This window comes from Canis lupus, chromosome 21 (genome assembly GCF_011100685.1).
Source record: "Canis lupus familiaris isolate Mischka breed German Shepherd chromosome 21, alternate assembly UU_Cfam_GSD_1.0, whole genome shotgun sequence".
Taxonomy (NCBI): domain Eukaryota; kingdom Metazoa; phylum Chordata; class Mammalia; order Carnivora; family Canidae; genus Canis; species Canis lupus.
The window spans coordinates 44,288,502-44,432,680 of record NC_049242.1 but is presented as its reverse complement, the minus strand read 5'-3'; the positions used below and the strand labels follow the sequence as shown (position 1 = coordinate 44,432,680).

Sequence of the window (144,179 nt, the reverse complement as noted above, 5' to 3'; positions counted from 1 at the left end):
ATTATAGAAGGCAGGCACCCTATTGCTATAATTTTCCACCCAATCACATCTCATTAGCATTCCATTTTGCTAAAACCACATGACATAAAAGTCACTAAGAGGCTGCTGCATTTTGTCGGGTATCGGCAAAAAATGAAATCAGATACAACAGCATTAATGTTGTGTGATGGGAGGTTGCTAATAGGATTAGGAACAGCCATAAAGGTTAGGAGGAAACCGTCTGAGAAAGTCATTCCTAATGTTCAGAGAATCAATTAGCCAAGCTCATCTGAGGATAGAAGATGTGCACTGACCAAGGTCTTGGGAAGAAAAGGGACAGAGTGGATGGATTTATTCTTGTGCAGGAGGCATCGTGGACTTCCAAGTACAGATTCCAGAAAAAAAAGCCTCGTCTGTTCATACAAAGTAAATAACTCCACCATCCTCAGAACTTTTCTTTGCTCCCCACTGGCTCTGATTTCTGGGTTATCTAAAAATAGATTAAGCCTCCTTTGTGTGTTTTCAGCTGGGTATTAATATAAAGTTGGCCTGTGGCAGCACCAAGTATAGAAGAAGTCTTGGACCCATCTCTAGAGATCTCCTAGGGTCTCAAAGTTGGAAGGGATTTGAAGAGGAAGTGGAGGCCCCTGGATGTGTTCTAGGTGACAGTTGGCATTTACCACTCCAGCTAAGGCTGTATTCCTCCCCGCTGAGATTTATTTGGCCCATTTCTAAGCTGGCATGTGCATGCCCTAAACTTTAATATCTTCTTTTAGCTGAGCCACAAAAAAAAAAAAGGAGAAATAATATATATTATTTTTTGCACAGGGGCCCTCCCTCTGGAAATCTCTGGCCTGTGAGGAAGTGTGAGGTGGGGAGCACGCCCTGTCATATATCAGAAGGCTCCACGGAGGGCAGTTACACTGATACTATACATTTTAATGCTGAGACTTGATTTCTGAGAAGAAAAGGATCAGGTTTGACTCTGAATCTCTGGTCATATGAGAGGGTTGTAACGGTAAATATAAATGGTTTTGAGCTCTCCAACTTTCAAGGGGAGTCAATTGGTCTAATTGGGGATAAGATGCCTATAAAAACCTGAACTATAATAATAAAATCCACTGCCAACCCTACATGATGATTGTTCCGCCTTGTTACAGTGGTCAGCACCTGGTGTGAAGGGGTATTTAGTTAGTATACTTTGTGCTCAGTAAACTCTGGTTTGGGATCCAGGCTCAGTCACTTACTGCATAAGCTTTGCTACATTTATTTAATCCCTGTAAACCTAAATTCTTTCATCTGCACTATCAGCATAACAAGAGTGTCTACTTCACAGATAATTGTGAAGATTAAATGAGACAAAGCATATAAACAAAGCACCTGGCGCGAGGCCAAGAGCCTTGACAGTTCTTTTCCATCTGTGAGATAAATAATGGCTCGTACTTCTAGGAAGAAAAAGCCATCTCCGAGAGGTTTCAGCTGGGAGCTGGCCTGACACCAACAATTAGTCTGTGGTCTTCTCCTGTTGAACACAGACAGCTAATGAGAAGAAACAAAGGAATGACAGAGGCCCTGGCCTGGAGAACTTACCTTCCAGCTGGTGAGACCAACACCTAAGCCGTTGTGTTACGCAATCATTTCTGGATGCCTTTAGCATCATTCCTAGGGCATGCCAGTTCATCCAGGCCTGATCACGGCACTGAGTGGATGGAGGACAAACAAAATGTAAAGGATCGAGATTCTGGGAAGTGAAATCAAACCTTCCTAGATGTCGCTCCGAGTCCAGGTAGTTCACCCAGAATAGGACAGTGTCTGAGTGCTCGGGAACCGATTTGGCTTTAATATTTCCATCTTGCAATGGATATAAGGGTTTTTTTGAAAACTGACATCCTGCAGGCACCTGGGTGGCTCTGACCGTTAAGTGTCTGCCTTCAGTTCAGGTCATGATCTTGGGGTCCTGGGATTGAGTCCAGCATCAGGCTTCCTGCTCAGTGGGGAGTCTGCATGTTCCTCTCCCTCTCCCCCTCTCCCCCCATCCCCTCCTCCTGCTCCTGCTCCTGCTTTATTTATTTATTTGAAAGAGAGAGAGGAATAAATAAATAAATAAAGTCTCTTTCAAATAAATAAATAAAGTCTTTTTTAAAAAAATTGACATCCTTTGTCGAGAATCTAATAAATGCCAAATACCAGGCTAAATGATACACACATACCTACATACACATTATATGTTAGTGTCGCAAATAATTCTATTCGGTCATTTTAGTATTTCTTGATTATTTACTTTTATTTTTACTTAGGAGACTGAGGCAGAGAAGCTTTAACTTCCTGAGTGACACATCATAGGTAGCAGGGCAGAAATCTGCCTGATTTTTAAATCTGTGATTGTTTGCACAGTCTCTGCCGCCTACCCTGACTGCAGTTGCCGCCGGAGAAGGTCTTGAGCATCAGAGTCTCAGACGCTACCATTTTAGCTGTTCATGAAGTTCAGGTACCACCAGATTTCTTACAGCTAGGAAATAATCATTTTAAGGCATGGCCACTCGGGGTATGGGATTTAATAAGGTTCCATTTTTGTTAGCACAACGCAGCTGCGTGTGCAGGCTTGATTGCAAATGGCACAGTTGAGATTTGGGTGCTGTTTTGTGGGGAGTAAATTTGTGCTGCCAATTGAATCTGGGAGATGGTGTGTTTTCTGAGAAATGTCAGAATGCATCTCATATTTATGGTTTAGATGAGGAGCCATGCAAAGTCCTATAAACACATTTCTTGTTTCGTAGTTGGGTATTTACGGCCCGGTAGGTTGGACTCGGTGGAAACTGCCAAACCCTCAGGAAGTGGCAGGGGTCTAATGAGAGGGGGAAGGAGCACGCATGGGCAAGCCCAGTGTGGGGAAAAGGGAGAGGAGAGAGATGAAGGTGACTGATTCCCTGCAAGGCTGCGTAGCAGGGTGACCTTCAGTGACAGGAGCCAGTAAGGCAGCTAGGGACAACGCAGTGGTGAGCATCCATGCTTCATCATTCAGGACTCCTGCTGATTGACTTCCAGGGTCAGGGGAGAGTCTGTGCTCACCAGGGCAGGGCGCATAAATTGGCCTGGTACATTGCAGGAATGGGTTCTTTCCCTCAGGGATTGTGTCAGAAGCTGGATATTTAATGACAAGGGCTTTCTTTGGAAAATTGATGCTTTTTTAATGGTGCACTGATTCTAGATGCAGCCTCCTCTCCAAAGCCATGGCGGGGAGGAGCGAGGGTTGAGCAGTGGGAAGATGACACGAGAGAGGTTTCCACGCTGCCCCTGTTTATGTTGAAGTGCGCATGCTGAACCCTTGTAACAGGGTCCAGGAGTCAGCTGGGACAGACTGAGACCAATGTGATGGATGTACCCGTACACTGAGAATCTGTGCCAGGTACTGGGTTGAGGGAAGGGGCGGGGCGGTAAGTGAGAGAAGTTTCCCGTCCTCAGATTTTACTCTCCCCAAGGAGATGAGATAAATACACAAATGACTGGAGTAGAGAGCTGAATAAAGTAATTGCCAGGGGAAGATTCAGACACATTCACTGAATCTCTACTAAGCACATTCGCAGGTTACCTTGTTTAATCTGCACAAGAGCTCTGTGTGGAAGAGGTGATTATCAGACCTACTTTCCTGGAGAGGAAACAAATGAAGGCCTAGCAAAGTTGACTGGCTGCTCACTGGGTGAACCAGACTTCAAAATCAAGACCCTCCCCAAATAGAATGCATCTCAGGTGCCTCTAGGCTATGATGTTATACAGGCAAGTGGAGCAGCAGAGCTGGAATTGGAAGCAGGGTGAGATCCTCTCTAGTTGAGGGAAGAAGGCCTTTTGATCGATGTGATATGTGAGACTTGGGCCTCGAATCAGGAATATAATTTTGGAAAGTGAAAACGAAGGACTATCTGCAGTAGGGGTAGGGGAATAAAGGCTGGTCTGAGAAAGGGAAGAGGCAAATAGCCCTCTCGAACCTCTCAAGGATAAATATTATTAAATATTATATGTGATAATAAGATTTCAGTATTTCCTAGTGATGTTTTTCAATTAGTTTTTGTTGTGAATCCCAGCTTTTCAAAGGCTGTCTAGTTTCTAAGCCCCTTGAGGGAGAGGATTGTGATTTATGTTACATTCTTTGCCCTCTGTCTTATGTAGCATGAGCTCATTATGATTTATCAGACAATTCTCAAAATTTAGAGCTGCTGACTTTTGAAAGTTGCTCAGAGATAGCTGAGCCGACAGGCTTGTGTTACATTTGGGGGACTCACAGTGATGAAGGCTAACTGACTTACCCAAGGACAGAGGGGGTTTGACAGCTTTCATGTGATGTTGGTGATGATGACGATGATGATGGAAAAAATGAAGGAGGAGGAGAAAGAGGAGGAAAAGAAAAATGTACTTGGAGTAACTCATCCTTTTCCCACTGGAGAAGGTCTTAGAGATGTTTTTCCTGAGAATGGTCACAAATTCACCTTGACCTACTCATCTGATCTTTTCACAGGTCCCTATTACAATAAGGTGGGTTACAGTGGGGTTAAAGGGAGAAGAATATACTTCTGATTGTGAAGGAACTAAAGCAAAATGGCTTAGTTAGGACTATGAACAGATGGCTTCTGCTGCCTTGAAATATGAATTCTATAACATAACACTCATAGCAATTGTTCATTAAAGGTTTCAAGTGGCCATAATAGGCCTCAAACATGTCTCTCATGATACTGGAATCTTCGAGTTGTCCTATATGTCTGCTATCTGCTTTTCCTGTGCCTTTTTTGGTAGACATACCGAGATTTGAATTCCTGTCTTACAATTCACTAGCTGTGTGATTCTGAGATAGATATCGAACTTATTGGAACCTGAATTTTCTCATCAGTAAATTGATAATAGCATTTTATTATGGAACTGTGAAAGGTGCCTCGTAGAGTGGCCTAGCATATTATAGATTGTCAGTAACTGTTTCTTCCCGAACATATGCTATACTGTTGTTCTATCTAAAGGCAAGTCCTTTTATTGCTGCGATCACTTCACCCCACTGATGTATAGCTCAAATCTGTGCTTTTTAATTTCTTTCACACCTTTGTATTTGATTTTCACATTAAGTCATCATAGCAAGAAGGGCATCTATATTTTCTAGGTGGTCAAATCATCCTAGAGAGGTCAAATAGTTTACATAAGACATCATCACAAATCAGTCCTAACGCAGAAATTGGAGTCCAAGTCTCCCTGATTGCTGGTCTTAGGCATTTCCTCTCACCCTAGATCAACTTCCTTTCTTGGATTATTCAGATGTTTCTAAGAAACAGCGATTCCCTCATTCAGTTACCAGAGCCTGTTAACTCTTACAGGATTATGATTCTTACTTGGCTATGCGGGAGACCCTGCCTGGAATGGTTCAAGCCTTCTAATTCCATTTCTTTTTTTTTTTTTTAAGATTTTATTTATTTATTCATGAAAGACACAGAAAGAAGGCAGAGACATAGGGAGAAGCAGGTGCCCCACGGGGAGCCCGACATGGGACTCGATCCCAGAACTCTGGGATTCATGCCTTGAGCCAAAGACAGATGCTCAACCACTGAGCCACCCAGGAGTCCCTCTAATTCCATTTCTGATAAACATTTGCAACTATATGACTTTGAGTGACCTAGCCTGGGTTAGTGTGCATTTAATATATTCAGTGCACACCACTCTGCCTTTTATTTATGCTGTTGAACGTTCTGATTCGCTATAGTGTCAACTCCTTGATTGCATAAGTATGACTCCTCATTTAGGGCATAAATAGTGTGATTAACCCATTTCGGGTCCACATTTGACATTGGCCATATTTGTTCTTCTGGATTCTTAATAGTCCTTTGTAGTTCTAAGTTGAATTTCTCTACATCAAAGTGCTAATACCCAGTCATCTCCTTAAGCAAACCATAGGCTCTTGGAAGTATTTTTATCTTCATTTACTTATCTAGTAAAAATATGCTGTGTAGTAGGGAAAGGAGTTCCTATTAGTAATAGGTCATTTGACATAGATGGGTCCTGGCTTTCCAGACCTTAAGTAAGTCAGTCCTTCTGAGACCCAGTTATTTCTCTGAAATGTAGGTCTGATTACTTGTCCCAATAACCTCATATGGTTTGTGTCAGTTCCAGAATAGGTAAAAAATGAGAATGCTTTGTAAACATGAAATTGCTTCACAAAGTGTAAGTGTCTCCAGCATCAGGAGACAGAAGACTGGAATAGTTATAACTTCACCTAGGGAGACAATGTGTATAGTGGTTTAGCTTGAAGTTGGTGGAATCAGACGATTTGGGTTGGAATTCTGATTCTATAGTTTTAGTTTTCCAAGTTGTAGTTTCAGGCCAGTTACCTAAAGTCTCTATACTCTAATCACTTTTTTCATTTATTGGATAGATAAGAAGAAGATAATGTAATAAAAGTAATTATAGAGTTATGTTAAATCAAATGAGTTAATATGTAAAGTACTTGGGAAGATGAAAGGCCCAATAGTAACTGCTCAGTAAACATTAGCATCCAAGCCCTGAGGTCACTTCTGTAACAAATTTAAACAAATTTGTGACTAGAGCAGAAAAATTGACTTTTATTTTTTTAAAGATTTTATTTTATTTATTCATGTGAGACACAGAGTGAGAGAGAGAGAGAGGCAGAGACACAGGCAGAGGAGAAGCAGGCTCCATGCAGGGAGCCCGATGTGGGACTCAATCCCGGGTCTCCAGGATCACGCCCTGGGCTGCAGGCTGCACTAAACTGCTGCACCACTGGGGCTGCCCAGAAAAATTGACTTTTAAAGGCCTTCAATAGGGAGTGGGAATTGCAGGCTTCCAGTTATAGAATGAATAAGTCACAGAAATAAAAGAGCATAAGGAATATAGTCTGTCCTATTATAATAGCATTGTATGGTAATAGATGGTACCTACATTTGTGGTGAACAGAACAAAAGTTATAGAGATATTAAATCACTGTGTTGGATAATCGAACACAATGTACACAATGTCACGTTATGGGCTAACTATACTTTAATAAAAAATATAAATAAATAAACAAAAATAAATAAATAAATGTAAACCCTTTCAACCCTTGTGCAGTGACTTCAGTTTCATGTAAAGTTCACCCAGATCAGATGGTAACTCCTAAGAATCTAGGAGACTTGCATGTAGGTTTTCTAGCACTCTTCATCTAGAGTCACAGCATCCACAGGAGAATGCTGAGGTGAAAACAAATGGAAAATCGATACAGAAATGCTCAGCTTTTAGGTAGTAGCACTGTATTTATCAATACACCTTCAGTGCCATGGAGTAATTTGAAATCTTAAAGTTATGGGGAAAGATCTCAGGCTGACCTATGTACCAAGTTGGCTTACTTTCAATTAAACAAAGCAAAATTGTTTAGCCATTTGAACTTTTCTAAAACTCATAGGCAATAAATAAGATTATTTGTATTTGAAAGTGTAATATTTGAAAATTTAAAAAGATTAGGAGTAAAAGAGACCTTAAACCTCATTTAAAGAATGGGTAGTCATTCATCAAAGTATCATCAATCAAGTTAGGACAAGAATCTAGCTCTTCCTGAGTGCATGTCAAGTGACCCAGTATGGCTATCATTTGCTGTCTCAACATGCTTGTCTTGTTTCAATAATTCTGAATTCTGGCATTCGGTAAAATGTATACCCTGTCTTTATAGCTGTCTCAAACTTGACATTTCCTACACTATCCTAAAGTGTTGAGGCTGTGCCAAGAATGGAGAGAGTAGGAATCAAAATGTCAACATTAGAGCATCCTGAATTTCCCTCCTTACGTGTACACAGTGGATGGACAGCTACACATGGAGCAATGTCCTCTGGGAGAAAGTCCGAGATCACCTGAGTTGCTCTTACATATTAGAAGATTGAAGCAGTCATCAACCCCCTACCCCCACCCCCTGCCCCAGTAAACAGAAACTTAGAACCAGGTAGCTTCATTGATGAATTCTACCAAACATTTCAAGAAAAATTTATATCAATCACTCCCAAACTCTTTAAAAAAATAGAAAAAGGGACACTTTCAAGTTCATTTTACAAGGCCAACACTGCTCTCATACAAAAACCTAGACAAGGACAAGGAAAAGAAAATTATGTGCCAATATTCCTAATGAATATAAAAGCAAAAATCCTCAGTAAAATACTAGCAAATCAAATTTGACACTATCTAAAAATGATCATATGCCATGATCAAGTGGAATTTATTTCTTTTTTTTAAGATTTTATTTATTTATTCATGAGAGACAGAGAGAGAGAGAGAGGCAGAGACACAGACAGAGAGAGAAGCAGGCTCCATGCAAGGAGTCCCATGTGGAACTTGATCTTGAGACTCCAGGATCACTCCCTGAACCAAAGGAGATGCTTAACTTCTGAGCCACCCAGGTGTCCCATAGTGGAATTTATTCCTTTTTTTTTTTTAATTTTTTATTTATTTATTTATGATAGTTACACAGAGAGAGAGAGAGAGGCAGAGACATAGGCAGAGGGAGAAGCAGGCTCCGTGCACTGGGAGCCCGACGTGGGACTCGATCCTTGGCCTCCAGGATCGCGCCCTGGGCCAAAGGCAGGTGCTAAACCGCTGCGCCACCCAGGGTTCCCTGGAATTTCTTCCTGATGCAAGGATGGTTCAGTTGTGCCAGTTGAGAAATGCGATATACCACATTATTAAAATTCAGGAAATTTCATATGACCATCTTAATAGATGTAAAACAAAATTTGACAAATTACAATATCCATTCATGATAAAGACTCTCAACAAACTGGGTATAGAAGAACCATACTTCAAAGGCCATTTATGTCAAGCCCAGAGCTAAAATCATACTCAATAGTGAAAGGCTCAAAGCTTTTCCTCAAGAATAAGACAAAGATGCCCACTCTTATCAATTTTATTCAAAAGGGCCTCCTAGCAGAGTAACTATAAGAAAAAGAGTTAAAAGGCATCCAAATTGGAAACGAAGAAATAAAATTATTTGTTTACAGATGACATGATGTTTTATATAGAAAACCCAAGACTCTACCAAAAAATTGTTAGAACTAATAAATTAATTCAGTGACATTGAAGTTTACAAAGTCGACATACAAAATCAGTTGCATTTCTATTGACTAACAACAAACTATTAGAAAGTGAAATTAAGAAAATAATTCAATTTACAATAGCACCAAAAACAATACTTAGGACTAATTTAACCAAGGAGATAAAAGATTTATACACTGAAAACTATAAAAATATTGATGAAAGAAATTGACACAAAATGCAAATATATCCTATGTTTGTGAATTGGAAGGATTATTATTGTTAAAGTGTCCTTACTACTCAAAGCAGTCTACAGATTCAATGTAAATCCTTATCAAAATTCCAGACATTTTTCACAGAAATAGAAAAACAATCTTAAAATTCATATGAAATCACAAAAAAGACACCAAATAGCCATAGCAATCTTGAGAAAGATCAAAGCTGAAGGTATCACTTCAAATTATATTACAATGCTATAAACAAAACAGTATGGTCTTGGCATAAAAACAAAAACATAGATTTATGGAACAAAACAAAGAGCCCAGAAGTAAATCTATGCATATACAGTTAATCATTTTTTGACAAAGGAACCAAGAATATGTAGTAGGGAAAGAATAATATCTTCAATAAATGGTGTTGGGAAAACTGGATATCCACATGCAAAAGAATGAAATTTGGCTTCTGTCTTACACCATACCCAAAAATCAACTCAAAATTAAAGAAGTGAATGTGATATTTGATACCATATAACTCTTAGAAGAAAACAGAAGAGGTAAGTAAGCTTCTTGAATTGGTGTTGGCAGTGATTACTTGATTTTATGCCAAAGCAAAAGCAACAGAAGTGATAACAAACACATGAGACTACATCAAGCTAAAAAGCTTCTTCGAGGCAAAGAAAACCATAAAAGGGAAAAGAAAAGAAAGAGAAGAAAAAAAGAAAAGAAAAGAAAAGAAAAGAAAAGAGAAAAATAAAAGCAAAAGAAAATAAAAGAAAAAAAAAAGAAAGGGCAACTGATGGAATGGGAGAAAATATTTGGAAATTGTATATATAACTGATAGGAAATAAATAACCAAAACATACAAAGAACACCTATAACTCAATACCAAAAAAATAACCCAATTTTAAAAATGAGCAAAGGACCTAAAAGAAGACATATAAATAGCCAACAGGTACATAGAAATGTGCTCCAAGTGCTAATCATTTAAGAAGTACAAATCAAAACCACAGTTGAGATGTAGATACTCAACTTTTGGGATACCTATTATCAAAAAGACATGAAATAACAAGTGTTGGCCAGGATATGGAGAAAAAAGAACCTTTGTGCACTGTTGGTGGGAATGTAAATTGTTATAGTCACTTTGGAAAACAGTGTGGAGTTTCTTCAAAAAACTAAACATAGAACTACCATATGATCCAGCAGTTCTACTTCTGAGTATTTATATGAAGGGAATGAAAACACTAACTTAGATAGATATATGTACTGCAAGTTCATTGTAACATTTTTTAAAACATTTTATTTATCTGTTTGAGAGAGATAGAGTGTGCAAGAGAAAGAACACAAATGGGAGGAGGGGCAGGGGGAGAGGGAGAAGCATTCTCCCCGTTGAACACTCCTGGGATCATGACCTGAGGCAGAGGCAGATGCTTAACTGACTGAGCCACCCAGGTGCCCCCACTGCAGCATTATTTACAGTAGCCAAGACAAGGAGGCAACCTAAGTGTCCATCACTGTATGAATGGATAAACAAGATGTGGGTATATACAATGGAATTCTGTTGAGTCATAAAAAAGAAGGAAATCTTGCCATTTGCAACAACATGGATGGATCTAGAGGGTATTATGCTAAGTGAAAAAAGTCAGACACAGAATGACAAATACCATATGACCCCACTTATATTTGAAATCTAAAAATAGCCACCACCACCACCACCACCACCACCACCAACAACAACAACAACAACAAAATCCAAACACACAGCTACAGAAAACAGAATAGTGGTTGCCAGAGGTGGGGGTAGGGGGTGGTGGTGAAATGGGTCAAGGTAGTCAAAAGGTACAAATTTCAACTTATAAGATACATAAGTCCTGGGATATAATGTACTCTATGCTTACTATAGTTAATCTTGTATATTTGAAAGTTTCTAAGAGAGTAGATCCTAAAGGTTCTTAGCACCAGAAAAAAAAATGTATCCATGTGTGGTGATGGATGTTAACTAGACTTTTTGTGATGATCATTTCTCAATATACACAAATATTGAATCATTATATTATACCCCCAAAACTAATATAATATTTTATGTCAGTTTTATCGCAATAAAAAAATGACAACAGTTAAATGCTGGAAAGGATGTGAGGGAAAGGGAACCTGTATACATTGTTAGTTGGACTGTAAACTGGCACAGCCACTGTGGGAAAAAATACGGAGGTCTCTTGAGAACTTAAAAATAGAACTACCATATGATCTAGGGATCCTTCTTCTGGGTATATATCTAAAGGAAGATAAAACACTATCTTGAAGAGCTATCTGCAACCCCATGTCCATTGCAGCTTTATTTATAATAGACAAGATATGGAAACTATGTGCCCATTGACAGATAAAGGGTTAATAAAATGTGATAAATACATACATACACATATATATACACACAATTGAATATTATTCAGCCTTTTCTAAAAAAGTAAAAGAATAAAAATTGCCATTTGTGATAACATAGATAAACCTAGAGGCCCTTAAGCCAGGTGAAATAAGCCATCCAGAAAAAGAAAAATACTTATAAATAAACGGAATTTTTTTTGAACTAGTAGAAATTGCAAAAACAGAGTAGAATGATGTTTTCCAGGGTCTAGGGTATGGGGGAAATAGGCAGACGGTACAAAGTTTCAATTATAGGATGAATAAATTCTGAAGATCTACTGTATAATATGGTGCCTGTAGTTGATAATATTGCATTGTATAGTTGAAATTTGCTAATAGAATAGAACTTGTATCTTCAGCAAAAAAGAAAAAAAAAGTTAAATATGTCAAGTGTCAGGCATGATAATTAACCATGGTAGGAGTCCTTTCACACATGAGGTGCAGATATATCAAATCATCACATTAGGGAAGTCTGGGTGGCTCAGTGGTTGAGTGTCTGCCTTCGGCTCAGGTTGTGATCCCGGGGTCCTCGGATCCAGTCTCACACCTGGTTCCCTGCAGGAAGCCTGCTTCTGCCTCTGCCCGTGTCTTTGCCTCTCTCTCTATGCCTCTCATGAATAAATAAATAAAATCTTTTAAAAAAATCATCACATTATATAATTTAAGTATGTTACAATTTGTCAATTATATCTCAGTGAAGCTGAAAAAAATTAAACCTAGTCTTTTTCTTCATCACTCTCTGGGTGTATATACTGAACCACTTGTAGGATTCCAACAAGCTTCTTCACCCTCATTTTAAGATAATGATTGCTTATCCTTTCAGACTCAACTTAGAAGAGTTTTCCAGAATGCCCTTCTTGGGCTCCTTCCTACTCCAGGACCCTATACCTGGCCTAACACAGCATAAATCATGATGAATTGCAATTGTACTCTTTACTTATCTTCTTGCCACACTGGACCATAAACTCCATTAAGTGAGGGTACTATCTTTGCCAACATTATATCACTAAAGCCTAACACAGAGTTTAATACGTAATAGGTTCTCAGTAAACATTTGTTAAATGGAAGAGTGAATGAATATAAACATATCATGCAAGGAGGAAATTTAGTTGTTTCCCATTAGAGTTTCTGGGAGTCTGGCCCAATTCTATAATTTTCTAGATAAAATGACTACTCTCCCTAATCTTGTTGTGTCCTTATTTATAAAACCATCCTTTATCCATCAAACAGAATATGAGCTAGGCAAGGACTTGGGATACAATGGTAGAAGCGATCTTAATGGCTCAAGTTTTACCCAGAAAAGGTAGATTAATCCAAGCAAGGAACATTTTATGTCTAAAGGTCTGAAGAGATTGAGCTCCTGAAGATTTATTCCTAGATATGTTTTTTTAAATAAATGATCATGACCTGCATGAGCACAATGGCTTGTTACCCTAGATTGGAAGGTTTGGGCAAGTGAAGTATGGTCCTTTGGAGGTATGCATACCATGTGGAAGTGACTGAATAAGATTTGTTCTAGTCTAATAGGTATGGGTCTGGGCCACTCAATTACTATACTGTTATTACTCCATGGTCTACAGGTAGAAATTACTAGAGAAGAAGATTACCTTTGATTACTACCCAGAAAATTTGTGAGATGGATGATTCTCTTGAGATGGTGTGATTTTTATGGAAGATTTGGAGTTGCTATTTGTCTTTTCCTGCTTTTATTTTTTTAAATATTTTTTAAGATTATTTATTTATTTATTCATGAGAAACACAGAGAGAGAGGCAGAGAGGCAGAGGGAGAAGCAGGCTCCATGCAGGGAGCCGGATGCAGGACCCGATCCCGGATCTCCAGGATCATGTCCTGGGCTGAAGGCGGTGCCAAACCGCTGACTCACCTAGGCTGCCCATTTTCCTGCTTTTAAAATAGATCTTATATGTTGGATAATTGAATTTAAATAAAAAAATAAAAATAAGAATAAAATTAAAATAATAAATAAAATAAAATAAAATAAAATAATAAAATAAAATAAAATAAATCTTACTCTGTCTTCTGGAATTTGTTTCCTATAGATTGTGAGTTTCTGAACCTAAGTATGGATAGAGCTTGCTTAAACAACAATAAAACCAAACTATACTTGGCCACATCACCTAAGAACATGAAATACACTTCATTTCCATTTTCCTGACGGGAAGGGAGATTTTAAGCCTCCAAAAGAAGTAATTGTAAAGATGTGTGAGTTCCTTAGATTGGAATACATTATACTACAGTAATTTTCTAAAGCTTTTATTTACTTATTTGAGATAGAAAGAGAGAGAGAGATAGGGAGAGAGAGAGACAAGTAGTGGGGAGCAGCAGAGGGGGAAAGAGAAGCAAACACCCCACTGAGCAGGCAGCCAGATGCAAGGCTGAATCCCAGAACTCTGGGGTCATGACCTGAGCCAAAGGCAGATGCTTAAATAACTGAGCTACCCAGGTACCCCTCCTACAGTAACTTTTAAAATGAAAGAATACTGTATACTTTCAGTACACTTTTTAAACATCTACCAATATATTCCCTATATGTCTCCTGCGAAGGTAGAAGTCAGCTAATTCTTTTAATAACCAAACTTTAAAAATGAGTCCTGAAGCCAGATCAACTTGTAGGAAAGAGCTCAGTGAGCTAATAACAAGTAGGATTGGAACAATGTCTTCTATTTCTCATCCTCTAGACCATGCTACAGTTAGCAGCACTGTAACTGATGATGATAGCTGGTAGGTCTAATAGTACAAAGCTTTAAAATGTCTTCTCCATATTTAAATCCTCATGATGTCATTTTTCTTTCTAATACACTCTAGCAGAAAGTTTCCATCGGTATTCATTTTAGAAGTTGCATGTAGTGGAGACGGGTGATTTGGAGAAAATCTAGAATTAAAATTGGGATCAATTGGGAGCATAGGGTTCCCTACTGCCAAATGTGAATTAAAACTCCATCCAAAGATCTGCATTTTGGAAGATTTTCTATGCTTGATCCATTCCATTACCATGACTACTGAGATCGTCTTCATTAACAGCAGTTGGGATTCATCTATTAAATCTTGTTTGGAAGTTACAAACCAATCTGGAAAACCAAGGAAGGCAGTATACAAGGTTCCTTTTGGAGAATATTCCACCAGATAAGGGTTTCTGCTTTTAGAGAGCCACCATAGGTATGTGGGTCTTTACGGGAGAAAAATCTTAACTTCTACATGATTCCACTTTGACCTGTTGACCAGTCTCCTGAGAAAAGAACTCTTGAATCCAGGTGAGGCTAGATAGACTTCATGATAAATTTCCTGGGACTTAAGATGTCTCTGATCTCAGGAATTATCCTTTGTTAACAGCAAATACTGGGATCTCCAAGCTGGGCACGCTGGGGAAGGGGGAAGAAGGAGGCTGTGAAGTGCATTTTTTTGTAAGTGCAAAAATGTTCTCTCTGTAGCACATGGTTTTGCACCTTTGGCTCATTGGTTCCAGGTCCTCAAATCACCATCTCTAGAACTTATATATTTTGAACATTTCCCTCTTCAATGTTATTTGTTCCAGAATGTTGCCCACTCTCCACTCGGTCCCATTGCTTAGTTTTAACAGCCACCACCATCCCTTCACTGCATTTCACTCTATTTCTCTTGCTATTTTCTCAAAGTGAGTAAATTGTCTCTGTCTCTTTTGATATCATATTTTGTGTCCCGTGTGTAGTTTAACTATTTCCCTTATGTTAGAAAGAATCTTTCAATGTACTTCTTTTTGCCTTTGAAAACTGTCCAGAAGATCTCATTTGTCATGTGAATAGGCCAATGGATGAAAAGAATCCTGGTGTGTCTGAACTGAAGAGCGCTTAGGATTCCCAAGTTCCCTTCCTTTTATGGATGAGGGAACAGTGTTCCAGAGGGACTGGGTGATTTGGCAAATGGCAACTAATGCATTAGTTGCAAAACAAATGCTTTTTTGTTTTGTATTGAAAAATACAGATTCTCCAATTCCTGTATTTTTTTGAGTTTGATTCTTAGTCTGCACAACAAACATATATTCTATTAAAGCTCATTTCTTTGAACTTTGTATTGTCATTACAGAGTAAGAACAATAAGGCATTGTCTCTGTCTTTTATCAAGAGTAAACAATATGCCTTTTCAATGATTTGTTTTTAAATCAGAGTTTATACATTGAAACAAGTCTCAGATTTCTAGATAGTTCCATTGGAAATATATACTTACCCAAGTAGTATGGAATTTGTTTAGAACATTGTTTGACATTTTAATGACTTCTTAATATCAGAGTTTATATACTGAGACAAGTCAGAATTTTCTAGGTAGTTCCCTTGGAAACATATACTTAATCCAAGTAGTGTGGAGTTTGCTTAGAACACTGTTTGAAGTGAAGATAATTCAAGTACTGGAAATAATTTGAACAGAAAAATGAACAGTTTCTCATGCCCCTGAGATTTTACCATGAATGGGTGGGTTGTATTAGGATAAGGAGAGATTTCTCACTCTTTTCATGTGAAAAAATGCACAGCTGGACCAGGAAAGGATTAGAGGGCAATCTCCTTTAAGTCCTCTCTTGTAATTTATCAGTGGTGACTTCCTGTAAAGCAAAAAAGGAGACTCAAAGCCCACAACATAATTGTATTATTGAAAGGGTCAGGGAGGTCCCTTCCTTGGGCCTCAAATAGGATTGTTATAAATAGAGCAACACAACCAAACACAAGGTGCTTGTACTATGTAGAATTATATATAAAGAAAGAGTTAAATAAAGGCAACAGTGACGGAGACATAATCTTTTTGAGTGCACACTTTACAGTGGACAATTACTTTGTGCTTTTTTTCAAAATCAAATCTGACAGCCTGAAGTGCCACACTCCCTGGGAGCTGCTCTTTTGTAACAGATCTGAATATAGAAGATTGAGTTCAAGCCTTGATTGCCTGGAATTGAAACTTCCATGTAAAGAATTGTTCTGAGTGTATACTTTGCTCAATCTTGAGATCCTATGACTTGAGAAACCTACAGAGAATAAACCTCTGAGGTGAAGGTATTTGCTTTATACAAAAATATATGTTTATTTCTAAATTGTTTTTACCACTTGTCGATTTGAATGACTATAACTTAAGAATCTTTGGGATCATTAAAAAAAACCCAGAGTCCCAAATTTCTGTATTCTCTGCACTTTTTTCTCTTACTGGACATAAAGATCATTTGTTTAGTAGTGGGGAAAAGTTAGCCGCCCTTGATTTGTCATTTGAAAATAATATGGGCTTGAGTAACAGAGAAGTGTTTTTCAGATTTGAGGAAAACTATCAACTATTTCAGAAATAAATTAGTTGAGTTCAAGCTCTTCATCTTGTGGATGAGGAATTTGATGCCTGGAAAGGTGATATAATTTGCCCAGGGTCACAGAGAAGTCTAGTCGCAGACCTGTAATGAGTCTGTATGTTTAGATATTTTGCAGCAACATAGGGTATATGAGTGTAATGATTTATTAATCTGGATCAAATTGTTTGGTAGAGAGGGACTTTCTCAGTTTTAGTATTATATATATATATATGTATGTGTGTGTATATATAATAGTATATAGTATATACTAGAAGTATATAGTATATATATAGTACAACCTGTGTGTGTGTCCATAATTAATTTTCTACTTATATCAGACCTTTAGGGAACTCTTCCTCAGTTTTTGTAATTTCTAGGCAGATTCCAGTGACCTTGAATTAAAAATTAAATATAATAAAGTGTATCTCATTATATCTCTGGGTTTCTCAGATAGGAATCACAACAGAGGGCCAAATGTTAGTTGTTCCTTGGGGAATTAGAGAAGCAGGGGCACGAAACGAAAGGACCAAAAGAAGGGGAAAAAATTCACTTAATTCTAGTATATTTTTTAAGATTTTATTTATTTTTTCATGAGAGACACACAGAGAGACAGAGAGACAGAGAGGCAGAGACACAGGCAGAGGGAGAAGCAGGCTCCATGCAGGGAGCCCGACGTGGGACTCGATTCCAGGTGTCCAGGATCACGCCTTGGGTCAAAGGCGGCGCTAAACTGCCGAGCCATCCAGGGCTGCCCTAATTCTAGTCTTATTGTGTACTGGGAGTACCTTGATAAAACCCAGATATTATTGGGAATTTTTGTACCCCAAGCTCACATAGAAAAGTAATTTATCTATCATTCCCTAAACTCCCTAGGTGTTCCAATCTCTGGAGTCTTCCCAGAAATGTCTTAGTGGTATAGGGTCTATATCCATAATTCATACCTGGAATTAGTGAGAAGGAAACAGGAGGGACAACTAAAATAGAGAGGCAAATGAATATTATATGGCAAGAAACAAGTTCCAAGCAGAAAGGAGAGAGATCTTCAGAGATTTCACATTTTTGTTGGTTCTTTTTTTTAATGATTTTATTTATTCATGAGAGACACACAGGCAGAGAGAGAGAGGCAGAGACACAAGCAGAGGGAGAAGCAGGCTCCATGCAGGGAGCCCGATGTGGGACTCAATCCCGGGTCTCCAGGATCACACCCTGGGCTGAAGGCAGTGCTAAACCGGTGAGCCACCCAGGCTGCCCTTTTTGTTGGTTCTTGTGCCCACTGATACTTCTTAATTTCCAGACTTTCTAACCCTTGCAGGTCCTCCTATACTTCAGACTGCAAATTGGTAAATTCATTTGAAGCTTTTGAGGCAAGGAAATTGACCCCTAGAAAGTCTAAGTAACTTGCCAAGGTCACTAAGCAGGGGCATTTGTAAATGTAGTTCAGGGGTCTTTCCCATTTAGGGGGTGTTAGCAAAAGCCCAGTGGCCTGATTGGACTTGGCCTTACCACACCTCCTTTAATGGAAGTGGTAGTAGCCTCCATGTAGTATCTTCCCTATCATTGTCACTCAGACTCTATCCCTTTGATTTCTCGGTCTAGTTGCTTATTCTGTTGATGGACTCTGTTTTCCATAGATATTCCCTCAGAGGCAAAGTCATCCTTCTGATGGGAACCCAGAAAAATGTGGGACTTGATTTCTGCTCTTGAGCACAAGACTTCAGTTTTCTGTTAGGTAGACCAGGAAGTGCCATAAAAGTCTGAGGAAAGTTTCATAGACTTGAGAGTCAGATGACCTGGGATTTAGATCCAGATCTGATTGAACTAGAACAACCAATTAACCTCTCTCAGTCTTCATATACAAATTAAAGGTATTAAATAAAAGGTGCAGTGAGGATGAAATCACAGAAAATATGTTACCTAGTATGCAGTAGGTGCAGTAAATACACTATCTTCTCCACCCCATCCCTGACTATCTCACGTGGTGTTTTGGGGCTGGAATGATGTAATAGAGGTGAAGACATGTCAAGAAGTTAAAACGCATTTTACAAGAATTGGAAATCATTTTTCTTTATCTGAAACATTGGGGAAGTTAAAAATTGCCTCCTCTGAAATGGCATTTAAGATAAATCTTCTGGTTGTGAAGCAACTTTAATCCAAAGAACATTTGCCTACCAGATAAATACAGCAAATCATCATGAGAGATGAGGTTGAGCTTTTCTGTATTTGGCCTAATGCTTCCAAACAAAATGGTAATGGTTCTGATAAGTTGTCCATATCTACAGTGTGCAGCCCCATCTATCTTGCCTGTCTTTGAACTTGGGGAACATTTTAATCAGGCCCAGGCTTTTTGTTGAATTTGACTGTAAAGGAACCACTTGGTTTCTGGCTATGCTGTGGGATTCTGTTTTATGTTCAAACGTGTTATGTGTCCTGGGCTCTCAGTGATATTTAGTGATTTACTTTTCATACGTGGGGGTTGGGCTTGGAGCAACCAAGCACTTGGTTGTGCTTGGTATAAGCACAATAACCAAGCTTATTGGAGCACATAAGCATTCTTGATGTTCAGCTAGAGGATTGAATTTGCACCCTTTCTTGAATATTTAGACTTCATTTAGGTGTTACTACTGTAGGTAAATGGCTTGCAAAAATCTCCATGACAATATTTTCTTGCATACTTGCTTTTTGCAAGTATATATATTTAGAGCAGGAAAAGGTTATTCTTAAATCATTTCCTGTACCTTTCTTTTTCATGTTTTGAAATAGTTATTGATGGTACTAAAAGAGACTTCTCTGAGCAGAATGCGTATTATTTATGCTAGAAAAGAGCAAAGTTTAATGAAGGGATTGTCATGTGCTGGAAGGGTTTCCCCTCTTGTCCATCTGAGCTTTCTCTTTTTATTTACTTTCTCAACAGCTCCTGTGTCTCAGCAAGGATGGTCCTCTCTGGCTGTAATACACTGTTACCGTTTAGTTCTTCCATCACTAGCATTTCAGTTTCAAACTGGAACTTTGCAAGGAAATACGCCCAATTTGTAACCATTGCAAATGGTTTTCTTTGAGCAGGCACTCAGTCCCTGTTGTATACATCTTGGTTCTTGGTTGTAAACAACAGAACCTTCCTGTCTTTGATTGAATGGAACATAGAGGGAGTTAATCCATAGATGGAGATCACAAAATCTAAGGGAAGGATAAAAGATGACCCTCAGTAAGATGGCCAGAGTCCAAGTAGAGGACAGAACACCAGCTAAGATATCATCATTGGAGTCACCTACTTAAGTACCACTGCAGCGTCCATTGGAGGTTGAGTGCTAGAGCTGGCACTAGTACCTCTGGAGCCTTAATACCACTAACAATGAAATAAATTCTCAACTGTCTTTTCTTCTGTGTGCCATTTACTCCATAATCAAATTCTCCATGTATCTAATTAAATAAGACTAAGTCACGTGCCCAGGCCCTAGTTTTCAGCTACTGTGAGTAGTGGGGATGTGGCTTCTCACCAAGACTCCAGAAATGGAAGGTTCCAAAATTCAAGGAATTGTGTTCAGATATTTGGAGTGGCCAATGGAATACCCACTACATTCTACTGAAAACAGTACTTGTGGGAACTTCTACTTCTGGGATGCTCGAGTGGAACACTGCCTCTAAAGCCCGACTGCCATTTAGAGAGGAGCAGGCCAGTGTCCCAACCCCCATCTCCTGAATCCTGGTTCAGAGATTCTGTCCAGGGCGTACAGCCAGGCCTTAAGAACTGAGAGCTCCAAGCCTCTTCTCAAAGGAAATTCAAGCCTCAAGGAGATTGGAAAATAATGTAACTTGGGTGGTGAACAATTAAGAGGAGGTCCACAGTTTCATGAGAACGGTAAGCTAAACCATAGGCCAACTAGTTGGCCAGAGAAAACCAGTGGAAGAGCAGCTGAAACAAGCCCTTGAAGGATCAAAGTAGATCTCAAACCGTGGCCTCAAAACAACCCTTCCAAAAGAGCCCAAATTTAGTTGAATTAGACTGTGCAGAAATTTATGACCCAGGGAGTTGTCAAAAACAATTAAGAATCAGCCGGTAATTGGAGCCTCACAGCTGCCTATGATCAGGGAAAGCGGCAGTCAAGGATCGCTCGAAGGAAACACAGGCAAGACTGTATCCTCAGAAGAACAAGGATGGTCTCACACTGTGAGGGAAATAGACTAAATAAACTATAAGAGTCTAGCCTGTCACTCAACAAATAAGCTAGCAACCAGGAATGGCAAGCTTCAGAGGTGGGGGGAGGATTGGTGGGGGGCAAGGTGGTGTGTTGGGTGGGAATCAATGTCCAGAGTTGTTAAAATATGTTTTCAAAAATGTCCAATTTTCAACAACAAATTACAGGGCCCACAAAGAAACAGGAGAGTGGCTCGTACCTAGGGAGAAAAAGCAGGCAACAGAAACCTTCGAGAAGGCCCAGATGTTGAATTTCAGAGACTTCAAAGCAGCCATTATAAATGTGTTCAAATAATAACCAAAAAAACCCAAAAATACTTAAGGAAGTAACTCAAGGTATGATGTATAGTACAAAGGAGGTGGATGGCAGCAAAGTCATATTGGATTAAGGTAATTACACCAGACAGAAAATTCAGATCTGCAGAAATAAATGAATAGAATCGGAAGGGATAGGTAAGAATAATAATAGAACAATGCTACAAATATATGCTTGTTCTCTCTTCTCTTAGCTTTTTCTGAAAGGCATCATACTTGAATAAAGTGATCATTATAGCAATGTATTGTTGAGTTTGCAATATATATAGGTACCATATCTATAAAAATAATAGCGTGAAAAGGGTAAGGAGATAAATCCATAAATGTATAATGTTTCTATGTCTCACTGGAATTAATTTAGAATAAATCTAGAGTCTGATAAGTTTAGATGTATGTGGTAAGCCCTAAAGCAACTGCTAAGAAAATATCTAAAACACATATGGTAAAAAAAAAAATCATTAAAAGGATATAAACATTGCACTAGAAAATGTTCATTTAATGCAAAAGAAAGCAGCAAAAGAGAAATAGAAAAAAAAAACAATATGAGACACAGGAAACAAGGACTAAAATGGCAGATATAAATCTAACTATATGAAATTTTAAAAAACATATAATTCTTACTAATAATACATCTCAATTAAAGCTGCACAATAAAAAACCTAACTTTATATAGATGGTGACTTTCCCAATCAAAAGAGGTGATTTTTTTCCCCCACACTTTCTACTAATGTAAGTGAAATGAAATAATGTTTAGTTTGGAAAAATATTACGATCGGAGTATGAAATAATAATGAAAATTGTCAGTGACAGATACTTTATTTTCTTTGCAATGAATCAAACTTTCCAAAGCAAGGAACAAATTACCAATGCCACATAATTATAAAAAGAAAATCAATATTTGAATACTTCATTTTCAACCAATTTCAGATCCATTAATAATAATAACAATACTTACATTGCACTTACTAGGTAGCAAGGACCCTTCTAAGAGCTTTCCATGCATTAACTCATTTAATTATCAAAACTCTATAAGGTAAGAACTGTGTCTGTGTCCTTTTTTTTTTTTTTTTTTTTTTCTTTTCAGATGAAGAAATGGAAGCACAGAAAGGTTGAGTGATTTTCCTAAAATCACATACCCAGGAAATGGTGGGGCTAGAATTTGAACTCAGGCAGTCTGGCCTTAGAATCTCTGCAAGTTAAACAATATATTCTTCATATTAAGGTGTTTTGTTTTGTTTTTTTTTAACCTAAAATCATTTCGTTATACAGATGACTCTGAGCTGAAACTTAGAATGGTCACATAATTTGATCAAAGTCGTGTAAGTAGAGAATCAGTTCCTCAGCACTTAGCAACATTAGGGGAGGAGTGAAGCAGAGACAGAAACCATGAAGTCTAACACCTTCATTTGATAGATGATGTAGCAGAGACCCAAGTCCAAGATCATGTTACTGCTTCGTGGTGAAGCTTAGCCTTGAATTCCAGGTTTCCTGGGTCTTGGGCCCACACATTTTATCATCCATAACAAATGGAAAAGTTGCAAGAAAGCCTTTCCAATGCAATTATCAATTCAGCACAATTCAGAAGAAATTTTAGACTATTAGTGACATTCAACACTAGAACGAGTCAGATTGTAAAGGGAAAAAGGTCTCTGTCACCAGATATTTCCAGGTAGAGGTAGATCGTCCTTCTGTTAGAGATGTTCTAGAAAGGAGGGAAACTAAGCTAGATTACCGAAGGTTTGCCCTGACTCACTCTCAAGTTCCACGTCTTTGTGATATTTATAGGCCTTTTGACTTTTTCTTTCAAATGTGTCTATCTGTGAGGAAAACATATTATGTTTTTAAGTATAAATACAGAAAAGTGGAAAAATAAAACTTAATCCTTAATTGTGCAATGCACCACCTGCACCACACTGAAGTTAGTGAAAACACATACCACGGCTAACTCTCTGTTGTATTTTTCTTCCTCTTTTTCTCTGATGCCCATATGTTGTTTGTTTCTTTCCTGTGTGGCACTCAGATAATATTAATTCTACTTTCACCCTATTCATACTATCTCAATGTATTAAGAGTAGTGGTAAATACTTTAATGGCTTCACATAATATTATACAAAAGTCACCTATAGGTCTGTAGAGCAAGGGCTTCTGCATTGCTTTAAAAGCCTACAAGTTATGGGATGCCTGGGTGGCTTTAGTTGAGCATCTGCCTTCAGCTCAGGGCATGATCCTGGGATCCTGGGATCGAGTCCCACGTCGGGCTCCCTGCATAGAACCTGCTTCTCCCTCTGCCCGTGTCTCTGCCTCTCTGTGTGTCTCACGAATAAATAAATAAAATCTTTAAAAATAAATTAATTAATTAAAGTCTACAAGTTATGTAAAGGAGAACTTAAGATTAAATTTGCTTAGATTTTATTGTTGCCGATCAACCTGCCTGCCTCAGTTCTTGGGCAGTATAGCATGGTAGTCATAAAAGGCAGTTAGCTGTGACATCCTGTAGTGGATTGAATGGTGGACCTCCCCGAAAAGATGACTCCATGTCATCACCTCCAGAGCCCACAAATGTGGCTCTCTTTGGAATAAAGGGTTTTGCATAGATGATTAAATGAAGAATCTTGACATGAGATCGTCCTCGTTTATCCAGGCAGGACCTAAATCTACTGACTCGTGTCCTCATGAGGGACAGATGAAGCTTTGTGAAAATAAAGCCAGGGACTGGAGTTTTGCAGTCCCAGCCAAGGAATGCCTGAGCCCCCAAAAGCTGTAGACAATGGGAGAGTCTCCCCAATGGCCTCTGAAGGGAGTACAGCCCGGCCAGCACCTTGCTTTTGGGCTTCTTGCCTCCAGAATCCTGAGACAGGAAATTTCTGTTTTAAGCCACTGGTTTGCCCCAGGCTGTTACAGCAGGCTCGGGAAACTAATATACATCCCTCCATGCATTTTATCATCATCAGAACTGTCACTTGGTCATTATCACCTTATTATCACAAAAGGGATCTTAAAAGGTTAGGTTGAAGCTGTATGACACTAGATTTTTGATAATTATGACACTTTGTGTTGAGAAATTACTTCTGAAATCTGCTCCCAACAAAGAAAGTTTGTCTTTGCTCTGGAGCCTGAAGCTGCTCATACACAGCGTTGTAAAGAAGTGAAAATCTGATCCCCACATGAGGGAAAATGGAAGGAGCCAAGGCATACAAAATACAACATGTAAATAATCCAAGGTCTGGATTATTTAATAAAATGTAGGGCTTCCTTCTTCCCTCCCCCTTTTCTAAATTGTTACACACAAATAACAACCCAACTTGATTATCAACAACACATCCTTATCATTTTTGCTCATGCAGAGCAGGGTTTCCCATAAATATTCATGGACAAATTTTTCTTTCACGCGTTCCAAATCCTTGCTTGATGGTCTGGGGTTGGATTTCTGGCACTGCTCAATGTCAAGGGCACTGCCGCTGCATCTGAACAGAACACCCAGGCTATCTGCAGAAATGCAGCTGTGGATGCAGACTTCACAGTATTAGATCATGAAGGCCAGCATTTGACAGATTCCTGTAAATTGACAGACAGACAGACACACACACACACACACACACACGCACACACACTCTTTCCCACCCTGGTCTTTGTAGCTCCGTTATTGGTGCAATATCTTTAAGTATGAAGAGAGACACATATGTGGGCACCCACAGCGTTTCTGGCTGCAGGGATACATGAACGTGTCTGCAAATAATATGCATTCCTTTCAAACACAGTCAAGTATTAAATAAGTGACACTTCTATTACACTGATTGACATTTCATTATCTAAATGCCTCGCATTCTTTTCGCTTTAGGATAATTAGTTGTCAGTTCTGTGAAGCAATTACATTTTCAGTGTTACTCTAGTTCTTCAAAGGGCAATGGGGTACATTAAGAAAAAAATCTTATATTTTGATCAAGCAAAAGTCCTGAGAAAAATGAACCTGATCTCAGAAGGTTAGGCCGCTGAAACAAAATAATAAACAAACAAGTAAACAAATAACCCATCACCTCTTACACTCCCTGCAGGAAAGACTAGACAAATTATCTGAATCAGTATCTCATCAGTGAGGTACAAAGGTTGGACAAGATCACTGAGATTTTTTTCCAGAAGTGAGAACTGGTGGTATATTAAATATGAGGTTTTTGTCAAAATGTGGTTATCTCATCTACCCTCATACCTTAGGAAGAAATTGCTACTTAATGTTGTATATATGTGTGTTCAGTCTCTCTCTCTCTCTCTCTCTCTCTCTCTCTCTATATATATATATATATATATATATATATATATATATTTCTATATATAATTTTTTTTAATTTTTTGCTGCTAATTTCTCTCTTCTCAGTAGCTTCAGAGCACATAAGGAAGCAGTATCATTTTTTCTTCGGTGCCAGGCTTGGTATTGACTTTTTTAAGTTGGTTCGAATTCACTCTGTAGCGATCTATATAAAGAGAAAGCATCAGGAGAATGGAAATGAACATACAGATGATACACAAATGTGAAAGATGCATGAGAGTGTACAGGACCAGGTTTGAACAGAGGTAAGTTGATATTGGAATGGACTTAAGCTAGTGATGGCCACAGGTATAGTAATGAGGAAGAAAGGGAGGAAGGGACTGACCAGAGAGGGTAGCTCTCGCCTCAGCTGTCAATATAGAACAGAAATGAAGTGGCCTAGAGCAAGGACCTAAGTGGAGGTGAGTGTGTTCCAGAAAGGATACAGCCATAGATTGCTAGAGCTAATTAGGCCCTAGAGAACATCAAATCTAGCTCCTTTCATTAAGTCAACAAATACAAACTTAGTTTTTATTATGGGTTAGACGTTGATCTATAGGTAAGATGCTGAGGATTTAATGGTGAAAAGGAATAACATGGCTCCTGCTCTCACTTGTGATATGTGGTCATCCAGCAGGGAAACAGAGGCTAAGAATGGGGGAGTGGGTTGCTGTAGGTCACACAGCTGGTTGGTGTCAGAGTGAATTCTAGAATTTGGGTCTCTGGAATTTTTGAAATGGATGCCAGTAGCTATAAGGCAATAGCAGTTACAGGTCAATGCCAACTACCCGAGATTGAAATGCTGTCTTTTTATCTGAATAAATGTGTGGCCTGGCCTACCCTCCTTTAAAGCTAACTCAGCTGCCTACAGAGTTTAGTGTTCGTGAAGAGCATTAAAACCTTGACTAGAGAGGGCAGATTCAGCAACTAATCATGTGAAGAACTTTCTATAAACTATCCTAGAGGTTAGCCTGACTGACTCGCCAAATGTCTACCATTAAAGAGTCCAACTGTTGACTTTTTAATATTTATTTCTTCCAAAAAACCCACACCCAGCAAGGTGCTCTCGTCTTGCTGAAATGCAGTTGCTTCTAGAGTAAAAGTGTAAAGGTCATCTATTATTCCACCTACAGAATTTGACAGATAAGATGTTGGTGGACATTTAGAAATGAGGGGTCAGGCAGCCAACACTCTCTTTCTTGAGTTGACTGTGTACTCTCTGTGTTTTTGTAGGAAAAATAGGGTGGGTAAGGAGTGGTAGAAATGTCCTTTTGTAGGACATGCTATTCATAGATGATTAGATTTAGGACACAGACTCAATTTTCTTGTGTTGTATATGAAGAACATCATATACAGAGTTTAAATGAGAGCCAGTTAGTTGCAGAACCAGGGGAGTAAGTAGATATTCTTATTCTGAACCCAATTACTTGTTCCATGTTCCTATTGTGTTGGTTATTAATGCAAAATTTCACATTGCCTCAGACAGATAATCTTATTTTTTTTTTTTTTTTTTTTTTTTTTTTTTTAAAGATTATTTATTTATTTATTTATTCATGATAGTCACAGAGAGAGAGAGAGGCAGAGACACAGGCAGAGGGAGAAGCAGGCTCCATGCACCGGGAGCCCGATGTGGGATTCGATCCCGGGTCTCCAGGATCGCGCCCTGGGCCAAAGGCAGGCGCCAAACCGCTGCGCCACCCAGGGATCCCCGATAATCTTATTTTTAATGCCAAAGTGAATAAAAGAGACACTACATATCATTGAGAGGATGTGTTAATGTTGAGTGCCCCTCAACAGTCATTGGTGAGTGCCAGCCATCTGTGCTTAAATACAGGTCTTGAGAGCCTGGGTGGCACAGTCAATTGAGTATCTGACTCTTGGTTTCAGTTCAGGTCATGATCTCAGGGTCGTGAAATTGGGCCCTACATCAGGCTGCATGCTCAACATAGAATCTTCTTAGGTCTCCTTCTCTCTCTTCTCCTCCCTCATTTGTACACACACGTGTTCTCTCTTTCTCTCCCAAATAAATAAATAATTTTTAAAAATACAGGTCCAGTTCTTCATTGGAAGAATCATTAGGTTAATATCTGAAATGGGTAATTGCCCTTTTATTTTTATTTAAGCAAAAGAGCTCTCAAAGAGAAGAATCCATACGTATAGTTAAATTCCAATATCCAGCCCTTAACAGCTATCCCATAAATATTAGTTGAATAAATAGGCCAGGTGTCTCAGTCAGTAGAGCATGAGACTCTTGATCTCAGGGTCGTGGGTTTGAGCCTCACATTAGGTATAGAGATTTCTTAAAAATAAAATCTTAAAAAAAATAGGCCAAGAGTAGACCTCAAAGAGACTTGTAGCAAGGAGGAGGCAGCATGATACAGTATAAAAAGCAGGGGACTTAGAGTCTTAGATTTGGGATATTGGACCATCTGCTTAACCTCTCTGAGGTTCAGCTCCTTCATTAAGAAAATTCATATAATAATACTCATTTATCAAAAGGACGATTTAGGGCAATTAAAGGAAATAATACCAGCAAGTCCTCACTCTCATATTAAATGCTATGAAATAGGTGTAATAGGTATGATTGTAATCTCTTGCTGTAATACATTTGATTCTCAAAAATATAATATTATTTTATGTGGTGGTTCTAGGTTATGGAAATGTGGATTAAGTGCATGAGAGTCACCAAAGGAAATTGGAAAAATACAGATTATTAAATTTCATCCCAAACCTATTGACATAGAATCTCTGAAGGAGGAGCCTAGGAATCTCAGGGTTTTGTTTCTTCTTTTTCTTTTCTCTCTTGGGAATCTCAGTTTCTGTTTGTAGCTCTGTATTCTAACACACAGCCCCCTTTAGGAACACTGATTTTTTTTTGGAATGGAGCTTTCTTAAATAATGATATCCAGATCTGGAGATTGTAATGGGGGTTACCACTTTTTTTTTTTTTTTCTGAATGCAGGTTGTTCTATCATTAATCTAAAGCCATTTTACACATTATAGGTGCTTAATAAATATTTGCAGCCAAGGACTAAACACATGATTGGGTAAATAACATCGTTCATCAAAACCAAATTGACATTTGTTTTTCCATTCCTAAAAAAATTAGGAGGAAACACATGCACACACACGTACAGACACATTTCTCTGGAAAAATATTATATGTTCATAACTTAAGGTGGCTGTGCCAGAGGCAGACACATAAGTAGATTTATGGTTCATGTTTGCAAGTGAGAGATTCAGCTATTTCCTACCTTACAAATGACTTCTATAATTGGTCTAAAAACAATGCCTACCATTTATTGGTCAATTACCACCTAAATTATATATGCCTAACTTGATTAGGAAACCCATTTTTTCTTTTTTTTCTCATAGGGCCAATTTCCTTGTGTTTGTTTCTATTTTGTTGCAATTTCCACAAGATGTATGCCAGATTGACACCTAATACAATTCCAATGCCACAACAAACACATATTTTTATCAGTTAACTTATGTCATTTTCCATTGGGGGATAACTAGATCTCTTAGTCAAATAGAATGAGATTATATGGTTACCTGAAGTTTAGTTTATGCAATGACACAAACTATTTCTGTGGCCTTAGTCTAGTCACTTAATATCTTCAGATATGAATTCTCTTATGAAATGAAATGAGAAATCAAAGTAGATGATTTTTAGAATAACTTTTTTTCTAGCTCTGCCCTTATAGGATTCTGTGAGTTCCCCTAACACTGGGACCAGGAAAAATCTGTATGAAAAAGAATTTATAAAATGAAACGATACATGTCTTTCTGAAGGAGTAGGGGGAAAATGGATTAAGCCTTACAGGTTTATTAAAATGAGAATGGGAAAAAAACCCTATAAATCTTGCTGAAAAGATGTATGTGAATTACTGCCATCCAGAGACTCAATTATAGGCTACTCTTTGAGAGTTATTAACTATGAAGCATCCCAACAATAATGGGTAATTGCCTTAGAAAACTCAGCCTGGCATGGAGTGAATGCGACTGGTTCCCATTCATAACCCATCATTTAGAAAAGATACATCATTTAAAGGATAAACATAAAATATGAACTCTATAGTCCAATGAAATGACTCTCTCATCAAAATTGTAATTGTGTCTTAAATCTACACAAAGTGGCACAGAGGGAGCCACAGGCATATCCAACACAAGAAGATTCTGCTTTGACTTGCGTTTTTCTATTTTCCACCTGACTCTTTCTTCCCTCTGGGGAAATATGGACTGTGATAAGGAGCATAATGACCAACATAATGTGGGTTGCCTAGTCATATCCCTTTAATCCAATTAGAAATCCATTCAGAGCCTCTGCATGAGCTGTCTGTTGCAACCACTTTTCCTCAGTCAATTTATGCTCGAACCCATCAACACTACTTAATGTGCACTGCTGTTCAGGGTCATTCAGCATTTTTTCCTCTCTCTTAGCCCCTCAAGTACTATGCACATCAACACGTCAACACGTCAACATACCCACCATCACCCAGGCAAGGCGACTTCTTGACAAGCTTTCTCTACAGATTTTCTCTCCCTTCCCGTTATTTGTCTTTTCTGTCTATTTTCTTCTTTTTAATTGCAGGAAAGGTTAGTTGCTCATTACTTTTTATTGAAAGGAAGGAAACAGATAAGCTCCACCTACTGACTCTAATATTGTTTTTAAAAATCTGACAGAGGGATACCTGGGTGGCTCAGCAGTTGAGTGTCTGCCTTTGGCTCAAGGTGTGATTCTAGTTCGGGGATCGAGTCCAACATCAGGCTCCCTGTGAGGAGCCTGCTACTCCCTCTGCCTATGTCTCTGCCTCTCTCTCTCTCTCTCTCTCTCTCTGTGTGTGTCTTTCATGAATAAATATTTTTTTTTAATCTGACAGAAAATGAGTGGGTGCATTTTTTAAATTTTCACAATGTCATCCTTTTGTTCCATTCCTTCCTCTTTCCATTTGATTTCAAACCAGAAGGTTTGTGAACTTCTGCAGCTGTTAACATGGCAAGAAGCGCAGATTGCTCAATATCGGGATGGATTAATATGGTGTGTACAGGAGATTAACTTTGATAAGGAATTGGAAGACAAGAAGGGTTCTGACTACTGACTGGCTCTGTGACTCTGGGAAAGTTACTTCTGTTTGATTCTCATTTTTTTCATTTGAATAATGAGGAAGTTAGTCTAGATCAGCAATTTTGGGGGTGGCATGTTAAGGCCTGAATTAAAGGGCAAGGAAAGGACAGATGGCTTGGGCTTTGCAAAACCCATCAGGTTTTCATTTGAACAAATGATCAAGACTGAGAAATTTTCTTTCTTTCTTTCTTTCTTTCTTTCTTTCTTTCTTTCTTTCTTTCTTTCTTTCTTTCTTTCTTTTTAGACTGAGAAATTTCTTTTTTTTTTTTAAGTTTTTTTTTTAATTTTTTTTATTTATTTATGATAGTCACAGAGAGAGAGAGAGAGAGAGAGAGAGAGAGGCAGAGACATAGGCAGAGGGAGAAGCAGGCTCCATGCACCGGGAGCCTGATGTGGGACTCGATCCCGGGTCTCCAGGATCGCACCCTGGGCCAAAGGCAGGCGCCAAACCGCTGCGCCACCCAGGGATCCCAAGACTGAGAAATTTCTAAAGTTCCTTTCTAGGTTTGTGTTTCTTAATTTGAGAAGAACCACGATGATAGCCATGATAACATTTGTTAATATTGTTTCTAAGTTTGTAAAGCATTTGAGTCCATGATGTGATGTAAATGAAGACCATCCAAATTAGAATAAGCAAGTTACTTAGAGCTTGCTCTAACAAGGAGTTCGGCACCATCACCTGTGTTTGGCAGAGACTCTAACATAGGTGGAAGACTGAGAAAGCTGGATAGCAGCAAAAAGAAAAGGTTTAGATGTGCCCTGAAGGAGGCTGTTTGTGGGGAGAAGCTGTAGGCAGGCTAAGAAGAAGCAGGGCATCCTATGTGATTGGTTAAGGGGTGCATATTTGGCTTTCTCCAGTTGGTCTTAAGTTGGACCTGGGGACAAAAAATTGGGAAGCTGTAAGTTAGTAACCAATTTCTGGTCATTTGGGGTTGATTTTTACAGGGAGTGTTGTCTCTGGCTCCTTGAACCAGTTGCTAGAGATGACAGCCTGACTTCCTGAACGGGTCACTGTAAATAGTGTGTTGGCTTCTTGGGCTGATTGCTGCAGGTTATGGGTGAGAGTTCTGTTTTCATATATAGTCTGGTCATTGTCCAATTGTATATTTAGCCTCTCAATGATTTCATTTGAGCAGTGAAAATGGAGACAATGAGGGGCACCTGGGTGGCTCAATCAGTTAAATGTTTGACTCTTGATTTTGGCTCAGGTCATGACCACAGCATCATGATATTGAGCCCCACATTGGGCTCCACATTCAGTGGAGAGTCTGCTTGAGAATTCTCTCCCTCTCTCTACCCCTCATTCTGCTTGTGCCCCCCCCCACCTTGAATAAATAAATAAATCTTAAAAAATAAAAGAAATGGAGACAATGACTGGCTTTTATTTATTTATTTTTCCCTTCTGTTAATACTCTCCCTTTGAGAACTCAGGGTCTCTCTTTTTATGTTGAGGTCCTCCCTAGTTTATTTGTAAATTTCCCACGTCCGCTGGGAGTTTTTTTTTTTTTTTTTCTTTTTCTTCCTAGTAAAGAAAAGACAGCATTGATTAAAAAAAAAATATCTACTTTCCAAACTTTCCAAATGAGATTGGAATGGAAATGTCTACCAACATTATCTGGTAGGCCACCTACTACCACTAATAATGGCTCCCACAGACTCTGCAGCTATGCCTTTGGCTGCTAGGTTCATCCAAAGGGTGCTGCCTCAGCACCAGACCCTGAGATCCAATGAAGCTACTGCCAGCTGGAGAGCACTGGAGACTTCTTACAGAATGTGTCCTATAAGAGTCTGTCAGACATGACATGTCCACATGACAGGACATGGGTTTACTGTCTCTTCTTTTAGTCTATGCACAGCAACCTGAAGGGCACTATGATGTCAAACAAGCAAGGAAGCAAATAAACCAAACAACCCTAATGGTCACCCTAGGTTATGTGATTCTTGTCACACATGCAGGTTTTGAAAGACCTAACAAAGTGATTTTATTTTATTTTATTTTAAAGATTTTATTTATGTATTCATGAGAGACACGCACACACACACACAGAGAGAGAGAGAGAGAGAGAGGCAGAGACACAGGCAGAGGGAGAACAGGCTCCATGCAGGGAGCCCGATGTGGGACTTGATCCTGGACCTCCAGGATCAAACCCTGGGCTGAAGGTGGCACTAAACTTCTGAGCCACCCGGGCTGCCCAGTAAAGTGATTTTAGAAGTTGGGGCTGCTGGCTTTCGCTTGAATGTGTCCATTCCACTAAACCACATTTTCTCTTAAAATATGATACCTTGATTGAAAAATCACAGTATCTGTCATACCTGTTAGATAGACAATGGGTCCAATTTATCTGCAGGCAGGAGAGAAAATCTCACAATTTGTGTGCATCCCCTGCTCTGGATTATCTAAGGCATTTTGTTTGTGTTAAGCTAACTCAGCCTGTACAACTTCTTCCATAAACTTACACTGGGGAGCATCATTAAAGATCTTTAAGACAATTGACTTTAATCCCTTCCTTATCTTTAACCTTGATTTATAGAACTTCCTCTCCTGGGGGAATATCCAGCCAGAATGTTTCATGCTGCAAAGGGCGAACACAGAAGATCAGGGACTGTCATGTTCCGGCACTGGTAAAGCAGCAGCCTGCTTCTCCCAGCGGTGAGCTCCCATCTCTGAGGGACTGACATTATTTGGGACAAAGCATGGTGGGTGGGGAGGGGGGGTCATGCCTAAAGACATTATTGAAAACAATGCAGATTCTGTTGCCAAGCAATTAAGAAGCAGCTGGTAGCTTCATGATCCTCCTACAGCATGTGAAAAATGGAAGACCAGCCAAAAGTTTAAGAGGCAAAGAGCCAAGAAGAGCCTCCTGGAGATCACACTCATCGCTGAGAGTCTGAGAGAGTACCTGCATGAATGAGGCTGCTTCCACTCAGGAACAGTCAGAATGGAAGGGGGGAAGACTGGAAAATTCCCTCAGCAACACACAGAACCATCAGCAAAGGGGGGAAGACTTTCTGGCTCAAGGAGCTAAACCCAATATCTGACCAAACACTGGCTGAACATTATGATACTCTGAACCAGGGCAATGCTTGGGAAGCCAGGCTTAAAAATAGCCACCCTCAACCCTAGTATCTGGAAGACCCAGGCTGAGTCCTCTTAGGAGTGACTGGAGAGAAAACTTTTGAGCTTTTCGTCCCTGGTTGAATATGGGGCAAAATTGTAATTTTTTTTTTTTAAATAGGTGCCATACTCAGTGTGGAGCACCCTGTGGAACTCACAACCCTGAGAGCAAGACCTGAGCTGATATGGAGAGGCAGATGCTTAACTGATTGAGCCACCCATACACCCCAAAATTGTAAATGTTCTAAATTGTGAAAGTGATCTCCAAGCTGCATCCATATCCAATGGTAATGAGCAAAAATTTAACTGGCCAATAGGGCTTCAGCATAACCTTGGCCAATATGCAGCTTATGCCGACCCAGGAGCAAACCCAGAAAGCCAGTCTAAGGAGTACAAACAAGGAAAACATTTCTGAACATGAACATCGGAGGCTTTACTGAATTAATTCAGTTGAGTCACTAAATAATAGACAAATGAACAAACCAACAAGAAGTCATAGAGGCAAAGAAGTCATAGAGGCACAGGCAAATGTCTGTATATAATGCAAAGTGCCTGGTCCATTGCCTGGCTTCTATCAACCCCTAGTTTGGTGTCAGACTGAGTCCTAACATTGCTCTGTCCTTGACATGCTGTGTGATCCATGCATGTTGTTTTGCTTCTCTGTGCCTCAGTTTCCCATAATTCAATGATAATAATGTCACCTACTTCACAGGATAGTTGTGAGGATTAAATGAACTGTGGGTGTAAAGTGCTGGCACGTAGTCTATACTCAATCACTATGAACTATTACCATCAGTGGGTGGGGTTGCCCATTTTCCGTTGTGCGACTTCTATTACGTGCTAGTTGCTGAGATTCCTGGAATAGCTTGCCATCCTTTTTGGATCACGTATTGGTGCTTTTCAAATGTCAAAAGTCCTGGAAAGGTTTGGTGATGAAGTTATGAGCACCTTGTAATGAATATGCTTATCACTTTATCATTGCCATAGACCAAAAGGTCCAAGAAAGCGCAAGTTTGGCTAAAAAAGGGCTACATCAAGGTGGAAAGACCATAGACCAAAAGGTCCAAGAAAGCATAAGTTTGGCCAAAAAAGGGCTACATCAACGTGGAAAGATGGGAACCAAGAATATTAGTGCATACTCAAGACAAATTGCCCTGACTGCAATTTCACTTAGGGCCATGCTCATCCTAGAGGGTTGTAACAGGACTGCAGAGATGACTGGCATTCAAGTGCACAGGTGGTCTTTCCAATTTCTTTGAAACTCACCACCCTATTGCTTGTTGTTAGGGAAGCTAATCCTGTGATTTATTTTTGATGGTGAATAGACAGACACACTACACAGCCAGACTTCTCTAGAATGCCATGGGATTTTTGGCTCAGCCTTTCGTGCAAGCCAAATGCAAGATCAGCTTCACCGTCCATGATTCCATTTGCTAACATTAAATGCCCAAATCTCCAAAGAGCTTTCTTGAACGCAGACCAGGCCTTGCTAACAAATAAACTTAAATGCTTTATTACAAAAGGAAAAATGCAAGGAAAAGAAAAGCTACCAATCTCTAGTATGTTAGGCTCAGGTAGAAAGGAAATGCAAATTTTTTTTCCCCCACTGGAGTTTGGGTTTCCTTGGTTTTAGCCACAAACATGATAATAAATATAAATTGCCTCAGGGCACATTTAAAGAAAAGTCCCATTTACAAAGGTTAGCAGTTGCAATACAATTTGAGTAAGGTTCATAAAAAACAGCTTGATGTGCTATGTACCTGTTTTATTTTTGAAAACAAATTAGCCACCGTTTTATGTTCCTAATTGGATCTTTATGTTTCCAGATAAGTCTTACCTCTCTTCTTATTCTCATATTTTATTAAACAAATGAGCACTTCTTCCTTTGGGTGAGTTCCTTTCATTTTGTAAGAATTATTCAAAAATTTTTTTCAGATATTCACAAAATAGAGCTAACAGTATGAGAAGCCCACCAATGTATTTCCCAAACCCACCAATTCATCAAGGTTTTGTCACATTTGATCCATCTGTCTCTTTCCATTCTCTTTTCTTCTTGGAGAGTTTTAAAATGGATCCCAGACATTAAGTAATTTCAACCTACAGACTTCAATATGTATCTCTAAAACCCATGGGTATTTTCTTTTTTTTTTTTTTATTGGTGTTCAATTTGCCAACATATAGAATAACACCCAGTGCTCATCCCATCAAGTGCCCCCCTCAGTGCCCATCACCCAGTCACCCCCACCCCCCGTCCACTTACCCTTCTACCATCCCTTGTTCGTTTCCCAGAGTTAGGAACATGAGAGACTCCTAACCATGGGTATTTTCTTACACAAGCATAGTGCTATTATCACACTAACAAAGTTAATGTTTCTCCTTGGTACCCTTTAGAACTTGCCAATAATCAAACTTTCTTTCTTGTTTCCTTACTGATGGGTTGTTTAAAATACAGTCCAACTCCAGTCCACCATGACATATGACTGATAGGAGTCTGAGCTTCTTTAATGCTGGAATAGTAGGTCTCCTTTTTATTTTATTTGTTTTTTTCATGCCATTGATTTGTTTAAAAACAAACAAGCAAGAAAACAAAATCCAGGTCAGTTGATCTGAAGAATGTCCCACACTTGGCTGTGTCTCATTGCTTCTTCTCTCATTACTCCTTGTAAGCGGAAAGTAAGCTCTAGAGAATAACCCTCAATTGGAATCAGGCTCAACCATTTCGGTAAGATTATTTCATACGTAGCGTCATATGTCTTATATTCATCACATCAAGAGACCCAAGATATTGGACCATCTCCCTTCCAGTGTTGCTGATTTACCCATGTGTTTGGGTTGTGATAGCCTCATCCTTCTGTTCTTTTCTCCAACACCATTTCATGTCATGGCTCCTGCGAGAACCAATGATTGCATTAGAGGTTGCATTTTTTTTTTAAACAAAGAAAAGCATTCTTTCATATATAATGAAGTGATTTGGGTAGCCTAAAGTGCAATTCTTAGGAAAAGCATAATTGTTAACTTTTTAGGGAAGGCATGTGAGGCCTGTTACTTCTATTATAACCAATTAACTGGGAGAAGTGTGAGCCTCTTTCTCTCTTTCTCTCATATTTCATCTGAACTTGTGGATTTTTATATGCACAGTGATTTTGAGTCCAATTATCTTTTCTGATGCTTAAATCGTGTCTCTTTGCATCTTTAGTCCCTTCTTGTTGGACACTGTATCCTTTGATAGAACCCTTAAGTTTTTGATCATTTCCTTGCTTGCTGGCACAACAAATATCCCAGACTTAACAAGTATCTATATGCTTCACCAAATCTGAAATCCACCATTATCCCTGGAGTACAAGGTTTCACAATGTGGACATGAGATGATTTCATTGTCCTGAACTTTAGTTTTAAACCTTTCCTGTTGTGAGAGCTAGAAATATGGATTTTGGTGAAAATAATAATTAAAATGTATTCTAATAGTCTAATTCAAATTTGCTGCTTAGCACATAAGTAATTATTTTACCTTTATTTTTGGTCATAACCTTTAGATTATAAAGCATCATTGTTGGGTTAAGTTCTGATACTATTATTATCTCAAATAAAAATTATAACTTTTTTTTTCTTTTCATTTGCATCTTCTTGGTGTCTCTTTGCATATCCCTTTAACTTTTGTGGATCACTTTGCATTGGGTGTGTCTCTTATATTCAGTAACGGTTGAATATGGATTTCTTAGCCAGTCTAAACATCTTTTTTCCCCTCATAATAAAGTACATATATTTAATGGTACACTGGAAGTTCTAAATTCTGTCATATGGCTTTATGATATATTTATTAATATACATGCACACACTAAACATTTCACTACATTGTCATTTTCAAAAAGGTTTTTGTTGGTATTATTTTGTTTTTCAGGACAGTTTATCCTTTTGTTCTAGTGATTTCTATTAGATCAATACCTTTCATTATATACTATCTTTAGTACCATCTCTTTTAGAAAATATCTGTCAGGTACCTACAACAAATAATAAGGAAGATTTTCTGCTCTCTTCCCCTTCCTCTCTTCCATTACTCAATTTTAAGAACAACATATTATGTTAAAGTCATCCTTGTACTCTTACATATGCTTAACTGTGTGCTATTTCGTTTGTCTTCAAGTTAATACCAATGAGACAGTCAGCAAACATACTACTTTGCACTTTCATCTTCTTACATTGTTATTAATGACGTCTTATTGTCAGAATACATGACATTTACAAACTATTTTACCACTCTTATCACCTCTGCTTACTCTTATTTGAAAGCTCACTCCTGGACCTTACACAGTTGATCCAATCGTTCTTGGTTGTCTGAAGCGCGTTCTCTAGTTTGTTTCTTTTAAGAGAGTTCATGGGACAAATATTTCCTAAGTTGTCAGGAGGAGTCACTGTGGAGATTGAGAAACTATATTATTCTAGGAAGTCCTAGAATCAGTGTATATTATTAAGTGCCAATCATGTGTCAGACTGACATGCCAAGCAACTGAGAGATTTCTAAACTGAGGCTCTTGCCTTCATGACGTTGACAACCTTTAGAATGCAATAGTGCTACCTGGCATCAAAATCTAAGTTCTGCTATGGCATTACCTTGTTCAGATAAATTTTTACCTTTATTTCTGAACACCAGATTTTAGATCCTTCACAATCACTCTGTTCTTTTGCACATAAGCTACTCTATAGGCCACCATATAAGTAAGAGTTCCATTAACATACATGGAATTGATGATGGGCTGGAGAAAATTCATTGTCTTTATAAGAAATTACTAAACCATACTAAACCATTTGAAAAAAATTCCAAATTCGTTACGGGTTTCTCTCCCCTCTTCTAACCAAGCAGCTTCCTTTGGGAAGCTGCCTAGTGCCATGAGGGTACCCGCTCTTTTCCTAGAGTACACTCCGTATTCTCAATCTTCCTTAGTGTATGAATCTCCCTCCATCATCAAAGTTAACTTTAACTTTGTTTCATTTATTAAGGGCACTACTCTGATCTAACCAACCCACTGTACAAATTAATGGATAAATAATAAAATTTCTTATGCTAACTCTGATACTGACTGCCTAAAAAAACCTATGTTACAAAAAGCTTGTGAGGCCACATCCAGTCTCAGTAAGACAGCTGTGATTAACTAAGGACATTTGCCAAAAGATAAGAGTAAGGCAAGTGGAAACCCTAATATTTGTGATTGCTACACTAACGCATAATGATGCTATGCTGTTTTATATAACCTTACTCACATTGCAAGTGCTTTTAAGATTGGAGGGTTCCATTAAGTATCTGAATTTTTAATCAGATAGCAATGAGAAAATCAAGGAGGATTTCAACATAGACATTTCCATTTGTAGAAGATGTTTAGGGAGGAAACATTTTTGGTTGATTAAGAAACATGGCCGTCATCAGGATACCATAGATACCATTTATTCATTTAATACCACTAATTAAATGTCATGAGCTAGGTTCTGGTTATTCAGAGATAAAAAGCGCATTTACTTTATAGCTTAATGTTAATGATTCAAACAAGTTAATAAACAAATTCAATTTAACATGAAAATTATTTATTAGCGGTTTGTACAGTTTGCTTCGGAGGCACTGAGAAACTCTAGTTCAGAAAGGAGGATAATCTTAAAGGATAATTAGGAGGTAGCATAACACAGGATGTTGATGAGGGGAAGTTTTTACAAGTATGGAGAACACATGTGGTGAAGGCACCAAGGCAGGAAACAGTGTGCTGTACTTGTAGAACTATCTGTTCACTGCGGTGTAGGTGTCAGATGCAAGCAGGTGTCAGACAACTGAGACTAGAGAAGCAGCTGAGGCCAGCCATGATGTGGCCTTGTGCCAATTTCAAGGTTTCTTTTTCTTTTTTTTTTTTTTTTACATTTTTTTTAACTTACTTATTTGAGAGAGAGAGAGAGCATGGGAGCAAGGGGAGGGGCAGAGGGAGAGAAAGAATCTCCAAGCAGACTCCCTCTTAAACATGGAGCCCAACACAGGGCTCGATTCCAGGACCCCAAGATCTTGACCTGAGCCAAAATCAAGAGTTGGATGCTCAACTGACTGAGCCACCCAGGCGCCCCCTCTTTTTTTTATTAAGAGATTGTTGGCACCTTCAAAGTATTTTATTTATTTATTTATTTTTACCTTCAAAGTATTTTAAATAGGGAACATGATGACCTTAAAGATTTTTGGAATAGAGTATGCTAAATCTGAACATAACATTCATCAATTCACTCATCTGTTTAACAAATAATTTTTTAAGGATCTTATTTATTTATTAATGAGAGACACACATACACAGAGGCAGAGACATAGGCAGAGGGAGAAGCACACTCCCTGCAAGGACCCTGATGTGGGACTTGATCCCAGGACCTCAGGATCATGCCCTGAGTCAAAGGCAGATGCTCAATCACTGAGCCACCCAGGTGTTCCATTAACAAATAATTATTAAGCACCCACTATGTTTTGGGGACTATTCTAGTTACTAAGAATTCAATAGTTAGCAATGATAGAGATGATCCTGCCTGCCCTCATGGATTTAAGGCCAACTTGACCTTACGTGTCTCCCTCTCCCCCTAAAATATTCTTTTTTAAAAAGATTTTAATTTGTTTATTCACCAGAGACATACACATACACACACAGAGGCAGAGACACAGGCAGAGGGAGAAGCAGGCTCTGTGCAGGGAGCCGGATGTGGGACTCCAACCCGGGACTCCAGGATCACGCCCTGAGCCAAAGGCCAACACTCAACCACTGAGCCACCCAGGTGTCTCCTCTTTATCATATTCTAAGCTGCCTTCACTGCATCATTGGATGGATTATTCCAATTGGCCTAGAGGCAACATTTTAAAAAATATCCCCCATCTTAAAAAATACAAAAATCATCCCCCAAAAAAACAAACAAACAAAAAAGACAATTCTCCCTTTATAATCTATATCTCTCTTTCTACTGTGGAATTTCCTTGCCCTTCTTCACAAAAGACCTATCCCTTCCTCCAGACAAACACCCCCCTCCACCCCAGTTCTCTACTCCAAGAAGGTTTTTGGTCCCATGGCTTCACTAGAATAGGTTTTACTGAGGTTCTGAACTCCATCTTGCCAAACCTAGGATGAATGATCTTTTTCCTTCTATTTAACCTCCTAGCAACATTTGATAGCCTTTCTTCCCTAACCCCATGATTCAGCTTCCTTCTGGTTTCCTTCCTATACCTGATGGTATCCTCAGGTTTCTCTGTTAGCTTCCTTCGCTCTGCTTGGACTCTACAAGACCACGCTCTGCTACATGGTCTAAAATCTGCTGCCCCTCTCAATGTGTACTCTTTCCTTAATTGATTTCATCTAGACTGATAGCCTAAATACCACCTGTATATTAAGAACTCCCTGATTTATATTTCTGGCCTCATTTTACTCTCCAGATTCATATGTTCAAATATATTTTCAACATCCCCATTTGGATGTCTAATAGACACACCACACTTAACATGCACATCAAAGCAGAATTTTGGTCCTTTCTTCAGACCGGCTTTGTTCCCAGTCTTTATTGTTTCAGTAAATGGCACCACAATTCACCCAGTTGGCCCAGCCAGCAATTCAGAAGTTACCCTTAATGCATCTCTTTCTCATTTACTACTCTCCACATCTTGTTGGCTTCTCTTCAAAAAGATATTCAAAATATGACCACTTTTACCATCTCCTCTGCATCTGTTCTACTTACCATCATCCTGTCATTGAATGATTGTAATAGCATCCTAACCAGTTACCCTGCTTCCAAACTGTTCCCCACGGTCCATTCTCCAGAGAGCAACTAGTGTTGTTTTCAAGTGCAAATCTGGGCAGATTATCAGACTTCCCTCCACCCCACTCACCAACATCTTTCCATTGCAATTACAACAAAATCTAGAATAGGATGGAGGAAGCTGAAAAGAAGGGCTCATCCTCACCCTTTTAAGAACTTCCAATAGTCACACAGGGCGCATCTTAGCTCTCAGTGGCTGCAACTTGGTCATATAGTGACACCTAGCTGTAGGAGAGTATAGGAGATGTGTTACTTTTCCTTGGTGGCCACATACCCACTAAAAACTGGAACAAAGAGGAGAGAATGGATATTGAGCTAAGTATTCTCTGTCTCATTACTCAAGTGACTTCCTCTCAGAGGGGCTTTTATTGATCACTGTGTATAAGATATCCTTGTCACTATCTTATTACTTTATTTTACTGTCTTTATAACATCACCATCTGAACTTTTCATATTGGTCAATCTCTATTCTTCTATTACTTAATCTAACCATTCATATATATTATCTATTTGAAATATGTTCATATATTTGTTCTCTGTCTTTTGCTTTAGTTCCTAAGACTAAGAAACCAGGGATATTATATGTCTATTGAATCACTATATTCCCAGTACCTAGAACAATGCCTGGTGTTTAATAGGTAGGCACCCTCCACTTACAGTGAAAAAAATTACTCTGGATCATGAAAAGGCAGTTATCTGCATGGTAGGATGGTTTCAGTGGGGATAGCAGAGTTTTGGGAGAATTGGTAATGTTTAAAATGTTTGGGGAGAAATGTTGAGTTTGGGATGTGGTATTAAGACCCAACTGAGAGTGATGATTATGCATTTTATGACTGAAATCTATTTTGTTACATGGACTTCGCCAGCTGTGTTTGGTTACTGGGATTCAGGCATGAGAGATAAGCAGTGGAGTAGTTTATCTAGTGTTCAGAGTCTGGGATATTGGCAGTGTTATTGGAAATGATGGGCAATTTTAACTTTTTTTGGTCATTATACAGAAGAGAAGGAAATGATTATGATAAGTGTTTTTGCATGAAAATGACATGAACTAAGTGGTTGGAAGAGCATACAAACAATACTGAGCATTTCCAGTGTCCTTTTTGGTATATAATGGTAGTTTTTATTGTTTTTTTTATTTATGTAATCTCATTTAATTTTCATGAATGTATAAGTAAAAAATAACCTTTGAGGCTTGCAAAGCATATATTACTATCCTTATCTTCAAAATGAAGATATTACAACTTAAAAAGTTTAACGACTTTCCCAAACACGTAAAGAAAACTGGAGGAAAAAAGAACAGGAATCCAAATCTCCTGACTCTTCATCTAATGCTGTCAAAGAGAAAGAAGACATCTTGATGTCCTCTACCCTAGTAATTAGCATGGTTTGAGCTACTTTAATAATATTGGAGAATATTAGATTTCATCATATTTGTATTAACTCAAAAGAAGACATGCGTAGATATCTAGTTTTTGTGGAAAAATAAGTAACACTGCTTTAAACTTATGCCACTTATACTAATAAAACCATAACTTTAGGTGGCGTGATGTCAAGTATTTTCACATGAATGATGGATGCAAAAATAAATTCATTAAGGAATAACATTTCATTTTGGAAGATGATGGGTGCATCTTAGTATAACATGAGTACCAACTTCAGGCAGCAAGGTGGGGTAGCAAAAGCATGGGATTTGCAATACACAAATTAGAATCCTGTCCTAGCCTTCTCTGAAAATTAGTTTTGTCATTCACAGTATAGGAATGATAATGACTTCTTCATTGCATGGTTGGGAGCACTCTGGATAGACTCACACCAGGAATTAAATGCTTCTGCCTGAAAATGACACACTTCTGACCACATTTCACAAATATTAGCAGTCATATGGCCATGCCTAAATTAAAAGGGAAGGGGAAGTAAAATCCCCACGTGGATCTGACTTGAGAATAGGTATTGGTGAGCAGCCTTCATGTATACCATAGTGATTTAAAAATTAGACAGATAAAACGTAAATAATAATAGATATAACAACACTTTCTAAAGCATATTTTCTAGAAATCTAGATCTAGAAGGATATTAGTGTGTATTCTTCAAAATAAAGAGATTTCTTAGTTGAATGATTTTGGAAAATACGGGGTATTTAAAGTTCAAGGTTTTTCTATTGTAGAATTTCAATTAATTCCAGTAGGCAAAAATGCATTAAGGATTTCCAAAGTGGGAGGTGGGAACTATAATATGTAACTTTGTTTACAGTTTTTTTAATTTAAATTAAATTTGCCAACATAGTATAACACCCAATGCTCAGATACTATAACACCAAGTGCCCTCCTCAGTGCTCGTCACCCAGTTATCTCATCCCCCCACCCACCTCCCCTTCTGCAACCCTTTCTTCATTTCCCAGAGTTGGGAGTAGCTCATGGTTTGTCTCCCTCTCTAATTTTCCCCATTCGGTTTTCCTCTCCTTTCCCTTATAATCCTTTTCACTATTTCTTATATTTTATGTATGAGTGAAACCATATAATGTTTGTCCTTCTCCAATTGACTTATTTCACTCAGCATAAGACCCTCCAGTTCCATCCATGTTGAAGCAAATGGTGGGTATTCCTCATTTCTAATGGCTGAGGAATATTCCATTGTATACATAGACCACATCTTCCTTATCCATTCATCTTTTGATGAACACCGGAGGCTCCTTCCACAGTCTGGCTATCGTGGCCATTGCTGCTATAAACATTGAGGGCAGGTGTCCCGGCATTTTACTGCATCTGTATCTTTGGGGTAAATCCCCAGCAGGGCAATTGCTGGGTCATAGGGCAGGTCTATTTTTAACTCTTTGAGGAACCTCCACACAGTTTTCCAGAGTGGCTGCACCAGTTCACATTCCCACCAACAGTGCAAGAGGGTTCCCCTTTCTCCACATCCTCTCCAACATTTGTTGTTTCCTGCCTTGTTAATTTTCCCCATTCTCACTGGTGTGAGGTGGGATCTCATTGTGGTTTTGATCTGTATTTCCCTGATGGCAAGTGATGCAGAGCATTTTCTCATATGCATGTTGGCCATGTCTATGTCTTCGTCTGTGAGATTTCTGTTCATGTCTTTTGCCCATTTCATGATTGGATTGCTCGTTTCTTGGGTGTTGAGTTTAATAAGTTATTTATGGATCCTGGATACTAGCCCTTTATCTGATATGCCATTTGCCAATATCTTCTCCCATCTGTAGGTTGTCTTTTAGTTTTATTGACTGTTTCTTTTGCTGTGCAGAAGCTTTTTATCTTGATGAAGTCCCAGTAGTTCATTTTTGCTTTTGTTTCCCTTGCCTTCATGGATGTATCTTGCAAGGAGTTGCTGTGGCCAAGTTCAAAAAGGGTGTTGCCTGTGTTCTCCTCTAGGATTTTGATGGATTCTTGTCTCACGTTTAGATCTTTCATCCATTTGAGTTTATCTTTGTGTCTGGTGTAAGAGGATGGTCCAGCTTCATTCTTCTGCATGTGGATGTCCAATTTTCCCAGCACCATTTATTGAAGAGACTGTCCTTTTTCCAGTGGATAGTCTTTCCTGCTTTGTCGAATATTAATTGACCATAGAGTTGAGGGTCCATTTCTGGGTTCTCTATTCTGTTCCATTGATCTATGTGTCTGTCTTTGTGCCAGTACCACACTGTCTTGATCACAGCTTTGTAGTATAGCTTGAAATCCAGCATTGTGATGCCCCTGGCTCTGGTTTTCTTTTTCAATATTCCCCTGGCTATTTGGGGTCTTTTCTGATTCCATATAAATTTTAAGATTATTTGTTCCAGCCATGTGAAGAAAGTCCTAGATATTTTGATAGGGATTGCATTGAACATGTATATTGCCCTGGGTAGCATAGACATTTTCACAATATTTATTCTTCCAATCCATGAGCATGGAATGTTTTTCCATCTTTGTGACTTCCTCAATTTCTTTCATAAGTGTTCTGTAGTTTTTAGGGTATAGGTCCTTTACCTCTTTGGTTAGGTTTATTCCTAGGTATCTTATGCTTTTGGGTGCAATTGTAAATGGGATTTGTTCCTTAATTTCTCTTTCTTGTTTGTCATTGTTAGTGTACAGAAATGCCACTCATTTCTGGGCATTGATTTTGTACCCTGCCACATTGCTGAATTGCTGTATGAGTCCTAGCAATCTTGGGGTAGAGTCTTTTGGGTTTTCTATGTACAGTTTCATGTCATTTACAAATAGGGATCATGTTTTAATCTTATGGAATTCTAGAACCCTTTTTGTTTGTTTGTTTGCTTGCTTTCTAAAGACCATTGTTTGAGATTATGCTGTGCACCTCCCCTCATGCTTTGAGAAATGATGGTTAGAATTATCTGGAGGCTGATAAGAAGGGAGTTTCTGGAGCCTGAATGGAAATACAAAAACTTCTAAGTTCTCAGGACAATTGCTTCTATAGGCAGCCCTCAGGTGCCCCATCCTCGAGAACAGAGTGCTTGTGATTACAAGGTTTAGAAATAAAATCACTTATTTGATAGATGCTCATAGTGATATTTTCTAAGAAGAAACTGAGGGCATTGAATGCAGATTGATGTATGCAGTGTAAGAAGGTTGAGTGGGCTAGACATCATGGTTTTATCCTAGAGACTAAGGTCTAAGTCATACCATAGCTGAGGGCAGAGCAAACGGTTGATCATTCTCTTTGTGCAATGATTATTCTCCTTTATTTATTAATATTGCATTGTTAGTGGCATTGATAAATATTTCGCTCTGAATGCTGGGTCACAGGACTGATCTTATAAATGTGTGAATGGAGATGCAAAAGTAGCGACTCAAATCTGGTGTCTTTATGGACCTGTACATGGTAGGAAGGTGACAAAGGGGTCTGTGTGGTGACCCTCAACAAGTTGGTTGCTTGATTGCCATCAAAAGGGATGCAAATGTCATCTACTCAGAATTTCTAGGAAAAGAAAAATAATTGAAGAGTTATACCTGACTCTGTCTACATCAGTGGATGAACAACAAAACACAAAGACTCAGCCCATTGTGTGGAGCATGTCTGAATCTGAAAATAAGATCAAATTTTACTTGTCCTTGCATGATATCAATGGTTTGGGGTTTACACTTTCAGAAAGTGTGTATCTTAAAAATATGTTACAAGTAAAATTCAAATTATGGCAAGCTTCAGTATTAACTAGTTGTGGATTTTAACAAGCTATTCCCAAATTACTTGGATTCACTGCTCAACAAGTCTATGCTTTTAAATTAAGTTCCATGTTTATCTAATTTGTACAAATAATGCCTGGTTAATATGATTTTATGAGTGCATTATGACCGATGCTTTCCCCAATATTGATTAATATTTATTTTGGTCATAAATATATTAATTTTAGCTTGGTATTATTCAGAGCAACATGGTCTATTTCTTAAGATTTACTTATTTAAAAAAAGTTTACTTATTTATTATATATAGAGAGTGGAAAGAGAGGCAGAGGGAGAGGGAAAGAGAATCCTCAAGAAGACTCTCTGCTGAGTGCAGAGCCTGAGGTGATGAGCTTGATCCCAGGACCATGAGATCATGACCTGAGTGGAAATCAAGAATCAGACACTTAACTGACTGAGCCACCCAGATGCCCCAGGCATGCTCAGTATCTCTGTACTACATCTTCTCATTTGGAAATCTGAGGGAAAAAAAAATTCTCTTTTATTAGATTTCTCATAGATATGTGTTTGAGGCACACATTTTATTTGAGATCATAGATATAAAAATATGTAAAACCAAAAGGAATTCATAACTTTATAAAGCATGGATGTTTAAAATTATTGGAAATTTTCAAACTCCAAAATTTAAATTTTAAGAAATGGTCACCATGATTATTTGTGTTTCAATTTTATGGTTCCAATAAAAATACAAAGTCTACAATACTGGCCAGTGTATATAAGCTGCATTTATAATCTGGCTGTGATTTTCAACAGTCAGTTTCATTTTACTGATGTGTCTCTTTTCACAATTGCTTTCAGGATTTCTATTAATAACCAGATGGGACACTTCTAATTCTTAACTAGTGCAAGTCTAATCTTTTCTTCATTTTCTCATGTCCTCAGAGTTTAATGGCTTTAGATAAGTCCACTCTCTGGCTTCTAATTTTGTTTACCCAGCCTACCCATTTTGCTTATAAAAACAGCTATTTCCATTGTGCAATCTAAAATTATCTCTCATGCTATATCTTGGACATTCTGGTATTTTACGAGAATCTGTTGAATGTACCAATTTCTCTAGACTAAATCATGACAAAAGCTATGTCTCCATAACAAATCCATTGTAAGAATTGATATAACTATTTAGAGTATTTGGCACCAATCCCTCCTGAAATAATATTTAAGCATGAAGTAACTCTATTGAAAATTGCTTTATAGGTGTTTTTTTTCATAATTAGCATAATAAATTTATTAATACTATTTTCACATCACATATGTGACCACAAACATAAAACGTCTGACAAGCTCTTATAATTCAACTAAAAGCATATAATTAATTGAAATTGCATAGCTTTGAGCTAAGATGACAAATGGACAACCTAGCAAAACTGGTTGAGCTTCCTTTATCTTCTCTCCCCAGGTCAGCCCGTCATCATCTGTTGACTTTATTTCCCAAATATCTCAAATCTTTCCATTTCTCTCAATCAGCTTTGCCACCCCTGCTGAATATTATACACTAGAAATACTACAGAACACTATTATCTCTTATTTGGACTAGAGTCTTTTAGCTGGTCTCCCTAATTTCACTCTTTACCTCACTCCTACTGACCTAGTCTTCTCTTAGCACCCAGATCAGTCAGTGTATTGACGCACCAGTGACTTCCCATTGTGTTTAGGACCCAATTTAAAGTATTGTATAATCTGGCCCTGTCTTCCTCTTTCCCTGTTCTCTTCTTTCCAGCCTGTCCTGTTTTGTTCCAGTGGTCTGAACAGTCTACATTCTTATGTAGCACAAGGACTGTGCAAAGATTATTTTCTCTTCTTGGAATTTCCCTTTCTCCTCTTTGAAAATCTAGCATGTTTTCTATGTTTGATAAGTCTTAGCTTAAATGCCACATAGAAATACTTTACTCTCCTTTCTAAGGCAGGTAACACTAATTTCTTCCTTTTTTCTTTCCTTTATAATGCTTATCATAACTATACTGCTATAGGTTTCATTAAGATTAAATTTTCTTCTGTATTTCTCACTAGAATCTGAATGATAATGAGCACAATGAGGCACCATGACCAAGTATGATGCTTGTCTCATATTTTACTTAACCCCAGCACCTAGGTGGAAAGAAAGGTTTATATCAGAGGGATGAATATAAGAAAGGAAATAGGGAGGAAGGAAGGGAGGAAGGAAGGAAGGAAGGAAGGAAGGAAGGAAGGAAGGAAGGAAGGAAGGAAGGGAGGGAGGGAGGGAGGGGAGGGAGGGAGGGAGGGAGGAAGGAAAGCAAATTTATCAGAATAATGCTGCCACCTGGGGAGGTTTGTGGACTGCATACCAAGAGGCTGGTGACATATCTCCCTCTTTGTTCACCTAACAGTTCCTCCTTTAAAAATTCTGCCCTCCTTCCCATACTCACTTCACATTATTCTACTAATGGGTTGTTCAGCATAGTCCTACAAAACTACTTCAAGTACTCCATTCTTCTTTGTATTCTGCTCCTGCTGTATTCTCCTGTATTCTCTATACTTTTTTTGTTGTTCATGATGAGCCAAATAAGTTTTTCAATAAATGTTCTGTTCAAAATGCCATGTTTCCTATGAAACCTAATCAGTCTTGATTCTAAACTACCGTACTATTTTATTTTAACCTTTCTTATAAGAAATCACTTTCTGGTGAATAGTTTATAGCCTTTCAGGTTTATATCTTACATTTTCTATACTCTGGGCTCCCAGAGCAAGAAGAATCTATCGTTAATTTTTTTTCTTAATCCCTTATAGTATCTGATGCACTACCTTACCATAGTATGTCATCCATAACTTCTGTTTTAACTGAATTCTTCATCCGTGTACTAATGAGTCAATAAATGTCACATAGCTATAGTTTTCACTAATTTCTGTTAGACCTTGGCTTTGAACATGGCTCTTTATTTTTTTCAGATGGGAAATTAATTGCATCATGATTTTATAAGTGCTACTTTGTGCTGATAACATAAAATATTACAGCAGGCGATTCCAATCCACTTATTTGCAGAGCATCAAATATACAGGTATTTAGCATCTACTCCACACATAAACATTAGGAAAATAAATTGCTTTTTTACTTCTTACTTTTTTCTCCAAGTACCAGTACTGTAACAATTCTGTCAAAACAAGATGCTTAATTATGGCAGCTATGCTTTGGAGATTATTAATGTAGACAAAACTGTTGACATATTATAGCTAAGATACAGCAGAGTGGAAAGTTTAATCAGCTGTAAAAACACCACTGAATTAGATTCCAAATATAATGGGCCATCATAGAAAAATGATTATTGATATAATTCAGAAAATAAGGTCTTGGGTGGGGAATCTTGCTGAATAAGGAAACGAAGGCTTATAGCATTCTGTCCTAAAGGAGAAAGATTGACTATAAAAAGAAGAGATTGATGTTCATCTTTCTAATAGAAATCGTTTGGTATCACGCCATGAATGGTGAGCTTGCAAAATGCATAGTTTGAACTAACATCTTCCCTTGCCTATGAGTAGGTTCATAGCCAGAATTCAAAGCTTGAGGAAAAAAAATACCTAAACCTTATATATCCATGAAGTGTAATCATTGTCATCTTTGACTTTTTCCTTATCATTATACCAATGATGCTGACCTCAACATTTTTCCTGCCTCCAGGTTTTGTTCCCTCCTTCTGAGCCACTATTTCCTTATGTTCTTGCATGTATATATCCATCTCATCATTCAGGTTCAAAGTCACCTTCCCAGAAAGGGCTTCCATGATCACCATATTGTGTTTACCCTATCCTCTCTAGTCACACAAGGTCACATTGCCTTGTTTCTCTTCCTCATTATTGTTGTCAATATGAGAAATTCTTCTCCTCCTCATTATTTAGTAATTGGTTTTTTTGCCTACTAAAACACTAACTTAATACCTATGGGATGTTTGTTTGTCTCATTCACTGCTATGTTTCCAGTTGGAATGATGTCTGGTATTACTTCCTCCATCAGCATTATAGAACAAATGGATGGACCTCATTTGGCATGCCATTTTTCCCCAGCATTGTAGAATTAGTCCTTCAGCTTATTAAGAAAGGTCAATAATGCTATTTTCCTGCTGAGAAAATGATGTGGAAATATTGAGTGTAAGTCACTCACAAATTAACTGTGAAAACCTGCTGGAGTTCTCAAATTTTAGAAGGAAAGGGAACATTTTTTAGGAAGAAAGCAGAAGAAGATGGGGAATTGCCATTCAGGGAGGATCTATCATGTGTCAAGTAGTATGTTAGGTGGTTTTCTCATATTACACAGTTATTAACCATAATAATAATAACAAAAGTATTGAAGACCTACTATGTGCCCAACACAACTCTGAAATCTTTCATTTTATTCTATTTTCTCATTAAATCCTCACCATTAAATTTATGAGGAAGGTACTATTATATCATCATTGCACAGTGATGGAAATCTTCTTGGGAGGTATTATTTTCTCATTTAAGACAGGAAAACCAAAGTTAATAGTAATTTTTTCAAGCCTACAAATCTAGTAAATGACAGAATGTAGATTTGAACATAGACATTCTATAACCTATGCTTTGCTCTTCCTGTGGCAAATTTCTGTAGGTATATAGTACATTTGTATTCATGTGAGGTCTATCTCTGGTCAAAGATAGTTATTGATCCTTCACAGGGGAGTGATGGAAGATTCTCCAATCCCAGTGAAAAATCAATCATTTTCTGAGAGCCTACCCATGTGCTGAAATGAAATTTTTCTTAGAGTACACAAACAGCATAAAGGACAGGATAATCCGCAGCAGATTTGCTATGGAAGGATATAGTATAGGACATAGTAAGAATGATAAAAGAACAGGATTGGCTTGATTATTCTGTTGATTGTTGGATATGAATGGAAATTCAGGACAAAGTTTTAGGGAGGGAGTACAAGATGCAGGCTATAGTCATTGGAAGAGGCTCCACATCATGGTAAAGCTTGGGAAGGTTCTTGAAGGATGGGTAGGAATGAAGAGAATAGAGAACATCAGAGAGAGAGAGAGAGAGAGAGAGAGGAGAGAGAATAGTGTTAACAAGTGTGCAGAGCAAGAAGCTAAGCATAATTGTGAAGGTATAAAGGAGTAAGAAGAGGTTAACTAGATTGGAACTGAGAGTGAGGGTGAGAGGTAGTAAGTGGCAGGTCCCACATAAGAATATGCTATTAAATGTGTATCTCCTTTTCCTGCTCTCCTTCTCTGCTGGCATCTTCCTGGCATGGGTGCTGGAGGCAGTGCAGGAAAAAGGGGAAGGGGAAGCTGTCTCCTGTTGTAAGTACAGTGATTGACCACAGGAGTCTTTAGGAAACATGCTGTAAGAGTAGTTTGACAAAAATGAGCCCCTCTTCATGATGCCCATTACAGCCAGGAATGAAATGAGTTACTGCAGTGTAGAAAGGCATTCTGACAATACAGTTCATTGTGCTTCTGATCAGTTTTCTATTTTTATGGTTAATTGCTTAACTACGGGCTCCTGCTTTTCTTATGAGCCTAGACGTCTTTATGAGGACACCATATTTTCATGGACTAAAGAGACTTAAAAAAATGTCTCACCTCTTAAAATTAATTCTGGCAGGAAAAGTCAGTGTATAACATTAGCTGTTTGGGAGGCATTCTATCAACGAGAAAATCTGCTCTTGCTATTGCTTTAGCAGTACAAAGATAGATTGATGTTTACAAGAAAATTATCTTGCAACACAGAAATTCAAAAGTCAGAGTTTTTGCCAAGCATGCTTTATTTTGTTCTGAATTTTAAAAGGTTAATTAGTCTATACTTTATTCAACCAATATTCAATAATTAAATCTTTGAGGAACTACCATGTGTCCTGTGCTTTCACGTATATTATTTCATTTAATCTTAACACCCTTGTAAATTTATTAAAAGACTGAGGGTTAACTTTTTGCCCAAGGTCAGACAGTGAGTGGGAAAATTGGAATTTAAGCCCATGTGCTCTGACTCTATGTCTTAAGCTCTTCTTCCTTCCCCATAATGTTTTAATATTCTAGCACTATGCAGTTCCCTTACCTTGCTGGGTAATTATGATCCCCCCCTCCCTCTCTCCTCTCTTTCCACAGACAATTCATGATATCTAAGTTCCAGGAGTTATTCTAGGAATTGTAGATTTAAAAAAGGCCATTCCCTCACACGAGGAAGGAGTTACTCATCTACCAGGGGGACTAGGTATATAAATAATAAATGCAGTGGAGTACCAACTATGCCATGATTACGCCACAGTTGCCCCATTTTGCAAAGACAGTCATAAAAGGCTTCACAGTAACAGTGACAATTGAGCTGAGTCATAAAAGATAAGTAAGCATTTTCAAGACAATCTAGAGCCCAGGGCAAGTGACACCCCCCCACCCCCAGGGAATAGCATGTATGAAGGCACAGAGACTTAAGAAATACTGCAAGCAAAAGTCTCACATTTGCAAAAACACATGAAGAACAACAATCTATGCAGTCTTTCATAAATTCTCTCTGGGGTAATTAGCTTTGTGGAATATTACCAAGCCGCAGTAAATTTTCCTTTCTCAGCATTCTTGGGAATATCTGAAATACAGGACAAATATTCTTGCCACCAAACAGTGCTAACGTACTTAATTTCCATGGAACTTATGCAACGACACCTGTATTAAATGTTAAGTGGGTTGACTGCTTCCACACATTTTCTGGGCAACTTTGTTCTGTAAGCCTTGTTAACCTCACCCTCAGAACTGATGTTATTCCCTTTACTGAGAGGGTACTCTGGCCTAGGAGTGCAATACCTGTGTTTACCTTGAAGCATGAACAGAACCACAAGTTCCTTCAATTCAAATATTCTTTCTCATGCATCATAACACCACCTCTTACGAATGCATTGTGCCCTTATCTCTTCCACTCTTGTGCCTCAAGGAGAGCCAGACTTTCTAATTTTTATGTTCATTGCTTTGTCAACTCTCTCCTAGGAAAAAGTCTAGAGTTATAAACACAGTCATAATGACCCAACATCATTGGGGGAGGAAGACCCTTGCCTTCAATATGTTGGTCGCCATTTTTTTTCTCCATTGACATTTTCTCCCTTGGTTAGAATGTCACTGGCTCATCCAGGGGTCACTCTGTTCCTCCCTGCATTACAGCCTTTGTACAGACACATCACACACAAATTCTGCTGAGCCGGTACAGGTGTGTTCAGCAGGTGCCTCAGCTGTGTCACACCTGCTGTCAAAAACAGCCTTTTATAGGACATCAGTGTGGGCTTTACCACAGTGGGAGGCATGAAGGGAAAATTCTGCACTGGATTAGTCACCTCTAACTGCCTCATTAGGTTTGATGCCCATAATGAACAAATTGGTCTCAATTTAGACAAGACTAAGGTTTTTAAACCATATTTATTGAGCTGCTATATTTGGTACCCTCTTTGAGAGTGCAAAGTGGGTAAGAAAACTAAACCGTGGGTTTAGCTCCTCTCTTCTCAAAACATTTTCACTGACTGGGATGGTTGGGACAGGCTTCTAACCATGTCTTCCGAAGTTGCAGGGAAGTGCAGGCGATGTCTGCTGAACTGGGCTTGTGAGCTCCTCTGACTCTCTGTGAGTGGCTTGTACGCCTGCTAAATCTCCTCGCAAACACTCTTCACCAATTCCATTCTAACAAAATACCAATGTGCAGAGAGATAAGAATTTGAAAGAGCAGAGTCTTGGGCTATGGAGGTTGATAGATCTAGATTCGAGTTCTTGTTCCAGTCATTTACTAATTGTGTGACTTTGGACAAATTACAGTTGGAAACATAAGCAATGGAAGGATTGGTGTCTGGCTTCTTCAGGTTGTTTTCTTTATTTTATCCTAGAGAAAGAAGTTAACTATTGAAGGGCTGGTGATAATTATCACTCGATAGTTCATTTTGTGATAGTCAAGTATTTTATTAGTAATCCTTAACGTGTAGCACTTTACTACTTACTTGGCATATACTAGCTCATTTAATTGTCATAATGTATACAATAGGATATTCCTCAGCCATTAGAAACGACAAATACCCACCATTTGCTTCCACGTGGATGGAACTGGAGGGTATTATGCTGAGTGAAATGAGTCAATCGGAGAAGGACAAACATTATATGGTCTCATTCATTTGGAGAATATAAAAAATAGTGAAAGGGAATAAAGGGGAAAGGAGAAAAAATGAGTGGGAAATATCAGGGAGGGAGACAGAACATGAGAGACTCCTAACTCTGGAAAACGAACTAGGGGTGGTGGAAGGGGAGGTGAGCGGGGGGTGGGGGTGACTGGGTGACGGGCACTGAGGGGGGCACTTGACGGGATGAGCATCGGGTGTTATTCTGTATGTTGGCAAATTGAACACCAATAAAAAATAAATTTATAAAAAAATTGTCATAATGCACCTAAGTGGAAGACACTATCATTATCCCCATTTTATAATTAAAGAAGACTCAAAGCTCATGAAGGTCAGAAAATGAATTTTCTTTGCTGCCATGAAAGACATATTCTGTTTCCTTCCTTACCTGGATCCAGTAGAGCACTGTGCTCTCATCCTGCTCCTCCGCCACTCCAAGTCTGGACTGACCATGTGAAATGTGAAATCATCAACTCCCTGCGCCTCCCTGCTCTTTGGAGTTGTTCTCAGAGCAGCTGTGTTTGTGGTCCTGTGGACTCCCTGAATGTGGAAGAGGCACCTCCATGGATACCGATCAGGCCCCACAGCCTTCCCCAAATTTCAGAGCCAGCCAGGGCAGAGCCAGGCAGGGCTCAATAAGGGTTGTACGCCACATGTAATAAAAAATGCTTAAAATGGGATGTGCTTTTCAAGTCAGGAAATCAGAGAATTCCATTTTAAATCTCCGCATAGTACAAGGAGGAACATGTTATGTTCCCGTATTAAAGTTCACAAAGATTCACTATGAAAGATCTCATGTGAAGGGAGAGTGTGTATTCTCTGTAATTTTTATAAGTGGATTTTTTTTTCTGAGTAAATGTTCTACTCTTGCTGATTGTGTTCTTGAAAGCACATATGACTTCTCTGATCCCTTATGATTCATTCAGGGCACATTTTAACTTTAGACACAGCATAAACATATGCGCTCACTGGTTTGTTGTGTTTTTACAAATGTGTACAAACTTTACTAAAAAATGATCAGTGAGTCCTGTCCAACTATGAAATCATATTTAGGACTACTCAAAATATTTTTGCTGATTCCAGATTATCAAGATTACAAACAAACAAACAAAAAGAATAAAACAACAAAAAGACACTAGGGCTTTCACAAATCCATTCTGATTTTTTTCTTTTCCAAACCATAAATTAAATTCTCTAAGCCCAAATATCTCAAACTTAGCTTTTGGGAGATTCACTGTTTTTTTTTGGCGGGGGGGGGGGGGGGTCCCTCTTTTAACTTATAAGTCATGCATCACATATGTGTTGACAATACATTACATTTGTGGTGACAATAGACTCACTTGAAAGCATGCTAATGATTCAAGGTCACTTTGGAATGGCTTGGAGCTCAAATTGAATTAAATTCTCTTCTTGCTAACATCCTGGCATCTCCCTTTACACTGCCCAAGGCTCACCTCAATTATATTGTGTTCCTTCCCAGTCACCGTGGTGAAAGGTTATAGCTCTATTTGCCTGATCTTTGTCACTATTTCCAACTTCTTAGACTGGTGACATGACGTTTCATTTCAGCCTTAACTTGGTCAATCAAAGTAAATGCCTAAATTACAAAATTTCAGAGCTTCTATAAAGCTGCCAGCCAACCCAAAGACCCTATCCAAATAGGATAATGCCAAGTTACACCTGAAAAACTTTGGCAAAGATATAAATGCATGATGCATCAGAGCTGTCCTTTTCTATTGCTTTTCTCTTAGATACTAAGGGGGAGGTGGGTTTTTATTTTCTTTCATCTGTTGGATATCAGAGGAATAATACTCTTTCAGTTCATATAATTAAATGTTAATTATAATTGTTTTGTGTCATAATCCTGTGTGCCTATAAGAGAGTGGGAGGGCAAGTAGAAATGGGAGTAGAGATTGTTTTACATCTTACTGCTACCCTAGTCTTTGGGATTCCTTTCTAGCTATTACATTAAGATTCCATCATTCCATATTTTCATTTTGGGGTCCGGGCCATGAATTAATTCTGACAAAAGAGGGGCTGATAGTTATTAAATTTAAGTGAAGTCAAGCTCAGCATAGTCAGACAAGGCAAAACAAAAAAACAAACAAAACAACAACAAAAAAAAAACACATCAAATACCATAGGTTGAAAAAGAAGGAGAAGAAGAACCCAGGCTATAAAAAAAGGAACAGGTAAGACAAAAGTTCTGGCCCATAAACATTCAGAAACTAAACGGGTATTTCATGCACAGGCTATTAGCAGCCAAACTTCTTCCTGTTATCTGCTATTGTCTTCATTGCCACGAGAACTCACCATGAGAACTCCTGAATCACTTCTCCAGAGATTTGATTCTGTTTTCTAAGGTGACAGCCAATTGGACAAATTATGTTCATATGATCCCAAGAACAATGGCTCTAGGCCCTGGCTGCACAGTATCATCATGTTATCATCACCTGTAAGCTCTGTAAACATAAGAAAAGCCCAGGTCTACCATATACCAGTAAAATCTGAATTAGCCAAACCCTTGCTACTCAACATGTGGTCCCTGGGTAAGTAGCATCAGCATCATCTAGTAGCTTGTTAAGAATGCAGACCCCTAGGACACCTGGGTAGGTCATTCATAAGAGACACACAGAGAGAGACAGAGACACAGGCAGGGGGAGAAGCAGGCTCCTCGTGGTGGAACCCGATGCAGGACTCCATCCCAGCACCCCGTATCACACTCTGAACTAAAGGCAGATGCTTAACCACTGAGCCACCCAGGCGTCCCAGGAATGTTTTTTAATGAACTTCCTAGGTGCCAAATCAAGGCTGATAAGCAACATATTAGAAACTTTGTGTCTTCATTTCAAGTGTTGAAAAATGTAGGCAAAATCTAGATTATAATTCTAGAAAACAAAGAGAAAGTCCCCACATGTTTCAGAACATTCAGAAGCATCTGTAAATCCAATCAAGCCCCGCTTAGACCCTGACACACTGCCTAAACTTAGCCCATTGGGGGGTTGGAGGAGGAGGAGAGCAGATTCCACTCCCTTGTCATCTACTTATTGGATATTGACTGGCTATGGGCACATTGTTTGGATCCACACAGTTACCATCTGCTTCCTGAAGCCTTAGCATGTGCCTTGCTCATGGTGTGTGCTCTCACCATGGCTCACCATCTGGACTATGGGGCACTGAAGTGGTTTATTTTGTCTAGATCAAAAACCACAGAATCTCATCTTCTATTCCTTTTCCGATAGCCAGTAAGCCTGACTTTTGTAAACAAACACTGCCAGGCAGTGCCCTCATTTCTATGGGTCCAACAGCTAGCCTGGTCTACTGAAACTTTGCAGTACTGAGTACTGCTCCAGCACCTTCCAATGTTCTGACCAAAGTAAGTTGCAGCAGCTAATCATTCTGCACCTGGATCTGAAGTAGCATTCTTACTTTCCCTTCATTATCCAATAGTTTTCCAGACTCTCTCCCACTCTCCTGAGGATAAGCTTTATTCTCACTTCCTCCCTGAGGCTCTTTCATACGGCAAGAGCCTACAAACCATGGGCCTTCCAGCCCCCACTTACTGTTCCATGATGCCAAGTTGTTGGCCAGGAAATTTATAGAGCAGTTGGTTAAAAACTCTTAAATCAATCTGGCTGTTTAAAACTGGAGACTGCCTTTGGCAGAAACATCCTTAAGCATCTTGCTTGGCTGGTATTTTTAATTAACACAGCTAAATGCCTTGTAGTATTAGTCCAGGCCAGCAGGACAAAATTAGCAGAGAGACAAAGGCAGAGATGTTGACAGGGCTCAGAACTGACTTGGGAGAGCTTGGTTTTCATCTCATTGTAAGGCTAAGTGAAATCTCCCTAAATCCTTTGACACATTGCTCCTCTCAGACCTTAAGAAGGAGGTCACTAGCCTTTGGCAGCAGAGTTCATTAGACTGGTTCAGGCTCTGAGGACTTGAAAAGTGAGGGACTAGATTTAATTTATGCCTGATGCCTCACAGTCGAAAATAGCTATTCAACATGCAGTACCTATTCATGAATAGTGAATAGCAGGATTTTAGGCTGAGTAAGTATGATTAATCCACGAGCTTATCTCATTCTCCAACCAACCGCAGAGGTAAATATTATTATCCCAGTTTTTGGATAGGGAAACTGAGATGCAAAAGCTTTAACTGACTCTTCGAGGAAGAAAGATGTAGTAAGTAAACAGTGGGTTCAAAACTTAAGTCAGTCCTTTCTAATTTCAAGTAATGACACTGTGGTCACACTATAACTGATTTAATGAAGATTCTGACCAGTGAGCAAACTGCCAGTTGATACTTTGGGAAGTGCGTCCTGCTCCAGGAGAGACGTGCTCAGCATAGCACACCTGATCAACCCATCCAAGACGGAAAGTGCTGGAGACAGTCATCTGCAGTGGCCTAACTGAAGCTTGTGCTAACATGGGGAGCGCAGCTCATTGTGTTCCCTCTTGGTGAGAATTAGCTTGGCTTATGATCCAACTGCCTTGAGAAGGCATATTGGTATTTTTTTTAAGTAACAAAATAGGGAAGGAAGAGGAGGAAAAAAGAGACAAAGCTCCAGATTGAGGATGGAGAAGCTCCCTATTTTAACCAGTGTTTGAGTTACAAATGCAGTGAAGATTCAGGCTGGTTAACCTGTTCCTCCCTAGCGTGTCTCTCTGCCTTAGAGTCCATGTTTATAAAAGTTTCTAATATGAAGGTTTAATTAGCAAGTAAAATCTTAGTTAGCTAGAGCTTAATTAACTAGATGATTTGCTTAGCAGATTTTTTTTTTCTTTTTGAACTGTTCTCATCAAGAGAAAGATATATTTCAAGATAACAAGCTGACAGTTTAGATAAAGACAAAATAAAGATGTCTCCATATCCAAAGTGTGTCCTGAGTTTGGCACATATAGACCCACCATTCTGCACCTAAATTAACTGTGTGATCATGGACACAGCCACTTAGTCTGTGAAGTCTTCATTCCCATTGTGGCTAGTTGAAGGTGGTAGCTTGAGGGGGAGACGGGGGAGAGGGGCTCCCACCTCCTGAATACTGTCACACTCTGTTTCCCTTTGCTCATCTATAAAATGAAGATATAATCATCAATTTTTGAAAAGTTATTTTAAAGGTTAATTATGATAATTTTTTTCAAAACTTTTATGACCTGTATAGTACTGTGCATTTAATAATGAGTGACATGATTGGAGTCCTTGCTATCTACGGAGCACTATGCTAAGAATATATGTGTATTTGCACACATACACATATGTTAATTGTTGGATAGCAATTCACTTCATCTTCACCACATGTAAGAGAATTTATCCATTTTAATTATGGTAAGAGAATATTATCCATTTTAATTATGAGGAAACTAAAGCACAAAGAGTTTATTTGCATATAAGAAATATTATCATTCATTCAAAAGTATTTGTTAAGCACATTCTTCGGGCCAAGTACTTCTCTCCTTTTATCTTTTCTTCTCTTAACTCCTCCTCCCCTCTCCCCTTTCTCCTTTGCTTCCTCTTTTTCCCTCTCCCCCTTCATCCTCTTCAGATACTAGAGGTAGAATGCTGGACTCAGAGGCAAAAGATCAGTGCCAAATCCTGGTGCTGTGTGATCTTGAGCAAATCACAGTGTTTCCCTGTGTTTATTTTCTGCCAATCACACAGACTGGTCGAAACAATGAGAACATACTTCCTAATTTCAGAGGCTTATGCCAAGATAATGTAGTGAAAGTCTTAACCATTGGTATTACAACCATTCTATTACTAGAAACCTCTAAGATCCTCTTGCTCCCGATCTCCTATGAGTCATGATTCCCAATCTCTGATACAGTGCAGAACCCATGCGATAGGATGAGGACTCAGGAAGCCATCCAGTGTCAAAGGTGGGCCAGCAGATTGGAGTGCAACCTTTAGTTACAGAAAAGGAAAGCAGCTAATCCATGCTTTGAACAGTCTGGTTCATAGATGTATTTAGTCTGCATGGAATAAGGGCTGATCTGCCCGGGAACCTGATAGAGTATGAGACAAGACGAACTACTGAATATGAAAAGATATATAAGTTATGGTAGCAATTTGTCACATTCTAGTAACTGAATTAAGTTATGTACTCTTATGAGGAAAAGAAATGGAGACTGTCTGCTCTCAAAGGGCAGGGAATAAGTCACTTAAACTTGCCCTGTGAAGCACTCATGTGGTTGCTGAACAAATGCTTATTGATGATGAACATGAGCAATTAGGAATTGGGAGAACAGTGATAAGCCTTGAAAACACTGGTCAGAAAGTCTTTGGCCACTATTCTAGACAACTGAATGAATCTGTGAAGAGTCTGGTGATTTTCACTTAATTTAGCCTCAGTCAGTAAGCGTTGACCTCATGACGGGTGCTGAGCTTGATACAGCAATGACTGCTTCTCTCAAGAAGCTTTGCACGTGTCGTATTAGTTGGCCTGGTTGTGATGATAGGTGGGGGAGAGAAAATGCCTCAGCTGCAGTGGAGTTTGGAAATTAATTGGATACAATGAGCTTTGCTGGGGTAGAATAAGAAGAGAAATCCAACAAAGCCAAAGGAGTCCAGCAAAGTCTCCAGACTGGTGTTCAGAGGAAGAATGCACAGCAAAAGGGTTCTTAGGGGGCCATAGTTCTCCAACTTTGGAGCATCTCAGTTTGGTCAGTAGGAAAGCTATGGGCAACAGCCTTACTTCTATTGGATCATGAAAATTCCCCATGTGGGTTTATGTGTATAAGGGAGCAGGAGGATTAAGATCTTGTTTCCAAACTAATATTCATTAAATGCTGGTATGCAAAATGTTGATTAGCGATTTGAAAAGAAAGGGTTCAATGCACAAATAATTTTGAGAAACGTTGTGTCCATGGATTACAGTGCTTCATGGAGACTATACCATGCCAATGCAGCTCATAAATCTCTAAGAAAGGCCACATCCTGTGACCGTGCATGGGGCCAGGACCCACATTAGCATTCAAACCAGTGACCGACTGACCAGTTCCCACTGGGAATGTACAGGCGGCAGGAATTGTGCAAATATTTTAGTGAGGTTTTTGCATATGTCCTTCCCCATCTGGAGGAGTGCAACAGGACTGCCAAGGCTGCCTTAAGCCCTTCAAATTTCCTGACCAGTGCTTTCTATCAGAATTTCCCTTCTTATATCCTGAATCACACGTGGACACCCTACACTTATAAAATTCCATTTAGTTGCCATGATATATTTGGTGGCCATCAGCAAGTGACTATTATGGGTTTAGGGTGTGCATGCATGCACCCGTGTGTGTGTGTGTTCTCTTTTCAGAAGACAGAGCAGCAGCAAGTTCCCCGCTATTGTGTGAATGCCAAATACCACAGTGCAAGTCATTTATTTTACCCTGAATTGTTAGTGGCATTAATAACTGTGGAACTATGGCAGTATTTGTTGTGTCAGGCAGACATATTCCCACTATTAACTTTTGGATAAGAGCAGCAGCTTGCCTAATGAAAAATAATGACCTTAAAGCAAAGAATTCCAAAAAATTTGATTCCACAGGGAAGCCAATAACAGAAAAAGCAGGGCCTCCTCTTCAAGTTCCCATATTTCCTGCAGCACTCGTTCTGAATGACTTTATTAACTGTGTCTTCGTAGCAGTGTGGGAGACGTAAAAATTAGTATGAACGTTTTTCCCCTTCGCTCCTTAGGTCTCTGGGGATCTGAGCAATGCCACTGAAGTGGTTGATTGTAATATTCTATTGGTTAAATTAACCTCCTAGTGTGTGGTGCTTCAACTCAGAAACAGATCGCAATATATGCAGATCTAATAAGCTAAAGAGCCTGGGTTTTGTTTTGGTTTGGTTTTTTTTTCTTTCTTTTTTTTTTTTTTGGTAGAGGAGGTAGGATTTATCCATTCCTCTTAGTAAGTTGCAAGGTTATAAAACATAGGAAACAATCAAATTCTCAGCCCAATAAAAGATTTTTTTTTTTTTGCATATTGCTGTGCCAATTCTAAATGTGCAATTGCAAAATGGCATCTTGGCCTATAAGGCACACTAGTTTGATTGTGTGGATTATAAAGTCATTTATTTATGCACCCATTTGTATACAGTCTTCATCGCTACAGCATCTGGGAGTCTGACATTACTTAAAAAACACAATTAAATTTGAATACCTCATACTGGAACCTTATTATAAACTTGTTATTTCCCTCTCCTTAATTTCATCCCATTACTCCTAATTATAGTTTTCTATCATAAACAGTTCTTCAATTATTTCTCCCCTGGGGAATTTACAACCCAACACGCAACCTTCTTTCTTCCTCCCACCCCTATTTTAGTCTCCTGAACAGTGGCAACGGGGTCCACGCAGCCCACACTTTCTATTTCTAGAACATTTCTGTGAGAGGCTCCTTAAAGAACAAAGGTCTTGCTCAGGTGAGTGCAATTTATCTGTAACTAAATTACCTGTAACTAAACGCAGCGTCAAAAACAGATGAAGCCGACAGTCAGCTTGGCCTTTAATTTTTGCTAGAATCCAGTTAAAGGTGCTCATTTTCTTGAAGACCGTATTTCTTTATTTGTAAAATATGCATAAAAATTTGTCCTCCCTATTTCATGGGGTGTTTTGGGCTTGTAAGTCCAGGAGAGTGTCTTCAAACCATGGAGTCTTATTCAAATGTTAGGAAAGAGTGCAGCATAGCTAATGCTAATGGAGCTTTTTGTGCTCCAGGTACTGTGCTAAGGAATGTATGGATGTTCTTTTATTTATCCCCTCAACAACTCTTGAGGTATTATTTTGTTCCCATTTACAGATGAGCAAAATGAGGCACAGGGGGATAAAATAGCCCAAGGTGAAGCAAACAAACAGATAAATAAATACTGAGAAGGAGAAGGCCTGGAATTCAAATACATCTCTTTCTGATCCTCTAATCTGACTCAAAGTAGCAGAATTGGAACACGGATCGTAGGTATTGCCATCTCCATTTTGGAGGCCGAACCTCTTGAGAGCCTGAAAGGTGGTCAGGGTAGGAATATTATCAATACTTGAATAACGAGAAATGTAATGCTAAGTTGAACTTTTTTTTTAAGACTTTATTTGAGAAAGAGAGAGACAGAGATAGTGAGAGAGCATGAGTGGGGAGAAGAAGGAAAAGCAGGCTCCTCTCTGAGAAGAATCTGAGGCAGGGCTCCAGCCCAGGACCCCGGGATCATGACCTGAGCTGAAGGCAGACACTTAACTGACTGAGCACCCGGGTGCCCCTAAATTGAACTTTCAAGAGTGGATTGGGTTTGAACTATGGAACCGGGGTTGTGATGGTTAATTTACGTGCCAATCTGAGTAGCTAGAGGTTCTCAAATTAAACATCGTGGGTGGGTCTGTCTGTGAGGGTGTTTCTGGATGAGATTAGCATTTGAATTGGTGGACTCCCCCAAAGTAGATTGCCCTCCCCAACACAAGAGGCCCATCCTATCCATTGAGGGTCTCAATAAAACAAAAAGTGGAGGAAAAGGGATTTACCCTCCTCTCTTTTTTTCCTACCTCACTAATTGAGGCAGGAAATCACATCTTCTCAAATGGAATGTATGTCACAGGCTCCTCTGGTTCTCCAGCCTTCAACTCTGAATTACACCACCAACTTTCAGAGGTCTCCAGCTTGCAGACGGCAGATCGTGGGACTTCTCAGCCTCCATAATGGCATGAGCCCATTTATCTATCTATCATCTATCTATCATCTATCATCATCTATCTAATCACCTCTGTGATGTGTGTGTGTATGTGTGTATTCTCTCTCAATCTCTTTCTCTCTCTCCCTCCTACTGGTTCTGTTTCTCTAGAGATGCTGACTTATGTAGGTATAAATAGACCAAGCGAGGCCTCCACTGCAGGGAGAGGTCAGGGATCTGTAAATGGTGCCATTTTGCTAAAACACATGCTACACAAAGGGGTTAACTGGGAAGTAAGGCAGGCTAGGCCTTCTTACAGAGAACTCTGAAGATCAGAGATTCTGGGTTTTCTTTAGTAAAATAAATTGTTCAGTTTTGGAATGATTTTGTCAAAACTTAATACAAGAAGAGGAAGTATACAAGAGGAGTAGAAGGAAGGCGGTAAAGAAGAAAGGAAGGATAGGAGGAGGAAGAGATGCAAGGGAAAGAGGAGGTGAGGAACAGAATGAAAGCGGCGACAGCAAGAATAAAAAGACCCGGTATTTCTGGGGTCTGCTCAGAGACAGAAGAGAGTTTTATATCCTCCACACTCCCACTCTCTACCCACGTTCCCCACACTCAACACACAGGCCAGGTAAACTTGTGCCCATGAACCTAATCCTAAAGCCATGTCCTGAATACTCAACCTCCATGCTGCTGGTTGCTTTGTGCGGAGGCTCAAGCCTCCTTTAGATGGCCCTTCAGTTTGAGAAAAGTCATTGCCTGAGCATGTGTATGATGTAATGGCTGCTCTTGCACATGCAGTTTTGGTTAGAGGAGTCAAATGGCTCTCTACAATGAACTACTAGGACTTTTAAGTTTCTCTTTCATGAACAAAGAAAATAGAAGCAATGTTTCTGGACTTTCACAGAAGAAGGCATTCAAGGATGGGCTTTCCGAGAGGGTGAAGTGAGGCCTCGGCAACATGGTGAGAAGCCATAGCCCACAGAGGTTGGTCACTGCCAACTTCCACCTCACAGATGGCTGATGTTCAGTTTTAAGGTGTTTTCTGATTGAGTCTGTGATTGTGCTTTGCCTTCCCTCCGTCTTCCATTAACTTGGCTTAGACATCTTATGTAACTAATATGGAGAAAGTATGGTGTGGGAGAGGGGCAATATGCTTAAGTTTTGAAGCAAAGCAGATCAAATTGAGAGTTGGAACAGCTCCAGATCTTGGCAGGGTATCAGGGTCCATCTGAGAGAGGTCAAAACTGAGCCGGGAGCTGGACCAATCCTTGGGGCAGTAGACAACCTGCCTCCTCTCCCAATTCCAGGAATTCTCAGGCACCCGGTAGGGCATTTAACTTCTCACATTTGGGGAGACTGGAGTGTGGGGCTCTTTTATTTAGATATTAAAGCGAGGTAGATTCAGAATGTTGGGGGATCTGCTGATGCCTGGACAATGCAAATAACAACTGTGAGTGTCTACAGTCTTCCCTGTTTGTTGCTGTATTTATTTACTCTTCTAAAAATAAGGGGTTTAAATGGTTTCCTGTAGCATCAAAGGTGTCCTAACTGTTGACACTTGACTATTGATGATAGCACTTTGCTTCAAATTACTGCCAATATCGCACTCCGTACCAAAGTGTAGGTTAGGCCCTCAGTTCCTGGCTAAAGGCAGGAAGCATTCTATTCTCACTTATCATTGGAAAACATTTAACCTAAAACTATTCTAAGTGTTTTTTTTTTTTTTAATGTTTTGCTGTTTTTCACATGCTACTTGGACGATTCTTATCAGAGATTTTTCTCCTCAATAAGGTAGTTCTGTTGAACTAATAATTCGTGAGGGGAAAACCTATTTATGGTTTGTATACCTGGCTGTGCCATCCTGGTTGACTAGCAGTACATGGGGGGAAAAGCTGTTTGCTTTCCCTGGCTTGTTTTAGGGCAAAGGGCCCTGTCCAAAAGATGCCACAAAGGAGATGCTTACTATGGATAGAAGCAATGTAATTGGATACAAAATATAATATTTTCATGTTAATCTATATCTTTTGAATGTCCTATAGCTACACTTCACCTCCTTGTAAAAAAATCTAATTATTTGGCAAGCACAGTGTTTTAGACAGTTACTGAGATTCATAGCAATTAGGACTAATTTGCTTTTCAGGAGTCCTCTTTGGTTTTTGTAGTTTTCTGAAGATAAATCATTTGACCTCAGGCTCACAGAAAAGATAGGCCCAAGGGAAATGTGACTGGGAAATAGCACAGCCTCAGCAAATGCTGAGCCACGAGGGCTTGAGTTCACCAGTGGGGACCCTAAACCATATACACACCAGTGGGGACCCTAAACCATATACACTAGGGGCTTGCTCAAAGTGGTAACGAGGGGCTGACACAGCCGGAGAAGAAAGAAACTTTTTCTCTGAACTACCAGCCTGGGTATGTTTCCACTACATTCTACCTCTATAATAAACCATTAAAGTTGGCCAGCATGCTTGAGCAATGTGTGCCTTTTTCCTATACTAATGTGAAGATCAACCTCTATCCTTGAAATTTTCCCTTAAATGGATAGTTTTCCTGTCTTTTGTCTTTGCCATATTAATTTACCACAGGAGTCTTTTTGTGTTTTTGAGTTCCCTGTTCAAGATCTTCTGGTGGTCATGTGATCAATGTCTTAGAAATAAAGCTTCCTAATCTCACTCTGGTATTCAGTTTTTTTAATAATCTAATGTAGTAGCAATTCACCTTTGTCTTCTATTCATAAAAAAGAAATAGCACTTTCCATTATGGAGCACTATTCAGTACTAGACACTATATCTACAATCTCATTTAACCCAATGAAATAGGCAATACTGTTATTTTTATGTTTACAGATAACATCGTAATGCTAGAGAAGTTAAATAACTGGACCAAGGGTACGATTCAAATGCAAGCTATCAAGCCTGTCCAAGGCTTAACTCTTGAGCTGTGTCCCTTCTGGTCAGGAGCCTATCCCACCTCTTCAAACTGGTCAGGATCATACTTCCCACGGTAGGCTTGGTTCATTCTCACATATTAGCCCGCTTATCATCTACTACTCACTCAAATTGTCCCTCTTTTATTGTCTATCCAAGCACTTCTTTAAAGGCCTGTATTAATTTCTGATTGCTGTTAAATTTAATGGCTTACCAGGGTTTGAGATATAGACAGCTGTGTGGGCTTTTAATTCTGCTACCACAATGACCCATTCCAAGCTCATCTCCACTCTCAGGGTTTCCTGAAAGCCTCCATCAGCAGCCTATCCCATTCTACAGCTTATTGCTTGTATCTTCTGAGCTTGCAAAAATTTGCTTTCCACTCAGTTGTGTGATTTTGAAAATTGGGTTCCATTTGTTACGGGTTTGGAGTGTCTCAGCTACAACCTTAGAGATTATCCAGTCAAGGGATAACAAATAGGTTTTGTCTTAAATGTCACATCCATGCAGCTGGTAGAAGTAGCTCAAGGTTTTGCGTTGGGAGGATTTTGAGGCTCCTTCTGTTCTCAAAACAAAGAAGGCTGTGATCAAATAGAATGTTTGCCGTGAAGGCAAGAAGTGAAAATGGCAGCTTGGGTGCCACATGCTGGCCACTTCTGCTCTTCTCCCCTATCTCTCCATCTTCAAAATGAGGAAAAACAGTTGGAAAAGGGCAACTGGCTTTTACACAGGGCCTACTATGCATCTGACGCTGTTCTGGTATATTACCTAACTTAGCTTTTTTGACCTTCATAGTGACCTGCTCAATAGAAGCAGAAATTAGGGTTGAAAAGTTTATAACTTTACATTTTGTCCCAAATGTCCACTGAAAGAATTTGGGACAAAAAACAGAGAGCTATCATGCTCACTTCTGCAGCACAGATGCTAAATTCTGAAATTGGAAACACTATAGAGAAGATTAGCATGGCTCCTGCACAAGGATGACATGCAAACTCATGAAGCATTCCATATTTTTGACAAACAAACAAAAAACCAGTCTCTTAACTATAGAGAATAAACTGGTTGTTACCACAGGGGACGTGGGTGGGGGGAAGGGTGAAATAGTGAAGGGGATTAAGAATACACTTACGGTGAGGAGCACTGACGCACAGAATGGTTGAATCACTACATTTACGCCTGAAACTAATAAAATGCTGTATGTTAATTACACTAGGATTTAAAAAAATACAGACCTATGTAATTGCAAATCCAATTCTGTCCACTATAATAAACTCGAGACTTAAAGGATTTACACAAGGCCAGATGAAACTAGAAACAAAGTTGGGATTAGAATTATGGTAAATACATTTCCAAAAAACAAAACAACACAAAAAAACCCCACAGGATATAGAGATGGGCACATGGCCACGATGCTGAATACTTACAACGGGGACTTTTATAAGAAATCCAAAGCTTTACAGTTAACTACAACCAATTATCGACACATATAACAGAGGTTTTCTGTTTGACTATATTCAATGATCATAGGACATTATTCGTTTTCCCTGAGTGAAAACCTGGCTGATTTTTTGGCATTGAGAGCTTGCTTTCTTTTACTTACCCTGGGTATTTGTCTTCAGTTCTCTTTAATATTGTCCTGTAAAACAGACTTACTGCTTCCTCTTTCCCTGTCTTTATTAATTTGAATGGATTAACATGCTCTAGAAACTGAATTTCTTCTTCTTTTTTTTTTTTTTTTAAGAAAGATTTATTTGAGAGAGAGAGCAGAGGGAGAGGCAGAGGAAGGGAAAGAGAAAATCCTCAAGCAGAGTCCCTGCTGAGCATGGACTCCAGGGACTCAGGGTTCAATCCCAGGCGTGGGAGATCATGACCTCAGCCGAAATCAAGGGTCAGCTGCTTCACCACCTGGGCTGCGCAGGTGCTCCAAGGAACTGGAGTTCTCACAGAGACGTCAGGGACCAGCTATTCCAGCTCTCTGCCTCTGCCCGAGGGGCCTTGTGCTAAAGAAACCTTTGCCTCAAGCTGAGAACTGAAGCTAAGGTGCTGCTCATTGAAGAAACTCCCTGCAATCAGGTCAAAATCACTCTCCAAACAGTGGATCATGCCACTGTCTTGCTTAAAATGCTCCAGGGCTCCCCATCTCTTTCTGGAGAAAAGTCACATTCTTATTCTTGGCCACAGGTCTTTCCTTGTCTTACAGGCTGTTGGACCACTAACCTCATCTCCTACTCCTCTCCCTCTCCCCCTCTGTCAGCCCACTTAGCACCCTCCTGCCAGCTGCTTTGCTGCTCTCAATCCTCTTATCTGGCTCCCAGGTTTTTGTCTTGCCCTGAATTCTATCCCCTAGGTTGGACTGCTGCTCTCCTGCTGTGCCCAACACAGCTGCGTGAGTCATTCTTTAAAATGCAATTCTGATCATGTCATTATCTGGCTCAAATCCCTCTAGTGGCTTCCTTTCATCCAGGTCAGTGGTTCTGAAACCTAACTGATATCAGGGTTGTATAGATGTAGCTCTGAGTCTCATCGCCCACTCCATCCCTTAGCCAAGATTCCCATTCAGAAGGTCTGGGATTGAGGCCAGCGATAACTTCCAAAAAATTCCAGTGATGAACTAGGTCTACAGAGGATACCGACATCCCTGATGAGCACATAAATGAATCCTCTTGTTTGATCCCATTCAAATTCACACTTCCTCACAATCTACATTAAACCTCTTCCCCATTCAGACCTCACCTCCAATCCCTGCAACTGTTAGGTTTCCGCTACTCTAACTTGTTCCCTGCACATAACATGCTCCTGGCTATCTCCATGCTTTGTTTTTTTTTAATAATAAATTTATTTTTATTGGTGTTCAATTTGCCAACATACAGAATAATACCCAGTGTTCATCCCGTCAAGTGCCCCCCTCAGTGCCTGTCACCCATTCACCCCCCACCCCCCGCCCTCCTCCCCTTCCACCACCCCTAGTTCATTTCCCAGAACTATTTTATGTTCTGTTTCCCTTTCTGATATTTCCTACCCATTTCTTCTCCCTTCCCTTCTATTCCCTTTCACTATTATTTATATTCCCCAAATGAATGAGAACATATAATGTTTCTCCATGCTTTTATACAGGGCATCCTATTCTCTAGATGAGGAAACGTTAACGCTATGAAAGGAGACTTCCAAATCCAGCTCAGGCATTGTTCTTGAATTCTCTACCATCTGCTCAGACTGAGTCTATCCCTCCCTCTACATCACTTCTGATTACTCTATTTTGCTTATTTCATATGCACTGCTCTATTTTATAAAATAGACAACGCATTTGTTTTATGTGTTAAATGTTTCTTATATTTCAGCCAAACCTGCCATTGCGCTTGAGTTACAACTCCTTTTTTATGTATATAACTTACAAAATATTTTTATTCCCACAATATTGTATATGATCCTTACAACAGTTTCCTCTTGAGATGAGAGAAATGACATTCACAGAAGCTGTCTTGCCCCATATCACACACAAAAAATGATGAGAACTCAGATCTCTTACTCTAGTGATGTACCACATGTGATCTATGATATACCATATAACATCTCATGATGTGCATCTTATGGCGTGCCATTTAACTTTTCAAATTGATAGAAGACTCACATAGTAAGTACAATATATAGGTCATTAAATTTTGGTTAAGCAATGTAATAAACTATCCTGGAAAAAGGCTAAATTCTATTTTTTATCAATCATTTTTTTCTATTAAAAAGAAAATGAAATGATCTGTTAGAAACTAGAATTGAAAACATATAAACCTCCCAATCTCCAACCACTGCCACTTTTTCATTTTGATCCTGAGGGTGATTAAAATGCCCTCATTTCTATTTTGGTAAGGAGGTTTTCAGCAGGGTTCCCCTGAGGTCTAGCAAGCTCAGACAGATATAAGGGAAGCTGCATCCAGAAAGTGTTAGACACCAAGGAATTGATCTAAATTCTCTTTTTCACAGCCACTCTTCAGTTTATTCAACAACTCTTGGAGACCTAATCTATTAATAAAATGTCATGACTTCCTTTTTTTTTTTAATGCTGACTGGTATTTTCAAAACCAGAAACAAGTGAAACTAGGTATAATTCTTTAGTGTATATGATAAAGGTTCTGTTTGATAGCACTTCTTTATTTAAAATCTAAAGATTTACACTTGTACTTTCAGAAGAATATAACTATTACCATCACAGGAAGAAGCTACATGAGGCCCAGGAACATAAGGAATTTATTTTAAGGACTAAACACTTCATAAATGGGGAGAAAGAAAACCTACTCTTCCTACTGATGCTTTTTCTATTAAGATATCTACTAGAAGCCATAGACTTCATCATGAAATGACCCTTCATCATGGGCACAGTCATTAACTGAAACACTATCATATGTCAGTTAGAATATTTTTGTCACCATCAAGAATAATCCTCTTTTGAGCACCTGGGTGGTTCAGTGGATGAGCATCTGCCTTTGGCTCAGATCGTGATCCCGGGATCCTGGGATCGAGTCCCACATCAGGCTCCCCGAGAGGAGCCTGCTTCTCCCTCTGCCTGTGTCTCTGCCTCTCTCTCTCTCTCTCTCTCTCTCTCTCTTTCTTTGTGTGTGTGTGTTTCTCATGAATAAATAAATAAAATCTTTAAGAAAAAGAATCATCCTTTTTTAAAATGCAATAAAACAATAAAGAAATGTATCACCTTATAATTGGAATACCAGAAATCGTGTGGGTTTCTAGAATGATATTATCAGTGGATCAACAGGATCGTTAAAGATCCATATTCTTGGGTGGTACGGTTGGTTAAGTATCTGACTCTTGGTTTCTGCTCAGGTTGCGATCTCAGAGTGATGAGATCAAGCCCCACATTGGGCTCCATGCTCAGTGTGGAGTCTGCTTAAGACTCTCCTTCTCTATCTGCCCCTCCTCCCCACATGAATGCTCTTTCTCTCTCTTTATAAAATAATAGATAAATCTTTCAAAAAAAAGTCCATATTCTTTCTACATTTTTAGTCTTCCTTCTGTGGGAGGTATTCTCCTGAGCCTGTACATAAGATAACCTCAGCACTTACTGAAATACATTCAGAGACAACATCATCTAGATGAAAGAGTGAAATAGTCTCTGCCTATGGCCTTCTCTTAGGATTGGGGAGACTTTCCTCAGACTAACTCCCACCTCATGCTTCATTAGTCATAAACGTGTCACATGGACAACCTTCTCCATAGGCCAATTCTAGCAAAGAGTGTAATGGATGTTGGGAGGCAATCACAATATTCATTAGATGCTATAGTTTACAGTTTTTCTCTGAACAAGAGATGCACAATTCTGTACTCATAGCAAGATGGAACAGATTAAAGAAGGACCAAGCCTAGCCTAAAACAGGGTAGATAAATAGGGTCTCTAAGTGTATGGCCATCAAAAATCATTTTAGACCCAAAATAATGTTGTGGTATCTCACAATGGTAGAGTCAAAGTGAGCTAAATGCATAAATCTACCTGGTCCATGAGCACTCGTTTCCTGAAGAATGTCCCTCTGTTAGCAGCAGCATATAAAGCCATTTTAATGTATTAGAATGTGAGAAGCTCTTAGTCTTTTACTTTCTTTAGGGTGAGAGATTCACCTCTTTCAAACCATTAAATCTATGGGGAGTGAGAAGTGGTATTAAAAGTTCCTTTTCTTTGATCTTAACTCTGTGCTTTTCGTATAAAGTCCTACTCATTTAGGCAAAACAAAGTATCCTTAATTCAACCATAGAACAAGAAGGTCTTTAGTCAGGCTAATACAGACATAAGCTCCTTTTGATACCAATAGGCAAAGCAATTTAATAATTAGTCTGCCAACCCCATCCACCACAAATACACAATGAGGAAAAAGAACTAAAGCTACCCCTACTCTTCATTCAAATATAAATTAAATTGGAAACCATGAGATTGAGAATGATGGTGATTAGTGGGTACAGGTGTGGAGGAGATAATCAGGAAAAATAATGTCTGAGTTAGGAGGGCTGACACTTCAGTTAACTAGCTCTATGCTCCATAATGCTGGCCACATAAATAAAGAAAATATTTCCACGAGCCATCTGGATGCCCATATCCCATCACTAAATCATGTAAAACCAATTCATCTTATGACAACTATCTTTAACTCCTTAACAGTTTTAGATCTAGCCTGGAATTATCATATCTAGTCTGAATTCTGCTTCATGTTCTTTAAGTTGCACTATTTTGAATGAACATTTCCTTTTTTTCTCAGTTTAAATGCACTGAATGATATACAGTAGTCATTGCTATTTTAGGATATTTTCATTCCTAACAAACATTTAAGAGAAACTATTGTATGAAGATTTAATGAGAATATTCTGAAGAATTTAAGGTGAGATCATCTATTCTAGAATGATAGAATGTGATGGCTGGTGTAGATGTGATGGAAATGCACAATGTAGAATGTAATAATTAGGGGCACCGGGGTGGCTCAGTTGGTTAAGTGTCCGACTCTTGATTTTGACTCAGGTCATGATCTCATGGTTCTGGGATTGAGCCCTGCAATGGGCTTTGCACTCAGGGAGGAATCTGCTTGAATTCTCTCTTTCTTCTTCCTCTCCGTCTGCCCCTCCCTCCTCAGATAAATAAATAAATCTTTTAAAAAGAATGTAATAATTATTACTGCTATTATTAATATTTGACTATCAAATCTGTCACAGCACTGGGCAATAACAAATTCTCCTTACGGTTTTCCAGAATCTTCTCAGATCCTTCAATTACTAAGCTTTATTTCCAACTTATTAAGTATCTAATAAAATAGAAAAAGGTAGTAAAGAAGAAATCCACCCATGAATTGCTCAGTTTTGTCAAGGTGAATACAATTTTTACAGTTTCAGAGCTACTTAGGAATAAAAGCCAAGTAACACTGTGAAACCTCATTCACAGAGGAGATGCTGGTTATTTCTATCTTTGTTTCTGGCATTCCAATGGATTTCCTTAAGGAAATCAAGTTTTCCCTCTTATAGCAAAGCCTCACTTCAGACCCTGGGGCTTTGGTGGAAATGGTTGTATAGTTTTATTATCTGAAAAGAATAATGCTGACTATATAATTCCTTCAAAGAGCCAAAGAGCTTTTTTTTTTCAAGGAGGCAATATGAACAAAATGGGACTTGTCTTACAGAGTGAAAGTACCAAGGACTGCATAATGAGTAGCAAAAAGGAATACGGTGGAGGATTACAGTGTGTCCTGCTTCAGGAGACCAAATCCCAGTGTCAACTTCTAAGAATAAAGATAGATAGTAGAAAGAAGAGGTAATCAGAAACAGCTTAGTGTATGAGGAGAGTTTTCGCTGCTACAACATAACATTAATTTGAAGAAGCTATCCTTTGATTGTAAGAGGCTACCCGAATTTCCACCTGTATGTCTGATAGTCATTTCAAATTAAGCATGTCCAAAATGAAACTCTTGATTTACTCTGTCACAAATGTACCTTCTTCCCTAAACTTCATTCGAATAAATGTCACTGTTGCTAGAGCTTAAAACCCAGGAGTTGCTTTGCATCATCTATTTGCCTCATTCCTAACTTCTAAACCATTAGAAATTCTGTAAAATATCTTCTGAATCTGACCACTACTTAGCACTTCCACTGCTAACACTCTAATCAAATCCATTGTCTCTTTCATTTGGATTATTATAATTTTTTAATCTCTTGCCTATTCCTACTCTTGCCTCCTAGAATTAATTCCTTAAACAGCACTTAAGGTGATCTTTTAAAAATGTGTGTATAATCCAATCATTCCTCTGATCAGAACCATAATATGGCAAGATGATCAGAAAACTATTCAACGTTCTGGAGGGTCTGAATCACCAATCTCCTTCTCACTTATGTAAAATTATCCATTACTACTTTCCCTTCATTGACTGTTTCAGCAACACCAGCTTTCTTGATATTCCCTTACACGCAGAAACTTATTTGTAGCCCAGTCTTCCCTCTTTCTGGAAGATTTTTTTTCTTTCTTTATTCAAGTCTCTACTTTCTCTTAATAAGAATCTTGGCAGTCATTTAATGTAACAATGATCAACAGGGTAAAAAAAATTCCATTTCTGGCCAACGTGGAGTAATAGGGACTAGCTTTACCCTCTTCCTGGAAACAATTTAAAAACTGAAAATAATATATGAAAAGTTGGCTCTCAAGTTACTGGACATCAGGCAACAAAGGACAGTGATCCCTGAGATATAGGAAACAAATGAGGAAACTGTAATTTTATAGCTCAATGCCTGGAGATAGTTTATAGGTTGCAGTGCAGGGAGGTGGACCTTAAGCAGAGTCCATAGTGCTTGGTGAGCTAAGAAGATGGAATAAGAGTATATGGAAGCCAAGGTGGCAAGAAGTCACAGGACATAGTGCCACAGAGAAGAGAATTCCAGAGAACTCTACAGCTCTTCCTCAGCTATTCAATTAAGCACTGATTACACAAACCTAAAATTAATACTTCTAGAAGAAAGATAGAAGAACATTTTGTGATATTGGGTGAGGCAAAATTGTCTTTCTTTTGACGTCAAAAGCAATATATATAATATATATTAAATAGCAAATTGAAACTTTGACTTCAAAAATTAATAACTTCTGATTTCAAAATCAGTCTTAAGAAAATTAAAATGTAAGCCACATTTTAGGAGAAAATATTTACAAATCATATATATGATTAAAAAAAAAACCTTGTATCCAGAATATACAAAGAATTCTCAAAACTCAATAATAAAAAGACCCATTAAAAATGGGCAAGATTAAGTGTCAACAGATACTTCATCAAAGAAGATATGTAGGTGGACACATAAAATAAAAATCATTACTCAATAGGGAAATACAAGTTAAAACCACAATGAGATATAGCTGTATATTTGTAAAATGGTTAAAATTAAAGACTGGTCATACCAAGCACAGGCTAGGATATAGAGCATGTAGGGTTATTCTGAGGTTGCCTACTGTATCTTTAATTTCACATTCCAATATTTCAATTGCTAAGATAGGGAAATATATTTGATTTTTGTATATTGATTTTTGTATTCTACAGCTTTGCTAAATTTGCTTATTATTTCTAGGAATTTTTTTTGTAGATTCCATAAGATTACTTATATCCACTTGCTATTTTGGAAAGGATTTGGGGGCTTTATCTAGGCTTATCTGTAAAGAGTGGTATACTTAACTAGTGATATCTATCAGGGAAACAGAAGGGATAGTGGTAGCAACCATGCATCTATTTTTGGTACCAATTTACCCTCATTCCCCCTCCATATAAATAAGAAAAATAACATCAGAAAAGTTATATACCCACATGTGGTAGGATTAAACCAAAGCTCATGCATTGCACTCCATTTAAGCACAGTATTTACTATGCTTCCCACTATCTTCTCATCAAAGCCCAGCTGAATTCTAATTTCCTTCAGAAATCACTCAGTTCTAATCTTCCCAAATAGAATTACTTTATTTTTCCTAATGGATAAATGGACCTTAGATCATGTCTATACCATGACATATATTTTAGTATCCTTTTCCAATTACTACAAGGCAATCCTTTTAGATGGATTTGAAAGTGAATTTACAAACTACATTGTCAATGACTCCTAACTCTGAAATGATATCATAGAGATATCTAAGTGGTTTTTAAAAAAGAAGATTAAAAAGGTATTAATCACACGCTACCTTATAATACATTCATTTTCATGTCTTATCTCCATGTTCATTATAATCTCCGCTCCTTTACATGAACTGAAATACTTTAATATATTAAGAGCTCCCTGAATACAAAAGTATTCTTAAATCTTCAGAGTGTAAATTCTTAATGAACTAAAGGACCAAACCTCTAGAAAACCTTTGGGTTTTCTAGACATTAAAAATGTCTAGACATTAAAAATGACATTAAAAATGAGGTTGTGAAGGTGGACATCTGTCCCTCTACTCACAAGTCTTCCTGCATTGCATCTTCTTTGCAACTGTGTACTGTGGGCTAGAATTTTCACTACTTAGTGGAAATTATGTAATAATGATAATTAGTATGACTATGTAAATGATAAATAATTTTAAATAAAAGTATTAGATAAAACAAATGATAATTGTTATATTAATAAAACAACAACAATAATTTATTTAATGTTTATTTATTTGAAGTTGAATTTAAAGTAAGGGAATCATACATATCATATGTAGGAATAGTAAAACGGTTTATATCATTGTCCTACATGATCAGTTGATCATTATTTTATGAAAGTATAGCTTGACATAAACCAAATCAGACATTTGAAACCAACACCAACATTGAAAATACAAAGGACTGAACAAAAAGAGATCTTGGTTTATTGTGTGAATAAAAAGAAATTCTGAAAGTGACTAAGGACCAGTTTGTTCTGCAAGACCACACAAGTATGAGTAAATAGAATACTCATTCAGACAAATGGCAAAAATATACTCCCAGGGCATTCCTGAATACGTGTGGTGGTGAACTAATCTTTGTTGCTGGCTATCTATGCATTTATTCTCACCAAAGCCAGGCATTGGTTTTTGTCATTGTCCTAACAACATCCTCAGAGAAATTTAGCTGACAAGTACCAGTGAAAGGAGTTAGAAGGTGTGTAGGCCATGACTTTATCGGGATTAGCCACTCTTCCCTGTCTGCCAAACTCTGCTTGTGCAGTCCTCCCACATAAAACATATGACAATCAATTTCTTCACAGATAAGTCCGGTAGAAGAAGGATGAGCTTTGCTAATAATGAACCTAGGGTCAATTCTTGGTGCCCTGATACTTAAAATCTATGACATAGGCAAATTACTTAACCTCTCCGCTTTCCTTATTTGCAAAGGATGGATGAAAATATCTGGTTTTGCATGTATTGTGAGATTTATAAATAATGCAGGGAGAAATCCTGTAAAATTGGTGATTATACATAATAATAGTAGCATGTTTTTGCATATATAGGAACTAATGGAATGTTTTTAAAATTTACATGGAGAATCAGTCTTTCATTGTGATCGCTATTTTGCTTTCCTTCCTGAGCTCTCAAATACTATAGCATTTGCTTTTATTGGCCTTTGAATGGATGTACGATATATGGTATTGACCTATTTCAATGTTTGTGAGCTTTCAGTTATAGAGTAAATTTACTCCTTTATAATGCAGGTGCCAATGTACAAGGTCAATGACCACATTACAGACTTGCCATGTGAGAGCTATTGAACTATAATATCCATCACTAAGTACAGTGGGAAATGATTTGACCTTTCCTTGAATAGTAGTTACTGGATCAGATTATTTTTCATCTTGAAAATAATTGCAGATCTGAGATGCCCATTTAAGCTACTGCCTTCTGAATTCACATCAATGCTTCATGTTCCCACTGCTGTTACTGGTAATCTCAAGGAGCAGTACACGAAATGTGCATGAGCAGCATGCCAGAATGGGATGACAGGTTTTGGATTTACATTATCTGAATTTAAATCCTGGCTCCTCTTCTGTCTTACAGATAGTAACTGTCAAATTACTTCTCTATACACTGTATGTTAACTATACTGGAATTAAAATAAAGTAAAATTAGTTCCCTATGTCCTAGTCTTGATGTGAAGTTTAAATGAAATAATACATTTTAAAAAATACTATTGTCCAGCTTTAGCTTCAATATGTAAAGAGCTTATGGGATGCCTGGGTGGCTCAGTGGTTGAGCAACTGCCTTTGGCTCAGGGAGTGATCCTGGAGTCCAGGGATGGAGTCCCACATCGAGCTCCCTGCATGGAGCCTGCTTCTCCCTCTGCCTCTCTCTCTCTCTCTCTCTTATGATAAATAAATAAAATCTTTAAAAAAAAAAAAGCATGTAAAGTGCTTGAAAGTCATAACCCCAAATCTTTAAACAAGAAAAAGTTGTATAAACTGAAAATCAGTGACTTTTCTTGTACTGTTAGAGAACTGAGGTTGCTAGACAAAAGTTTCATTACAAAATCTGGAGAGATAGGCAGATCCAGAGAGATACAGCTGAGATCTTACACAAAGCAGAAATGTGAATTTTGATGAATTGTAGACTAGTCTGTGAGTGAGAATTTCCTGGTGACTCCAGCCTTAGGGAAGCCCCTACACCTTCACAGCCTTTAAGTCCATAAATCCCATTAGGTTCCCATGCTGATGATCTGAGAAAGCAAGAGAGGTCCCCAAGTAGCTCTGTTAGAGGGAAAAGAAGAGTAATCATTGTGAAATACATCCAGAGCTTTTTCCACAGTAAAGCCCTACTTTCTAGCACAAAGACTTTACCAGAGCCTTATCTTAGCCGGGGGGGAAGGGAATTCCTCTCACTGTAGTCCCTTCCAGCCTTCCTGTTTCATCTGAGAGAGGGAAAACTATATTTTCAACAAGGGTAAGGCTGCATAGAAATAAGCAGCAATACTGCAGCCAGGGAAGAGAGTAGCAAGCAGAAGAAAAAAGATGTGTTGCTGAAAGGACATTTGTGAAGGTCACAATACCAAAATATAGGCCCACTAAAAGACCGGGACTTTAACTGCAAGATTGTAGAAAGTCCTTTCTATTCCATACTTTAGCACCATGTGAAGAAATCTCTAGTAAAGAAGAGTGGATTTTAGCTGAAAAGATGCAGGGCATGGAATGCCTTCAAGAAGGAATACTTAGCAAAAAAAAAAAAAGGGAAGGAATACTTAGCGAAACTGGAAGTCAGAAGGAAAGACAATAAATGAACGAATGAATGAATGATACTAGAGGACTTTGAAGCCTTTGGCACCTATAGCTGCAGAACACATTAAACACAGCCTCACATCTAGCCAGATTAAATAAATCCTCACACTGAAAGTCTGCTTGCCTTAGTTGGTTCTATTACCCAGGACAAAATGTCTGGCTTTTCACAAAAAATTATAAGGCATGTCAAATAGGGAAGGAAAAGAAGCAGCAGTAGGGGGAGCAGAAAGGGGAAGGGAAGGAAGAGGAAGAGGAAGAGAAAGAAGAAGAGGAAGGAGAGAAAAAGGAAAAGGGGAGAGGAAGAATAAGGAGGAGGAGAGGGAGGGAGTAGGGGGAGGAGAAAGAAGAAGAAGAAACAGTTTGAAGAGACAAAGCAATCATTATTTTGTGTCCCACCTCCAGATTCTTTTTTGTATTCATATATGACTGAGATATTGGAATCATCAGAGAGGGAATTTTAAAGAATTATGATTAATATGGTAACAGTGTTAATGATAAAAGCAAGCAAAAAGTAAGAATAGATGAGTAATGTAAGCAGAGGGTGAAAACTCAAAGAATCAGTAGGTAATACAAAAATAAAAATATAACAGAAATGAAGCATGCCTTTGATGGGCTCTTCAGTGGACTGGACACAGCCAAGAAAGAATCATTCAGCTTGAAGAAAGGACAAAAGAAACTTCCCAGATTGGAATGTAAACAGAAAAAAATAAACATGAAAATAGAGCAGAGCATCTAAGAAATGTGGACAATATCAAAAGGTAGAGCATCTGCGTAATTGGGATACCAGAAGGAGAGGACAGAAAAAGTGAGAAGAAATATTTGAAGTAATAATAGATGAGAACTTTAGAAAATTGATTACAGAACCAATTTACAAATTCAGGAAGTTTGGAGAACGTCAAACAAGGGGAACGCAAGGGAGTTTTAGGACAATGAAAGTATTCTGTGTGATTCTGTAATGATGAGCGCATGACATTAGACCCTTATCGAAGCCCAGAGAACTGTACAACAGGCAAACTCTAATGCAAACCCTGGACCCTACTGATAGGAATTGATTTATTAACTGTGACCAATGACCCATACTAATATAAGATGTTACATAAGATGTTAATAATAGCAGAAACTGGACGGGGGGGTATATGGTAACTCTGTGTAGTATATTCACAACCTTTCTGTAAATCTAAAACTATTCTACATTATAATATGTATTTTTTAAAACACTGGGTTTCCAAATATAGTAGGTTTTCAAGACACATTAGTTCCTCTTTACCATATAGACTGTGTATAGACTATAGACTTGACCATAAAAACAGCCCAAATTTAATCCACTGTACTTGCTATTGTATGGGATGATCATGGAAAGAAATTTCCTAGTACATTAAATATAAAATGCAATTAAGTATAATTATACAGTGTAAAGAGATAACAGATTAAAAGTTTAAAAGTTAGGTGCATCTCTACTGAACATAATTTAATTTTAATTTTTTTGATGATTCAGATGATACTTGGGAATCTTTTGAAAGCCCCAAGTCATCATTGTGAACATCAATTATTTCTGTGACAAGCAGAATTTCACTAATAAAGACCTCTTATTATGGCAATGCCAATCTTAATTTGTTTAGGAATATGGATTCATCAAGAGCATTCCAGCTTTTTGAAATTATACACATAAAAATCAATCAGCATACAAATAAAGGTCACCACTAGGCCACTCTAGTTTGGGAAGAGAACTGCGTTGGCATTTCCCTGTGTTAATAGCCTGAACTGTGAGAGCTGAGCAAGGGGTTTGAGAACTAGAGACAGAAATAAACAGAAAAACCGTTCTTGTCATCTTGGATAAACAAGGACACATGGCTTGCAGATTTTTCCCCAGAGTCTAGGCTGAAACATGCTAAGTCATGAGGATGTTCTTTCCATTGCAAATAACAGAGCAGGATTCCTCTGAATAGCTCAGTGGGTCGGGTGAGAAATCTCTTGGGTCTCAGGTCTCCTTAGGAATGTCTTGCTACTGTGTGTGATAACCTAACAAGTGTTTATCCCTGCGTAATATAGGAATGCAGATCTTTTTCCAAAGAAGATTTTATTTTATTTTTTTTCCTTTCTGAATGCGGCAAGAGTCAAAAAAGAATCTGGAGGTGGGACACAAAATAAACTGGATAAGCAAGAGTCATTAGGCCCATGTGAGAACTAAGGGGAGTACATCTGCTGCCATCTTTGAGACTTCCCAAATCCACAGAGGTTTTCTTTGTTGATTTGGAAGTAAGATTTCAGTCGAGAGCAAAACTGTTAGAGAATTCTGCAAGTCTGGGGGCGGGTAGACACTAACTCAAGAGAGGAATCTAGTAATATTGTGATGTGCTGACTTAACAGGACATTTGTCAATTATAAAGAACCATAATCCAGGTGACCAAACTCAGTGCATTTGATCGAATACACGATCCTACAGCCTTTATGAAATGATGCTAGGCTTCTCTGGCCTGGTCCAAAGAAATCAGAGATTTAATTTAATGGAAACAGGTTATTTCATCTCTCCAACACAAATATCTTTAGTCCTTTAAGATGCCCATGTAAGTGTGAGAGAATCACAGTAGGTAGCCAGGGATAGAGTCTTTTCTAAAATGTCCAGCTATGGAAGGACGGCTACGTTTCTTTCAATAACAAACAAATAACAAAACTAAAGATCATCTTCTCCTTCAGCTAAGCAGAAAATCCGTAATGGTTAATGTTCCTTTTTCGCTCTAGACCATGCTCATCCTTATCCTTGGCCATCAGGAGCAAGAAAATAACTTGCAGACATTTTGATGGGAGATCATTTCACCATAAAATGTATTTGGACACACAATTAAAAATATGTGGTCTTTTGAGCTCAAAGGCAGATAAACTACTAACCATAAAACCAATGCTCTATGAACTCACAGACACAAAAAATAATTATACTCTAGTCACTAAGCCAATATTTAAAACTATTAATAGATCTTTCTTAGACTCCCGTGTGCTTTAGATAACGTCTGTATCTTCAACCAACTTAATGTTGAAAGCTAGGTAAATCAACAAATTACCAAGACCCTTTTCTTACTGCTCTAGTTAATGTTTTGACACTGTTTCTATTTTAAACCTATTTGAATTAATGAAAAAAAATAATCTTACCATACTGACAAAATCAATTTTTGCTTATCTCTTTCCAATTTTTTTTTGATTAGAGCTTAAAAAGCCCTTGAAATTCAAGTATCAGTGGATATATTTGGCAACCACTTTTTCCCTGAACACTATATAATTGGTCACTTTATTTTATTTTAATTTGTTTCAGGGCTTTTTGACTGTGGGATATCTACTGTGAGAAAATATGGTTTAATGAGATCAAAGAATTTGGAGTATTAAATATTAAATTCTAGCACTGTCACATCATAGCTATAAGACTTTGGGGAAGGATCTAACTAGAGTTTCCTCATCTATAAAATGGTGATAATATCCATACTTTCTTCATAAGGTGAATATGAGGATACCCTGAGTTCACCTCTGTATCGTATTAGCACAATGCCTGCTATAGCATATGTACTCAGCATATGACAGTCATTAATCCACCGTTGGCTGGAACAACATTCAAAATATTTAAAATTGGGATCCCTGGGTGGCTCAGTGGTTTAGTGCCTGCCTTCAGTCCAGGCTGTGATCCTGGAGTCCTGGGATCGAGTCCCACAACAGGATCCCTGCATAGAGCCTGCTTCTCCCTCTGCCTATGTCTCTACCCCCCTCTCTCTCTCTCTCTCTCTCTCTCTCTCTGTGAGTGTCTCATGAATAAATAAATAAAATCTTTAAAAAATATATTTAAAATCAGTATGACACAGGCACCTGCAGTCAGTCTGAGTGCCAACTTTAAACAACTGAGACAGTTGGTGAGGTTGCAGTAGCTAAGTATCAGCCCCAAGCAGTAGTAAGTGGAAGGGATAGAATTGGAAGAAGCAATTGTGGGAAATTTGATGGAGGCCTCATTTTATGTCTCAGGGAACACTTCAGAGTGCCTCTGGACCCTTTAGCACAAGCCAAGGTGAAGAAATTCTCATCCCAGCGAGCAGCTTCTCTGCCGACGTTGCTCAGGTTGACAACTTGACTTCTTTCCTTCCTTCCTTCCTTCCTTCCTTCCTTCCTTCCTTCCTTCCTTCCTTCCTTCCTTCCTTCCTTCTTCCCTTCCTTCCTCCTTCTCTCCCTCCCTCTCTTCCCTTCTTTCTTACTTGACTTTAAAACTATGTCTATCTGACTCTAGAACCCTTGCTCTCTCGGCCACACTGTAGCTATTGACTTTATTTCTTTCGAGTCCCAATTCTGAAATGGTACCTTTGCCTTCCTGGTCCAGTGGGTTTCCAAACTGTATTTCTTGATGTGGAAATGATCCAAGTTCTCCTGGAAAAGGTATAGTGGAAGCTGAAAGGGCAGAGCTGATGTGTCTCTTGGAACATGGCCCTCACTTCAACTAGAACACTCATCTCTCTCTCATGCTGAGATTTCATCTTAGATTAAAAAAAAAAAGTTTTATTGCTTTAAAAAAGGAATGTTAAAAAGTCACTGCTCTATCCCCAACTCTATTCTTCGTTCCTGCTCATATCTTGGTAGAGCCTCAACCTAGGTCCTTGTCCATACATTCGGGTTTTCCAGCTCTCTGCAGCCTGGATTTCTGGTCAGTACACAGCTGATTCTAATGCTGGAGTTTGTATTTGACCTTGAGTTCAGAAAACTGCCCTCAGCTTTACTACCCAAACTCTGAATCTCATTTGACCCTGTCTTGTCTGTGATTCTAAGAAAACTCACTCTAACTCTGGTTTTCTTCTCAGGACAAAGGGTCTATTTCCTCAACTATCACAGCCTCTGCCTTGATCATTAGTTGCTCCACTCTGGCCAAGACCCTAGCTTTGTATTTAGTTTCTTCTTGACTTATTGATATCTAAGAAAAGCACATAGTTTATAATTTCAAGTGGGATCTGGAGGCCAACAGGTCTCGTAGTTTAAAAGTGGCTCCTAGAGGCCAAGACATCATCTGCTAGAATTAAAGTTTTCAACATCATTGGATTTTTTTTTCTTTCCCTCCAGATTATTTTGGGCCTCATTTTGACCCCTGCCTATGACATTGTCTATTAGACTACAGTCTGATAAGAGGGGAGGGTGTGGACACTGTGTTTGTGGTGGCAGCTGGGACTGTTGAGGGGCTAATGTAGACACATGAGAAGCCATAAACATGCCAACTGTCATGGAGCAATGTCTGCTGCAGAGACCACCCAGCCTGTGGCCCACTCCCACTCCAGCTACCACATCAACAGGTTCAATTAAGTTCAGAAGAATCTATGATTAGAGAATAAATCAGTACCTGGCTATTTAACCTTAGAACCATGAACTATAGTCACAGAAATGGGTGGGAGCTACCCTGGTCATGGAGGCCAGCCATGGGCCCAGAGCAGTGAACTGGGGCCCCTCTCACTCTGTGCCACCCTATCCATTGGTCTTCCATATGTGGAGTGTATAGCATACAATATTTACATCAGTAGCTTAGCTAAAAGAGTTGGTTTTTTTAATTATCATTTTTTTACTTTCTGTGCTATAATTTGGATGATTCCTTTTGACATGTGTTCATATTTACTGATCTTTTCTTTTATAGTGTCCAATCTGCTAAGGAGCACCTTCAGTGGATTTTTTTCAATTCATTTGTTCTATTTTTCAGTTCTGGAAATTCCATTTGTTTCTTTTCTATAGTTTCATTTCTTAGCTAAGAAATCCCATTTCTTCCTTTGATAGGAATATATTTAAGTACTTAAATATATATAATAGATATCTTAGTGTCCTTATAGATAAATATATATAATAGATATCTTAATGTCCCTTTCCTGTTAATTCCAACAATTGTGCCATTGATACATATCTCTATTTTTTAATTTATTTTTTATTGCTATTCAATTTGCCAACATATAGAATAACACCCAGTGCTCATCCCATCAACTGCCCCCCTCAGTGCCCATCACCCAGTCACCCTCACCCCCCGCCCACCTCCCCTCCCACCACCCCTAGTTCGTTTCCCAGAGTTAGGAGTCTCTCATGTTCTGTCTCCCTTTCTGATATTTCCCACTCATTTTTTTCTCCTTTCCCCTTATTCCCTTTCACTATTTTTTATATTCCCCAAATGAATGAGACCATATAATGTTTGTCCTTCTCCGACTGACTTATTTCACTCAGCATAATACCCTCCAGTTCCATCCACGTCGAAGCAAATGGTGGGTATACATATTTCTATTGATTGTTCTCCTGGTATCTATTGTTTGTTCTCCTGTTTCTTAGCATGTCTGGTAAATTTTAAATTTGTAAATGGACATAATGAGTACTACCATTTTGAAAGAGGAGATTTTTTTTTCCTTGAGAGAATGCTGAGTTTTGCTCTGGCAACCTATAAATGTAATGGAGAATTAGCTTTATAAAACTGTTGAGGCCTGGTTTGAATCTTTGTTAGGATTGATCTAGAAGAGCCCTTATTCCAATGCTAGAATAGCATTACTTCTAAGGTATGGCCTTTCTAGGGTATCAACAGAATGTCTGGGGTCTCAGATTAGCTCTTTCCACTCTCTCTGCTCTCGCTGATTCCAGCACTATGCCACTTCCATAGGCTGTTGTCAATCCATAGACTCCCAATGGCTGTTCTCTGCCATACTACACAGAGTTTCACTCTATCAATACACAGCTTAATATTTGGCTCAAATATTGGCTCAAAGTCACTGCCATGCAGATTTATAGACATTATTTTATTTACAAAATTATCTTTTATGTTACCACACTTGCAAATTCTGGTTGCTTGAGTATTTGCCTCCCCCCCACCCATGATGATCTCTGTTTATACAATTAAATGAGACTGTCATGCTGTTTATACTCATTTGCCCTCTTCAGCAATTTGGAAAGTAGATCTAACCTTGAGTTTTTCCTTCTCCCAAGTATCTCTGTGCTGTTGTCCAATACTTAAAACTCTTATTTCATATATTTTTCCACTTTTTAAAAATTGTTTTTGATGACAGGGTATCTACTTAGAAACTTTCCTTTTGCACTTACCTTTAGTCTAGCTAATTTTTTAAGGGAATTCTAGATGATTTTCTATGATCTTCTAGCCTATAGTTGCTTACGGGCTGGATAGGGATCTATATCTTATTGAAAATTTTAAGTAACTCATTTTTACATTTAAAATTTTAGTAGTCCAATTTCAGATCCACAAAAGTAAGATCTTGTTTTGTGCTCCAGAAAATCAAGACACTGATAAATGTCTAAGGATGCTATTTTCCACAAATATAATAAGAATATGATTCAGGAAAGTAAACTCATTTAAACCTGTCCATCTTGCTGGACAGTGATGAAACAGAATTTCCGTGATCTATATTAAACTCCATCAAAAAGAACAAGTTTGAAAAGAGCTTGATAAAGTCTCCGTTCTTTTCTTTTGATGTCAGATGTATAAAAACAGTTTCCAAGTGTCAATGAACAGACACTGACTTGGATTTTTGTTTGCGTTGTTATTGCTGTTACCTCAGGATACTCAGGGGTTCACAACTTCTAGGTCCCATATTATTGCCCTCAACAACCTTCTTGCAATTATTTGTTTACAAGTTGCCTCTCTGGATTGTGAGATGCCCAATAAACATTACTTGAGCAGAACCAAGTGTTCATGGCCTAAAGGATTTTAATGCATTTTAAGAACCTTTATACAGCTCTAAAACCATTGCCAAGGTACTGACCAGGAAATCTAGCTTACCAAGTCTTCAACAGAAGTGTTCCAAGAATAGAGAGATGTCAACAAGATGTTATGCTTTTAAACAAGATAGTCCTCTGTCACATACTCTATAAAGTACTTATCAAGGAATAGTGTAATTGTTAAGAAAACACAGCCCTGCCTCTGAATAACACTATTTTTGTGATGCAGATTCTGCAAAAGTCAACCCTAGCTTTTGAAAGTAATGTGTGTAATTTAAGCAATCAGCAGGCCAGACACTTCCCAAAAGTGGAGAATGGAATTGCTTCTTGCAATTCTAATAGCGATTCTGCAGAACTTCACCATAGAAAATGATTATTCCAATCATTGTGAATCTTGTTCTTCTCTGTTTAAACCAGGAGTAGAGTTTGATATAACTGTGACTCACAAGATGAAATAAATACTTGATGCAGCCTTTCAAGTGTTGGTAAGATTAATTCAGAAGATTGAGGAATCAGACAGCTGGATCATGCCTGCCTTCCTTCTCTTCTTCCCTTTTTTGTCCTTCCTCCTCAATCTTTCTATAATATAGAAACTTGGGTACTCATGTAACTTTCCTATTCAGCTTACTTATTTGCCAGCTAGACGAAGGAAACAATATTGCATGGTTTTGTTTTGTTTTTTATTCTGATGACTATGGGTGCTCAAAATAATGAGTACAGTTTCAAAGTAGCTTATGAAATCATTTAGTGGGGAGGCTAACCCTATCTCAGGGGCAAGTCAGAAGGAAATAAATAAAAAATAATTTTAGTATAAGAGGTCACCCTTACTTTACATTTATTACTATTTTATTATTTTATATTAGAGTATCAATCAGAATCCCATCAGACAAAAAGACCAGCAGGAATATATATTAAAAAATATGTTGCAAGATTCTGGTTTAAGGAACTATGTAGACAGTCAAGGCAAGTGTGAAATCTATAGGGCAGGCTGTCAGGAAGGGCATGAGGATGAGCTCTAGTTGGAATTTCTAGGTGGAATTTCCTCTTGCTTAGATAAAATTTTAGTTCTGCTCTCAAGGCCTGTCCACTGATTGAATCAGGAGCCCCCATATTATATAAAATACTCTCCCTTACATAAAGTTAACTGATTGTAGATCTTAAGCCTGTCTACAAAGTACCACTACTACAACAGCTTGATTGCATAACTGGGGGTTATAATCAATAACTTGATTTCTTATCAAGTTGACACAGAAAACTCACTGTCACCATTTGTGTTACAACATTCTTTATTTTTTCATACTAGTTTCATAATAATAGAGAATTATATACTTTCTTAGTAAAATAAGTATTTGAAAATTATAAATTGGTCTGAAAAATAATTTTCTCAAGTTTTTACTGGTCCATAAAAGCCAAAAGTCTAGCAGCCAATGCTGAAGCATAATATTCTTCCTCACATTCCTATTTCACAGATGGGAAGTTACTGAACCCCAAAGAGATATTTTATTAATAAATCATGGGTGATATGTATTTGTCATTTTTGTAGAGTTTAATTTCCAAGTATATTAGCTTACCTTGTTACCTCTTAGGTTATATTAGATTGTATCAGTTTTCTATCCTTGCAACAATGAATGAGGACAATGAATAGTCATAATGAATTATTATTTCACAGTTTCTGTGGGTCAGGAATCTGGGTAAAGAACCTCTGCTCGGAGTCTCACTAGGCTGAAATCAAGGTGTTGTCTGGGACCGTGATATTGCCTGGATTTTGGTATTCCCTTAAAAATTCACTGATCATTGGCAGAATTTAGTTCACGGTGGTTGTAGAACTGAGATCTTTGGTTCCTGTGCTTATCTACCATTCCCTGAAATGTGGTTTTCTCCACAACATGAAATCGCTTCTTCAGGACTGGCAAGAGAGAATCTTTAATGGCTCTTATCATTTTCATTTCTATCTCTGACCTCACAACCATTCTTTAATGGACTCACCTATTAGGTCAGGCCGACTCAGTATAATCTCTCTTCATTAATTTCGTATTAATAAATGAAGGGCCTTAAATGCATCTACAAAATCACTTCGCCATTGCCACATAACAGCCTACTCAAGGGAGTGACATCCTCTCATGACTCATAGGTCCTGCCTACATTCAAAGAGAGGGGGTTATATATTGAATGGACACCAGGGGATAGATATCTTAAAAGTCTCTTTAGAATTCTGGGTACCACACAGTGTCAATTACCTTTTCAAATGCCATCTTATTCTTTATTTAACTTGGGACGAGGTGAAAGTAAGAGGAGAAAATTTAATTCATTCCATTCAGTAGATTTGGGAAGGTGCTAACCTGAATAAAATAGGTTAAAATTAGGATTATAAAAGCAATAATCACCAAGCATTATTATGTAATAGATTTTGTTCAAATAAATCAATACATAATGGAACCTAGATAGGATTAAACTGGAAAAAGTACAGAGATTTTTACAAGCTCTAAGAAAATGGGATATAGATCATGGGCTGACATTTTTGAATCATCTCAGGCTATGAAACTGGGCAGATAGATTTGCAAAAGGATGAGGTTTCTTCTCATTTGGCTGCCATACAAATACACAATTGTTCATTACGAAAAATTTCAAATACAATGAGATTGGATGTCATGAGGGTAGAGCAACACTCAATTAGAATATGAGTGAGCTATTCTTGTCTCCAAAGTTCAGAGATCAGCAGTCCATGGCTATATCATATCTGCCTGGGCTTTCATTCTTCTCCCCAGAAGTGGAATTATTATAAAGCTAAAGAAGCCAAACATCATGGCCTCCCACGTGCCCCTTTCAAGGCCTAAAGGCTTTTGTGATATGTCCAGACAGGTTATAAATTTTCATAAAATTTAAAAAAATAAGTCTTTTAGTGCAACAGGTTAAGACTGTTGTCTCTTTTTACTCTAACTTTCCCTTGCTTATGCTGGGAGGAATAGGAGGAGCTATGAGCATTTTCTGGGTACAGTAAAGTGGAAGCTGAATTGAGGATCCATTTATTTGGGACTCAGTATGATATATGGACTGGATTGCAATCATGTCTGGGCATAGTTTTTACACATCATCCCAGGATAAAAATATCTTTCAGGCATATTCTTTACCATCCATTCTGCTTAGCTCACCCAGGAGTATGACAAAGACTTTTACCACGAACTTTCTTTTTTTTTTTTTTTTTTTTTTTTTTTTAATGATTTATTTTGGAATAGTCTTAGCTTACAAAAAGGTGCCAAAGTAAATCAGAGAGATCTCATATATTTTCCTCAGTGTTACCATCATACATAAGCATTATACAATAATATGAGACTGATCCTTAAAACAGACAAGAGTTGAGGAGACTCTAAGGGTTCATTATCTTAGAGACGTATTCTCTCCATATACGGTACTGCAATGGGCTTAAAACTGGGAGAAAAAAATAAAAGTGTTCTCTTTAATTTGGAACACTTAATGCAATCCAAGATATATAGGCAGATTGATAGATGTATCAATACACATATGTACAGAAACATGGTGGTGGTGTCAGGATTCAACTAAGACTCAGTATTAATGTTTTCTTTTTACTTAGAGTTATGCTACCTTTCCTCTTCCATGTTACTGTCAATTGTTGGGGGTCTAGCTAAGTCACTGTGCAGAAAATTCTGATCTGATCTTCTAGAACCTTGAGAAAAACAGAGGGCAGGGGAGCAAATGTTAATAGTAGGAAGGAAGTGTTTGTCTCCAATTTGAGGACTCTGACATAAGAGGCACACAGCAATGTTTGTTGCATAGAAGTCAACAATAGTTGCCAATACTCAGCAGTAGATTAAATGGTGAGAAAAGCTTGAATTTGTCGGTGTCAGTTGGGGCTGCTCAGCGCATGACATTAGAAAAACTCTAAATGCACTGCAATACTAATTATGAGAATAGCAACAACACAATCAGTGTTGTTCGACCGCTGAAGAGTTATGATAGATAAATATTAATTGAGGCTTATTTTTTTACCCAAACAAATTAAAAAGATGTTGCTTGATTATCCCATTCACATTTTAAAACTGGTTATTACCAACATTTCTTGAAGCAAAATATACAAAAGAATTTCCTTATTCTTTCTCTTTCATAATTCGTGCATCCTTCAGGCTTTGCAGTGGCCTTCAAAACTCCCATACCATATATCCATCTCCCACTTCTTTCTCACTTCACCTCCCAATAAAACAGGCCTTGGGGGATCACTTTTAAATGCTGTGATGTAAAGTGCTTACAGTAGCAGGAAGTGTCTCTCTCCTCAGGGAGAAAAGGAATATTGAAATGATAACTGCCACCTCTCCCCTTGCCCCCAACATTCTGGCACATTCACTGCTATGCATAACACGAATCACTTCTAACTCCACAGGCATTGGGCAGCACACAGATGTACTGAAGCCTTCACAGCCATGCTTCAAACTCTCCACACGCATGTCTCCAATTTTGTTTCAGTGTAAACTTGATTTTTGCTCCAACTGAGCGGCCATTCAAACAAAATGCTGAACTGGCTTTGCCTTGCTGTTCATCTGGTCAGTAGCCATGAGACTCCCTGTTCCCATTTCCACATCTTTTTGCTGGAGATGCTCAAGATGGTACACCAATCTCCTAGGCTCTTGCGAGGATTAAGTAAGTGAATACTCATAAAGCACTTAGACTGGTGTCTGGTGCCTGGCAAGGATCCAGTTAGCTGCACATTTCATGCTTCCTCAGTAAGTAAATAAAATGATGACTAAAAAAAAATGTATATTTAGGTAAACATATGAAATGTGGAGAGAAGGAAGAGTCATCATGTTTATTATCATCATCCATCACAATCTCCAGAGATGAAGAGGGTGTGATAATTTTTGGAAGTTGTAGATAGACTTGATCATGTCTTTACCTTCTTCAGCTGCCTCCTACAGCTTTTGGAGGGGTTGATGCCTGAAATCTTCTGCACCATCGTCTAAAATATGCTAAATTATTTACATGCCAGGGTCCATTGTCCCCTATTTTCATTCATCATAAATCTCATGGTGGTTCCATTTATTGCGTATAAAAGAAATGCTGATCCTTGATGGCTTGATGTCTTAAAAGACTGGGTCAACAACAAAGGCTTCTGATTCCATTCATTTTCCCCTTCTCTGTGATAATGGACAGAAGTGGAAACTAAACAATGAATGCTTTTGGCCTTTTTATTGACCCAAATCCTGAGGTTATTATGTGTCCCTACTACAATTTCAAAGTTACCATGGAAAGATTTTTCTGGGAGCTGTAGCTGTTTTCAGTCATAAACATAGGTCGCTCATTCATATTCATCCTCATCCTCATCCTCATCCTCTCTCGCCCCCCGCCTCTCCCTCCAGAGACTCCTAAGCAGACAGTACCACGAACTTTCTAATGAGAATCAACAACTAAAGGAATATTTAAGGCCAGTTGCTTTAAGTAAAAAAAAAACAAAAACAAAAACAAAACTTGATATGCTTTGAAATATGTCAGCTCATTTATAAAAGATACTTGAAAAAAAAATACTTGACCACTAATTCTCCAATTTGACAAAGATTTGCAAATATTTATACAACACAACCAAAAACAAATCATAAGGCTGAAGGGAACATTTTTAAACTATGATTAATTTTTTTCTGCTCAATCATGCTTAAGAAAAGACCAAACTCTTTAGCAATTTTCTACTTGGTTCTATCTGTAGAAAATGATGTTATAAAATCACTGTTACATCAAAAGATGATCAGTGAGTATAGAAGGAAATACTAAATGAAAAAACTTTAGAGGTATGTGAGATAATAAATATATTGCTAAATAAAACAAAATATTGTTATTTTTCTGTTTTACGATCCTTGTGACATCTGTCATATTTTTGCAAAATTAATTTCTTCTCTTACTTAAAATAAATATTTGCTTTCATATTTAACTTTATATCTATAATTTTATATTATTTTTCTTAGACAGGGACTCTAAATCTTATTAGCCTTACCTCCCTAAATCTGAATTTATCCCAAGATGTTCTACTTTGTTATACCAAAGAACACCTTTTATGGAAGGTCATAACCATTCTCTAACATTCTGTGCTATTTTATGACAACTATATATTTTATATTGACATGGAGTGTTTGCTTTCATTTGTTCTCTCTCTTTTTAAAAGATTTTATTTATTTATTCATGAGAGATACAGAGAGAGGCAGAGAAAGGCAGAGACACAGGCAGAGGGAGAAGCAGTCTTTCTGCAGGAGCCTGATGTGGGACTTGATCCCAGGACCCTGAGATCACGACTTGAGCCAAAGGCAGATGTTCAAACACTGAGCCACCCAGGTGCCCCTCTTTTGTTTTCCTATACAGTTAAACACTAAGCAGCGTCTAAATTCTGCTATGGTTTAACTTCTTTAAGCCTCAATTCGCTTATTATAAAATTGGCCTCCGATTGCTTATATCACATAGCAGGCTACAAATAAAAGTAACTTTGCTTGCTTTTCTCGCTATCACTATTGTCATTATTATTCTTGTAAATGGTAGCATTTTAAATAGTCGAAGGAGGTTAACCAAGTAAACATTCAAAAAATAAACTAGCAAATAAAGGCAAATTTAGAATAATTTCCTGAATAAGGCAGACTTCTAAATAAAAGAAAATGTTCAAGATAACTTGATTTTAATCATGGATTACAGTTAGTCCCTCCAATAACTTTTCCTAAAGTGGCACCTCTTAAGCAGTGCTAGATACACATTGGGTTTAAGCATGTTGACTGAATTTATCTCAACACTGTTAAATACTTCGCCTGTTTATACAAATGCAGAAATCTACTTGATACTACAGTGGAGCGGGTAAAGATGGTAACTGAAGAATGGGATAATACCCAGGAGGTTTGCTCCAAACTTTGAAAGGAAGATGGGCTTAGAAATTTGATCTATGTCTTCAGAGTGGAAATGGCTGAAAACTGCTATAAAATGTGCCTATAAAGAAATATCATTTGGAATCTAAGTCTATAGCTGAAAACATAATTATAACTAATAATTTATGTGGGAATTTGTACATTCTAAGTTGTTTTCACAAACGTGATGCCATGTCATTCATTCAGAGACATGAACTAGGGATGATACAGAGATTATGTGATGTATCTGGTGATTGTTCAACATCTCACAGATGGAAACCCATGCCTTCTATCAGTAAATGGCCATGCACAATGACTGGGCACTGTACAGTTTCATAATAAAAAATGAAAAAGCATGGGCTGCCTGAGAGGCTCAGTTGGTTAAGCATCCAACTCTTGATAGGCTCAGGTCATGATCTCAGGATCCTGGATGGAGCACCGAGTTAGCTCTCTGCTCAGCAGAGAGTCTGCTTCTCTCTCTGCCTCTGCCTCTCCCCCTGTTCATGCTCTCTCTCTCATTCTGTCTCTCTTTCAAATAAATAAATAAAATCTTAAAAAATGAAAAAGCAGAAAAGCAGAAAGGAGGGGATCAGAGAAGAGTAAATTCTAGTAAGGATCAAATAGAAAATTGGCATTTCAGCACATTCTACCTGCTTCAGAGTGACTCTTTATGGCCATTCTCCATGAAGCTCTTGCTCTGGGCAAGGTGGAAGTACCTTCTCTGGGAGTTACACCAGGATCAGACAGGTCATACCCCTAAACTGAAAGAATAAAAGCATTTAGAAGAGGTGATCCAATGCAGTAGGACTTGGAGAAAAGCAGAATTGCTGTGAAGAGTCAAAGTAAAGGTTATAGCTCAGAAAATGGTGAAAAATACAGAGTCAAAGGGCAAGACAAGATAGAGATGAGACATTAAATGTTCTGGTTGTATCACAAAAGTCGGTAACAGGTTGGAATGACATGTAAAGAAAGGTAAAGGAACAAGGTTCAGAAGGAAGACTTTAAGGTGAGTACGTGCTTGCCCTGGCGGTGTAGAATGGGTCCAGGAGAAGCATGTAGTAGGTGGTAAAGTGGCTTGAAGAAACATTATAGTTTAGGCAGTCACTAAATATTTTTTTAGATCAATAGTTTTCTAACTTCTGTTGGTAGTGAAGCCCTTCTTCAAATGATTCTTATGCAGAAATCGCATATATAAATGAATAAAAGGAGAATCAGTCTTACTTAGGTAGAAGCAAAATTCAGGGTTGTGCCACCTGGCCATCCAGCTGGATCCACAGCACTTTGGGACCCTGAGTACCTTCCCTGAGTATTAGGGCTTGCCTGACTTGAAAGCTACACTTTGAGATTTTCCAGGACTTATCTTTAGATAGGGTCAGATAAACAGAAAGCTGTATATTTGGGCTTTATTAAATTGATTTCTGGCATATCACCGAACAGTAATTTAATATGCCTTGAGTTTTAATTAAGGATCAGCGTAAGAAGCAACTATGACAAGCATTTATCTTCAGTGGAACTGCAGTTGAGAACATTATCCACCTTCTTACTTAATTTCTCAGAAAGATTTCATGGGATATTTCTTTTTTTTTTTTTTAATTTATTTATTTATGATAGTCACAGAGAGAGAAAGAGAGAGGCAGAGACACAGGCAGAGGGAGAAGCAGGCTCCATGCACCGGGAGCCCGATGTGGGATTCGATCCTGGGTCTCCAGGATCGCGCCCTGGGCCAAAGGCAGGCGCCAAACCGCTGCGCCACCCAGGGATCTCCTGGGATATTTCTCTTAGAATATAAGACTCAGGGTCTGGCTAGACCTGATTTTTCCCCTTTGTGATGAATGGTCTGATTTGATAGATTGCAAGCCCCCCATTGTTTCTTAAGTTATGTTATTCTAAACAATTTAGCGGATTACAATTTAATTTTCAATACAATATTTATTCAGGAAATTACTTTTGATTAATTCTTCTGTTCATCAGGCTCAGCATAGAGTCTACAAAAGCAACGTGAATTTGGTTCATGCTACTATTTTCCTTGTGCCTTGTTCTGCCCCTGTCTCTTTGGCCTCCTGTTCTCAAACCTGCCAACTTTTCTTCTGTATCAAACCATCTCCCCATCTCTTTCGTCTCACAGGGCCTCCCTGGCTGGGTTCTTCTCATTCCTCAGATCTTGTTTCAAGGATCATCGTCTCAGAGATATCTTCCCTGCTCTAATATTGCTTCTTCCCATCTACATCACTCTATCAATTCATGGCATGCCACACCATAGACAATCTGCAAATATTTCTTGAATAAACAAAAACACAAAAAAACCCTGAAGAATGAAGACTCAGTTCCTAACACTAGCATCTCACTATATTAGGTGGAGACAAATGTATAAACAACAATGAAATAAAATGATAGGTCCTCTAATGAAAAAGTGGGAACAAGTGCTGTAGATACGCCAAAGTAAGGACTACGCTGGAGAATTCGAGGCAAAGGTAAAGACATTTGAGTTGCGGTTTGATGGTTGAATACAAGGTCACCAAACAGGGAGATAAGAGAATGCTATTCTAGGTAAGGAGAAAATGTGACCCAAAATACAGAGCTGAGAAAGGTAAGAGGACAAGTTTCAGGGATGTAAGGAAATTATGAAGTTTCTGATTTTGGAAACAATGCTAAAAAACGTGGACTTTCGTCTATAACTGCTGAGGAATTTTGAAGGATTTTAACTGAGCAAGCAGCATGATTGCATCTTTAGATGAAGACCATTTTGGGCTTGTGCAACAGCTGAGAGAATAAGAGAATGGGTCTCTCTCAGCCCCTTAGGGGAGGGAACAGAATTTCAATCAAAAGGGAAAACATCCAGGCCACCTGAGTGGCTCAGTGGGTTGAATGTCCTGACTCATGATTTCAGCTTAGGTCATGATCTCAGGATTGTAAGACTGAGCTTCACATCAGGCTCCACACTCAGCGTAGAGTCATCTTGAGGTTCTCTCTTTCCCTGTGTCTCTGCATCCGACCCCCCAAAGAGAAATAAAAATATTTTTAGAAAGGTGAAAATATCCCTTTGAAGCAGAGTTGAGAGCCATTTGTACAAATTTTTTAAGTAATTGTATATACAATGAACTTAAAAACATGAGCCACATAAAAAGTCTAGATGACATAATTATTATCAGTACAAAAAAAAAGATAAGGAAAATGATGTATCTAATCACAAAGGCTTTTCTACCTTAATGGCAAGTGGGAGCTGTTTTTATTTTTTAAAGTTTACCCAAAACAGCTCAGTGTTCATGTCTAGTTAGTCAAACCTTTTCTTCCACATTCATTGCATGCCAAGTTCTAGCCTGAAGTCTGCGGCTTCGGATGGATAAGGCCTCATCTATACACTAACAAATTCTTACTCCATTTCCATATCCTATGGCCATTTTACTATTTATCCTGGAGAGAATGATCCTTTTCCCTTCCTGCCACTACTCAAGAGACTCTCTCAACTTCCAATTATTCTCGATATTTGCTCAATGGATAATCATCGTTACATTAACTTTCTGTCATGTCATGTGTAATTAAAATGTAAGTCAATAAAATGCAATCGTGGCTCGCCACATTAACACTTAAAAACAGTTTAATAGCAATTGAAGGAAAAGAGTCAGTTTTCGTGTTTACATTTAACACAATTGTGAGTGAGGGTTCTCAGAAAATTTATAATAATTTACAATTGATTTGAGGTATCTGATGACAGACTTGTGCAATTATTGACACGTGAACATTACAGAGGTTGGGAGCACTGACTCCTCTACAGTGGAAAATTCACACACAACTTTGGGCTCCCCTGAAGCTTCACTACTAAGAGCCTATGAGCAGAAGCCTTACCAACAACATACACAGCACTTATTGGTATATGTATCACATACGGTATTCTTGCAAAAAAGTAAGCTGGAGAAAAGAAAACACGAAGAACATCACAAGGAAGAGAAAATAAATTCACAGTACTGTGCTCTATTTATGGAGAAAACCATCAGTGTGTAAATGGAGCCGCACAGTTCAAACCCATGTTGTTCAAGGGTTAACTGTACTTTTATATAAAAGAAACGTTTTCTAAAATAGCCCATAATACTGAACTAACTTCCCTAGGATTTGTGGTGGCTTTTCTTTGCAACGTGGGACCTGAAAATAGGTTAGGACTTTTCTGAAGGCTATTTCTGGAGAAATCACCTATTTCTTCTTCCCTGAAATGTGGAAGAGTCGCCTGTTTCTTCTCCTTCCCTGGAATGTTGAGTCCCTTGTGGTTTAGGTCAAGACTTCAGAGATTTACTGAAGTAGCTACTTCTGGTCTCCCTGCGTCTCTCTGCTCCTGCCTCTCCTGTGCTCTACTTGCTGTATGAACCCAGAGTGGTATCTTTGAAGCGTAAATCAGATCATATGTCTGCCTTGCTTAAATATTCTGCATTGGTTTCCCATGGTACTTGGAATAACCTCTGACATCCTTAAAATAACCAATTCTAATATCCTGGGTTTTTTTTTTTTTTAAATATGAATGGGATGGGGTTTCTCAAAAGGTTTTTCAACATCTGTCAATGGAATCATATCCGTTTTCTGCTTAGATCTATTACTATCATATATCATATTAATAGGTTTCCAAATAGTGAACAAATACGACATTCTTCTAATAAATCTTACTTGATCATGGGATATTTTTTTCTTCTTGACATGCTGAGTGCTGTTAAAAAAATGTTTTGTTTTTATTTAAGTGATGTCAGTAAATAATTTTCTTTCTGCAATTTTTATCAGGTTTAGGTATTGCTTAAAAATTTGAATTTGGAAGTGTCCTTCATTTTCCAGGTTCTGGTGCAATTTATGTAACATTGGAACCATCCACTGTTTGATAATTGGTACAATCCATCTGTGACAACATCTAGGCCTGAGTTTATTTTTGTTCTTTAAAACACACTATTTCTTCACTGGGAATTGATGTGGTAAAGCTTTTCCACCTCTACTGTGGTCTCAATGATCCATACGGTCTCATGATTTTATACATTCCTTTTGTTTCAATCTTTCTTTTCCCCTTGTCTCCTCTTATTTTGTATATTTGGGCTTTCTTTTTCCTTGGATTGACTAGTAGTTTGTCTACTTTGTTAATCAAAACACAGGATTTTGATTTATTAAATTACATCTATTGTTTTTTCTATGTTCTGCCTTAAGAGTTCATGCTTTTAATTTAATCATGTCCTTATTTCTCCTTTTGTTGAACTGCATTGTTCTCTTTTTTTCCCCTAGCATTTTAGTTGGGGGCTAATTCACTGTTTTCACTTACTTCCTGGTTATTGAGTTTATTTATCTTAAATTTTCTTTGGCCATTCTTTAAACTATGTCCCATTGATTCCAATAGGTGGCATATTCTCATCGTTCACTTTTAGAAATTCTGTAATTTTAGAAATTCTGTAATTCTCATTGTTCACTTATAGAAATTCTGTAATTTTGTTTTTTTTCTGCTTTTAGCCATGAGTTATTACATGCCTTTTAAATTTTTTGAGGTTGCAAGTTTTTGTGTTTATATAGCTATGAATTTCTAGTTTTAATTACATTGTCACTAATGTGTATTATTTCTGCTTTACAGAACTTACTAATTCATTCTGTGCCCTACAAATGACTAATTTTTGTTCTAAGTGTTCTCCAGATGAAGTGTGTTCTCTATTATCAGGATGCCCCGTTCAACATACAGCCATAAGACTGCCCTAATTGACCATATTATTTAGGTCCTTTGTATTCTTATCTACTTTCTGGCCACTTGACTTGTTTTGTACAGAGAGTGGCATCTAAAACTATTTTATTATTGGGGCATCCGGATGGCTCAGTTGGTTAAGTCTCTGACTCTTGATTTTGGCTCAGGTCCTAATCTCCGCGTTGGGCTCCATGCTCAGTGGGGAGTCTGCTTAAAGATTCTCTCTCTCCTTTTCCCTCTCCCCTCCCCCTGCTCATGCACTCTCTAAATAAATAAAATCTTTAAAAAATAAAAATTTTATTATTAGTATATTTTTATCTATGTATCCTTGTATCTTCTACAGATTTTACCTTATAAAGAGAGTTGCTGTCATCTTTTTGTATAGCTAATCATAAGTGCTGTTTTATTGTTTCCATTTGCCTAGTATACCTTTGTCTGCCCTTTTGCTTTTTTAGCCTTTCAGAAAATAATTATGCAGATTATAGTTGGGTCTTTGTTTCCTATCCAAGTTGAAAACTTTTAAATAGCTTAAGCTATTCACTTTTATTGATATAATTGATTTATTAAGTCATATTATTTTTAAAATCTCCGGATTAGGCCAGACCTCAATGATCATATGGCTGAAATATTTGCTGGAAGATTTAATCTGTTAAATCCATCCAGAGACTGAATCAGACTTTCTTCTAGACTCTCCAAGTCCTTAATAATCACGGTAGAGTACCTTACATGGTGGCAAATAAGTAGTTTGTAGTTTGTATACGTATGATACTTTCATGTGCATCTTTTGAGCTATTCTTCACTTCCGTTTCCCCCAAAATATGAGATACTTGAGAACAAGCATCTTTGTGTACATTCTCCTCCCTTCAATTCCTCATTCTGTTACCATGCTCATACAAACCTCTAGAGTGCCAGGCACGTGGTAGGTGATCAGTAAATATTTGTTAAATAATTAATACATGAATAACTCACAGGAAGGAGCCTCTTGAAAGTTAATTATATTTATTAAATTATGTGAATTCATTGTTCCATTTGCCTGTGGAATAAAATTATAGCTATATACAAGTCATTCATCTTTCTGATTTAGGCAGAAAATGGTCTAATTGTTCTAATGCATCCTGTTTTCATGTAAATGGTTTCTGTCTATAACAGTTTCTAAGGTCATACAACTCTTAAGCATACAGATGTGAACCCACATTTGTTAAACTGTTGCTGCCTGTGCTTTTAACCTTACCACAAAATCACATCTCATTTGAAAAAAATTATACTGCTGCCCTGGATTCTCAATACATATATTCCCATCACATTTGGCATATGATTCAGATCTAAGCCTCAACCTTATTATTTTGACTAACATAATTGCTCTTTTCAATGAACCCTGGGAATTTGAAATTATGTTGATTTATTGGCTCCTTAGGAAAGCACTGGTACCTCTGACTTGATAGTGAGAACTTCCTGGCATGCTTCTCCTCAGTTCTTTGTGAGCTGATTTTGTTTCCAGAAAGGACTATAGAGGTTTTAACTTTCATTTTGGATCATTAATTTCACTAAGTCATTTGGGCAGCAGGATACTTAAAGCTTCCTCAGCAATTTGAATAAAAGAAGACTTTGAAAGTGCCTCAGTTGGATGCTTCTTATCCTAAGCTGAAGTCTTTCATTAGAAATAGACTACACTGTCCATGGAAGATTTATGAGAATGTGATTGAACCAGGAAATGACAGATATGGTAATAGGTGAGGCTTTCACAAATGCATAGGGGAAAAGACAATCTTTTCCAAAATGCCATGAAATGATATTGGAAATTGAATTAACAGAAACAAGCTATTGGAGGAATGTCTGTAGTATCCAAGGGATATTCCTCTGAGCAGGTGGAATAATGAAAAATTATAAAAATACAAAGCAATGATTAAATATTGCTTTAGCAATCAAAAAAGCCACTAAAAATAATTAAGATAATTTTCTATTTAAAATGCGATTTCATTGTATAAAATATTTATAAAATGCTGATTGGTAGAAGGGGGAAAAAACAATGCCTCAGCTAATAAGAGTTTGGTATAAGCTTCTGAACTTTTTAATGAATATATATGTGTGTGTGCATGTGTATGTATGTTTTTGATTTGAGATCTTATGTTTTACTCAATATAGCCTAGTATAGCTATGCATTTCCTTCTAAGCATGGTTGCTTTCATTGTACCTCATGCGTTTTGATATGCTATGTCTTAATTGCATTCATCTTGAAGTATTTTTTTGACTTGTGATTTCGTATTTGATCCATTGTATTTGTGTACTTCTTGGACTTATTTCCATCATTTCTAATTTCATTCCATTGTGGTTAGAGAAAATCCTTTGTATGATTTCAACCTTTCTTTTTAATTCTACTGAAGTTTGTCCTGTGGCCTGGGAAATGACATAATCTAGAGAATGTTTCATATGTTCTTGAGAAGAATGTGTATTCCGTTGTTCTTGACTGGAATGTTCCACATATGTATGTTAGGTCTAGTAGGTTTATAATGTTGAAACCACCTATTTCCTTGTTAGTCTTCTGCATACTTTTATAACCATTATTAAAATTAATAAAGTCTGGTTTTCTCATCTTACCTTTTCCTGCATGAAACCCCAGCCCTACAAGTGAGATAGAGTATGTTGAATTGGTGAATCAGTATTCTCAGTCTATGAATGAGGTTTATGAGGAAAGGAAGTTCCTGATTTCTCAGCTGCATAAACCTGGAATTTGGCCTTTGTGACATGGAGTTTGGGGAAATGGGAAAAGATGGCAACTTATCTTTCTGAAGGAGGTACCAAGGTCCTTGAATGGAAACTCTGGGGAGTGGGAGGCCCCTTTCTTGGCCTCACCTATCTCGAGTGGACTTCTATCATGCTGAATTGGGGTGAGAAAGTGAATCATAGCTCAGGACTCATAGACTCTGTGGACTCGTACTATTTTGTAAGACTGTATAGATTTTCTTGAATAAATGTTTTATTCATTTGTTGTGTAATCACAGGAAATTTTTAAAATATTAACTAGCTGTTAATATTATGGTTGTTTTATTATTTTAACCAATTATAGATTTTGGTTTTTTATTTTGTTTTCTTCTGTTTTCCAGCACAGTGATTTCATATTATTTATACTGTCATTCTGGAGACTGTCATCTAGCTCATTTCATTTAATAATTGCCTATTCTGCCTTCATGAGCTAGAGTTGGTTTCTACTGATTACAGCTAAGAAATTTAAATCACACACACACACGCACACACAGAAACATGGAAAACTGCCAAACTGACAACTTAGCATTACTTTATGTATAAAATATTTTTAAAGCTATTTTTTAAATATTTTATTTATTTATTTATGACCAACAGAGAGAGAGAGAGAGGCAGAGACACAGGCCGAGGGAGAAGCAGGCTCCATGCAGGGAGCCCGATGTGGGACTCGATCTCAGGTCTTCAGGATCAGGCCCTGGGCTGAAGGTGGAGCTAAACCACTGAGCCACACGGGCTGCCTTATGTATAAAATACTTCTGTTAAAAAAAAATAAATAAATAAATAAATAAATAAATAATTAAATAATTAAAATAAAATAAAATAAAATATTTCTGTTGAAATATATGCTTTTAGTCAAATGTAATAAAGGGTTTTTTGGGGTTTAATTCAAAGGTAGTTGGACTTTTATTTTTATTTGTTTAAACAAACTAATAAAAATGGAAAATTGAACTTTTGAGGAAATGAGTCAAATATTAAGATGTGATTTCTGTCCCTTAATGGTGGGCTAAAAGCCTATGCTGTTGAATAGGTTTGCTTTAGGAATTCTAAAAATATAATATTCATGTATAGACATATATACTTAAAAAGGAATCATACTACCTATATGTTATATATTCTGTTTTCTTAAAGTTAAAGCATTGTGAATATTTTATAATACGTTCATGTTGAATTTTTAACTTAGTAACCCCACATGCACTGTGGGGCATCTATGAACTTTCTGAACCCTGAGTATAAATTTAGGTCAGTTTATACATTTTAGAATGGAAGAGGGCCTGTGGTATTCATCTGATTCCAAAAATGGTCTGTGACCCTCAAATGTCTAATAATTATAATGTACAGTGATCATTAAAATAATGGAATAGTATTTCCTTTTATCAACATACAGTAACTAATATAGCATTTTTTTATATGGAAACTAGGTTGGTTCTAATTTCTATTCTTATAACTAATCTTGTCATGAATAACCATTCCCTAGACCAATCTTTAAACACAACTTCCTTAAAATTAATATCTAGGGTTAAAATTGCCTGGAGAAAGCATATGGACATTTTAAGGCTTTTGGTATGTATTGCCAAATTATCTATTAAAATGGTTGCATCACCTTTGTTGCCTGAAAAATCCTACAACCTAGCTAATTTTATAGATTAAAAATGGTTCCTGGTGTTTTTAGTCATAGTCTAGTGAAAGCCAGCCATCCCAATTAGACTTATTGATTTCTGTCCCTCTCCTGCTATGGATATGATACATAAACTCCTTCAATTGCACTTCTTCAACTGCAATAATATTTAAAAGCTCAGCTTCAAATGCAAAGTATCTCTTAGGGATGGCAGCCAGCCACATTCATTCTAGTGCTGACGTGCTGTGGATCCATGCAGAGTGGAGTCTGGCTTCATCGTCCTTAGAATTTCCTATGACATACTCCTTGAGGCAGCTATCTCTCAGCTACGCCACAGCATACATGCGTTTACAACTTTGGCAGACAACCACTGGCTTTTGGCTGCTGATGGGATACAAACACCACTGTACCATCTGAGATCCTCTGTGGTGACAAAAATGTTGTCAAATAATTGTAGGGCCAGATAGAGATATGCTACCTGCCTGTGTGATATGTTGACATCAATGGAAATCATTTATAGGCCTCCAAAACTATTTTTGTCCAAGATACAAAATCCTTTCCCTCATAATACTCATTTTGAAGAATCATAAAGAACCAAGTTCAAGATCTACAGTTATCCATAGTTTTAAGTGATTTATAGGTTTTCTTTCTACATGTAACTATGCACACAATAAAGTTTTTGATGACATTCTTAGTAGTATCTGGGCTTGAATTTAGTTTATAGACTTTCCATTTCAACATCTGAGCATCTCAGTATAATTGATGAGAGAGTTTTGAACAGAGACCCACTTTCTGTCTCTCATTTACTTATTTTACATCTTTTTTCCTACCTCACACAGCCAACAATTCTCTGACATTCTTGTGCATTCCATTCCATGTAAACTCAGAATATCAGAAGTGACTTTTTTTTTTTACTCTACGTGATAGATCTATTTTATAATACTTCAATGGACTAAGCCTGCCTGCAGGAAATACAGATAAAGATTATCTGTCCTACAAACATTATATGTTCTCATTCATTTGGGGAATATAAATAATAGTGAAAGGGAAAATAAGGGAAGGGAGAAGAAATGTGTGGGAAATATCAGAAAGGGAGACAGAACGTAAAGACTGCTAACTCTGGGAAACGAACTAGGGGTGGTAGAAGGGGAGGAGGGCGGGGGGTGGGAGTGAATGGGTGACGGGCACTGGGTATTATTCTGTATGTTAGTAAATTGAACACCAATAAAAAAAAAAAAAAAAAAAAAAAAAAGATTATCTGTCCTATAGTACAAAGAAAACATTCGAACATCTGATGTCTGACTCTAATATTTCTGAATGTAAAGTAGTGTTTACATTTCTATTGTTCATGATTTAATGTAAAATAAAAATGTCCTTGAACTTTCCAGAAATTTTCAATTATCTTTTTTCCCATTTCATTCCCATTCTGTTCCATAAAATGTTGGATGAAGCAAGTTTATTTTAAAAGTTGAAGTGAAGTAAATTTCTCTGTGTTTATTTTAGAGAACTTTATGGAATTTAATCAGCTGAAGAAGAGTAAAGACTTTGAAAGACAGCTGAGTGTCAGTAGAGCACTGTCTTTGAGTGCACAGCTTCTAGAATGGTGCAGAGCCCGACTTGAACCTCACTTCTGTCAAAAGCTACCTAGGATCTATCTTCATTAAGTTACTTTCTCTTCAATAATAATTTGAAGATGTTAAGAGCATTATATGATCTCTGGCATATAGACATAAAGGACAACTAACATCTTGGCACACAGGTGCTCAGTAAAGACTTGCTTAATGATAGGATACAATATCTTTCCTGAGAAACCAAGGTTAAGAGTAAATTTTCAAGTTTGCCTTTTCATATTGTAAAGAATATGTGAAAAAAAAAAATATCAAGAGGACTTCTTTCTTGCTCAGTGCTTCCCATTGCTGCAGTCTTCCACACTGAGCACTTAGAAACTTCCAGGATGATTTTTTAGTGCCACCGTAACTAGTCTCCAGTTCATTTCATACCACCCATGGTAGACAGGACTCTGCAGTAACCAACCCTGAGATCGCCTACCAGCCTGACTGCTGCTGCCTCATATTTTAATGGCTTTTATTTGGCATCTCTTCGAGTATCTAGAGGGAAGTCATATGAAGGATTATCGAAGTTCATATTTGCATGACGTTTTAGAATTTTATTTTATTTTTTATTTATTTTTTTATTTTTTTATGTTTTAGAATTTTAAAAGTACTTCATTCAGTCTTGTCTCATGTAATCCTCAAGTGAATTTGCAAAGTCTCCCGTTAACAGATGAAGAGATTTCAAGAAGTTGTGACAAGTAGTTGAATGTCTAGAGAAGTAGGAGAGCCTCTATCTTCTTATTTCTAATTCACTGTCTGTCCCCCCCCACCCCTTTTAGCTCCCAAACTCATCACACTTATCCATGATTCAAGGGTTATAACCATGGAGTGAATTTCTAGAGGGCTTCCTCTGCTCAATGCAGTCATTCCCTTTTAGGTAAAAGCTTTGATAAAGAGGCAGGTCTCCCTGGGAGAAGAAATCCTAAATACTGAACTTCCCTTGGGATGCTTATATGAAGAGTCTGAGAGCAGGTTTACAGTTGAAACAAATACATGAGTATGGGAAGCCAGAGCTTAGGAGGCTTGGAAGTCAGCCATTACCTCCATTACAAATTGGCCTGGACCTTTATTTCCTCTCTCCTTATGCATATTTTCATAGAAGCCTACTCAAGGAAAAAGGCGAAAACAAAACCAATCTTTAATGCTTTCCAACTTCGTGCCAAACTCTGTTGGTTTCTCTATTTTTTACCCTCATTCGATTTTCACATCACATCCATGAGGTAGTTTTATCTTTTCCTACAATTTGCATAAGGTAACTGGGGGATAAGGATACTAACTTGCCCAAAGTCATCTTTCTATTAAGTGTCTGAGTCAGGATAAGAATCCAAACTGCTCCAAATGTGAAGCTCATTATTAGTCTAAGAACATTTGCTGCTATTGTACTCTTGCTGGTTTTTCTCAGAATCTGAAAAAAAAAGGGGGTATTGGTGACTAGAATAGCTTTTGCCATAAATTGTAAGCAGTGATATTTGACAAATGTTAAGAATGTTCGAATATCCCTTCCTCAGCTACCTAATGAATAAATAATGACCTTTCTCTGGCCCCACAATATGCAGAGATGGAAGCCAAGGTGCGCACAGTCTCACTCCCCTGCTGTCATTGTTCACAGATAATAATTTAGCTCTCATTTTCCAATCAACCTTCAAAGCATAGGCCTGAGTATTGAAATATGAGAAAGATTTCAATATTCAACAGAAGTTTGAAATTACAAATTCCTCAGTTGATGGTACATTATATTGTTGACCACTTAAAATGCAAGATTTCCTAGCAAAACAAAACAAAAATCCAAACAAACATTTTTCAGTAGTAAGGAGTTTTATAACTTTCGAGGCTCCTCATTTCTAAGAGGACAAAATTCTGGTTCCTGCTTCTATACATCTCACCTAAATACACTTTCATAGCTAGTTTCCTATTTACTTAGCTCTAGCATTATTAATATTTTGTCCATTCTTTATTACCTTTATGTTATTTTTTTCTCACTTGCCTAGAATTCTTCCAATGTCACTGACCTTTTCCCCAGAGACAATTCCTCCTCTTTATAAGAACTCATACCACCTGTATCACATCACTTAAATATCAGGATTGAGAACTGGGAACACCTATGTCAATAAGACTTAACTATTTATTCCAGGAAGATTTTAAACTGATAAATAACTTCAGTGTTTGCTTCAGGATATTCCCGCATATCAATTTATCTGAACAAACAGTTTGCTCATCTGGGCAAATAGTTTTCATAGGACAATGGATTGCTCAACTGGGCAAATAGCTTGATTGTCAAACAAGCAGTTTACTCATCAAGGCTTGCTTCAAGATGCTCACTATGCTGTGTCACCAATCTTAAGCAATTGTGTCATGTTTTGTCCCAATCACAAACAGTTACTTACCTTGAAAGACCTTATTTAAATGACCGGAGCTTAGATCCTGAACCTTATAAACATCTTTGATCTTTCTCTGTGAGAAACTACTAAAGTTCTGTCAAGATGCTATTGATTGGTTTCATAAATTAGCTTTGTTTACTTATATCTATTATTGTGGGTTTTTTCCTTAAGTCCACAGTCAATAATACATTATGCAGAATTCTTTCAGAGAAAAAAACAAAACAAAACAAAACAAAAAACCAAACAAACCTAACTCAAATTTATTTGAAACCAAAAAGGAAATATTTTGGTCCACATAACTAAAGGTCCATAGAAAGAATCAGAACTTAGTAGGGAAATTTAAATATTGTCACCAGAACTCAACTCTGCTATCTCAGATTTTACCCCCAGATAGGTTCTTCCCAGGTCAGCTTTTTTATTATAGAATATGTTGTTTGCAGTGAGCTCCAGGCTTACATTGTCTCTAAGTTGGGTTCTCTTCAGACCTTGAGAAAAAGTTTTAAGACCAAATAATTTATCTGAGAGGTATAAGTTATGTCAGTAAGAACTGGGGGAAGCAGGACAGGGAAGGCAAAGGAACAAATAAGGAATGCATTATAAATCAACTGCGGCCATGGGCAACCCTGAAAGGGAGACTCTGGGCAACAATGCAAAAGACACAGGTCAAATGTATACTCCCTAAAGGACCAGGAAGTTTGGACACTGGTATACCAATTGGTATTGGCTATTGTTTATGTGAAGCATGTCCAGGCTGATGCACATGAAGTTGGAACAGATTAAAATGGCTTTAAAGACTGCTTTTAGGCAATGACCGAATGCAAATATCCATAACTGGAAGCTGGCAGGCACGCGGTGAAGTCAGATGGCCCTGGGAATATAGGCAGTGCACCTCAAGTCACTACCACACTGAGACCTCAGACCTTCAGCATGTGCAAAAATAAAGCCATTTTTCTTAGGACCAGATCGAGTTATGTGCCCAGACGGGATCAGTCAGTGCAAAAACTAGGGGGGTTAGTGGTATCAGCCATATATAGCAGAGTAAGGATTTCCAAATATCCTGTCTTTCAAAAAAGGAGTGAGAATACTGGCAGAAATCATCCCAATCAATGTTTTCAGAACTCTGAATATTAACTAAAAGTTCTCAGCCACCTGGGGAGCATTTATTCAAGAAAAAGTTCTCACTAGTGGTAAGAACAGTGAGATTTATGGTACTTTAACCTCTCCTATTCCCATCCTTCTCATCTAGGCTCCACACCAACCTTGAAAACTAACACTTCACAATCATGTGAAAAACTAACAGTCTGGAACCATTGGAAGGAAAAGAATAAGATCATAGTTCCTCAAGATCTGTCCAGAAAATTGGTATTATTTTCCCTATTACACGTAAACATAGCATCGTTGTATGAATCAGTGAGTCCACTCAAAGCATCTAGCCAACATAATTCATATCTTCCCATAAACACTTGTCCAGGAATGTCCATAGTGATGTGGGAAACAAAAGCAGAAGGAAATGTAGATAAAATTAAATCTCTTTATAACCCGCAGCCCATTGACAAATACTTGAGATAGGCAGATTATAACATTCCTCCAGGATCCCGAGTCTTAAACATATGAAAATCCTTTGGAGCTTCCCTTATCTTTACTTCTCCCAACCCCAAGGTATATAATCACCTGCTCCTCATGATCCCCGGGCAGCAGAGAGCAGCAAGCCACCGTAGCAGCCATTTCTGCCCACCGATGCTGTTCCTGTGCTTTAAAAAAAAACACCATTTTGCACTGAAGACACCTCAAGAATTCTTTCCTGGCTGTCAGCTCTGAACCCCACCAAATCTCACCAAAAAACATTCCAAAAACTACATCAATAGCAGCATCAGCCATAATACCTAAAGAATGGAATGCCCATTAACTGATAAATGGATGTACAAAATATGTAGTGTAACCATAGAGTGGAATATTATTCATCTGTAAAAAGGAATGAGATACTGATAGTACCACATGGATAAATCTTGAAAACATCATGGTAAGCAAAAGAAGGCAGACATAAAAAATTACATAGGATATGAGTCCATTTGTGTAAGATGTCCACAGGAAAATCCATGGAGACAGAAAGTAGATTCATAGTTGCCAAGGACTGACAGTGGATGGGAATGAGGAACAGCTGCTAATAGGACAAAATTTTGGGGAGCGGGGGGGTGATAACATTGTTTTGAAATTCGTTATTGCTGATGGTTATACAACTATGTAAATATACTGAAGATCAATGACCTGTAGACCTTAACAGGATGAATTTTGTGGAATGCATATTATGTCTCATTTAAAAAAAATTGTAAAAAAAAAAAAAAAAAAAATTACAGTGCTCAGTGCTTTGTCAGGCCTGGGTTAAATCCCTCCTCCTGCAGGATAAAGGGAAGAAGTGCCAAAGGAGCTGACAGTGCAGTGGTTGCAAAGGAAATTCAAGGTGCTGTTATCAGAAGGAGGAATGGTGCTGAGCTAGCAAAAACAAGAAATATTTCTCTACTCTGGCCGTCTCATTGAAGGATCACCCCCCAAACCCCTTGATCAGAGCCTTTTGTCGGTGCTGCCAATTGGTGCTTTTACTACAAGGACTGCTTTCTTTGCTACAACGATGCCACACGTTCTAATGTTTCTTCTCATTTGTACTGGTTTCTTATTGTGGAAGCCGAGAAAATTAAGGCCATTACACCTTAAGTTCAGTGTTAGCACAAGTACAGCCATCCCAGGCCCCTGTGATTAAGAGCTGAACTTTACCTCACTTCAGTTGGGGGGTGGGGACAGCTTAACGCCCTAGAAAGCCCCATATCAGAATGAGAACAGAGCTCAATGCTCATGGTAGAAAGTCCCATATCAGAATGAGAACAGAGCTTAATGCCTTTGAAAGCCCCATATCAGAATGTAAACAGAACTTGAGAAATTTCTCCACTCCTTCTGGAGGTCCCCTAAACCAGCCCATAAAATTCAGCTGGAACCCACCATGGGGGCCAAGTCCCTGCTCCACTGTGTCAGGTCTACTTGGGCGCAAGCTCGAGCTTGTTAATAAACCTTCCTGTACTTGCATAGGTGTGGGCTCCTCGGTGGTTTCTCGGATTCGCAATCTTGGGCACATTCTCTCTTCAGATATCTCATGCACCAAATCATCTCTTTCTTCCTCTACAGCCGAAAAAATAGCAACAATCATGAAGAGTCCAGCATTCTCATTATGAAAAACCTTCCAAGCAAGACAACTTCCTCCCAAAATCCTTACGTAATCAATTAGTAAAAATATACTCTGGGTGGTGGAGGGGAGGGACAGTGGACCCCTAAGCTAGTGTCTTCCTAAATGTTCAACTGAGTTCACTCTTGCTGCATTAGCAGAGATGGGAAAAATAGGCCTCCTGACTTATCAGGTATCCTTTAGTAGAAAATCCAATTACTGAACATGTGACTATGGATGTTGAAAGAGGAAAAAAAAATTACCAAAAAAAGTATTAAATGTAAGCATAAAATGGCTGGTAAATTGTTCTGTGTTAGTGAATTTTGTGTATCCTTACATATTCTTTCAAATACAAAGTACTATACTAAAATAACCAATTATCTTTAAATGTTCATTTTGTAGGTGTTTGGTACAGTTAAAAAGGAACACAAGCATGACTGGTAGTAGGAGCTTGGAAATTAAGTAGTTAAGTAATTAAAACTATCATCCGTTGAGTAGAATTTTCTAACTTTTCTATGCTAATTGATCTTGTCCTTGTCCAGAATGTGGAGTTTTTATCTTAAAAGAATTTTTAAAAAGGAAGAAAACTATTGTCTCCAAATCTAAACTTCTGTGTTCCTGCTTAAGAAAACAAAAAAGCAACTTCACATTCTAAATGTCTCTGAAGTGAAAATTTTCTCTTTTTTAAGCAAATGTGGCTCAAAATGCAAGAATTTAGCAAAGAATGGGCCAAATTCCCTTCTGGAAACCAATTTTTACTGTCAAAAACCTGTGATAGTAAGATTTTTATCTTTTCGGTAGATATTGGGAAATCAGTCAATGCATGGAATAAGATGAAGGCAAGGGTACTGGTGTCAGAGCATAAATAAAGCTTGTGCTTGAACAATCTATTTTTTCTTTGGTTTGCACTTACTTGCAATATCTTGAAAGCACAAAAGGTGCTTAAGTCCCAATCACAAACAGCCAAAGATTGATTATGGAAACAGGCCTTGACACAGAACTAAATATTGATGGATGGTGGAGAAGGAGACTGATACTGAGTCACTGACATAATGTTTCTGAGTATGAATGCTTGTTTATTTTTTTTTGAGTCTGGAACAATGAATTAGAAAGTGCATTTCTGAGAGGATTATGGAAGAGACTGAGACTCTGCAAATTTCTCTGATGGCTTTTTCTCTTACAAGGGTGCTTGCCTACAAGTCAAATAGTAATCAAATAGGTTTTGATTTCTGATTCAAAATCAAATCAGACACATTGTAGGAAAAGTACTACCTTAAGACTTTCCTGATCTTTGAACTCAATGTGCCTGCGAATATGATTCCATTTAAAAAGAAAAAAAAAATGACTATCGAAACTCAATGTTTGCATATTTTGAAAATAAATGTATTCTACTCTAAAAAACAGAATCAGGCCAAGGTGCTGTAAACACACACAAATCGCCATAATCTTATCATGGAAACTGTGGATTTGAATTTATAGGCCCTTCAGGATGTAGAAGGATTAAGTTCATTAAATTTAGAGGAGCTGAGTATAAACATCTCATGCACTTTACCTTCTAATGTAAACTCATTTTTTCAGTCGATTTCATCCTTCATGATGCCCTGCTCTTAAATCTTGCCTCTTTGCCCTGTTCAAAAATTCAGCCTCTTGTTACTATCCCTGTGATGATTTTAACTTACCCAAGTACTACTCACTATTCAAAATAAAACTAAAGAGCTATCTTCCCCATAAAAACTTTTCTGACCTCATATTTATTTATCCTCTCATGAATTTCCACAGCTTTCAATCTCTGTACCATTCATCATACATATGTATTTTTACTCCTTGCAATGAAATTCTCTAGGTGGAATGGTGACCACCCAATACTCAGCTCAGAGATTTTATTTTATTTTATTTTTATTATTATTATTTTTTAAGTAGGCTTCATGGAACTTAATGCAAGCCTTGAACTCACAACCCTGAGATCAAGACCTAAGCTGAGATCAAGAGTTGGATGCTTCACTGACTGGAGTTGTGTGGATTAGAGAAAGTGGGAGAAGATAAGGCCAAAAAGTCAGCACAGAACCAGGTTGCATAGGATTCTACGGGTTGATGGAAAAAGAAAAGCCAATGAAGCAATTTAAGAAGTGGGAAAAACTGACTTATGTTTGGAAGTCTCCAAGACTTTATTTGGCCAGAACAATTTGAAGGATTCATTGCCACTTACAAAGTTAAGAAAGATTGTGGAGAAATAAGTTTGGATAGACAGGAATAGTGAATTAGGAGTTTGGTCTTAAGGTTTGAAAGGCTTACTAGATAACTAAATGGAGATACTATGTAGGCCATAACTGGGCAGAGTTCAGTGGAGAGGCCCAAGTGGAGATGTAAATTTTGGAGTAGATATAAATTTTGATGGCTTTAAAAATGCTGAGCTAACGGATGCCTGGATGGCTCAGTGGTTAAGCATCTGCCTTCAGCTCAGGTCATGATCCCGGGGTCCTGGGATGGTGTCCTGCATCGGGCTCCTCACAGAGAGTCTGCTTCTCCCTCTGCCTCTGTCTCTGCCTCTCTCTCTGTGTCTCTCATGAATAAATAAAATATTTTTTTAAAATGATGAGCTGAACAAGATTCTGTAAGGAGAGAGCATAGAGAGAGAGAAGACATCCAAGAAATGGGTCCTGAAACATTGCCATGATTGGTGGTTAGGGAGATGAGAAGGAATCAGCAAGAAGACTAAGAAAGGCCTTTAGGAAGGCAAGAGAAAATCTAGGAAAGAACAGTGATGTAGAAGCTAAATGAAGAAAGTTTTTTAGAATGAGGCTGTGATCACATGTGTCAAATCAGCTTAGTTGAATAAGTGAAAACAAAGAAATGTCCAAGGATTTAGCAACATGGAAGCCATATTGAGATCTTCACAAGAGCTATTTTATAGAGAATGGTGGGAGAAAAGCCAGAAAACAATGCACTCAAGAGACAATGGAAGCAGAGGCACTTGAGAAAGGGTAGCTAGGCAGGTATGCCAAAAGTTTTTTTGTCAAAGGGAAGAAAAAAATGGTGCTATAGCTGTAGAGGGAAGTGGAACTAAAGGGAAAAATTTATGTTGCAATCTTCTGAAGCAAATTAGAACATTACTAGAAATGATGCAATAAAGAAGTAAAAAATGATGGAAAAGCTGAAGCAATATTCTTGAGGAGGCAAAAGAATAGTAGGAACAAGAGGAAGGATCTTCTTCAGAGTCAAGGTAGGGTACAGGGGTTGGGTATAGTATACAGGTACAGATAAAGGTAGGGTAGTAGCAAACGGTAGCAATGTATGAAAATTCTCTACTGATTGCTTCTACTTTTCAAGGAATTATATTTATGTCAATTATGAACAAAGAGAGGAAAGTAGGTACTGAAGGTTTGAGGAGAGAAGAACACAGTGGGAAATTCCTTATCTAGCTGAATGAAGAAATAAATGAATGATGAGAGAAGCAGTTTTACAATTGTCACTGGGGCTCCTACAGGCCCCCAAGAACTTTTTAAAAGATCTTATTCATTTATTTATGAGAGACACAGGCAGAGGGAAAAGCAGGCTCCATGCAGGGAGCCCGACGTGGGACTCAATCCCGGGTCTCCAGGATCACACCCCAGGCTGAAGGCAGGCGCTAAACCGCTGAGCCACCGAGGCTGCCACCACCCCCGCCAAGAACTTTTAAGTGGGCCTGGGAGGTCAAAACTATTTTCAGTAGAATACCATTTGTTTGCTTTTTCACTTTCATTCTGTCATCAATATGCACTGGAATCTTTCAAAGACAGCATGACATATGGTATTGCAAGAGATTCAGCGCAGATGCAGTCATGGGAATCTAGCTGTCTCTATTAGGCCAGACACTGCAGAGATTTGCAAAATACAAAATGATATTCTTTTCATCAGCTTTTTTGTTCTTGCAAGGTAGAGATGTTATTCATAAAATATTTGTTAATGTGTAATGGATTTACTTTGTTTATATATATATAAATAAATGTTTTAAATTTTCTCTGCTTTATATATTGATAGATATACTCCACATAAAGAGAAGTTCCAAAAAAAAAAAAAAAGAGAAGTTCCTGGTTATATACATTGTAGGACAGGAGGGTCTAGAAACATAAAAATTTGAAAACTATTGAATTAGGGAAATTTAGTTTCATTCCTGTGTAGCATCAAAGGTACTCTTAAAAGGAATGATTATGCATTTAAAATAAATCCAGAGGGGACGCCTGGGTAGGTCAGCAGTTGAGCATCTGCCTTCAGCTCAGACATTGTCAATGCTCAATGGGGGCAGGCATGTTTCCAAGGCTCCTTGTGACTGCAGGATAAAAACTGAACTTCACCGGGTGCCAGGGTGGCTCAGTGGTTGAACATCTATCTTTAGCTCAGGTCATGATCCTGAGGTCCCAGGATCGAGTCCCACATCGGGCTCCCTGCATGGAGCCTGCTTCTCCCTCTGCCTGTGTCTCTGTCTCTCTCTCTGTGTCTCTCATGAATAAATACATAAAATCTTAAAAATAAAATAAATAAACAAAATATAAAATAAAATAAAATAATAAAATAAAATAAAATAAAATAAAATAAAATAAAATAAAGCCAGAATAAAACAATTCTCAAATTTGCATGGAGCCATAGATGTGAAAAGCCCCCAAAAAAAAAAAAAAATCTTGAGAAAGAAGAACAAAATTCAGAGCATCACTTCCTGATTTCAAACTATATTACAAAGCTATAATTAAAACAATATAGTATGGGGTAAAAACAGATATATTGATTAATGGAACCAAATAGCCCAGAAGTAAACCCATGCATATATGGTCAATTAATTTATAACAAATGAGCTGAGGATATGCAATTGGGAAAGGATAGTCTCTTCAATAAATGATGTTGGGAAAACTGGAGTGACACATGCAAAAGAATGATGAAAATGAAATCCTATCTTACACCACACACACAAAAAAAGACTTGAACATAAGACTTGAAACCATAAAACTCCTAGAGGAAAACATAGGTGGTAAACTCCTTAATATTGCTCTTAGCAATGATTTTTTGGATTTAACATCAAAAGCTAAGACATCAAAAGTATAATTAACTAGTATGACTACACAAAACTAATAAGCTTTTGCACCACAAAGGAAACCAACAACAAAATGAAAAGACAACCATGGAATGAGAAAAATACTTGCAAATCATATACCTGACAGGGGGTTAATATCCAAAGTATATAAAGGACTCATACAACTCAACAGCAAAAAAAATAAAGTAAAATAAAATAAATTAAAAAATAACAGGTAATCCAATTTAAAAATGGGCAGAGTATCTGAATACACATTTTTCCAAAAAAAAAAAAAAGATACACAAATGGGCAACAGGTACATGAAAAGATGATCAATATCACTGATCACCAGGGAAGCACAACTCAAAACCATAATTAGATGTCACCTCACATCTGCTAGAATTGTTATCGCTAAAAATACAAACGACAACAAATGCTATTATGAATGTGGAAAAAAGGGAACCTTTACACACTATTGGTGGGAATATAAATGGGGCACCCACCATGGAAAACAGTATAGAGGTTCCTCAAAAAGTTAAAAATAGAGGCACTTGAGTGGCTCAGTGGTTGAGCGTCTGCCTTTGGCACTGGTTGTGATCCCAGGGTCCTGGGATCAAGTCCCACATCAGGGCTCCCTCTGGGAGCCTGCTTCTCCCTCTGCCTGTGTCTCTGCCTCTCTCTGTGTGTCTCTCATGAATAAGTAAATAAAATCTTTTAAAAAATTAAAGACAGAGCTACCATATGATCCAGCAATTCCACTTCTGGGCATGTATTCTAAGGAAATGAGATCACTGTCTTAAAGAGATATCTGACAGACAGACAACCTAGTCCCCATTGACAAATGATTGGATAAATGGACAAAATGGATAAAGAAAGGTGTGGTTGTGTGTGTGTGTGTGTGTGTGTGTGTGTATATATATATATATATTACATGATGGAGGCATATATATATATATATATGCCTCCATCATGTAATCATGAGAAAGTATCTCAACCTCTAATTTTTCTTTTTTTTTCTTTTTACTACAAATTGGGTCGATTAGCTATGGAGTGGTTATAAAAATAAATTTGAGACAACGTGTATCAAGAACTTACTATAATGCTTGACACCTAGTAAGCACTCCAAATGCATTAGCCATCATCATTATGATTATCTCCCAGCAAAATTATACTCTCTTTGAGGAAAAGCATCCTATTTCAATCACGTTGATGCCTCCCAATGCAACTATGATAGCTCTAGGTATTATAAATGTTTGTTAAATTAAATTCACATGACTCACTTGTTTTCTACTTCAATCAGCAGTTTTTAAAGAAAATGGCAGTAAATGAGACATTTGAAGATATACCTTAGCTCCTAGGACACTCATCAGTACCCAGCAGTAGGCCAAAAAAAAAAAAAGCTTAGTTATTTGCCTGACAACACTAATCTCCACCTATGCTTTGGAGTCTCTGTAAAACGAGGATAATGATACAGTACATGTTTGTAAATGGTTTCTGAATCTGTAGACGAAGGCAGCTCTAGCATTAAATTGTCACCAGATTTAAACTAGATCTACTTTAATGCAAGATGCCTCATAAACTGTTGTTTTTCTATTTAAATCCAAAGCAAACCTGTAGTTTTAACCTTGGAATGAATGTGTTAGCCAAGGAATCTTTCATTGGGGTTCAGAATTGTGTCTTCTTCCATAATATTTTTAATTTGTCTGTGATTCACCATAATATGCAATTTAAGGGTGCAAATGTGCCTTGAAAATGAAAAGCACAGGTTACTTTCAAATCAGTCAAATGCCTTCCTGTATTTTACCCATTTTCCTGCAATCCCTGGTCTTCTTTTTGAAATATGAAGATTAATTGTGGCCAATGTCTCAGTCTTCTGTTGCAAAGATCAAACATCTCTAAATGATGAGAAATGGAAGAGTACAGAGAAGAAAGGAAGTTAGTAATAACCATACTCATTGCAGCATGTATTTATTGAGTGCTTGCTGTATGCTATTTACAGAATTTATTTCCTAACATATTTAATTCTCGCAGTAGCCCTACCAGTGGGAGGTGCCATTATTGGTTTCCTTACACAGGTCAGAAAACTAAAGCTGAATCACACAGCTTGTAAGTGGGCAGTCAAGATTCAAACCAAGCAGTTAACTAGTGTGGTCACGTTTTCAACAAAGATCTGAATGCTGTGACACTCTTCATTTGTTTCCAGTGGTAGTACCCCCACCTCTTGGTATTTAACATCTCTTGTGTCTTTAATTTTAAAAGGCCTTGGACTTAATAAAATTTATGTTTATGATTTTTGTGCACTCTCAAGCAGTCTCTTGCTCCCTCTCAAATAAATAAATAAAATATTTTTTTAAAAAGGAATTAATCAGAGATTATATTCTGATGGTGATTTTCAGCTTTCAGAGGGGTGGTCAAATATTCCCTTCTAGTGAGGTTGCTGGATGATGAAAGCTTAGAGCTTTCTGGGGTAATTCTTTAAGTGTGGTGGTAATAGAATTTCACTGAGTACGGACAGCATTTTGTCTTATTGAGATATATTTATTATTGCAATTTAAGTAATCTGAAGGGAGAAATCCACACACCTAAGGTGAATGATTCTTTCAAGGTGACCCACAGTTTGAGATCATCTAATTTTAGGCTTAAATGCTTCCTTATTTCATTAATTTATTTGCATTTCAAAAATGTTTAAGGGAAAATGGAAATCTCTACCATAGTGACAAAGAAAAATGTGGTCCTGGATTCTGTAGAATGAACACTGAATCAGAAGCCCTCAAACATTCCTTCAAATTTGTGCTTTGCCTTTAAGTAACTGATACTCTTGGGGAAAGAAAAATTCGTATTGCCTTTTACAAAATTAAAGTGTTGGGTTAGACGCTCCACTGTCCTTTCCAACATCTATTCTAGTATATTTCCTTACCACTGACAGTCAATGTACAATAAATTTATCTGTTGCTCTTTTTCTTTCTCTTTATTTTTTTTTTCCTTTTCTTTCAAATCTCATATGTCTGTAGACCTTTCAGGAGTAAATGAGAATCTCAGTTTCCAGGTGGTTTCCTCTAATGGTTTTTGAGGAACATACATCTGAAAATTAGGACTTGAAATTGGGAAACAAGTGAACCATACAGTAGTGTAACCACTATATGGAGACCATCATTTGTCATAACCATTCAATACATCATCCATGAGCTGCCTTACATTTTATATTCCTGAGTTTATTGAATTAAAAATTAAATAATTGGCCTATGTCTAAATACACACCTTTTTAGAAATAGAATTGTGATCTTTTTGAAATAAACCCTGTTTGGGGAACATATTTTATCATGGTGTCATAAATCCGTAATCCATTAGCAAATATATTTAAATAAGAAAGTCTTTAAGAATTCAAAACACATTGTCAAAGTTTATGCCCCTGAGCATTATTCTTCCAAATTCTTTTCCCTAACTTCTCATGATTGCCTAGTTTAGCATAATAGGAGAATTCCAGCTAAATGCACAAGGTTTACAGTTTTCCCGACAAATTTTTTTCCAAGGTTTTCTGAAATGACCCAACTTCCCCACCCACAATTTATTCCTTGGAAAGTGTCAGTGAACCTAAAATAGATGTGAGGCTTATTTCTGAGTACTATGGCTGGCTGAACAACGTAAGTGGACAGTTATTGATTACCTGTCTAAACTGATTGACACTAATTTTAATAAGCTGAGACCTTTCTCCCTTATTTCACAGAGTTGTTCATGAGTTCAAGATTTTATTCCTCCATTAAGACTAATAGAATGACTTGCTGACTTTTTCTAAAGGCTTTCTATGGTCAGAGGAGCAAATTATTATGAAAGCCCAGAAGCTGAATTGTGATTTTATAAAGATGCTGTTGGTCTTTTAATGTTTGATTTGCTGTTTGACTGCTTCCCAGATAATTAAAATGTTCTACTTCCAAGCCCCACACATGAACTATAGGACCTCTGAATATTTCACCTTAAGTAAAGTGGATTGTTGTTAGTTATGGGATTGTATTTACTGGTGCTGTATAACAATAGCTGGCAAGTGAGCAAATTAAAAGCTGAAGAATGCTGCTTGCATTTGTGACACCGACTTGATAAGAAATTATATATACATAACAAATGCATGTATTTTAAAGCCATCCCCCTTTTCTCTACACAGTAATTTTTGAAAATGTCTTTGACAGTTAAAAATAAGATGATAAATGGGAAGTCAAAATACAGATAGAAGTTAAATCAACCAGTTTAATGACTCTCCCTCTTTCCACTACCACCTCTGCTCCGTATTTTAATTACTCGATCATGGACCAAAAGCTGGAATGAGGGCTCCTATTACAAATGGTAGCATCAAAAATTAATATCAATTAGCTTGATTGTGAGAGGGTAAATCTCTATAATAAAGGGATAAATCATTAGAAATGTACTGAGTTGGTTTCATCTTTCTCCCTTCTGGGAACCTAGCATTTAAATGAGATGATTACATTCCAATTTGTTCTCCTACAAAGGCAACTAATTTGATTGTATTCTTTGCTTACTTCTAAAAGGAGGCCATGAGAGCTGATGTATTTCCCCCATATATGATTAGTAATGAAGATGTCCATTTTCATCTCATCCTTGCAAAGAAACAGCCTTGCCAAATGCTCACACCTGCAAGGGTGTTTTCTAACTCCTCATTTTCTTCTCTAATTACTCCTTGATTGTGGGGTAAATTCTCTAAGCTGTAGTGCAAAGGAAATCATTGTCTTTTTATCACCTCCCCAGGGGATTCATTCTACTTGTTTACTGAAGTGTATGGCTGACTGAATAAAGTGATTCCTAATTAGAATATATGAAATAATCATTGGTCTATCTGGAGTCATAATTAATGCATTAGGAAAATTTTACTGAGTGATAAGACAGGTATTAGCATAAATGAGCTTATTTTATCTGCTTTGAAACACAGAGGATACCTTTTAGATACAGTGTTGACTAAAACAGAGCGATAGTTTTATGGCAATTTAATCATTAGTGCATGTCATTGGAAATATAGATTATTGTCTCTAGACTCTTTTCTACAATGTTACCACAGTGAAAAGAAAAGAAAAAAAAAAAAAAGCTGGTTTGATACCTTAGTAAAATGTAACTGAAGCCTTAAAGAAAAAAACAAAAAACAAAACACTTGTTTTTCTGTAGTGCTTCTTTGATAATTGATATGATCTTTAGTTAGCATTTTCCTGGGCTTGAGGAAAAAAAGAACCCTACTAAGGAAATTTTATCTTTGCTTGAGAAGGTGAAAAACATCTTTGATTGTGTTAATTATGCTTCTGGGTAGGAGACAGTAAAGGTTTGAAGCTAAGGACACAGACATATCAAGGACCTCAAGGAGACAGCTTACTGGCTGTCAAGGGGTTCACAAGATGTCCTTGATTTGGAGAATTCACCATGGTCCACAGGCTGGCCTTCAGCCTCGCCAGCTCACAGACACAATTTTGTTAGCATATTGAGAACATATCTGTCTTTTTGGAATGAATTCCCACAAATCAAGCTCCAGATGAATGATGAAAAAAGCAAAGGCTATCATAGTGATCTACAATGAGAAATTTAACTGTCATAAACCTGAGCACATTTGCCTCAATATGACCAGTTCATTCTCCCACTAAGAAAATCTTCATGGGAAGCAAAATTACTCACTAAGTCTGCTTGCTGAGTATGGAAAATGGCCAGGTCAGAGAATAAATTGTACGATTTTGAGTTCAGGTATCACCAGACACGCTCTATGATGTCTTCATGAAACTACCTCCACACTAGAGATCATTTTGCCACAGGGACTAGAATATCAGGTGCTGTATCCGGACGCTGTTTCACATTAGATGGCGGAAGATAGGTCCAACCAACACTCACCACTCCAATTATTCCTTTCTGTACTTCCTAGCAGACCAGCTGCTTCCTAATTAATTCATTCCTCTATGGAGGAGTTAATCCCTTGGATCAAGTTCTTTGAGTTTTTTCCACCTCTTTATGATGCTTTTGTAGATCCTGGATCTTTAAAATTATACATCATCTCTACATTTTTAACTCCTAAGGTCACACTTCTTTATAATTTCTTGTAGGAGAATTTACTGACCCATGTTAAATGTTTTCCTAAGAAAATATTTTTTTAGGGGCTCCTGGGTGGCTCAGCGGTTGAGCATCTGCCTTTGGCCCAGGGTGTGATCCCAGGATCCTGGGATCAAGTCCTACATCAGGCTCCCTGCGAGGAGCCTGCTTCTCCTTCTGCCTGGATCTCTGCCTCTCTATGTGTCTCTCATGAATAAATAAATAAAATCTTAAAAAAATATATTTTTTAAAGAAATGGAAATTGTCATAAGAATCTCAGTTATATGACTATTTGAACTGAAAAGACTAAGATAACTTTACCAAGGAGTCATTGTCACAGCACATACAAGCATGCTGTATTAATGACAATAAATATAATTCAAAAAATATAATTCAATACTCTTCCCCACTCTGCCGTTTGTATACTCCTCCTTGTGGCTTTTCAGTTGCTCTCCTGTATTCCTTTTCTTCATCCTAGCTCTTATACACCTATAGACCACATCACAGACCTCAGGAGGAAAGGGCTGTCCTGAGGTCAGGGTGGTCTTGTGGAAAGCTCCCTGCACTAGCCTCCAGAAGGCAGCAATTCAAGTTGTAACTCTGGCACTAACCAGCATTGCATCCTTGGTCCAGGGACTTGACCTTTCCCAACGTTCAGTCCCCTTATCTTGAAATGAGGGATTGGGCCTGGTAAACTTTTAATATGTCATTGAAACTTTAGTGTGACTTAATTTAGCGAATAGTGGACAATTAAAGAAGAATCAGAATGAGGAATGAGGGGCAGCCCGGGTGGCTCAGCAGTTTAGCGCCGCCTTCAGCCCAGGGTGTGATCCTGGGGTCCTGGGGTTGAGTCCCATGTCGGGCTCCCTGCATGGAGCCTGCTTCTCCCTCTGCCTCTCTCTCTCTCTCTCTCTCTCTCTCTGTGTGGGTCTCTCATGAATAAATAAATAAAATCTTAAAAAAAAAAAAAGAATGAGGAATGACATGCTGATGGAATTTATGCCCTGATGTGAAGGTTATGTTTCTCTCTAGAGAGAGCCTTCTTTCAGTGCTTATGGGTATAACCTTCACAAAGTGGATTGTATCTACTGTGTCCATTGCTTTCGTTTGCCAAGAATTCCTTGTTTCTTTCTCCAGGAACATCCTTCCCGTGGAGAACCTAGTATAGGAAGACTTTCCTACCTGGCTTATTTCTCTTACTGATCTAACACTATTCATTCAACCATTCTTTGGCTCCTCATTACTTGCTTTTTAGAATCAGCCCACTTCTCAGTTTCATTTCCTACTCCTTTTCCACCATCTCCCAGGGTTCACCCCCCTGATTTTCTTGCTGTTCTCAGCACAATGCCCTGTGCCCTTCATGACTAAATGAATGACTTTGCAGATGCTGTTCCCTCTTTTTTCCTACTCCACCTTCATAATTCTTATTCAGTTTCAGTAGTGAGCTGTTGGCATAGCACTCCTTGACTTCCCACGTAGGCAGAGTCACTCCTCTTCACACCTATACCTCTCTATAGACTGTCTAATATGGTACATTGAATCCTGCACTGAAATTACAACTACACTGTTCATGTAATAAGCTAAGTGCCTATACCACCGAGCAAAATTTCATCTGGCTTCTTCCATCTTCAGTGGGTCACAGCTTGCCTCAATACGATTCTAAAACAGATCCATTTGAAAGCATGAGCTTTTTGGCTACCTAATTCTGCTATATTTCACACATCTGACAACCATTAGTCTCCTGAAGTTATACCTACATTCATAATTTAATTGAGCACTTACTATGTTGAAGGCATTAGATTAAAAATGTGTCTTCATCATCTCATTCCATTTTTTTCCCCATTTGATAGATAAGGAAGCAGGCTTAGAGAGTTTAGCAATTTGACCAGGGACACACAGCTAGTGACTCAGTGGAATTAGGATGCAAACCAAGGGGATTAACTGAAGAATCTATACTTAAAATGCATCACTACCTTCTATTCATTATTATATTCCTATTATTCCTATAAACTCTCTTCACAATGCCTTTAGGTACTTCCTCCTCTTTGACTAACCTCCCCCCACTCCTTCTCTTTTCCCCATCCATTTCTACTATGTCTTCTGGAACCCTCTACAGTACAAATACCTTTATTTTAATCTTTTGATATAAGATACTTGTTTCCTTTTACTGTAACCAAATCTGACTCCCTCTCTTCAAGTCTTATTTCCCTTTGACCCCATTTTGGGAGAAATGCTTATCCTCCCTCAGTCCACATGTCTTCTGCTTCAAGCATGGCTTCCAGAACAATGTTCCTTCTGTCTTTTTATAAAATTCCCTCTTCCTTCAAGGCGTATGCTGCTATATTCTACTACTCTTTACCCTCCTTATTGCTGTCTTCTGTTGATACACTTTGCTGCCTTATTTTTTTCCTCAAGTATTTCTATCTTCTTTAGACCCTTTAAAATTCTAGGTGGATAACCTATTTAACATCCAACTCACTGTTTCTTCTCTAACTCACTCTACTGACCATTGACTCCATCCCATTCAACCAGACAAATCCTAAAATATTTCATCCTTGGGCCACCTTCCACCTACAAAATCTTACAATTGTATATGTCTGACTTTAACTACAACATCCTATTCTTGTAGGAAGAGATAGTCCGTCTCTTCAACGGACTTATTCTTCCACTATATGCAGTCCTCCATTTCCTTCTCCTCTAATGGTTAACCATTCCATCTTTTCTCAGCTTACAAACTCCCACCTGGTCAGGTTTTCATCCCTACCTGCTTAGACTTCATACTTGAATATCTGAACCACTTTCTCTCCAAAGCTATCAATTTCCAGACTTTTTTATGTTTATGCCTCAGCCTTCCAATAAATGGAAACACTAAATCATTGCTACATCTGTACTCTCTGCATCAGGGAGCTTCTGGAGAATATTATACTGTAATTATTACAAACACTCATACCGGGGCAAGGTAGTGTTTTGTTTTGTCTTTAATACTGAAATGCTATACATATACTATAAGCACCTGTACGGGATATGCTGCCTATCTCAGTTAAGATTATCTGTCCTTATCCCCTGCCTATCCACATGTAATTTATTGTCAGAAGGATCACTGGGAAAAAACTCTTTTTTGCCTTTAATTTTTATGTGGCTTTAAGAAAAATCTCTGCCTTTTTCTATGCCTCATTCTAAAAATTGAGGTTACTAAGTGACTTTAAAATGCATGGTTCATATGACTTTCCTTTCCACAAGTCCATAGGAACAATTTCCCATGAAATATTAGATTTGCAGAAGATTTTCCATTAATCTGATAATTGCCTCAATAATCCACTCAGGTATGTACCTGTGAAATGTGTGCATATGTGTTTATTAGAAAAGTGTTTTCTGTTGGTATATATATATATATATATATATACACACAAATAGAGATTTTTTTTCTTTTTTGCTTTTTTACAAATAGAGAATTGTACATAGACCAATATTTCCAAAATTTTATCTAATTAGAAAACCTTTGAAAAATAATGTTTACCCTAATGGGAAGCTAAATCCTTTGCAGTTCTGGATTGTGTAGTCTGGTCACTTTGGCAACCCCTTGGGCAGTGAGATCCCATACCTTGTGGTGTAGCCCCTCATCTGAATTTTTCTGAAATAGGGAGAGAATGTCTGAGTTTTATTCATACTGTAGGACCTGAAAGTTTTAGGATGTTTGTAATTATTAAAATAAATACCATAATTCTAGAAAAGAAAGGTGAATAGAGATTTAGTGGGTAGGAAATGGAGAGGGAGGAAAGAAAGGAGCATAAGAACGGAAAATAATTATCTGTGCCTCGCAACCTCATGTTCTTATGTGGGCATTGCAACAGAGGGGGAATCTGATACACTCCCTGGTTGAGACCAGATACTAGAGATCTTCAGCACAAGCAATAGGACACAGAAGGAAGCCACATGTGAAGATCGCTAATTATAAGGTAGGATTTTGTTTGGTGAACTCCAGACATAGAAACATCATATTTCTTTATTCAATAAAGATAATTTTAGGGTTCTCATTACCTTTGTGTTTTCATAAGAATCCTGGAGCTTACTATTCTGGAAAAACAGAAGAGGAGGCAGTTCTTAGTCCTTAGCCGTTACTACCATTACTATTGTTTTCTCTGCTACACAATGCTCCTAGGAGTGCTTGTTGTCCATTGTTTGTTGGACACTTCTGTGAATAAGCTACATAAATAAATTCTTCCCCTTGGTCCTCTTCTGACTGCAAGCTCAGCCATGGTACAACCCCGTGTTGCTGCTAAGGTAGTAGCCATTAATGTCCAACCTTCCACTCCCTCAGAATAACAAAGAGATGGGCCCTAGATCTCCATTTGTTTTCTAGAATCAAAGTGGTAAGTGGTGGAGATATTATTTGAACCCATGAAACTCTGAGACTCATACTGTTATCCACAAGTAGATAGGATAAATCTGAGGGGTTGAGGCATTATACCTCTTTTCTACGGGTCCAAAGAAACTATAAGAGATATGTTTAAAGTGAAGACTTTTAAGATCTACTCTCTTAGCAAGTTTCAAATATGCAATACAACATTATTAACTATAGTCATCACACTGTATGTTATATCTCCATTACTTACTTATTTTATAAATTGAAAGTTGGTAGCTCTTGACTCCCTTCATTCATTTGCCTACCCTTTGCTCCCTGCCTCTGGTGACGCCAATCTATTTTCTGTTTCTATGAGTTTGTTTTTTGTTTTGTTTTGTTTTATTTTTTTTAATACTTTATTTATTCATGAGAGACACAAAGAGAGAGGGGCAGAGACATAGACTGAAGGAGAAGCAGGTAACCTGTGGGGAGCTCAATGTGGGACTTGATCCCAGAACTCTGGGATCATGCCCTGAGTCAAAGGCAGATGCTCAACTGCTAAGCCATCCAGGTGTGCCTTGTTTTGTTGTTAATTCCACATATAAGTCAGATTATAGGGTATTTGTCTTTCTCGGACTATTTCACTTAGCATAATGCCCTCAAGGTCCATCCATGTTGTCACAAATGGCAGATCTCATTCTTTTTATGGGTGGGTAATATTCCATTTATATATGTACCACATTTTCTTTATCCATTCATCTATTAATGGTTTCCGTACTTTGGCTATTGTAAATAGTGCTGCAACAAACATGGGTGCATATATATTTTTGAATTAGTGTTTTCATTTCAACTTTTAAAATGGATTTACAAAGTGATCTTAATAAAAATATTTTTCATTGTTTCTCTCAGGAGCTCAATGAAACTTCTCATACCACTATTCTGGAAGTCAGTTCTAGGAGCAATTAATATTTGTTGAGGAATTATGCTTTCAAGCACTGAGATAAGATCTTTTCATATTTTATAACTTTTCTTACTTAATATAATCCTCAGAAATAGGTAGTAATATTATCCCTATTGTATAGAGGCAGGGGCTGAGCCCACATTTTTTTGCTTAATAAAAGTTTATTACATTAAAAAATACATCACTGGGCCTTAGGCCCTCAGGGCTCAGAGCCATGTGGCTACTACCTCTGAACTCAGGAACCACCCAGAATACATGCAAGCAGCAGCAGCTGAGGCCAGGTTTTGGCCACCCTGACCTCACTGGCAAACTCCTTTGCACCCTTAAATGTTTAAATGTTTCTATCTCAGGCAGCAGTGGCTGCTGCCCTCTGTGGCCACACAGCACTCTTCTTCAGGGGCAATGGCACCTAAAGGGAGCTCCACCAGTGCCTGGCAGAGGGCCAGGCTCACAGTGATACATGGGGACATCTGTTGACATCTACCCTTGACCCTTGCCTGGACCATGTGAGGAGGTCTCTGGGTCCTATGTTTTTAGCCTCTGACTTAATTTGTGGAAAAATAATAATAAAGGAAATAAAGGCAAAACAACAACAACAACAACATCATCATTCAGAATAGAAGGAGAGACAAAGAGCTTCCAGGATAGACAGAAACTGAAAGAATATGTAACCATCAAACCAGCTCTACAAGAAATATTAAGGAGGACACTGTAAGTGAAGAGGGAACCCAAAGAAACAATCTGCTGAAACAGGGACTGGAGAGGTAATATTATGAGTCTAAATTCATATCCTTCAATAGTTACTCTGAACATGAATGGGGCAAATGATCCAGTCAAAAGACACCAGGTATCAGATTGGACAAAAAGCAAGACCCATCTGTATTCTGGCTACAAGAGACTCATTTGAGACTAAGAACACCTTCAGACTGAAAATGAGGGGATGGAGAACCATTTACCATGCAAATATCCTCAAAAGAAAGCTGAAGTAGCAATCCTCATATCATATAAGTTAGATTTTAAACCAAAGACTGTAGTAAGAGATGAAGAGGGACACTATATCATACTTAAAGTGTCTACCCAACAAGAAGACCTAACAATTATGAATATTAATGCCCCTAATGTGGAAATGGCCAATTATATCAACCAATTAATAACCAAAGTAAAAAGATACATAGGTAATAATACATTAATAGTAGGAGACTTCGACATGGCATTCTCAGCAAAGGACAGATATTCTAAGCAGAATACCACCAAAGAAACAAAGGCCTTGAATGGCACACTGTACCAAATGGATTTCACAGATATATACAGAACATTTCATCCTAATGCAAGTGAATGCACATTCTCCTCCAGGGCACATGGAACTTTCTTTCTCCAGAATAGACCACATATTGGGTCACAAATCAGGTCTCAACTGGTACCAAAAGATTGGGGTTATTCCCTACATATTTTCAGACCATAATGCTTTGAAACTAGAACTCAATTACAAGAAGAAATTTGGAAGGAATTCAAACACATGGAGGTTAAAGAGCATCCTACTAAAAGATGAATGGGCCAACCAGAAAATTAGAGAATAATTAAAAAGATTCATGGAAACTAATGAAAATGAAAGCACAACTGTTCAGTCTTTGGGATACAGCAAAGGCAGTCCTAAGAGGGAAATACATCTCAATACAAGCCTCCCTCAGAAAATTGGAAAAATCTCAAATACACAAGGCAAACTTACACCTAAAGGAACTGTAAAAAGAACAGCAAATAAAGTCTAAACCAAGCAGAAGAAGAGAAATAATAAAAATTAGAACAGAACTTAATGAAATAGAAATCAGAGAACAGTAGAACAGGTCATTGGAACCAGGAGCTGTTTCTTTGAAAAAATTAATAAGATAGACAAGGAATACTTCCAAACTCATTCTATGAGGCTAGCATTACTCTGATCCAAAAACCAGACAAAGACCTCACCAAAAAGGAGAGTTATAGACAAATATCTCTGATGAACACGGATGCAAAAATTCTGACCAAGATACTAGCCAATAGGATCCAACAGTACATTAAGAGGATTATTCACCATAACCAAGTGGAACTTATCCCTGGGATGCAAAAGGTGGTTCAACATTCATAAAACAATCAACATGAGAGATCACGTCAATAAAAAAAAAAAGACAAGAACCATATGATACTCTCAATAAATGCAGAGAAAGCATTTGACAAAATATAGCATTCATTCCTGATTAAAACTTTCCAAAATGTGGGGATAGAGGGAACATTTCTCAATATCATAAGAACCATCTATGAAAAGTCACACAGACATTTGTCCACAGCAAATATCACTCTCAATGGGGAAAAACGGAGAGCTTTTCCCCTAAGGTCAGGAACATGACAGGGATGCCTACTCGCACCACTGCTGTTCAACATAGTACTAGAAGTCCTGGCCTCAGCAATCAGGCGACAGAAAGAATTAAAAGGCATTCAAATTGGCAAAGAAGTCACACTCTCCCTCTTCACAGATGACATGATACTATACATAGAAAATCCAAAAGATTCCACCTCAAGATTGCTAGAACTCATACAGCAATTCAGCAATGTGGCAGGAGACAAAAATCAATGCATAGAAATCAGTGGCATTTCTATACACTAACAATTAAGACTGAAGAAAGAGAAATTAAGGAGTCAATCCCATTTACAATTGTACCCAAAAGCATAAGATACTTAGGAATAAACCTAACCAAAGAGGTAAAGGACCTATACCCTAAAAACTACAGAACACTTATGAAAGAAATAGAAGAAGACACAAAGAGATGGAAAAACATTCCATGCTCATGGATTGGAAGAATAAATATTGTGAAAATGCCTATGTTACCCAGGGTAATGTACATGTTCAATGCAATCCCTATCAAAATACCACGAACCTTCTTCACATGGTTGGAACAAATAATCCTAAGATTCGTATGGAATCAGAAAAGACCCCGAATAGCCAGGGGAATATTGAAAAAGAAAACCAGAGCTGGGGGAATCACAATGCCAGATTTCAGGTTGTGCTACAAAACTGCGGTCAAGACAGTGTGGTACTGGCACAAAGACAGACACATAGATCAATAGAACAGAATAGAGAACCCAGAAATGGACCCTCAACTCTATAGTCAACTAATATTCAACAAAGCAGGAAAGACTATCCACTGGAAAAAGGACAGTCTCTTCAATCAATGGTGCTGGGAAAATTGGACAGCCACGTGCAGAAGAATGAAACTAGGCCATTCTCTTACACCAGACACAAAAATAAACTCAAAATGGATGAAAGATCTAAATGTGAGACAAGAATCCATCAAAATCCTAAAGGAGAACACAAGCAACACCCTTTCTGAACTTGGCCACAGCAACTTCTTGCAAGATACATCTCTAAAGGCAAGGGAAACAAAAGCAAAAATGAACTATTGGGACTTAATCAAGATTAAAAAGCTTCTGCGCAGCAAAAGAAATAGTCAACAAAACTAAAAGACAACCTACAGATGGGAGAAGATATTTGCAAATGACACATCAGATAAAGGGCTAGTATCCAAGAAAGACTAGAAAAAGCCACGATGTCCTTCAACAGATGAATGGTTGAAGATGTCATCTATACATACAATGGAATATTACTCAGCCATCAGAAAGGATGAATACCTACCATTTACATTAATGTGGAAGGAACTGGAGGGTCTTAGGCTGAGTGAAATAAGTTAGTCAGAGAAAGACAATCATCATATAGTTTCACTCATATGGGGAATATAAGGAATAGCGAAAGGGACTATATGGAATAGGAGGGGAACTGAGAGGGGAAAAATTAGAAAGGAAGACAAATCATGAGAAACTCCTAACTCTGGAAGACAGACAAAGGGTTGCAGAAGGGGAGGAGGGTCGAGGGATGGGGTAATTGAGTGACAGGCATTAGGGAGGTCACATGATGAGATGAGCACTGGTTGTTGGCAAATTGAATTCAAAGTTTAAAAAATTTAAAAAAAGAAAAGGAGAAATTTCAAATACTGCATAACACACTTTTCTCCAAGTAAAAAAATAAAAATTGTAGTAGAAAAAGAAATCAGGTGTGTCACAGTGTCCTGGTCTGCTGGTCACTGCTCACGCCTTGCACCTAAGGTGTGTCCCAGCTGGGGCCTTGATCTACTGAATAACTTGAACCTGCAAGAAATTTCAAGGGAGGAGAGACTCTACCCATTTCTCAGTACCTCCTAACCTCTCATTGTACGCCCAGGCTGGTCTAGTCCTCTTCTGACTTAGTTAGAGACAGGCATCCTGTTTAAGAACCTCATTATTTATTTTTTATTTTTAGATATAAATTAAAGAGTGTCTCACCGTGTTTCTCCTACAGTGAGTAGATTTTAAAAGTTACTGCTGTAACCTTTGCAGCCTTAAGGGGAGAGGGGGTAGGGGTAGGGGTAGGGGTAGGAAACCGGCACGTTGTGGATGAAGCAGTGCTGATTGGCTGAGCCAACGTCTCTGCACCAAATGGAAAAAGTCCTAAATGTTTCCTTTGTGCATGGACCTGGAGAATGATGGGAGTTTTTCCTGTGAAGAATGAAATGCAGAGGAGACTGTCGCTAGCCTCATGGGGAGGGCAGTTCGCTCAGGTGTCTGAATAAAGTGGATGATGATTGGAAAAAAAATGATCATACTCACTCGGGCACCCCCTTACACACACAGCAGGGAGAGGCTTAGGGGCAGCTGAATGGAGGGTGGTGCCAAGGTCTCATCACACTTCAATCTTATTCTTGGCCAAATTGCTCTTGGTGGCAGTGTCTGCATGGGCTTGGCACCCAATGATGATCTTTGTGGAGAGGCCCAGGCACTCCTTGCAGACCCACCCAATGTGCAGCATGACCACCTGGTTCTCTGCCTCCCTCATCCACATGACAATCCCATCCCCCTTGGTCTCGATGTTGATGACAGCCCCCCACATCTCCCGGCTGTGCTCCTCAAAGCTCCTTTAGGTGCCAGACCCCTGACTGGCACCCAGAATGATAGATGCAAATGCCCTTTTGGTCACATCACCACTGTTCCTTCTTATGCTCTGCTACTCTGTGTTAAGAGTTAATTCTAAGAATGGGGAAAAAAGTTATAACTAATGGACATATTCAGTGCCAGGGTTTTTTCATGAATGGGTTGTTCTGTGGAACTTGCCTGTGCAGCAAGAACTTAACTGAGTGGCTTCTGGGGAAGCCAAGCCAGCTGCTGGGAAATTGTGCCCTTGTTTAGAGAATCAGGTCCCTTTTTTTTATTTCTGCCAGCAGTCTTTGGGATTTCTATATTCTGATTTGATTCTGCATTCAGTGTATAATTGCAATACAAGATTGAAAATGCTGTTTACAATGTAATTCTAAAGTAGTTTATACTCTTGCATAATTGAAATGGCTTGCTTGAAACAGCTCACTGCACCCAAATATGCCTACTTAGCTAAGCAGGAGGACTTCCAAGTCAATTCCTTACAAAACATTAGAGCAACTAGGTGAAGTATGTCCTGTTGCTGGCTGAGTTTTCCTAGTGTACTTATGTCAAAGTTTTCCAGTTTGGGGTGATCATTCCTTCCTGTTCTTCCTGTTCTTTCCATTAGCATAGTATTGTAGAAAGGTGCATTTATGATTTTATTAATGAAAGCCATTCCTTGATTGAAGACAATTGTCAAAGTACATCAACAATTTTAGTTTTCTGGATGCAAGTTTTTCAGCATTTCTCCTCTAAGACAACAGCCAGAGTTGGTATTGCCAACATACTGTTATAAACTTTGCTGGGATGCATTCTCCAACTTTTTTCAAAACATACTTTATGGAAATAAGTGATATGAATATTCTGTAGTTTTCTCTGAGTTGTTTTTTTTTTTTTTTCTCTTCAAGATGAATTTCTATGAAGTTTCAGCCTCTAAGCTTTTGAACAGGTATTTCTTGGTTACCAAAGATTTAGAGAACACCATGCTAAGCCCTGGTAAAAATACTAAAGAAGGGTAATGGTCCTGGTCCAGATCACAAATGTATGTTAATTTTATGAAGATGGCAAAAAATATTTGAAAGAAGTAGGAAGTTCGAATTCCAGCTTTAATATTTGCTAATGACAGGACTTTCAGCAAGTTCTTTAACCTTTCTGAGTCTTAGTTTCCTCATCAATAAAATGAGCCACACTAATATTTATTTTGAAAATCTTTATGACACTTAAATGACTTAAGTAATCTATGGAAAATCTATGTAAAAACTAGCACCATATCAAACAGAGAGTAGAGCTTACCTTCTGGTGACCATGATGACAATAATGATGTAATAATCATCTTTATTACTTCATATATATATAAATGAATATTACATATTTTCAATGACAATGCTAAATTCAAAGTTAACTTTAGGTTCTGAGTTTTTAAATATATCCATGCGTAAAAATATAAATGATAAGCTTAAATACTTTTAACTTGCCAAATAACTAATAATTGATGCATCAAATACTGGTTAAGAGCATTTAAGTTTATCATTATATTTTATGCATAAATATGTTTAAATCAAAGCAGCCAACTTTAATTTATCAAGTTATCCAGAAGTTAATCTGATTGCATATCTGGGAGTCTGAGGAATGATATAGGATAGAATAGGTTTCTTGATAGTTAGTAAAATGGAAAAATCCTAAGAAGAGATTAAAAATATCATTAGAGCAGAAGTTTGGTTTCTGAGGCCCTCAGATTTCAATTCAGACTCTAATTATTTCTGGCTGTGGGACTTAAGCAAATGATGAAAACCCTTCAGTTTCCTTATTTTGAGAAAAGGTATAATATATATAAAATGCTCAGCAAAGGATCTGAAAAAGAGTAATGACTCAAAAAATGGAAATTATCATTCACTTAGCTATTTTTTCAATTATTAATTGGGTTGAAATTTGGTTTGTGTTTCTGACCAAGAAGCAACGAGCAGAATAAATTCCTAGGTTTAATATGTTCAGGAGCTCAGGTTAGTGCAAGAGGGGTATTGAAAACTGGATTCATTGCTAAAGAGGATGTCCTCATGAAATACCCAGTAAAAAGTGACACTGTGCCAGATTCTTGAGCCACAGAAACTGTGAGATAATAATTTTGTGTTGTTTTAAGCCACTAAGCTAGTGGTAATTTGCCAGGCAGCAAAAGAAAATTAATACAGAGCTCAAGACAAAGAAGTGCAGATTTGTTATGTTGAACTTCATGTTTAAAGACCTGAATAGGTATAAATGTACCATAATTAAGCATTTGTCGCACATTGTACATTTTTAATTAGAACATGATGAATTTCTTACACGACTAATAAACCAAAGCCTCAAAAATGTGCATACATGTGAAATAGGCTTGCCCTCTGCCCTCCAAGGAGCTAACAAATTAGTGGGCAGGATAGACATGTTCCTAAATTTAAAAAGACTCGGAGCAAACAATGAAGATAGGACAAAAAAGGTGCTGAGTATGCACCAAGGATGGAAGTAGTCATTTTCCTAGCTCCTGGGTAAGACAGTGGCTCCATGGTACAGACAAAAGACGTTAAAATCAGACTCCAGAGACACTGTGACTATTAGAGGCTTCTCCTCTGGGCTTTACCTTGATTTCTGCAGAAACCACTTACACTCCATTTCAATTTGTGAAGAACAAAGCACATCTTTGTTCCAAGTTTTTGGATTTTATTCAGTAAATATATTATTGGCCTGAAATGTTAAGAACGATAGATTGCTTCGCCATCCCTTTTGGCTTATGTAGGAGCCCAAATGCAACAAAATCTGATGTCATAGTAAAAAATTATGTAGATAATACAAAAAAAGCAGTGTCCATAGGAAAATAATATAAACAGTTGTATGTAGAGGATGCTATTCCAGTTTCTGAAAGTCCTTTTTTTTATTCTCCTCATTTTCAGTGGGATCTAATTATGATGCCCCTGAATGATAGGCATTCTAGGAAAAGGGTAGAAAATGGCAATAAAAAGCCTCTGTGGCACTAATGGATGTAATTCGTGTTTAACCCCTCCCCCCATTAATTTCCAAATCCCGGAGTTGCAGTAATTTATGGTTATTACTCTACAATTCAGTGCTGCTTCTTCATGCCTTAACATACTGCTTGCTCCTCCTAACCTCACTCACCAGAATGAACAAATGAGAAGGCTAACAATCCTAGACGAGTGTGCGCATTTAGCAAGAATAAGTTGTCAATCCTATTGGGGTTTTCACTTTACATGAAGAGCTGAGATTTTCATGCCAAGGGAAAAAAAAGTAACAACTCATTTGGAACCTCTCATTTCTAAGTAAGTTATGATTTGGAAGAGGCAAAAATCTATCCTTTTTTTTTTTTTTTTTTTTTTTTTTAGAGGAGAAGGGTGCAGAGGAAGGGAGAGAGAGAATCTTAAACTGGCTTCATGCCCAGCATGGGGCTCAATCTCACAATCCTGAGGATCATGACCTCAGCCAAAATGAAGTCAGACATTTAACTGACTAAGCCAGCCAGATGCTCCAAAATCCGTCATTAAAAAAAAAAAAAAAAAAAAAGCTATTTGTAAAGAAAAGGCTAAGAAGTCAGTTCATGCATGCATGTATCCATTCAATGTCGACTCAGAATGACCACATCTGCTGAGGACCAACGCTGCTGACTGTTGAGAATATAAATACAGCTAAGATATGTTTTCTGTCATAAAGAACTCTCCACTAAGAGGAGAGGATTATGCACCCAAATCACTTAAGACCAAAATGACAGGAACTCTAAGGGATTTGAGGGCACAAGAGACATATATCTGATTCTGAGTGGGGATAGAAGGGAGAGCTGTTTTGTGTAGAAAGTGCTCCATGAGCGCTTTTCTGCAAGCCTACCAGGACGACATAGGATCATTAGAATGGATTTCAGAGGAATTGAGGATAATTATTCCACAGCCATGGAGGTTCAATATGCCTTCTGTGTGGAACTGCCTCGAAAGGATTAGGCAGATGGTTGGCTCCCATGACTGAAGTGGAACAAGCAAGGGTTAGGTGCCCAACCAACATTTAGAATGGGGAGGAGACTCAGCCTAGCTTTGCCTTGAACAGTGATCATCCCCTCCAGAGGGTGTTACCGGATTCAACCCTGGGGAAATAGGAGATAAGTTACTAGAATGGGATGCAGCAGGAGTTGGATCATTTGGATAAAATAAAAAAGAATAGAGAATAGGGACTCCCTGGGTGTCTCAGCAATTAAGCACCTGTCTTTGACTCAGGGTGTGATCCTGGGGTCTGGGATCAAGTCCCACATTAGGCTCCTGCAGAGAGCCTGCTTCTCCCTCTGCCTGTGTCTCTGCCTCTCTTTCTCTCTCTCTCTGTCTCTCATGAATAAATAAATTAAATCTTTTTTTAAAAAAAGAATAGAAAAAAAATTTTAAAAAATAAAGAATAGAGAATATTTGAGTTTTAATACAAAGAGGATTAAGTCTATTACACACCACCAGATGCATAGGGAAAGGAGGGCTTGTTCATGGAAAATAGGAGGCACTCAAGTCACTTCAAGTAAACACATAATCTAAGCAAAAAAACACTGTTCTATCTACACAAATACAGTTTTACATGTGACTTCCCCCTCTTAACCATAAGCCCTCCATGTATTTAAAACAATAAAGAACAACTTCTTACTGCTCCGTATATAGTCTCTTAAACACAGAATAACTTAGGGTAGTGGTTAAGAGCCCCAAGGTTCCTTCAGTGGGGCCAGAGATTGCAATGTTTAAAGCAACTCAACCCCAGATCTTCACTACCTAGGTATACCAATGTTGCCTGACTGATAAGTTAGAGGAAAAAAGGAATTACAAAATGAACTTAATGATAGCCATTAGGGATACCTCATTCAAGAAAAAGAGACATTAAAACATGAATTCTGAGACAATTATGGTGGCCAGACTAGATTCAATGAAATCAGACTGCCTGCAGGCTAATTCAAACAAGATATATCTATTCAGTCAGCACTCCCAGAACAGCACCTGAGATGGACATTCTACCTCAAATGATTCTCTTGTGCCACAACGTGTTTTTCAGGGCAAACTTCAAGGAAGTCAAGGTGAGAGAAGATGAGCAAAATGGGCGTTGCACGTTACCTTCAAGTGGCCCAAAGGTAAATGTTTAATAAAACTCATCTTAATCTGTATTTCTGATACAAGAATTCTGACCTCATCACTACCTAATTCTTTTTAATAGCACCAATCAGTATCTATATTTTATTGTTAAATGCTTCAAATCGTCTCCTGGAAGCAGGAAATAAATACTAAAAAAATTATATATATATTTTCCTAAATACATATGTATATATATTTTTTTTCCTAAATACATATGTATTTATATTTATATATTAAATATTTATGTATTTACAGTTTTTATATATTATTAAAATATTTTAATATGCTTTTGAATATGTAAAGCTTTGTTTTTGTATTTATATATTATGTTGCATATTTAGGGTTGTGTGTACAAAACAAATATATATTTGCATACATTATATATAGTCATATATGTACTTTATAGGTTTATTTAAAACTATACAAATATATACACATACTGTAAAATAAAATTTAGCTCAATGTACAAGAGTGTTTAGTCTCAGCATAAGACTATATTTGCAAAACTTGTTTTCATCAAATAAGTTTTCACTTAATACCTCAAAAATATTAATATATTCATGTTTTTATTAATATGCAAAGTAAAGCCAAATAATGCATGATTTTCCACCTACTATAGCCATCTGATGGGTACATAGATGGAGTAATTGGTTGATTACTTATTTTATTCCTTTAGTAATGAAGAAATACTGACTGCCCATTGCTAGAATCAGAGAAATTAAAAATGAGTCTCTGCCTTGCCTTTGAGGAGCTAAATATAGTGGGAAAGGTAAATATAGAAAATGATCAAGTATAATTATTTGTGTTAAATGTAAAAGAGACTGCACAACGGGAGCACAGAGGAGAGAATATTATTAGTTACCAATTAATTCTCCATTAGATGCAGTAATACTGGTTATGAATTGATGCACTTTTACTATAAATCAGGGTTAAATGCTTTACTTGTGTTAATCTCAGAAAATCTATACAGTAATCTTATGGAATTAGCTACCGAAAGTGAGTAAATTTAGCCAGGTTAAGTGATTTGCTTAAAGTCAAAATGCTTGTATTTGTTGGAAAGAGAACTGTCTCCTGCAATTATGGAAGTCTCTCTGGTGAACAAATATTTGATTGAGGTTTTTAGATATAAATGATAACTTTCCTAAATATAAAATTGGATTCAAATGAGGTCTGGATAAAAATATATTGTGGACTTTCAGTGTAGATCTAGCTAACGGTTAACCAATTTGGTGATAATATTGATATATATTTTGCTTTTCACTGATCTCATCTTTTTTTCCATTTTTTAAAATGCAATTGACATTCTGTTGTTTCATGTATGCAACATAGTGATTCAACATTTATATTCGTTGCAAACTGATGACAACCATAAGTCCAGTTACCATCTATCATCATAAAATGTTAATACAATATTATTGTCTATATTCCCCATGCTGCACACTACATTCCCATGACTTTGGGTAACTGCAAGTTTGTACTTCTTGATCCTCCTGACTCGTTTTACCCCTAAGTGCCCTTCTCCTCTGAAAACCACTAGTTTGTTCTCTGTAGGAGCTTGAGTTTCGTTTTGTGTTTAGATCCACTTATAAGATAAATCATGGGGTATTTGTCTTTGACTTATTTCACTTAGCACAATACCCTAAAGGTCCATCCATGTTGTTACAGATGGCAAGATTTCATTCTTTTTTATGGCTAAGTAGAACTCCATTACATATATATCACATTTTCTTTATCCAATCATCTATTGATGGACGCTTAGGTTGTTTTTATAACTTGGCTATTGTAAATAAAGCTGCAATGAACAGAGAAGTACATATACTTTTTTCAGGCACCTGGGTGGCTCAGTCAGTTAAACATCTGACTCTTGGTTTCAGCTCAAATCATGATCTCAGGGCTGTGAGATCAAGCCCTGTGCTCAGCGTCGAGTCTTAAGATTCTCTCTCTTCCTCTGCCCTTCCTCCCACTCTCTCTAAAATAAATAAATCTTTTTTAAAAAGTATATGTATATATGCTTTTGAATTATGGTTTTCATTTAAGTTGGATAGGTACCAGAAGTGGAATTGCTAGATCACATGGTAGTTCTATTTTTAATTTTTTGAGAAGCCTCCACAGTGTTTTCCATAGTGGCCACACCAACTTACATTCCCACCAACACTGTACAAGGGGTTCCTTATCTCCATATCCTAACACTTGTTATTTCTCTTTTTTTTAAGATTTTATTTTTTTATTCATGAGAGAAACACAGAGAGAAGCAGAGACACAGGCAGAGGGAGAAGCAGGCTCCCTGCAGGGAGCCCTATGTGGGACTCGACACTGGGACCCCGGGATCATGCCCTGAGCCAAAAGCAGACACTCAACCACTGAGCCACCAAGGCACCCAACACTTGTTATTTCTTGACTTTTTGATAATAGCCCATTCTGACAAATGTGAGGTGATATTCCATTTTGGTTTGATACGCATTTCTCTGATGATTAGTGATGTTGAGCATCTCTTCATGTGCCAGTTAGCCATCTGGATGTTTTCTTTGGAAAAAACATCTATTCAGATCCTTTACCCGTTTTCAATTGTTTGGGTCTTTTGTTATCATTGCTATTGAATTATACAAGTTCTTCACATATTTTGGATTTAATCTCTTACTGGATATGTGATTTGCAAATAACTTCTTCCATTCAGTAACCCACTTTTTCATTTTGTTGATGATTTCCTTGGCTGTGCAGAAACTTTCTAGTCTGATGCAGCCCCATGTATTTGTTTTTGCTTTTTTTGCCCTTGCCTTTGGAGTCTAATCCAAAAACAAATACACAAAAATGTTGCTAAGACTGATGTCAAGGAGGTTACAGCCTACATTTTCTTCTACATTTTTTTGGCTTTGCTCTGTGTGTTCTTACTTCTGAAGTGAGCCTCTTCTGGGCAGCATATAGAGGAGTCATGTTTTTTGTTTGTGTTTAAGTAGGCTCCATCCCAGCACCAAGCCCAGTGTGGGGTTTGAACACACCATCCTGAGTTTAAGATGTCAACTGAGATCAAGAGTTCCCCGCTTAACAGACAGAGCCATCTAGGCATCCCAGGCATCATGTTTTTTAATCCATTCAATCACTGTATATCTTTTTGATTAGAGAATTTCATGCATTTACACTGAAAGTAATTATTGATAGGTATGTACTATTGCCATTTTGTTATTTGTTTGTTGGCTATTTTTGTAATTCTTTTCTGTTCCATTTTCCTTCTTTTCTTTAGTTTTGATACTATTCTTTGGTATTATGTTTAGATTCTTTTCTCATTTTCTTTAAGTATTTGATATAATTTTTTCTTTGTGGTTACTGTGAGGTTCACATATATACTGTTGTATGTATATAACAGTCTATGTTAAGTCGATAACAATGTAAATTTGAACACATTCTAAAACTACATTTTTACTCTCCTTCTTAAGTTTTTGATGCACATTTCATATCTTTTTTATTTTGTATATCTCTTAGCCAATTATTGTAGTTTTAATAAATTTTACTACTTTTGTCTTTTGACCTTCATAGTAGGTGGATGTTGAAAAAACTTCCAACTAAGGATACTGTACCCAGCTAGGTTTTTCTCCTTTCAGTGCTTTGAATACGTCATGCCACTCCTTCTGGCCTGTAAAGTTTTTGCTGAAAAATCAGCTTATGGCATTTCTTTTCTACCTAACAGTTTGTTTTTTACTTTTCCTTCTCTAAAATTATCTCTTTTTCTTTAACTTTGGACGTTTTAATTATATTGTCTTGATGTGGCTTTCCTTAGGTTCATCTTATTTGGAATTCTCTGGACTTCCTTGGCCTCTATGTCTATTCTCTTCCCCAGATTAGAGAAGTTTTCAGCCACCATTTCTCCAAATAAGTTCTATGACCCTTTCTCTTTGCAAATGGTATTCAACTTGCTATTATCCCATAGATCCCTGAAGGGGATCGTCTACTTTTTTTAAAGTTATTTTTTTCTTTTTGATGTTCTATGTGGGTTAGTGAGTTCCATTGCTGTCTTCCATCTTGCTATTTCACTCTCCTGCTTCATCCAGTCTGCTACTGAGCTTGTCCAAGATATTTTTCAGGTCAGTTAATATTTTCATAATCTCTATAACTTCTGTTTGGTACTTTTATATATTTGTATCTCTGCCTTGAAGTTCTCAGTGCACTCATCCATCTTTTTTCAACTTCAGTGAGCATCTTTATGACTATTATTCTGAACTCTTTATCAGGTAAATTACCTATCTCTGTTTTATTAAGGTCTTTTTCTGAGGTTTTGTCTTATTCTCTCATTTAGAACCCATCATATGCCTCATTTTGATTATCTATGTTAATTTCTAAGTATTAGGGCAAAGGAGCTCTCTCTCCCAGTCTTGAAGGAGTGAACTTGTGTAGAAGGAGATCCACAAGTGCAATCCCCCCTGGCCACCAGAACCAAGCCTTTTAAAAGAGGGATCTCTGTTCCCTCCAGTTCTCTGGTTCTCCTGGACATACTCCCAACGGTTTTCAAAGCCAAAGTTTCCAGGGGCTCATCTCTCCATTACAGAATCTAAGGGTGGGGTACTTGATGGTGGGGACTAATCCTTTGCTCCTTGGAGAAGTTTCATATTTTTGAGATCTCTCCTGATTATGTGTTGCCATATTTCTAGAGTAGAGTTTTTGGTGAGAGTGTGTCTCTGCCTCTCCTATCCCTCTTGATGTGGCCCTTCTATCCTTTATTGTGGAAGTTCTGCTCATATACTTTTTGAGGCATTTTCAGAGGAAATTATTCCATATGGAGCTGTAAATTTGTTGTTTCCTTTGGAGGAGGTAAGTTCAGGATTTTCCTACCCTCTAAGCTTGAACTACTTCCCTGTTTTCGCTCATCTTAAGTAAGTTTTGGTAATTTCTATTTTTCTAAGAAATAGTCACTATATCACAATGTTAATTTTTTAAAGATTTATTCATGAGACACACACGCACACACACACACACACACACACACACACACAGGCAGAGACATAGGCAGAGGGAGAAGCAGGCTCCTACAAGGAGCCCAATGCAGGACTCAATCCCTGGACCTGGGATCATGACCTGAGCTAAAGGCAGACAGACGCTCAACTGCTAAGCCACCCAGGTGTCCCCACAATGTTGATTTTTTGCATTAAGTTGTATACAAATATTTTGAAAGATTAAAAAAAAACTCAACTGCATATAAAATTATAGCCTTTCGTTCCTAATATTGTTGATTTATATCTTCACTAATTATATTTTGGTCAATTTTTGGCAATTTCAGTACTAGTTTTCTAAAGAAGGAATATAATATTTGATTGTATCATTTCCTACAAGATTTGTTTTCATGAATTTTACTTTTGCATTTATTATTTCCTTCCTTTTACTTCTTGGATTTCAAGGTGTT

The 144,179-nt window shown here is 37.9% G+C and overlaps 1 long non-coding RNA gene and 1 other non-coding gene across 2 annotated transcripts; both read left to right on the top strand.

Moving 5' to 3' along the window:
• Window positions 1–59,456: 59,456 nt before the first annotated feature.
• Window positions 59,457–139,562, top strand: LOC119864900. Its single transcript, XR_005375379.1, has 4 exons — window positions 59,457–59,597; window positions 63,450–63,546; window positions 138,714–138,789; window positions 139,467–139,562. It is a non-coding gene; the product is annotated as an uncharacterized LOC119864900 (long non-coding RNA).
• Window positions 68,621–68,724, top strand: LOC119865079. The gene has a single exon (XR_005375941.1). It is a non-coding gene; the product is annotated as a U6 spliceosomal RNA (small nuclear RNA).
• Window positions 139,563–144,179: the final 4,617 nt, after the last annotated feature.